General features: G+C 43.4%; 1 protein-coding gene and 1 pseudogene across 3 annotated transcripts; one reads left to right on the top strand and one right to left on the bottom strand.

Moving 5' to 3' along the window:
- Positions 1–9,580: 9,580 nt before the first annotated feature.
- On the bottom strand, positions 9,581–119,645 carry Nup93 (nucleoporin 93). 3 transcript variants are annotated; one of them, XM_021169822.3, is made up of 22 exons: positions 119,528–119,645; positions 101,332–101,524; positions 85,220–85,337; positions 47,162–47,224; positions 38,579–38,707; positions 31,847–31,921; positions 29,509–29,598; positions 28,079–28,218; positions 23,648–23,780; positions 22,344–22,501; positions 20,823–20,988; positions 20,354–20,447; positions 19,192–19,383; positions 18,453–18,579; positions 18,279–18,351; positions 17,965–18,009; positions 16,692–16,808; positions 15,623–15,741; positions 14,913–15,030; positions 14,220–14,303; positions 12,925–13,053; positions 9,581–9,845 (listed from the first exon to the last, which is right to left on the bottom strand). In XM_021169822.3, the coding sequence occupies exons 2-22, from the start codon at positions 101,508–101,510 to the stop codon at positions 9,735–9,737; spliced, it is 2,460 nt and encodes an 819-aa protein (XP_021025481.1). In that variant the 5' UTR covers positions 101,511–101,524; positions 119,528–119,645; the 3' UTR covers positions 9,581–9,734. The 3 variants fall into 3 exon arrangements, with proteins under 3 accessions (XP_021025481.1, XP_029336516.1, XP_029336515.1); XM_029480656.2 differs by lacking the exons at positions 85,220–85,337; positions 101,332–101,524; positions 119,528–119,645 and adding an exon at positions 85,081–85,099; XM_029480655.2 differs by lacking the exons at positions 85,220–85,337; positions 101,332–101,524; positions 119,528–119,645 and adding an exon at positions 62,140–62,535.
- On the top strand, positions 103,935–104,393 carry LOC110299891 (cytochrome c, somatic pseudogene; annotated as a pseudogene).
- Positions 119,646–135,915: the final 16,270 nt, after the last annotated feature.

Genomic DNA, 135,915 nt, shown 5'->3' on the forward strand with positions numbered 1-135,915 from the left:
TCAGTTGTCCCAACCCAACCTGTCCCCAAGTTCCTGTGTCCTGTGGTCCCACGGTGCTTGCCTGGAGAGGATGGGTAGGGTGCAACCCTGGTGTCGTGAAATAGCCGGGTAAGAGGATGCGCTGCTCGTCGGCCTGATTCACAACACCAGCTGCAGCAACCATACCAGAATCGGGTGGCTTCTTCCTGAGGCATGGCTTCTTCCTGGGGGCGTGGCTCCTCCAGTTCGGAGACAGTAGAAAGCCCAGAACCCTGCAGAGGTCTATGACTGCCAAACCAGGAGCCGGATCCCTGCCCACAAGGGGCTTACAGACTTGATGACTCCACGGAAAAGAGACAGATCCAAATCCTACTCAGTGTAGGGACAGAAACAACACAGAGATACCAGGTCCACAGCAGCTCTGGAAAGCCAGAAATAGGCCTGAGCTGCTGGGATTCCCATAGAGCCTTGAAGAGCACAAAGGTTTGCCTGCTGTAATTCTGGTCCTTTTACCTGGACAGTATTGAGAGTAGCTGGACACCAACACGCCTTGAGCTCGGACCAGCTGATGTAAAAGGGAAATGTGCAGACACTAAGACATCTGCATGCTTAAAGAAAGGACTCCTGACTGTTTCTTGGCCTTCTGGCTAAGATCAAGGGGAGGAAGGACTCCTGGCTTCTTTTCCTTCATGGGTAGACTAACTGTTTAGCCACCATTTACCCCTTGGGGCGCCATAGGTATGAGCAATGTATTAGACTTAATGCAACTGTTTTGGGGCATAAGAACAAAGTATGTCAGTGCCCACAGAGGCATGCAACCCAGGAACCCAAACCACGAGTCATATCCAAAGCATAAAAGCATAGAATCTTGGGATAAAATAATACATGGGTTCAGAAAAAAGGTGGCTTCCTCTGTCTGGGGCAAGGATGCTATAAGGTGTCTGTAATATTTCAAAGAAAAGAGAGAGAAATAGTAACTTAAGCTTGGAGCTTCTCGGCAGTCAAGATAAACAGTAGAATCCTGAATAGTGATCACTGGTTGCTGAGTGACTTTCCTTGACTTTCCTTCTATTTTTTTTTTTTGTCTCAGATGGCAGTAAGGCTCCATCAACCCCTTAGCCCTCCACACAGGCTTAGCTGCATTTTCAATGCAGGGCTGGTCTGAGCTCTGTGCTGCTGCAGCTACACAAACTGAAATAGCAAACCTAGAGAACTCGGGTTTCCAGTAACAGGTAAACTCTTCCATCCCAGCGATTCTGCCAGGAAACCAGTGATTCAGCGCTGACATCTAGACTTTCATTATAAAAGTTTCTTCAGCTTTCTCACTTTCTGGGAAACTCTTCCCCGGAACCAGGGGTGTGGGTGGGGCATTCTGTCTCATTTTTGAATTCCAAAGGTACATTTTTAAACAAGCTTTTTGTTGTTTTGTTAAAGCAGTCTCAAACTGGGTATGGTCGCCCATGCCTGTAATCCCAGAACTCAGGAGGTAGGGGCTGGAGGATCTGGAGCTCATGGCTGTCCTCAGCTACACAGTACATTCAGGCCAGCCTAGACCACAAGTCCCCAAACAAAACAAAAACATGGGATTTTACTATGTAGCTCATGATGGCCTTTTTTTTTTTTTTTTTTTTTTTTTAAGACAGGGTGGTCTTGAACTCGTGATCTTCCTGCCTCTACCTTCCAAGTATTAGAATTACAGATGTGCTCCACCAGGTTCAAACCTTTTAATTTTTTTTTTTTTTCTTATTCTTGAAACAGTCTTGCAATGTAACCAGTGCTGGTGGTAACTGCTATGTAGCCCAGGCTAGCCTCAAAGTTGCAGTAATTCTCCTGCCTCAACATCACAGATGCTGGGATTATAGGCTTAATAGTCTCAAGATTTTGGAACCCAGAAGCTCATGATCTGCTCCTGCAACAGGGACCTTGGAAACATAACGACAGTTGATTTTAAAAGCCCAGTACCGGTTAGCTCTATGCCAAGCCTGGCCCCCGGAGCCGCAGAAGGAACAGGAAGAGGGATCTGGTCATATTTTGCGACCTGGGTGTCAGTCTCACCACCTGACAAATGGAGAGCTCTATGGGCTGACCACCGAGCAGGGACTTGGAAGGACATTCACAGTGTTCTGCCAACAGAACGGCTCTGTGTATTTCTGGACTCAGCTCTTCAGTTACCATGAAAAACAGGTGTGAGAAAATAAACGCCTTGACTAATCCGATTAGTTGAAGACATGCTTTCTGGTGAGCAGCTGCTTCCATGCTAGGCTGTGGGCAAAAGCGGGACAAGGCGGCTCAGATTCCAAGCAGGGGAAAAAAAAAAGAGTTGGCTGTGTCTGCAGGTAAGAGGCTGGATACAAACCCAGAAAACACTCAGAGGATTCTAGGAGTGCAGCGCACGGTGCTTGCATGATGTGCCCCTCTCTTCGAGCTCTCCGAGTTCCTAAAGCTCTCCTACCAGTGGCCTCCAGCACCCGAGGACATCTGAGCTCAGACCACAGAGCTGGGCACTGGCTCCGCACTGGGTCCATGGTGGCTGGGGAAGGTCCCACAGTGTTTGTAGTCCCCATAGGAAACTGCCTAAGATTTCAGGGACTGAGCCTGGGTTCTTGGCCCCGAGCTTGGACTTCATGCTCCAGGCACTGAAAGGCTCTTGGAGGGCCCCAGTCAAGGCACAAGAAAGCTGGAACAGGTGGACATCTTGGGTTTGGGCCTAGGGATTCAGCTCAAGTTAGCAGATGTCATTCACCTGTGGTATCTTTAAAACATGACCTTGCCTCCTCTGTTCCATGACAGTTTTTTACATCTCATGTCATTTTAAAAGGGCATATGAATGGGCTACCTTTGACCATGGTGGGGACACTGAGCAAGGTGACCCAATAGGCCTAGGCCTGGTGAACTTTTTCCTAGCCAGGCTCAATTTATTTTCACCTCTTCATCATAGCTCAGAGGTTTTCTGACCAAACTGCTGTGCTGTGGAGTACAGGCAGAGAGGCCTACCTCACCAATCCCTGAGGTCAAGTCAGATCGATGCTTCCTGGTCCTGCTAGGGGAAGAAAATCACCCGAGAAACTTCTGAAAAACACCAGCCAGTATCTAGCCCCTCCAGTCAGATGGCAGCAAGACCCCAAGAGCAACAGTTAGAGCCTCCGTGTCCCCAGGGCTGGGGGCTGTTGGGCTGGAGCTGACAGGAGGAGGTGTGGCAGTGCAGCCCAGAAGGAATGCTGACTTGCAAGTTTCCAAAAACATCCTTTAGGCTGCAGGTGGCTTCTGAGACCTTTTTTCTTCTGGTTGGATACTGAAGATAGAAGCTGGCCTGCAGGCTTTGTGCTAACTCACTGCCTCAGCAAGGTGACTGCTGCCTTGCACGGACAGGTATCTCTCAAATCACTTACCCAAGGTCTCTCTCTCTGCCTCATGGGTCACCCTCCCTGCTCCCCTCCTGGTCCCAACATACCTCTTCAACAAGGCGGGTAACCTATGATCCAGGCTGGCCAGGGAAGGGATGAACACGAGGTCTGTGACCTCTGGCAGGTTGTCCTCGGCTTCGGCCGCTTCCAGGCACAGGAAATGTGAACATATGTGCGGCACCCCTGGAGCGTGAGAAGGGGTAGCAGGCCAGAACTGACCTGGTGCCACACATCTTCTGCTTGCCTCTGTGGGTCTGAATCCATGTCACATATAGATCACTTCTCCATCCCCAGTTCTGGAAATCCTGCCTTCCATCTTGCCCCCTTTTTAGAGGGCAGTGCTGGGATTGAACCCCTAGCCCTGTAGGAGGCAGACAGACACTCACCACTGAGATACCGGACCCCGGTCTTTGTTTTGAGACAGGGTCCTGTCACTTAGTTGCCCAGATTGACCTCCAGCTTGCAACCCTCCTGCCTCAGCCTATACAGCTGAGATTATAGGTGTCACCACCACACCCATCTCCATCCTTCTGTATCCCCCTCTTGTGGCATTTCTTATTACTATTCATGTATATACATCTAGATCCTCAGAAAACAGGGCTGTCCTCACCAATGGCCCCACAATCTGTAGCCTCAGGGCTCCTGGTTAGTGCTCAAGGAGGCCAGAGAAGGCTTGAAATCAATCAGGAGAATCACTTGCAGGAGACCCCTTCACTGTTGCTTGTCCCCCAAAGAGGGCAGTGACTGTTTTAGGACCATGTCCTGGGAAACTGGGGACACAGCTGAGTCAGTTATCTGGCCTTGGGCAGGCCCTCAAACATTTGCTGAATTACAACCTCCAATCAGCAGTCCCTGAAAACATGGGAACCACCAGCTGAACTTGACACATCAGTATCTGTCCTCCAAGAGCAAACTGTTGGCCTACCGACTGTGTCCTAAGTTTGTGCCTTGAAATAAAAGAAGAAACAAAGGAAAAGGCAACCTTCCTTTGGGTTACTCTACCTGAGCCCGTGTGAAACCCTGTTAGGAAGGAAATACGCCAAACAGCAGAGAAAAACACCCACAACAGGGAGAAGAGGGACGCAAGGTGACTTTTACCTGCTGAGGGCCTCCAGAGTGATGGCTCCAGGTAGGCGAGTTGCTTGGGATGCACTGACTCCCTAGGATCTGAGGGCGAGGGAGCTGGCACCCCTGCTTCCCCTGTGGCAAGGTGTCTCAGGGTAGAGAGAACTGAGCTCTGAGTCCTTCCCAGAGCTCTGCCACACTATAGCTCTGTGGCATAGGATGGTCCCTCCCAGCACGTGCTGTGTCCAGGGCTCTGCTCTCCAGAGTGCCTCACTCTGTCTCTTGTCTCTCTCACATCTCTCATGGGCAGTTTATGCTTGCCAATGTGGATGGCTGCAGTTACCACCAAAGGGGCCACATGCTGCACGTCCATGCTTTAGAAAACTGCTTTAACGTTTTCTAAAAAACCCAGCCAGCCCATTCGCATAAGAGCTTATGGCAGGATTCCATTCTGTGTGAGTGGCAGAGACTGTAAGGAGGATGCCTCTAGTGTGGCACTGCTGGAGAAAGAGACAGGTAGGACATCTGAGAAGGAACTTCCCGACAATCTCTAAAGCAGAGGGGATGGCTCTCAACAGTGCCATTGTGAAGCTCCCAGGCTCTGGGCCTCTCTTCCCAGACTGTTTGCTTCCAAGCGTTTCTACAGTGAAACCTGGCCATTCCCAAGAGCTGAGGTAACATTCACGGTGGGCCAACAATGATCCCCATCTTTCTTTTTATAAAGACAAGGTCTGAGTTGGCTTTAGACTAAACTCAAGTAATCTTCCCGTGTCTGCTTCCCAAGTAGCTGGAACCACAGGCAGACTCAGAACTTTTCCATGAAAAGGGTAGATGTTTCAATGAACAGCTCCAGCAGTCCCTCTCTGCCTGATTCCACCCACTCTCCAGTGTCCCTTCCAAGGCCACACACTGCCTTGCCAACCTGGATCCAGGAGGTGCTGAGTCCAGAGGACATCATAAAGCCTTATAAGGGATATGAGGGCATGGATGCAGGGTTAAGTCTCAGATCAGCAGACTGCCTCCAAGGGACCTGCTTAGCTGAGGGCCCCAGCAAGAGCCATGGCCAATCTGTACTGCTGGTCATCCATCTATTCCCAGGCAGAATACCAGAGCCCAGAACTCTGCAGTATTCTTGGTTAAAAACATAGCAGGTCCTGTCAAGAAACAGCTGTCGAAGGTCAGCCCCAACTTTCCCTGACATCAGCTCAGACACAGCCAGCCCTCACTGTTGACTCCCTTGTGCTTCCTGTTGAGGGTCCCAAATCAAGGGCCCCAGCCCCAGAATGCCACTTGCTGGCTTTGTCATCAAGATGCTGTTTATTGTCTACCACAGCTTGAATGAGATGTTCCCCAGATACCAAAGGGCTGGGTCTGAGGCCATTACTGACTTCAGAGCTTCCAAGCCGGGACAGAAGTCCTCTACTTACAGAAGCAGGTGGCTGTGACTGGAGAGACCCAGAGACTCGGGGCCAGGTAGGCCTGAGGAGCCTCGAGTACAGTAGAGAGGAGCTCCCTTACTCGAGGTGAGGAGAGGCACTTCTGTCACCTTCCGGGAGCCTCAGCTAGGGAGCTCCCATTCCACTGGAGAACAGAGCAAAGGGAGCACATGGCACATTGGGAGAACATTTACTGGATAGACAGGGGTGGAGTGAAGGAAGCGTCCTGGACAGAGCAAACACACAAGTTACTGCACAGAAAGGAACACACACACACTGACTCGCCCGCTATTCCCTCCCCACAAACACAAGAGTGACATCTGAAAGGCTGAGAGGAGAGAATCTGCCCATCACATTCCCAACAGAAATTACTCAAGTGAGGACAGTGTCTTGCCTTCCCCGCAACCCCCCTCTAGCATACACAGCATTTGAAGCCCTGATGGACAAACATCTGGCAGGTGACAGGATAAAGGCCTTCTGGGGCCCCTAATTGTCCCAGTCAGTCAACTTACCTGAAGGCCAGTTATGGCCTTCTCATCTGGCTGCCATTTTTGCTACCTCTCAAGTGTGAATGGCAGCAAAGGAGGGTTATCCAAGTAGCTGCAAAGCTCCTGGCAGCCTGCACCAGGCCCTAGGCCTCCATTTACTGAGTGCCAGTGGATGCAGAGCCACCAGACAAACTGCAACTGATGCTGTCATTTGCACCCAGAGGTGACTCTGTTCATTTGCTAAATCTGTCCCCAGGGAAGGAGCTCATGGCCTGCCACTAAAAGGCTGGGCCAGGTCTTCTGGGACCCCCAGAAGGCTACAATCATTGACTCTGAAGCTGGATACCCTTCTTACTGCAACAAGCCAGTGAATGTCAATAGCCAGTGTTTTTACCTGCCCCAAGCCAGTGAATGTCAATAGCCAGTGTTTTTACCTGCCCCATGCCCAAGAAACCGATGCTCAAGGGCAAAGGCAGCCAGGAACAATGCATGCCAGAGTAATGCTGCATCTCTGCCCATACTACCCCTAAGTATGCAACAGTATTCAGTCTTGGAGTCTTCATCCATCGCCCTACCTGAGGGATGACTCAGCTCACCCTGTAGCCAATCAGTCCACACCACTTTAGCCTGCTCAGGGCAACATACCAGTCTGGGGGCTATTTGTAGCATATAGTATTCAGCAAGCTCCAGGCATGAATGGCATGGATAGAAGGAATGGAGTCATGGCAAGATACATGAAATATCCAATGACTTACAAGCAGAGGCTCTGATGCCCAAGGAAAAACATGGGTGTGGAGCCTAGGGCAGCAGGAGCTGGCACATTCAGCTAAGTTAACCTTGAGGGTTTGGACCATGTACGCATTTATTCAACTAGAAATCCAAAGCAAGAACCAACACACCTTTGTTTTGTTATTTAAATCAGGCAATACTGGGTTAAGGTGGGAAGACCCACAATTCTTTGCTTCAAATATCCCAAAGCATCATAGCAGTAACCACAGAACTCCTCTGTGCTCCAGTCTGAGTTTACATGGTGCAGGAGTGGGGTCTGCTTTCTGCCTCCAGTGTGAAGAAGCTTCCAGCTCTTCAATGTACTTCCAGCTCAGGAGCTGCAAAACCAGAAGACTGGCTCTATGCGGGTTCTACCTCACTGTTCACTTGAAGTTACCCAACTTTACTTAGCAGTTCACTTATGAGCAGGAAGAAAAAAACTAATGGGGAGGGGGGTGCAGTGGGAAGATGAGATCAAATCTCCAAGCCCAGAAAAGGTGCTGGGTCTCTTAACTCTTACCTCCCCTATGATGTCCCCCAGGAGTTAATTATGAGATCCTTAGGCAGCCTCTTACCCTCTCTGTCTCAAAATACCCTTGATTTTGTTCAAGACTAGAGACTCAGCCCTGGAAAACAAGAGACTCCAGGAGGCATTTTCTTATTTCTCCAGGTAAACAATGAAATCACAATGCATCAGGAAAGAATTTCGTTCTCTGAACAAATGAGTGGAGATGGATGGATTAAGCTAATAATCTGCCCAAGAGTCACGCAGTCAAGGACATACACCAGCCCAGCATGCCACATGCAGTCACAGAATCAGCAGATAGAGCAAGTGGGAGGTTTAACTCTTTTCGAACAGTACCTCATTCTTCCCACAAAGGTCTTCTTAAACCCACTCCTAACCTGCTAGCCACTGACTACACCACTATCCAAGCAGCTGCTTTTCTTCCCTACTAGCTTTTAGTCTCATCTGGTTTCTGGCAGGACATGTGTACAGTTCTATATGCAGCCAGACTGCATAAAGCAAACACAAATCTACAACTGACTCTCATGGGGTAAAGAAGAGACAAGTCACAGAGGCTACAACCAACTCCCATCTTCTTTAATTGTGGTAAAAAAGCCAATTTAAGGAATAAAGTTAGGAGGATGGAGAGATGGCTCAGCAATTAAGAGCACTAACTGTTCTTCCAGAGGTCTTGAGTTCAATTCCCAGCAACCACATGGTGGCTCACAACCATCTGTAATGGGGCCTGATGCCCTCTTCTGGTGTGTCTTAAGAGAGCAATGGTGTATTCATATACATAAAATAAATAAATTTAAAAAAAGAAAAAGAAAAATAAAGTTAGTTACATGGTATGAAAGTCTGGAGTACTCTCATTACATCCTGTCAGCTCCTGGGGCACAGACGTGAGCTACACCTTGCTCAGATACACCTACAGGGCTTGCCTTCTGTGACTTCATAGTAAAGCTCAGGTTTGGGTCCCACTAACAAGATCAGACTAAAGAAGGAAGATAGAACACGACCTGGAGGATCCTAAGTAATTCCTTTCATGGATCATGAAATCTGTGCCCATTATTGATCCATTAGCCCTTTCCCAAAGGACAAGAAACGGAAGTGACTATCCTGTGATAAGAGAGTTCTCCCTAGAACAAAATCCTTTTTGGAGAACCTGTGAGAAAATGTGTTCCTGAGGGGCAGACCTTGCTCAACTGGTTGGCTCAGGAGCAAATGCTCACTTGATCTTTCTAGTTTAGCTCAGGGCTGCTGGTCCTGTGGAAGAAGTAGGGTCAGTAACGTGACAACTACTGTTCAGGGATCGAATACTCTGGATGCAGGTACCAAATGGTTCCTGTACTGAGCATGCAGGATGAGCCCATGAGCTTGCTTCCTGAAGAGCAGAGGAGTGGATGGGCTCACCCACTCTACCCTGTGAGCTGGGTACTTGCACCGCTTCTACTCCAGCAGTCCCATGCCCATGCTTTGACCCGTCTCTGGAACGTACACCAGCAGGTTAATCTCCTGGGATCTTGGCTGAGGAATGAGGGTAGTGTGGGGCTGGATGACCTCAAAGACGACTCCAGAGAACAGCAGCACTTGGTATTCCACCCACAGATCTTACACCAACCAAGGCTGGCTTCACACTCAACTACACTTGTGGAAAAGCACAGTGATTCTGCTCTATGGACTATGACAGCCAAAGGCTTTGATTCCTTGCTCATGGTGGGTAATTTTTTTAATCATTTAAAGTCACATTGTCCAGATTTACACACCTATGTAGCCTCTCATTCTCTGGCCCCAAAACAACTGTGGACAACATTTCCCAAGTAAATACACACACACACACACACACACACACACACACACACACACACCCCAAAACAAGAAAACAACCTAAAATTTTAAAGAAAAAAAAAAAGGAAAAAGAATGTTTAAAAGAAATACAAATCAAAGAAATTTATTGGTATTGACAAAAATACATAATACAAAAAACAAAACACAACACAACAGAAACAAAACTGGAAACCCACCCCAGCTGGCCCACGTGCCTAATATACTGACAGTGTGCAGTCCCAGAACCCATCAAACACAGCGCTTAATTCATGAGGACCTCCATCTGCACCAGCCTGGCATTAGTGTCCCCAGACGTCCGGTACGGTATCATCCCAGCAAAGGTAATCAGGGCTCTGGCTTGACTTCGGAGTTGCTGAGAGAAAAGGGGTCAAGACAAGAAAACTGGTTAACTGCAGGTTAGGGTTAGGCACCCACCAGGTTCTTTTATGTTGCGCACTCGGTGTCAGGAATGTCTCAGCCTCTACTGTCACATTATTCCAGCTTCATGTCCCTTTTAAAAGAACGTGTCCACTGGAGCCCCACTCCACAGGGTGTCAAAACTTTTGATGAACAAAGGCGGGAGACTGCCAGGAAGCTGCCTCACCTCAGCACACCTGGCTAGCGTCTACAAGGCTGAAGCTTCAGAACGTCTGCTCCAGTTCCCTGAGCCTCCCTCTCTCCTAGCTGGTTTGTTTATCCTCTCTGCAGGGACCTGCGTGTCTAGTGCCCCACAGAGCCCTGGCAGTGCCACCTTGCAAGCTGTGTCCCTGTAATCTGAGCCACTTTCCTTATCGCTTTCTCCCATTTCCCTCTTGTTCTCCCTTTAGGACACAGGGCTCTTTTCTGAAAACACAGCACTTTATCAAAACCAGATCTTTCCAGTAAGTGAAAAAAAGAAAACCTGATTTCCAAGTGATAAACTATTGAACAAGGAATAGAGAAATTTAGGAAGGGTATACACTAGATTAGACTTAGGGTCCCCGTCAGGTGGCTTCGAGAGACACTGGGTTCTGTGGACTCAGGTTGCCCATACTGAGATTAACCTTCTCATGGTAGCAAGCAAGGAAGCAAGCAACCAGATCATACAGAGGAAAGGCCACACATTTCTCAACCAGGATTGAAACGTTAGGGCAAACTGCAGGGTCACTACCAGGTCCTCAAGGACCACTTCAGGAAACTGAAAGGCAGATGCTTTTTGCCTGAAGTGTGAAATAAACTGTCAAGTGTATGGTGTCCTTAATGTCCTCACAGAAAGAAATCTTACTTTGTGATGAGAACCCTTATGGTATTCCTTTCAAGGTAAACAAAAACACCTAGGCTACCATGCTGATTTAGCTTCTTTAAATGAGTTGTGGAGAAGGTTAGGCAAAAGGATTTGGTAGCACTCCACACTTTAAATTGAGCAGGCAGCTTTGATAAATAAGTTTCTATTGTCATCCATCTCTACATTTCAGAGTAAAATAAAAAATACAGAAATACAGACTAGACTCCGCACAGAGGCACATGCCTTTAATCCCAGCACTCGGGAGGCAGTGGCATGTAGCTGTGAGATCAGGTCAGTCTGGTCTACAGAGTGAGTTTCAGGACAGCCAGGACTATATAGATAGACTCAGCCTCAAGAAGGAAGAGGAAGAGGAGGAAGAGGATGAGGAGGAAGAGGAGGAGGGAGGAGGAAGGAAGAAGGAAGGAAGAGAAGAAGAAAAAGAAGGAAGAAAAAAATGAAGGAGGAGAAAGATGATGATGAGGAGGAAGCAGGAGGAAGAAGAGGAAGGAGGAGAAAGATGAGGAGGAGTAGGAAGAGGAAGAAGGAGGAAGAAGAGAGGAAAGAGAGGAAGGAAGAGAGAGAGAGGGAGGGAGGGAGGGAGGGAGGAAGGAAGGAAGGAAGGAAGGAAGGAAGGAAGGAAGGAAGGAAGGAAGGAAGGAAGGAAGGAAGGAAAAATACAGAATGGTAGGTTATGCAAAAAAATTTCTCCCTTGCAGGGCTGGGATGTAAGAAGTCATGCACACTATGCAAGTGTTCTACTACACTATGCTCAGAAGATCTGCTGAAAGGGTTCCCTCCAGATGAGGGAAGTGGCTGGCCAGAGGACATCCTGCAGGGTCCTACTGACCTATAAAAACACAACTGCTCAGAGTATCCTTTGCCACTGAGTGGTCCTGCCAAGGGACAGGTCCAGTGAGTGATATCAATAGTTTATTCAGAACACAAGGCTCTAGACTCCCCAGGGGTAGCTGCATCTGGTGCCTAAATGGAACAGTGCAGTGGCTCTCAACTTTCACAGGGTTACATATCAGATATCCTGTATATCAGATATTTACATTATGATTCATAACTAGCAAAATTACAGTTGTGAAGTAGCAGCAAGAATTATTGTATGGCTGGGGTCACACAACATGAGGAGCTGTGTTAAGGCTGCAGCACTAAGGCTGGAACCACTGGACCAGCTGACTACTCCATGGAGCACTCCCAGGCACTGTTCCCTCAACGTGAACATTCCTGCCCCTACTCAGTCACAAGCTCTATCAGGGACAGTGACTAAGGGGACAAACGGACAACACACAACTTCAGAGGGAGGCAGCATGATTGTCTAACATGTTCAATTCCCCCAAACAAGTTCAGATAGCAGAAAATGCTCATAAAGTCCCATAAAAATACTAGACTAGGCAGTTGGTTCTAGTGGCACAAACATGTAATCCTACCATGCAGGAATCCAAGTTCAAGTCTGGGTGACTGAGTAAGACTTGCCTCTAAAAACTGAGACACAGCTATTGTGGCTAATGGAAAGACAATTTAAATAAACTATTCCCTTAACCCCAAAACAACAATGACAACAAAAAGCCAGTAATTGTCAGGACAATTACTGAGCCTCTTAGCTTAAAGGGGTCAAACTAGTGGGGTATATGCTGTTGAGTCTCAAGATCCAAATCACTAGACTAGTTAGCACAGGTACTGATGGAAGCCCTATAGGAAGTCATACCCAGCCTCTTCCAACCCTTTGAGGAACCAGCCCTAGCTGGTTCCCTATGTCAGATCTCAGCTTCCTCAGTTGTAAGATGCTGTCTAGTCACCTCTCAAGATCTACTGTGAGCTAAGAGAGGAGAAACAACGGTTTGCAATAAATATTGTACTAATCAAAAAAGTAGAATATGGTATTACTGAAAGTGTTCACCCCTGAGCAAGACTCAAAGTAACTTTGTTTGTTAGAATGGAATGAAATCCCATGGAACCAATTACGAATGAGCATTTTGTTTGATTTCCACCCCATCCCTAGCCCTAGTTTGAGAGCAGTAGCAATCGCAGTTTGATTTCTCCCAGGAGCTCCCAGTATAAGGTTTACACTAGTGCTAGGTTCCCCAGTAAAGAATGTTTGGGATGATGTGGTCAAAGAGGATTAGGAATGGAATTCCAAAGGGATTCTCATCAATGTTTCTCAGGAATGCTGGGATCTTACAGAGTCACGGTCTTCAATGACTCGCTGGGGCCTGGTTGCTGAAGATGGACTTGTTCCCTTGAGCCTCTTAAACTGTGTGAACAGGATGTTCATGGTGGCGAGAAGAACTTCTGAGAGGTTGTGTCTGATCTACAGAGAAAAACACCTGGAATAAGGGAAAGGAACCCAGTCCCCAGAAGGAGCAACAAGTCGAGGGAGCATGGCCTCTGCCTGGTCATGCTTCATTCCACAGCTGCCAATGGAGAACTACAGTCACCAAAAGGGAACTGGTGGCATCATGATGTCCAGAGTGTCAGCAAATTTCTGGAACTGCTATTCACTGGTCCTTCTCCCTGCTCCCTTACGGCACTTTGGTAGGGCAGCACCTATAAGCATGGAGGCTCTGCTGCCAGCAGAGTGAGACCAGAGATCTGCATTTAGTATCACGGCTCTCCAGGTCCCTGTAACTCCCCACTGCCTCAGACCTGTCCACCCTCCACTTCCTTCATTGGGAAGTGTACAGGGACAGAGCTTGGTATATTACTTTAGCCCGTGATACAGTAAACCTGGTATCTAGGGGCAGGTAAGAAACAACAGAGAAACTATGGCTGACAGTACTCTTCCCTAGTGTGAAGTGATGGTTCGTAGTATCTCTCACTGAACCTGGAGCCCAGCCCTTTGGCTAGCAACCCCACTCCCACCCCGGTGCTAGGGTTACGGAGACATGCTGTCATGTCTAACTTTTATATTCCCTACTGTCAGGCAGGCAGTGGGCATCCAATCTCAGGTCCTTCTACCTGCCATCCTGCCTTCTCCAGTGAGCCACCTTCCCAGCTCTAGCCTTTTATTTTAACATACCCAATAGCTCTGAGAATTCTAGCTACCATAGCAACTCAGCCTGGATTTTTCTAGAATGTATTCACTTTCAGCTCTCCTGGTGGTCTGCAAGTTCATACAATGGGTTCTTAGAAAGGAGGGGTCTGGTTGACCAATGAGTCTGGCTTAATTCTCTCACTTCTTATGCATACCAGAGGATATTTTAACACTCAAGTATTTCTACAGGGTGCGTGGGATACACCCCATGATTTATACTCCACTTCCCCCAAGGTCTGCCTTGGAATATAAAGTGGAGAGCAATTGAGGAAGACACTCATCATCTTCTGTGAGCTTCCACACATACCCCGACACGTGTCCATACACATGGGAACATATAAAAATATACATCACACACGTATAGATATAATTAAAAAAATAAAGCCTCCAGTTTTGGAAGGGATAGAAACAGAATTCTGTGATGAACAAAGAGAAAGACTCACTTCATCACTGAAATTTCTGAAGGCAGCCACCCTTTCTTCCACACTCTCCTGATTCAGAGGCACCAGCTTCAAGCGGTCAATAATCTGTTTCAGACAAAACATCATCAGCCATAAGATACAGCATCATAGCCAAACCTCCTCCCCCAAAACCAGTCAGCTTTTTCAAAACAACAGAAAATGCTGCTCTTCTGTACATAAAAACTTTGATCCTGATAGTGGCGCATGCCTTTAGCTCCAGCACGAGGGAGGCAGAGGTAGGTGGATCTCTGTGAGTTCAAAGCCAGACTGGTCTACAGAGTGAGTTTCAGGATAGCCAGGGCTACACAGAGAAACCCTGTCTCGAATAACAACAGCAACAAAAACAAAACAAACCAAAAAACCAAACCAAACCAAAACAAAACCCAAAACAAAACAAAATCCTCAAAAAACAAAAACCCCAAAACAACAGCTTTGATCCTGAGGTACTAACATGATTTTTATAATTTCCAGACCTAATTCTAAAATTCAGAATAAAACAGATTTCTTTCAGAAGTCTGTTTCTATATTAAATGGGAGAGAGAGGGAAAAAAAAAAAAGGTGCCTGGGGCGGGGGAGGGGCAGAAATCTTTAGAGTCTCAGGATCACACTTGTCTTCGTCATGAAACAGGCATGTTGGTGATAACCTGTACTTCAAACGCTCTTGTAGAAACTTACATCAAAGGCTCTGTCAATATGACCACTGTGATACTCGTCAAAAAAGGTGATCAAGTCCAAGAGGAGATAGAATGTAGAGTCCACAAACTTATTTGCACTTATTCCCTGAGCTCTGTACCTAAAAAACAAAAGGAGGGGTGCTGAGGGGAGTAAGAGTGGAGATGGATTTCCACAGAATCCTCACCTAAGTACATCAACCTCCCGAGCTCTCTGGACGGGCACAACAGAGAGCGGCGAACAGTATTCATTTTGACGTTGTGAAGGGCTGACTCCTGTGACCTGGCAATACTCTTCCCACATGTTCTAAGTAAAGCCTGCTTCTCTAGCCCCCACCATCAACTCTACAGCCACATCTTTAGGAAAGAGAAGAGGACACCATGGGCTACAGCACCTGGAGCTAACGCTGGGGACGACTGATTCAGGTGGTCTGTGTTGCTGTAGGAAGGCATCTCAAACCCAGTCTGCTCTGGAGTTAAGCTGGCTAGTCTGAGAACTCAGGAACTTTACTGAGCAGTAAGGTGGATTCTATAACAGTGCCCACAAAGCCCGAGAACAACCCCATTACTACCACTGAAGGACGTTCTGAAAGAAGGTGAATTAGTGTAATCTGTAGGGAACTGTCTGCTAGTGCCTCTTGAAGCTGAACACACAGTAGGGCGGACTCAGTGACCTGGCACCCTCGGGCCCCACTGAGCAGGCCCAGACCTTACCTCTCCGCAATGGATAGGGCCATGTTCTTCAGCCTTTCTTTGTTAGACTGTGGGGCGCTGATCTGTGGAACAACAGGGCTCAGCAGCTTGTTCATCAGCTCCAGCACCTTGTCAGCATTCTGTTGAATTTTTTAAGATTCAGGGAACAATCAACAAAAGAACAAACTAATTAAGCAAAATAAAACCAGCAACTTTCTGGGGTGATGAACAGAACTGCTCTATATTCTGAGACCAGGGTTGTGTGGACACAGCTGTGGACAGATCACCCAATATATACCCACCACTTGCATATTTTCCTTTGTCCTAATTAGACCTCAACACAATATTTTTAAATTTAGGAAATTTATCTGTCTGTCTTTTTTAAAGATTAATTCATGTATATGAGTACACTGTTGCTGTCTTCAGACATACCAGAAGAGGGCATAAGATTCCATTACAGATGGTTGTGAGCCACCGTGTGGTTGCTGGGAATTGAACTCAGGACCTCTAGAAGAGCAGTTGGTGCTCTTAAATGCTGAGCCATCTCTTTACCCCTAGGAAATCTTTATTTAAAAGGATTTATTTATTTTCATCTTTTTGTGTTTATGTTTTTTGCCTGCAGGTACGGATGTGCACCATGTACATGCCTGGTGCCTGCAGAGGCCAGAAAAGGTACCAGATCCTCTGGAACTGGGGTTATGGAGGGCTGTGAGCCACCATGTGGGTGCTGGAAAGCAAACCCAATTCTTAGGAGAGCAGCGTGAGCCACCTCTTCAGCCCCAGGACATCACCTAAGTCATCAGTGCTTATCACATACTCTTAGGGAGATGCGTTTAACTCAGGTTCTTGGAATGCACACTGTTGGCCACTGTAGAAAGCTACCACGGGGAACCACAGTGGTTTTGACAATGTCTACAAGAGAGACTTTCATTATGCTGTTATTTGACCATAGATACTTTTCAGACAGTTAGAATTCTGTAAAATGGGAACTTGACCCTGACTGAACCATTTATACGCCAGAGAACATGCTTCAGCGGGGACAGTAGTGCAGAGCTTGAGCATTCACACAGTCGTGAAAAGGGAAAATTACCTTAGCAAGGTCATAAAGCTTCGCTGCCTCCTCAAACAGTCCTTTGTTCTCTGCCACTGAAGCAACTTTGTTGATAATAGGCTTTGTGTCACTGGTAAACTTATCTATGACTCCAGGCTGACAAGACAAATATCAAGGGGGAGGGAAAGACTCAACATCCCGCAGCAACTGTGTCTTGGAGCACACAGTTGAACTGGAACACAGTTGAACAGTTGCCCTAGTCAACAGGGTCTTCATCTGCCAGACTCGGCTCTCCTGAAGACATAAGGCCCCACACCATAACCACAGAAAGAAAGACAGGGCACGTTAATGGGAGCACTATGGAGTCGGCTATGGCACATTAGTGGTTTCTGAGAGATTTTCCAAAATGACTAAGAGTAGGTAAAACTATTAGTGATTCTAAATTTGCTGGCAAGCAGGATGTTATGAGAAAATACTTTCAGGACTTTCAATTTGCTTTCTAAGACAGATGCAGGAAGTGGTGGTAAGGACTTTGAAATAGCCTCCGTCACCACTCACTAGTAGGCACATGATCAGGAGAGTCTGACAGGCCTCAGGACTCAGGGAGGGGCCTTCGCAAAACTGTGCTTGACGGTGCATGCTAAGGCGCCTTCAGGGCTCTGCCAAATTCCAGTGCCCTGCCTCTCAACCAAGGAAATGTACTGCATGTTCAGATTCCACTTGTGTGGTCTTGAAGAAAATAATTAGCCACTTTTATTTCTGCTTTGGTTCTCACTTTGTGGGTGACTGTCTTACCTGAGTAAGATACTACACAAAGCCAAGAAGACAGACTATCAGTACCGGCAGGCCCTCATCTGGGCACCAGGCCAAACCATGCAGTTTACACAGGAAAGTGAGTAGCTGTGGGCACCCAGGGGGGCCGGGGTTAGGACTGGGCCCTGACATTGGGCTTCTGCCCTTCTCTTACAGTGTCCCATGGCATGGCAAGTCCCAGAGGAGCTGCTAAGGCTCTTGGGAGATGGCATTTCTGGGGCTGGTGGGGAGCTCTGAGTACTCAGAGGTGAAGTGCGTGTCTAACTTTCCCATCTGGAGAGAGTAGGCAGAGTAAACCCTAACTTTCCTTCATGTTTTCTGAGTCAAAAATATAGCTGTCTTACCTTTAAGAAAAATGTTAGACGGAACATATGAAAACACTAATTACAAATTTATAAATTTTAAAGAAAGAAAAATGTGTGTAAAACTAATTAATGCTATCAGTTGGGCTTATAATTTCATCCTTCCATTTGTTACAATTTGGATACATTTAACCTACCTTTCTACTTCCATCGTTCTCTAGTTTTCCAAGAATCATATCAAACTGTGGGGAGAAAAGGTTTACTCAGCTTACTGATCAAGGAAATAAACGTAACACACAAATTCTTAGGGCAAAGGGAAAGGAGGGGTCTCTCATAACTAGGACACAGTGAGGCTGAGGTCAGTATTGTCAGTGTAAGAAACCAAAGCAAGCCCTGCCCGGCCCTGCCCTGCCCTGCCTGCCACCCCCTCTAGGCCATGTACAACACACACACAGAGTAGAATGAGAGCACACTAAAAATTCCAGCCAGGGTGATGAGAAAGCTGACCTACCTCTCGACTTTCTATCACAAGCTCGCTCACACAGCGCAGAAACATGTTTTCTCCTTGACTGTCTTTCTCATCCCTACAAAAGCACAAGAATAGATGCAGACTGAGTCTCTAACAGTCACTGTCAGGATGGAGAAATAAAAGCTAGGCAAGTAAAAAGGCAAAGGCAGGATTCACCTGAGGAAGTAAAAGTACTGGAGGGCTTCTCTTGGGTCCGTGGACTCAAACTTGCGAGTGTAGAGCATGAGCAGACGCACAAAGTTCAGCCGTCGCATGCAGGGAGGGTCACCAGGCTCGTGGCTGACTGTACATGGGAACAGAAGGGCCCCTTAGACCCCGGCAATCCAGGACCCATGGAAATCAAGTGTATAAGCCAAGAAGCGTGACTTCTGCGGTGCAGTCCCCATTTCCCAGTATGACCTCACCAGTGGCTTCACTTTCCTTTGTACAGACAGTAGAGGTGAATGTCTCTATGGCAAATGGCCAGCAGATGGCCTTTACAGGAAACGACTATGTACCTGACCATCATGGCTCATGTACTGGGAAGAACGTGCTGACCCAGTCAGTCACTCACATTTACCTGGCTCTCTACCTGCCTCTCCCACCTGGGTAGGCAAGTTGATAGGTGCCTAGCTGGTGTTTCCAAGGTCTTTAAAGCCAGATCCCTAATGAACATCATACTCATGACTCCTGGAATGGCTCTGCCTGGTCAAAAAGCTAGTGCCTGGCATCACCCTTTAACATTCCAGGAAATGCCAAGGGGTTAAAACAAGCATTCTAACACTAACAGAAAAGCTCACATACCTACAATGCTCTAAAATGACCAAAATCTGGAGTGGCTGTCACTTCCCCACTGGGACCAAGGGGGATGGTGCGCTATGGCCACATCAATGCCAGCTAAGACCTAAATACTCACGGAGCTGAGCACTCTGTCCAGAGGACTTTAAAAGGAGCTTTAGCTCAAACAGCACCAGGGCCACATGGACAGCATGGCAGCGTAGCCGCTCCATGCGGAAGAGGAAGGCAATGGCAGCTTCAAACTGTGCAGTCAGGAACAGCACTTGAAAGTAGAGGAAGGGCTGCTGGTTTACCGTGAAGTGGGACTCGCCTGCAGGAGAGGAGGTAAAACAAACACACTCAGGACGCTGCCACCACTGAGTCACCCTGCGTATCTACTGGAAAGGAGCAGCCGCATGACCCTAAAGTAACTGAAGGGATACTGGGCACAGGAAACTCCATGAAATACCACCCGAAACCAGGCACGGTGGTGCAGGCTTCTAATAATTTCAGCCACAGCAACAGAAAGACAGAGACAGGTAGATCTCTGTGGACTCAAGGCCATTCTGACCTACAAACTTGAGTTCTGTAACAGAGAGAGAGGCCTTGGCTTAAAACAACAACAACAACAACAACAAAAAGACCCAGCTCCTCTCTAGGCCTCACTCATGGTTGGCAAGAAGGGTCCTGTTATAAAAACCTAAGCTGTGTGCATTAGAGGAGAGCAACGGCTCAAGATGCTGAACTGACAGTTGTCTTCAATATACATGGAGACAGAAAATGCAAAGCGCATGTACAGTCGGCTTCACAGAAGCCTGAGCTCAGCAACAGCAGCTGCAGTCACTGACCCTATACTTCCTAGAACTGTTCAACAATGAGGAGGTCAAAGGGAAAAGCTACTCCTCTCCTTTGTAATCAGGTGTGACCACTAGCAAGACCTACAAGGAAGCAACTAAGGCCTCATTCACATCTCTCCCAAGCAAGAACTAGAAAAAATGTTTATGGTCTATGACTATGAAGTCACAGCTTTCTATTTCCTTTTGGCGGGGCCAGAGAAACTCAAGGTCTCTGGAATGTCAGGCAAGTGCTGCAGTACTGAGCTACAGCCCCAGACGCTTTTATTCTTATTCTGAGACAAAAATTTTACTGTTTCCCAGGTTGGCCTTGAACTCAGGATGCTCCTGCTTCAGTCTCTCAAGTATCCAAGTGATGCATATTTCTTAACGCATAACGGTCTGTACCTGATTGAAAATGGTAAGCCATATCCCCCCAAAGGAGATGGTGACTGTCCAGGATCTTACCATAGTCTTCTAGCAGCTGCTTCTGGAACTGTGAGAGAGTGAGCCTGTCTTGTGGTGAGCTGGTGCCGTCATCATCAAAACACACCTGGTTCAACTAAATGTCCAAAGGAAACAAGCACACTGGTACAGACTACACCCTCACCACACGCACCACCACCCTTGATGCTGTGAGCTGGGGCTACATGACACACTGTGGTTCTTGGGGCTGGGTTGTATTTTAGTAGAGCATGACTGATGCTCTAAATTCCATTCCTAGCAATGCAAAGGGAAAGGGAAGTGGGGGAAGAGGAGGGAAGGAAAGAAGAAAAAGAAAGCTAACTGTGTAGTTATTAGTTAGGAATTACACAATAAAAAAAAAAGGCGGATTTGATACAAAATCCACTGTCCCTGTCCTGAGTACTATACAGACTTCATGCATCACGAGCATTGAGCATGGAGGACTTGAGCAGCCAAAGGACACTGTGCCTACTTTTAACCATAGGTAGTCCTCAGTCTTGTCTGCTACTTCACTCTGATTGTCGGTGATATCGCATCTCCCAATAATACAGTACACAGCTCTCTTGTAGGGGTCTGTGTTGTTCCTGAGGGCTCTGCGGTAGTGAAGTCGGAGTTTGTTTTCCGTAGCTGGAGACAATCTGAAGACGCAGAGAGAGACACAGACTCAGCAAAGATCCTCAAAGGTGAAGTGCAAGCATGCCCAGAACAGTCTGGAAGCTCTCCATCATCCTGAGCATAGGGCCTCTCTGCTCACCCACCACTCTCACCTGACTTCTAATTGCTAGCACCACATCCTTTCACCCATCGGCCTTCTACAGGCCTAAGACCTCATTAGGGAGACTGGGGATGCTAGGGATCAATATTCCCTCCAACATCCCTCAAGCAGGTCCTTCCCTAAATGTCTTGCTGTTGAAGTTTATCTGCATGCACATGTGTGTGCAGTAGAGAGCAGAGGGCAGAGGTCAATCTCTCATGCCACTCTTCAGGTGGTGGTTTTTGATATAGTATCCGTTTCTGTTCTGGAGCTTGCCAATTAGGTCATTGCCAGAGCCCCAGAAAGCCTTCTTTCTTCACTTCACCGGTGCTGAGATCACAAGCTAGTGCTACCATGCTTAACAAGGGTTCTGCGATTGCACTGCAAGCACTTTTACCTACTGAGGTTACTCTCCAACTTCATCCTTCAACTGTCTTAACCTTGGGCCTCCACACCCCCTTATTCACATGGGCTCACCTCCCAAATAGTAGACCTGTACCCCAATCTTTGGCTCAGTTGGGTGCTAATGCTGCCTCTACCCCAGTGGTGACCAAACCCTGGGCTCTGTGCATGCTGGGCAGGCAGATGCTCCACTTCTGAGCTCATCTTCAGCCCTAAACCTACTTTAAACTATATAAGCAAATCAGAGGCTTAGGATCTGAGACAACTTCTTAAAGTGGCAGTATTAGCCCTTGAGTATTGGCTTCCCACAGGAACCACTGCAGTGAGCGTCACATTTCCTCTGTACATGTGCATATATACAAACTGGGTTTGGACATGAACGTGTGTCCAATTACGTAAGCACAACCAACTGCTGCTTACCAGTCCCTTAGTTCAGGAATGCTTCTCGAGGCTGTGGTCATTATCTCAATGCTAACTTCAGACTGATGAAATTCTGGCTCTAACTTGAGTCATAAAGCATACAGCATATAGCATACACATCCACATGGACTGAACAAAGAATATTTGTATTTAACAAAGTAACTAACACTAAAAGTCTCATTTTATTTCCGTTATTATTTAGTTAGTTTTCTGGAGACAAAACATCTTGAACTCACAACCTGATGTCTCAGATTCCTGTCTGCTGGAATTATAGGCACACACCAACACTCTTGGACAAAAAGTTATTTTTATGAAGCAATCAATCTTAACCTAGAGTCTGTTCCACGCAGTCCTCCACTGACAGGAAACTCACTAAATGCAGTCTATATCTGCAGCAAAGCACAGTGCTCATGGTACCTTCTATCCTTGCTGTTCATGTATTCCTGGAACCAAGTTTTAAATTCCCCAAGCTGGTGCTGGGCTCGACTGACGACTTGTGATGCGGCAAGCAGGTCTCCACAGCGCATGCAGTAATAAATTAATGCCCAGACAGGATGGCCTTCTACCTCTCCATCCTACAAGACAAAAGCACAGTCAAACAAAAGCTAACAAACACTTTGTGATGTGAGACACCCAGCTAAGGTACGCAGTTCCCACCATAACCCCATGGGCTAAGAGCCACTGATTGTATCCTATTCCCTGTGTTTCTAAAACACATTGGGCTGTCCAGGGAAAACTGGGAGTGGCAGTGTACTATGGATCTGGAGGTACTGTGATGCCAACAGAGCCCACCTATGCTTTTTCTCCTAGCCAGCAACAATGGGATCACCTTCTTTGATTTTGACAAAATAAAGGCTAAAGATGTCACTGACTAATGAGGGCAACTCATCCACTTGAGCTTATAAAACTGAACATGCCTTATCCCTCCAAATATTTAACTGTCTGGATATCAAGAGCTGCGAGGTGACTGTCTTCCCCTCCCAACAATGTGACCACCCACCCACTTTTCCCTTGTCCGTGGAGCAGGCCTGGCCTTGTACTGTTGGTCATCAGTTCTTCCCCTTCTGTAGCAGAAGCTTCATAGACTTCCATCATGTGCCCTCTTCAACACGTTTAAGCTATGCAAGGCCACACACTCAGCTTTGGGACTCAATGCCTTCCTTTACCAGCTAATTCAAAGCTTGCTAAGCCCTGCCACATGCCTACCACTCCAGATACTCTGCTTTCTCTGTTGTTTGTCCACACTGTTCTCCCCACCTGGAACAGCCTTCCAGAGTCCCACTGAGGGTGAACCCCTGCTCTTTAAGAGTTAAGTATGACCTTTTATGAAGCTGGCATCTTTAGGCACAAAGCTCTAGCTTAGCTTGTACATTCTATCAGACACTGTAAAATAACCCCCGTCTGCAAGGCAAGCAGGCAGAGGGACTAAATCACACCCAATGCCACTCTTCCAGCTGGTTTGCTTTAAACTTCTGACATATTCCTCACTTTGTGTCCTACACCCACATGTAAGTGTCAGAGAGCCCTTATAGCTTAACTTTTAAAACTCATCTGAGACATGGTGTTGGCACATCTCCTGCCTCTACTCAGGATTTTTGCATGACTGTTTTGAAAGGGCCCATGAAACAGCACCACCCAGCCTCTTTACCACACAGAACTCCCTTCAACTAAGAATGCTTAAGATCAACGAGTGGCTCTGGCCCTGCAGAGGTTTCTAGTACCTGAAGTCCTGGTGAAGGAGCTGGCAGTTTAATGTTTAGAAAACTCCGAACCAGCTGGTAAGTCCCAGGCACACCGCCCAGCTGTGCCTGATGCAGATTTCCGAAGACAGTCACAAGGGTGTAATTCTTATAACTAGAAACATTTTCAAAAGAAAAAATTGGCCAAGGCTGACAACATGTACTACACACATCCATCTCCATGTTCAGAACACATGACTCTGAGTTCTACAGGCAAGGGCTGACTTTAAATTTCATACAGAAAAGGAAACACCTATGCAATGAAGCAAATTCCATTCTTATCATTGTATAGATTTTTACCCCAGATAATTCCTAGGGGAATACAGCTGAGGATTTCAAATACTTCAAGAGTGAAGCCTACTGCTCTAATGGGTTTGCTTTTGAAAAACAAAACTTCTTATTTTAAAGAATTTGAAATCAATTCCATAAAAAGTCAGAATTGTTAAGTAAATTCCATCCTACCCTTTACCTAGATTACCAGGTTCTGACATTTGTATGCATTTCCTAGCTCTACCCTTCCTATCCCACACCCAAACACACATAGGAACATGATTCTGTTTATTCCCAGAAGCATTTACAAATGTTATTAGAAGGTAAGTACGTTACCTCACCTACCAACATTTCAGCCATGTACCTCCTAAGAGCCAGGATATTTTCCTACCTAACCCAAATGCCATTATGACACCCAGAAATTGAGTATTAACAAACTACTATCTAAAGCACAAGCCACTGTCAAATTTTATAATAATGGATTTGACCTGATTCCTATGCTTATATTCACAATTCACCTGACCCCAGTTCTGTGTTTGAGACAGGGTCTTACTCTGTGGTCCTGGCAGTTCTGAAACTGAAGGTGTGGGGGGAGGGGGACGGGGATACTTTGTATTTATAGTGATCCTTCTGCCTCAAGTGCTAGAACTACAGACATGAACTACAGCATCCAATAGATTGTTTTCCTTCTAAATCCCAGACTCAAATTATAAAATCCAAGGCTCTTGCTTAAGTGGCACCCACTTTCACTCCTCTTTAGTCCAGGGAGTTCTCCCACCTTCTGTCTTTCATGATACCCACCTCTTTAGAGAACCGAGAAAAGTTGTCTGACAGAATGCCTCACAAGCTACATCATTTCTATGTGACTCGGCTCAGACTTAAGATTTTGTCACCCAGTAACTAAGTCTTTGTACACAATGACAGTCTTACAATGAGAGTCTGCCACTGGCAGCTACTACATATCTCTTGGCTACCAAGCACTGACCAGATCTTTCTAACAGTGTACTATAACCTAAGACTCTTCTCTTAGTACTCAAGAAAAAACCTGTGTCTGTGTGGCTACTCTGTTCTCTGTCAATGTTTTATCTTACCTAATACTGTTAGCTCCCAGTGGCAATCTATGCTAAACCATTATTACAGTGGGGACTACAGAATGCTATCAATTCCCGCGTCATTTCCCTACTTTGTACCATGCCTCTTTATAAGTGTTTCTACTCCATTATTAGTCCACACTATAATCAGAACTTTAAAAACATGTTCTGACTGCCTCAAAAGGTCAGGTAACTCATGAGCACAAAGATGTGCAATGTCCAGTTAGATGCTGTGAGCCAGTGGGGTGAGAGAGGGGGAAAGACGGGGAATAAACCCAAAGACCAATTTCAGAGAACAAATTGTAAAATTTGATGCATTAGTATTAATGGTGTTCAAGAATTAAAAGTGAACTATGCAAAATTATGTATCATATGTATCTAGATCATAACTGTACAAAAAATAAAACTAAATACTCATGACTAAAGGAGGAGGAGGACGCTATGAGGAGGCAAAAGGAGTCTCTGGGTGTGAGGGATGGGGACCTCTCTTCTGCAGGTCTTCTTTTCAGCATTTTCCAAAGTTTCCATAAAAAGCATGTATAATGGAAAAGAAGCACAAGGTAGTTTATAAATGCATTCTCCCCACCACTGCAAGTATTTAAACACACAAGATGAAAGGACAGAGTTCTATGTAGTAGCCAGAGCAAATAGATGCCCACTACTACCTCTTCCAACTTGTAATAAGACATGTGTGCTGACAAGATCCTAAATTAAAGAATTCTAAACTCTTGAGAACCAAGACAAATATATCCTATCTCAAGCCATGGAACATGGAAGGGACAGACCGAGCCTATATTTTCTCAACACTTTTGGCCTGATATCTAAAAACCTATTTGGAACCAGGTCTACTTTACCATCTGGTGGATTATGTAACCTGAAACGTTGCTGTATACTGTCAGCAGAAAGGCACCTGCAGAACTGTATCCCTGAGATTGCTATTCTAAATAGGTAATAAGGAAGCATTCAAAAGGATGCTGTAGAGAGTAATGCTACTCAAGAGATGGAGAAAAGGCTTTAGTAACTGGACAGGGGCTTCTAGAGAGCTCTAAAAGTCCAGCTAGAGAATGGGCAATGAAAGAATAACTCAAGTCCGGGCTGAAGAAATGGATTAGCTGTTAAGAGAACTCACTGCTCTTAAGGAGGACCTGGGCTGGGTTCCTGGCACCCACATGGTTGCTCACAACTGTCTGTAACTCCATACGGTTACAATCTCATTGTACCAACCTCACTGGCACCAGACATACACATGGTGTACATACGTACTTTCAGGAAGAACACCCATACACATAAAATAAATACATTTAAAAAGTTAAAACCTGCGTAGAATAAATAATAAACTGGAATGCATAAACAATAGAACACAGCCTGGTAGCTGAAACACCAGTTTAATGATTAGGTTTAACAGAAAAAGCATTTAATTTTTAATTCCTTAAGATTTTTATATTGTATAAGATTATCTGGCTTATAGTCTTGTAACTAAAAATGAACAAATATTACTTTATTAGGGTCCTTATACTTGACAGTCAATAGAGTCAAACTTCCATCACAAAAGCTTAGCCAGTGGGGCTGGAGAGATGGCTGATCAGCTGAGAGCACTGACTGCTGCTCTTCCAGAGGACGTGAGGTTCAGTTCCAGCACCCACACGGCGGCTCACAGTGTCTCCTAGGGGGTCCAACACCCTCGTCTGGCCTCCATGGACACCATACTCTTTTTTTTTTTTTTGGTTTTTCGAGACAGGGTTTCTCTGTGTAGTCCTGGCTGATCCTGGAACTCACTCTGTAAGACCAGGCTGGCCTCGAACTCAGAAATCCACCTGCCTCTGCCTCCCGAGTGCTGGGATTAAAGGCGTGCGCCACCACGCCCGGCTGACACCATACTCTTGTGGTACACAGGCATACATGCAGGCAAAACTAACCATAAAAATAGAAATGTAAACTAAAGTGAAAACAGTCTAGCCAAAGTCTAAAGAATTATTTATAAAACCTTTACACAGAGAGGTTAGAGAAAGTAAACAACAACCCCTTTTGACAGATCTAGATTTCTAGTAACAGGAATGGAGACTAGTGAGGGTGTGCATTTCATGTCACTAAGGTGTACTTAGTGTGATATTTGATATGAAAACCAGTTCCCTGCAGCATCAAGTCTGACTTCCCTCAGGGATCTTCCTAATCAAGTATTATTTTGTTGACAAAGCAACCACACTGCAAGGCTGCTGGCATTTGAGACTCTGGCTAAGGCTGCAATTCAGCTAGTATACTCAGCTAAGCTTTCTCCTCTCAGGCCAGCGGGGTGACACCCAGCACCCTGTCTCTAGAGTCTATTGCACACTCCTGACCACCCCTGCTGGGATTCCACAGACTGTCACAAAGACAATGGATGGTGCTGGCCCTAGTAATGAAGTGGACAATAGGGTATGATGAACCAGCTACGAACCAACTCTGATTAGTGAGGAGGTGGAAGAAAGCCCAGGCACAAAGTGCTGGCCTCGGCAGCTATGCAGGGCCCTGACTCAGGGGTTAACTGGGTAGGGCCAAGGAGAGTAAAGTTACAGGGGCCTTGCTAAGGTTTCCAAGTCATTTATTGCAAGAGTGAGTTAAAAAGCTGTAAGAAAACAAAGGAACTTGAGGAGTGAATGAACCATATTAGGAAATCAGAATTATAACCCAAGTCATTATGATCTAATCAACATGTCTCTATGTTAAATTATGGAAAGCAGAGAAATAAGAGAGATGTGAACAGTGCTTTCCCTCACCACCCTTTCCATGTATGATTTTATCAACTGCAGAAACAGTCTGAGTAGATAAGTGTTCTGACAACAGAATTAGCTCAGCTCCAGTCAGTTTAAAGTACTCCAGTTATAACACGCTCAGTCCCAGAACTACGTAAGGCCAAGTAACACGTGACTTTAGGGAAGGTGAAAGCCTGCCCTGACCAGACACAGACATACTGAGAGACAGAGAGAGGGGTGGAGGAGGGAGGGAGGGGGAGAGAGAGAGAGAAAGAGAGAGAGAGAGAGAGAGAGAGAGAGTGCGAGAGAGTGAGCTTCCTTACCTCTGCTCAAGATATCCCAAGGCCTGCTTGACAAAGTCCATACGCACTTCCACACTGCTCCGGCTCTTCAGGGCGTCAGTTGCTGGTGTCAGCACCACATCTGTCATTTGTTTTACCATGGTCCACATGTCAGAAATGCTCTGCATGTAAATGAGGTTGTGTATGACAACGATGTACAGGGGAGGAGTTACCTGGCTATGACTGCACTGGCAGGCAGAATGAGGAAGGGTTGAGGTTTTATGTCTGAGATGCCCCTGGCTCAAATTCAGTGCAGAAGATGGGTCTCTGCCTTGCCAATCCTAAGAGCTCTGATCACTGATGAGTATACCCCTGCCCTGCTTGGAGCTGGCTTTCAGACCTATTACCATGCCAGGCCTGACAGAGCACCTCCATCATTATAGGCACATGAAAGTAAGAAGAGCTCAACCTTAGTGGCTCACCCGTTAAGAGGGAGTGAATGCACTTTTAATTAATTACCCAGAGCTCTAGGAACTAAACATAAGTCCTTACAAGGTTATTTAAGTTGCTTAGGGCTTAAAATAAGAGTTTAACCTAAATAACAGGGTTCTGTCCTCCCAGAGGCTCTCTGGGCTGCCACCGTAGCCCACTTTATCAGTAAATGCCACGGCCTCCTGCTCTCCCTCCCACCCCACCTCAAGAGCGCCTCCAGGAAAGAGGGTTTTCTTTGTGTTCCTCTCCCCAGGCTCTGAATTTCTCCTTCAAAACCTGTTTTCTGGCCCCTTGGCAACACTCTAAAGATAGAAGCAGAGAAATGCACTGCAGTGGGGAAAAGTTGGTTCTCCTGGCGCCTCTCTCAACAGTGAAAGCTGCAGAATGAATACTAAGCAAATGTGACTAGTGAAGTCTCACTTTTGTCTTAAATCTGTACTGCTTTTTATTTTACTACTGGGGGGGGGGGCGGAGTACAATTCTGAAAAACAAGCCCGTGTATGAGTGCGTCTGCCCCTGTACTGGCCTTCCCTTCCTTCTGCCTTCCCTCCAGCACCTTCTAATGCATCCACCGCTACCCACCCCTGCTGCTCTTCCTAAAGGAGAAAGCTGGCCAGGGAAGCAAGAGGGTGAGGATAATAAAAATCGGGGAAGGGATTCAAAAAGAAAAGGGGTAAGTTAAGTTCAAGGAGACAGCACAGACTCTGCCCAAAGAGCTGATACCTGAGGAGAGAAAATGGTCAAGAAGCCAATCAGAGCTCAGGACCTCTGACCGCGGACTAATCCCAGCCAGAACTTTTGAGGATGTATTTTTAAAAAGCCACCACAAAAACAATCACTCCAATTTATATAAAATGTTGGAAAAAGAATGCTAACTCTTAAAACAGTCTCTCTTAGCATACTGCAGCCTAGTCAGTAAGGCGCTGACGCCATCTGAACATGGAACGTGGGTTTCTCCCCAGGTTGGGTCTAGGCACTACCTTGTCATCCAGCTCTGCGACGGAGGCACACAGGTCCACCAGGTTAGGCTGCAGGTGTCCACTCACAATCTTCTCATTATAGATATAGATCTGAAAGAAGGAAACAAAAGTAACCAGCATGAGATACTCTCACTTCCTTAGAGATCAGAAGCCATTCTGAAGCCAGCAAGAGGCAGTAGAGGCATATGCTAGCCTTCCCTTCCTCAGAGTGCCTAATCGTCCATAAGGCTAGGTCTCCACCTGTGGCCAGCACCTTACAAACACCTGAAAAACATGGTGCGAGATAGTACAGAGGCCAGGAGCAAAAGGGAAGACGGCACACTATAGAAGCACGGGCAGGCTCTGATAAATCCAGGTCAGAGGACTGAATGGTCCCAGGGCCATGGCTCACGGACTCGGGGAGAGCACAGCTGTCTTCTCCTTTGTCAGGGCAGTGTTTGCTACAGAGTTGAAATATTACCCTTAGAAAGCATCTCTGGGCCCGGCCTGAGAACTCAGTATTGCCGCCAGGCCTGACAACCTGAGTTAAATCTCTGAGACCCACATGGTAGTAGAAGGAAAGCTGATTCCCACGGGCTGTCCTCTGACCACTGCCCCACAGTGAATAAAAAAGTACATAAACGTAAGAGAAAGAATCTCTGCTCTTCAGGTAAAATCTCTCTCAAGAAAGAAACAAAAAAAACCAACAAAACCCACCCAAAAACCACAATGATGATTTGATGTCATGCTTAAGGTGTAAGATGATAACATTTTACTTTGGATTTGACTTATAAAATACTGAAATAATTGTGGTTACAAACTAAGTTCTCCTCTTATGGAAGACCTTCTTTTACATCTTGAAGTCCCTGTTCTGGTGAGAAGAGGACTGAACTAAAGGCAAATCGTGACCCATGGAACCTCAGCCTCCTCTACTGTAAATGGAGGATGCTGGTGTCACTTTAGCTTCCAGGGCTGTCATACAGATTTAGCAGGTTCGGAACCATAAGCAGCACTTATTCGCTCAATGAGCGTGACCTAGGAGCCTCCCTTTGGAAGGCTGTATTCTACAGAGTACACACACATTCACTATCTGCGGGAGAGACCCACCTACTGGACCCTAGTGCTACAGACTTTAGCTTTTCAGATGAAGAAGCTACACTGTTTCTCCATGAACATGTAATTTTGTTGGGTCTGAGCTTGTGGTAGCTACAGCAACCAAGGGGCTCAGTCAGGATGCTGATGACATACAGGATGTTGATATGGAGTGAGTATATGAAAGAGGGTGAGTGTTCTAAAACTGGAGAAGGAAATGAAGTCTAGTGGTGAAATATGGAGTGAAAGGAAGGAGCTGTTGTCTCTGGAGGACGAGGCGGGCTTCAGCTGCCTGGAGTTTGAAGCAGCAATGTCTGATGGAAGAGACTTTAACCCTAAATCTGCTACCATCCTGTGAGTATATTCTCTGGTTCTACTATCACTTAACATGAATATACATTTACACTAAGAAAGCATTTAGGATATTTATCTCAAGAAGTGTTAATCAAGAGATCTGATATGTGCTAGTTAATGTAGAACTCCATTAATTAACTAGTTGCTGAGTCCTCTATTACAGAGCACAAGGTCTAAGCTCCTCATAGGCCATGCTCACTTTTGTAGTTGCCATCTGTTTCTACCCCTAACTCTCGCACTCCAGGGTAGCAGGGGGAGGAATACATCCTCGTGTCTCTCAGGGTCATGACTAAATGATGCAGATCTGGAGACTCTGTGGAGGAAAGCAGCAACTACAGTAAAACATGGGCTTCCTTGAGTTGCCTTCCTTTATTCCAAGCGTCAGCCCCAGGTAAGTCCTGCGCACAGCTTGATCTTGATCTGTGCTTACTGGTGAAGGCCCATGATCAGCAACCAGGAGCTCCACCCCGACACAGCAGGAGCATCTTGCCTTCACTGCAGTGCTATGCAGTGTCAGCACACTGCTTACCAAGGCACACAGCCTTTTGACAGTCCCACTCAATAAGGGTAAAAGGATCTGACCATATCCTTAGCCAGCCAAGTAAGTAATTCAGTTACTACAGAACCCCATTAGCTTCATTCTCTAGGAAGCTACTGCCAACAATGCCAAAAGAAACACCTGGTCAGTAGAGAGAGCAAATTTCAATTTCCCTGCACTATCTGAGTCATGAGATTAACCCATTTAACAGAATAGAGAACAGTTGCATTCATGGTGAAATATTAACTAATCCCATGAACAAGAAGCCCCCGTGCTTTCAGGTCTGACTCTGCTGTGAAATCACTACTCCTGTGACTCTCTAAGGATCATAGCATTCCTTCTCCAGGGTGAAATGTTCCTAAAAGGAATACTCACCTGCCGGGCATAGGCCATCTCAATGCTATCCAGAGAGCTTCGCCCAGGGGGATTCACATCACCGATGTAACTCGGCTATAAATAAAGACACAGCGGCATCAGTTAAGAACAGTACTCGATTGCATAAACACATCCATGCCTGTAACCTGAACAGGAGCAACAGAGAACAGCAGCAAGGCTCTGCTACAAGGACACAGGTTCAGCTATCCTCTAACAGCCCCAGGAAATAGTTTCCAGTACTAAAAACCTAATTTTAAAAATTATGCATTTAAAGAGTACTTGATTGCAGTCTCTGAATTTCCATTTAAATGACTTTTGCCTAATGCTCCTGTTTTCAAAAGCACCTCTCCTTCAGCTGCCCTTGGCCAAGCCACAATTTTACCACACATAAAGTCAATTATCCATCGACAGGAGGTGTGTGCACCGTAACTCCTGAATAGAAGCGGCTGGCAAACATTCAGCTGGAATTCCACAGTCAGAGCTGCCTAAGAACTAGGAACATGGACGCACAGCACGCTGCATGGGAGAATGTTCCCTACACCTCCGACCTCCAACCAGGTCTGGAAAACATGTAGTCTTTAGATCAAGCCATGTTGGCTATGACAAGACAGGGCACAATAAAGGAATGCATAACAGGGCCAGGGAACCAGAGACCAGAAAGGCAAGGAAGCCAGGCAAACAAGGCTAGAGAAGGGCTCACTGGGAGCCTGGAGGTATGTAAAGAGAGAGCAGTGAGTGAGCAGTGTGAGCCCCTAACACGCTCTCTCTCTCTCTCACACACACACACATACACACACACACACACACAAACACAGAGAGAGAGAGAGAGAGAGAGAGAGAGAGAGAGAGAAGGAATGGGCTTCTCAGAGTAGAGAGCATTCAGAAAATAGCCATTCTGGGATAGGCATGTATGTAACAGAAGGGAGTGGCACACTTTCATTTTAGCACCCATGATTGTACAAAGTGTATGCAGAGGTGTGTAAAACTTTACCAAGGAGAGTGTGCACTCTAGACAGGAGAGAAAGAACTATAATAGCGCTCGCACAAAACAAGTCTAGGGTGAAAACTAAATCCAGTGATACCACAGAGGGAGAGAGAGATGAGTCTCTACATAGAATGTTTTGCCTTCATGAACACAAAGAGGAATTAAACTGATTAATTTAGAAAATTTTGTTATAAAAGCCCAGTACTGTTTAATTAGGAACAACAACAAACAAACAAACACCGGGACCAAGGAAACCAACACATACTTACCTACATGGACCACCACCACCACCACCAAAACCAAAACCTCTAATGTGAGTAAAACACGGGACAAAGCAAAACTTAAAACCTCAAATACACAATGATGCAGCTTATACAGTTGACAAGAAAACAATATGGCACAAACATACAATATCCATACAGAGAAGTTCCCTAGCAGGGAACCAGAAGGATAGACAGAGGTTGTCTGGACGGTGTGAGTGCATAAGAGCTCACCATGTGAGGAACTTTCTGTGGTGCATCACAGAAGGAAAATGAAGGGCCTGTTGAGCAGTTTTGAACTTCTTTTGCAAAGAGCAGCAGGGCACTTTCTGTGCTTGGAATTCTACTCCAACCCCAATATATGAACTCGGCCATCCCTTAGGAACCAGACAGGGAGCACAGTACACAACTGAGAAGCATCTGGGGTGAGGCCGTCAAATCCACACTGTCAGTCTATATTTTACCAACCAATCACATCATTCATTTAAGACATGTCATACATGCCACTATAAGCTGGAAAGAATAAAAATGCTGCCAAACTACAACCCATAACTGAGTAAGATGCTGTGATTTCAGAGATGCTAAAATATGGGAAAGCTGTATGATTGACACTTGAAATATGGTATTAAGTATCTTATCAAAATTAGTGGCTGCTCAATATTCATGAGTTTCACACAGCACAGAGCAGAGCAGCAGCCGTGTCATCTGTCAGGAAGCCTCAGCTCAGCTTCTCCAGCAAGTCTGTTGCTTGCTGAGTCATTTTCCAGACAACTCGCCTGGGGAGACGCCCAGTGGCCATAGCCAAAATTCAACCCACCTACGTTAAATCCACCCTTAAATACTGCTTTTTATTTTTTAATAAAGTGTGTCTCAGAAAGAGAGCATATGTATATTTGTACATATGTACATATGTATGCATACATCAACAGATGAATACATGTATACATGTGTTCGGTTGAATCCTCCTCTACCTTTCCATGGTTTACAGGGTTCAAGTTCAGGCCGTGAGGCTTTCATGGCAAGCACTTTTACCCACTGAGCCATATCACCAGCCCCAAATATAGTTTAAATGTAGGTTAAAATATATCTAGGAATTCCCACACTGCTCAACTCCATCTTGCCATGCAAGCCAGACACTGGAGTCCTTCCTTACACTCACCAGATAGAAGAACTGGGCCACAGGAATCCATAGCAGGGCAACAGCCTCAAGAAATGGTGTGTTAAAGCACACTATTTTTATCTAGGCAACACTTGAAAAGTTAACAATCTTTCAATTCCTACCGTCCTTTAAAAGTTGTTTCCCTTTCTTCAATGGCATCCTAAAGATACTAATTTTCCAAATAACTTTGTGCTATTAAGTGCCACTTCCTTTATTAATTGCCAGGAATAGATATTAACAGTGTCTTTACTCCTCTGTTATTGAGAGGCTCCTGAGAAAAACAAACGTTCCAAAGGCTACCATATTTCAGTTCATTTCTGCCTTTAAAAACTTCCCCCAAAAGCCTCAGACTCAACTTTATATTAAATTAACCAAATCTGGACATTTTCTTCAAATATAAGGTTAACTCAAAATGATCTGAGGTCTCCTCTCTGATGACTCTGATCCAACAATTGCTAACAATAAGATGCCCAAAAAGAACGCTATACTCACCAAGTCCTATTTCTTCAATTATTACTTTTCTATTTATATAAAATTTTTTCATTCTTAGAAATTCGTCATAAATCAAAAGAGAGAAAAAAGCCATATTAAAACAATTGCTGTTAACAGTGTACAGCTTCCCTAACGCTGATAGGGCTGTAACACTGCACAGGCCTGGATCACACCCCCCTGCCAGACACTGGGCTGCAGCTTTGTATCTGTTCCCCGTCCTTATAATAGAGGAAAAGGTGTCTCACAAGAGAAATCCAGGCTCAGGCTTAATTCTGATACTTGTCATCTGCCCTTCAAACTATATGCTCTCTTCCACAGGACAAATGAAGTGGAGATAATATATCTTCCCATCATTTTGAAAGAAATTACATGAAAACACAGGGCTCTATGTACTACAAGAACAGCTAAATTCTGAAAGATCACACCAAGTGTGGCAAAGATATGAAACAAATGGAATTTTCACATACTGATGGTGGAAGATATAATGAAACCATTTAGGGGTAATGTCTACTAAACGTTGAACTTTCACAGGGTGTGGTGGCTCATGCCTTAATCCCAACTCCTTAAAGAAACTAAGACAGAGGATCACTGTGGGTGTGAAGCCAGCTTACACTACCCAGTGAGTTTTGGGCCAGCCTGGACTACAGAGTAAGATCTCAAAAAAACAAAAGAACAACAAAAATGCTAAACTGCTCGCGTGCACACACACACACACACACACACACACACACACACACACACAGGGGAGAGGTGAGTGCTAACAATTGAACCTGGGGCCTGGTGCACACTAAAGTGCCCTTCCAGTAATCCCAACTCTAGCCCCAAAGCTGAACACACACATATATATTTTGACCCAGCAATTTCCTCTCAGGTGTACTCCCAAAGAGATACAAATATATTTTCATCAAGATAAAGGAATTGTTCTTAATAGCATTGTTTATAAAAGCCAAGAACTCGAAACTACCTAAATGTTCATCAACACTAGAATGGGCACACAAAACTAGTTATACTGTTCAGTCATAAAATGAATGGCTTACCACTACAAATAAAATATATGAGTAGAGTGTTATGCAAAAATAATCTACAAATAGCACATTTTATGGCTCCAGTTTTATAAAGTTCGAAGAGGTAGGACCTTGGGGGATGGGGCAGAGGTCAGAGGCTACTGCTGAGATACTGGGCTTGTTTTAGTAACTTGTTCAGTTTTAATAACTGACTGAATTACATACTTAGGATTTTTATACTTTACTGAATAAACCTTACACTTTGTGGAGAGAGATCAAAACAATAAAAGCAATGAAAACCATATGTAAGCTGAGAATAAACCATTTGTAAGCTCAAGCTAATAACTCCAACACTAAAAAGAATGAGACAGAAGGATCACACGAATGAAGTCATGCTATGCAGAGAACTCCAGACTAGTCAAGGCTATATATTAAAACCCTAATCCTATCTCAAAACAAATAAACAAAACTTCCCAGGAGTTTTCAGAAAATGACAATTCTCTGGATACATGGAAGAGGCTTGTGTGTATCACCTGCCAACTTACACAGCAACATTGTTCACTCTGCCAAAAATCCCAACAGAGAACAGTATAAGCCTGAGTAACTAACTCTCTCCAAGGGGCCTGGAGGTCATGGAAGAAGAGCCTACTGAATAGACTGGTCTATTTTTGAGAGAAGAGCAATCAAGAAAGAATATTTCATTTGTAGTTTATAATTACTTTCAAATCCCTGTACAGAGCACAGCCTATTAACACCATTTTAAAAAAAATGAAGTTTATAAAACCAGGAGTTGTTCTAATTATTTGCTCAGACTCAGGAAGAATTGAAAGAGAAACACCAGATTAGCCAAGGGTCTTGTGTATTAGTTCTTCCTCCTCAAAGACTGTTTTCATCTGAAGTCTTTGAGTCTAAGAAATATAGGTCAGTGTCCTTAAGGAGCAATTTCCCAAAATAACCGGACACGAGCAGCTACTTACCTGGGGGCTTGACTGAACAAAAAGATTGGTTCTTAAATTAATCTTAAATCCACCGAATCCTTGACCCACACTTCAACCAGCCAGGACTTGGAAGTTCTGGGCTTTCCAGCATGTTCTAACTCTGAGCCTGAGCTTCCCTATCTCCATATATAGTGAGAGTGTAGGAGCCTGCACTGGCTGTGGGGCATATACCTGCAAATCAGAAATCAGTACTTGGGAGGATAGGATAGGAAGTTTGCAAACCTGAGGACAGCTTCAGCTACATAGTAAAATCTTCTCTTTAAAAAGAAAAACAAACAAACAAACAAACAAACAAAAACCAAGTCCTCACCCCAAAGACTGAACAAGAAGCCCTGGTAATATTAATATCATCACTTTTAAAACATTAAAAACTTTAAATAGCTATTTCTGAAATTACTTTTAGATGCTTTTTCTTTTTTAACTTGACCCAGATAGGATCTCCTGTATCCTAGGCTGGCTTTGATATTGATAGGATCTCATGTACCCTAGGCTGGCTTTGATATTGATAGGATCTCATGTACCCTAGGCTGGCTTTGATATTGATAGGATCTCATGTACCCTAGGCTGGCTTTGATATTGATAGGATCTCATGTACCCTAGGCTGGCTTTGATATTGATAGGATCTCATGTACCCTAGGCTGGCTTTGATATTGATAGGATCTCATGTACCCTAGGCTGGCTTTGATATTGATAGGATCTCATGTACCCTAGGCTGGCTTTGATATTGATAGGATCTCATGTACCCTAGGCTGGCTTTGATATTGATAGGATCTCATGTACCCTAGGCTGGCTTTGATATTGATAGGATCTCATGTACCCTAGGCTGGCTTTGATATTGATAGGATCTCCTGTACCCTAGGCTGGCTTTGATATTGATAGGATCTCCTGTACCCTAGGCTGGCTTTGATATTGATAGGATCGCATGTACCCTAGGCTGGCTTTGATATTGATAGGATCTCATGTACCCTAGGCTGGCTTTGATATTGATAGGATCTCATGTACCCTAGGCTGGCTTTGATATTGATAGGATCTCCTGTATCCTAGGCTGGCTTTGATATTGATAGGATCTCCTGTACCCTAGGCTGGCTTTGATATTGAACTTCTAGTCCTTCTCCTCCTGAGTACTGGGAATTGACCAGGGCTTTATGAATGTTGCTCTAACTGAGCTACATTCCCAACTCTGAAATTACTTTAGAAAGGACAACAGGGCTTTAATCCCAGCACTTGGGAGACAGAGGCAGGAGGATCTGTTTGAGTTCAAGACCAACCTGGTCTACAAGCAGGTTCCAGAACAGTCAGGACTACACAGAGAAAACCTATCTTGAGAAAAAAAGGGGGGGAGGGAACTGGGGGTGGGAGAGGAGGAGGAAGAGGGGGGAAAAAGGAAGAGGAGGAGAAGGAAGAGGAAGAAGAAGAAGAGGAGGAGGAGACAGGTTGTTAGACCCAAATATAGCCCCTGAAAATTCCTTGCAGGAAAGATCTCCAACATGCAGTGAGACAGAAGAAAGCTGCAGGAGGGAGCACACAAACACTTTACACAAATTCGCATACACTTTCAGATATGTGCACTTGTATAAGCAGTGCTAGAAATGGGTGTAAGGAAGAAGCGATGACCTACAGACTACAAAGAAAAACAGAATGGGTTATCAGGAGAGAGGGTGTTTTAAGTTTTGAACCATGTCCCTACACTGTCTTTATTTTTTTAGTCAAATCTTTAAAAGAGAAGAACAATCTCAACTTAGTACAACTACAATAAACTTTGGCAATTAAGACAAGCAGACAAGCACTGGAACTTCGAATTTTGACTGGTGGTGACTGATCTGATTCAACCTACCTCACTTTCTTGGGTGAAGTCAAGGGCATCCTCTCCCGACGCCAGCAGCGTGTGCAGAATCCTTTGTTTCACTTGTTCCCACTCGACCAGCATTGATTCTCGATGATACTCCTCAGCCATGCCAAAGGTCTGCCAGACAGGACAGAGAACAGACCCAGTGACTTTGGTTTCCTTTAAAACAATGCAGAACTGCAAAACAGGAGCCCCCACCCACCAACCACTTTTCTAGAAGCAGATTCAAACAATCTATTTTCAAATTTATCATTTAAAAAAACTTGTTAGCAATGGTTTATAACATACTAATGTGAAGACATTTCTGAAGACTCTCACTAAACTATGAGAAAATATATATAAAATATACCATTTAAAAATTATTTTATTATTTTATATATATGGCTGTTTTACCTGCATGGATGTCTGCACATCACATGCATATCCAGTGCCCAGGGAGGCCAGAAGGGGATATCAGATCCTTGAGACTAGAGTTACAAATGATTATGAGTCACCATGCTGGATACTGGAAATGGAACCCACATCTTCTGGAAGAGTAGCCAGTGCTCTTACCAGCTGAGCCATTTCTCCAACCCAAGCGTCCCAGTTTTAAGTGGAGAGCTGAGTGGCATGACGTGCAGGTGCAATGGCCTCCACCGTCCATCCTTAGAATGCTGATACAAAACTGAAGCTCTGTAGCTGTTCACTAATAACAGGCTGCTCCTTTCTCTACCCAGACCCTGGCAACCATTATCCAGCTCTCTCTCTGACTGTGATTACTCCAGTTCTCTCTATCTCTTTACCGCTGGCTTACTTTATTTAGCAGTCCCTAACATCTATCACGCTGAAGTATGTGCCACATTTCATTGCATTTGTATGTAACACTGCTAAGGACGTGGGTATGCAGATATCTTTTCAAGTCCCAGCTTTTAGTGATGGGGATGTACTCAGACAGAGAATTGCTGACACCATCTTGGTAATCTTCTGATTTTCTGAGGCTACAAGTTTCCATAAAGGATACAGTACTTTAGGCTATAGCACTGATGGTGAATCAGGGTTCCCATTTTCCTACACTCTCACTACCGCACCATTTGCAGTTGTTATAGGAACGTTAGGCAAGTAGCTCACTGTCATTTTGATTTGAATCTTCCTAATGATGTGATGATGAGCATGTCTCCCTATGCTTATTACTAGCCTTTTCGAATTAGGCTATTAAAAGACACAGCAGTACCTTTTTCTTTCTTTCTTTTCTTTTCTTTTCTTTTCTTTTCTTTTCTTTTCTTTTCTTTCCTTCCTTCCTTCCTTCTTTCTTTCTGAGACAGGGTTTCTCTGTATAGTCCTGTTTTCTCTCTCTCTCTCTCTCTCTCTCTCTCTCTCTCTCTCTCTCTCTCTCTCTCTTTCTACAGGGTTTCTTTGTATAGCCCTGGCTGTCCTGGCCTCGAACTCTGAAATCTGCCTGCCTCTGCTTCCCAAGTGCTGGGATTAAAGGAGTGCGCCACCATGCCCAGCTGTACCTTTTCTTTGTAGGACATGAAACAATGATGAATCACTGGTGTCTTAAGAGCTGAGACACTAAAGAGGGAGGGCTCTTCCAGTGAGTTGACTTATTTATGTAAAGTACTAATATTTCTGGTAACAGGAAAAAAGCAGTAAAAGAAAAATGCCTGCTGGGATTGATTTCCCAGCATCCTAGACCAATGACTACAGGACGACACTAGAACAAAGGTGCTGGGGGTCAGGGAGGGGGAAAGAAGGGTGGACGGGAGAAAAGCAAGAAACATAGGAAGAAAGGAAGACAGAACCAACACAGTTTACAGCTACATTGAATTGAGGCTGTTCTAGACCTAAAACTTTTTAATTGGTAGATCAGGTTTCCCCCAGATAAAACCCACTTTTCAAAAGAAGGCTATCTCACCTACAATGAGATTGCCATCTAATTAGGCAGCACTGAGAGCATATCAGTAATGCCTGCTTTATTTTGGGCAATGCAGATAATTTATACTGATAATCATTATGTACACAAACTGTGGGGAACTATTAGAAAAATCAAATATCTTCTTCTATAAATGCACTGAGTACTGAACAGCATTAAAATGCAGGCTAAAAGAACAAGGGACACAATACACACACACACACACACACACACACACACGACTGGGAAGAAGGGCAATGTGTTTCATACAGTGCAATCATGGGAGAAATGAACAAAACTTTTAAAACTCTTCCTGTTTTGTTCTTTGTACCGAGATCAGACAGCATGGGTGGCAGGAATGGACGCAGGCCAGCCAGTTGGCCAGAGTTGGAACATACACAGAAAACCTTTATCTCTTGTTAATATGTGTAAACACAGACACAAAGGCTGTGCATTTTGACTAGAGACATGTGACTGATCAGAAAGGTGGAGTGGAAATGGAGAAAGAAGTGATTCCCTGGATGTGACTCACAATGGACACCACACCTTTTCTAACGGCTTCTTAGTGGAAGCCACTGCATTTTTAACCCTGAGCCTCTCCCTATAGAAGAATATAGGGTTTCAATGGCAGGAGGACCTGGGCAGGTGGAAAAGTTTTCAAAAGCAAGTAAGACACAGGCAAAGCTGTGGCACTAGCCCAGGACACTACAGCATCAGCAGGGTTTCTTGAAGACATGTTCTCTGGCTAATAATCAAGAGCAAAGTAGTAAAGGCAGTGAAGACCACAGATAAGACACCACCACAGAAAGCAGGGATGACGACAGCGGGGTCAGTCAGAATTCCAGCATCAGGTAAGGGTTAAAGCAACCACAGTAGGAATTAACTACTGCACCCCAAGTCCACTAGTTTACTAGGCTATCCTGGTACTTCCAGAAATACCAAACAACTTTGAAAAATGGAAGCTTTGGAGTTCAAGTGCTCACATGCCCCTGAGAAGTATGCCAGTTATTTATTTACAAAAAGCAGCAACCTAAACACTGTCATCCTATTTATTGTTGGTGTGACAAAGAATATAAAATAAAAATAAATGGCCCAACATTAAAATTCTCTTGTCTTAACCATAGCACCCAGCTTATCTTAGAGACAATGGAATGTCTAGCTTGTGGATCAATCAGGAATGAAGAGCAGGCCATCTGCCCAGCTGTGGCCAGGTGGGTTTACTGTACCGTGGAATCTGCAGTACTGAACTAGAGGCACAAAAGGTAATGGTGACCAAAGAGGAGTTACTCAAAAAAGAGGAAAGAGCAGGGAGGGTCTGTGACAAGCAGGAAGTGGACATGGAAAGAGTAAAGGAAAGTGAAAGGAAATGTAGAGACCTAAAACTCAAAAGGAAGGCAAAAGCAACCTCAGAAAAAAGTAACAAATTCAAGCTGAATGACAACTATGTTCTGTGTGGAAGGCATTACCTGTAGAACACAGTTAAGAAAAGAAGGCAGGCCGGGCAGTGGTGGCACACACCTTTAATCCCAGCGCTTGGGAGGCAGAGGCAGGCGGATTTCTGAGTTTGAGACCAGCCTGGTCTACAGAGTGAGTTCTAGGACAGCCAGGGCTACACAGAGAAACCCTGTCTCGAAAAACCAAAAACCAAAAACCAAACAAAAAAAAAAAAAAAAAGAAAAGAAGGCAGGGAGCAAACTGGCAACTGAATTAAGGACACGTTGGGAGCCCCTGAACTCTATTTTACCAAAATGAAGAGAGCAGTGTGCTTTGGCTTCACATCCTATTCTTACGGAGCTGCTGCAGCTTTTAGAGACACTTTGTATGTTCTGAGAGTGTCATTTGTCTCTGCTGGGAGGCTCTAAATAGGAAAGGCAAGGATACATTTGTGGTTTCCTAGCCTGTTTTCCCAGCATTTCAGCGGGGCATTGGCAAGTTATTCAGACAAGAAATTGTAACGGAAATGCCAGGAAGCTGCTGAATTTTTAATTATTTTTTTATTGAAAATTCTTTTTGCTCAGCAGTAAGCTTCCACTGTCCAGCCAAGTGAGAGGTACCCCTCAGGCTGGCTCCCAACACTGGGATGTCGTCCTCATAAACACATATGCACACATTTTGTGTTGTGGCATGTCACCTAAATTGTTTTGGCTGGCTGCACATTTAGTCTCAGTATGGCACAATATTTAGAGACTGCCAATTTCAGAAACACACTCTACAAGGTAAATGTATTAATAAGGTTTGGAGGCATTCAAGAATCCTAGTTTAATTTCATTGGTCTTTTATTTTTTTTTTCATCTTTTTTTTTTTTAATATTTTTATTACATATTTTCCTCACTTACATTTCCAATACTATCCCAAAAGTCCCCCATAGCGCCCCCCACTTCCCTACCCACCCATTCCCATTCTTTTGGCCCTGGCATTCCCCTATATTGGGGCATATAAAGTTTGCAAGTCCAATGGGCCTCTCTTTCCATTGATGGCCGACTAGGCCATCTTTCGATACATATGCAGCTAGAGACAAGAGCTCCAGGGTTCTGGTTAGTACATCATGTTGTTCCAACAATAGGGTTGCAGATCCCTTTAGCTCCTTGGGTACTTTCTCTAGCTTCTCCATTGGGAGCCCTGTGATACATCCAATAGCTGACTGTGAACATCCACTCCTGTGTTTGCTAGGCCCCGGCATCGTCTCACAAGAGACAGCTATATTTGGGTCCTTTCAGCAAGATCTTGCTAGTGTATGCAATGGTGTCAGCGTTTAGAAGCTGATTATGAGACGGATCCCTGGATACAGCAGTCTCTAAATGGTCCATCCTTTCATCACAGCTACGAACTTTGTCTCTGTAACTCCTTCCCTGGGTGTTTTGTTCCCAATTCTAAGAAGGTGCACAGTGTCCACACTTTGGTCTTCATTCTTCTTGAGTTTCATGCGTGTACTGGCTACTTTTGTGTCAACTTGACACAGCTGGAGTTATCACAAAGAAAGGAGCTTCAGTTGAGGAAATGCCTCCATGAGATCCAACTGTAAGGCATTTTCTCAATTAGTGATCAAGGGGGAAAGGCCCCTTGTGGGTGGGACCATCCCTGGGCTGGTAGTCTTGGGTTCTATAAGAGAGTAGGCTGAGCAAGCCAGGGGAGGCAAGCCAGTAAAGAACATCCCTCCATGGCCTCTGCATCAGCTCCTGCTTCCTGACCTGCTTGAGTTCCAGTCCTGACTTCCTTTGGTGATGAACAGCAGTATGGAAGTGTAAGGCGAATAAACCCTTTCCTCCCCAACTTGCTTCTTGGTCATGATGTTTGTGCAGGAATAGAAACCCTGACTAAGACAAATTGGTACCAGCAGAGTGGGGTATTCCTGTGACAACCTGACCATGTTTTGGGGAGGACTGTAGAAGGACTTTGGAACTTTGGGCTTGAAGATCCATTCGTTGTTAAGAGCTCTGTCAGATGTGTAGGAGCTTGGAAGATAATGCTGAGAACAGTGCAGAAGATGGAGGCCTGGTTTGTGAAATTTCAGAGGGAAAATTAAAGACTCTCTTCAGGGGCATTGCTGTTTTTATTGTGAAGATTTTGTAGTTCTGGTTAGCTGGGGCTGAAGAATCAGCTGTGATTAACAAGATACCAGAACTACTAAAGCAAAAACTTTGCATTACTGGGACTATTGATGCTGGTTAGCTGGAGCTAAGAAATTAGCGGTGATTAAGAAGAGACCAGCATCTTTGAGGTGACATCTTCTGGGAAGTGTTTTCTGAAAGCACAAAGAGGCTGTATTCCAGAGATACGCAAGGTTGTACTCCTTCTGCAGTGGGACTTGGTAATGTGTAAGCGTCACCCAGGTGGTACTGGTTTTGAAGGCATGAAGGGGTCACACAGCAGCTCAGGCTCGGCACTGTGAGAGGCCATGGAAGGCCATTGGTGAAGGTGCAGCCCCAGTTGTAATTGAAGGCCCAGGACTGAAGGGGTCACGCAGTGTTTTGGAGATGCCAGTACCACGAGATGACCACCAAGAGCAGCAGCAGCAGTGGAGTACAGGCATCTGGAGCCCAGAGGACGACGTGTGTGCTACAAAGGGCATGGCTGGAGAAGTGACCCAAGCCCTTGGAGGAGCCCAGAAGATCGTGAGTTGGATCCCAGACGTTGGACGGTTGGAGATTGATTTTTGCTTTGATTGTGACTGTGCCCTGATATTTTCCCTCTTGAAGGAAGAAACTGTTTTAGTGGGGCCCACAGTTAAGAGACTTTTAATTGTAAAAAGACTTTGGATTTTAAAAGAGATGGATATTTTAAAGAGATTGAAATTTTAAGAAAATGTAAAGACTGTGGGACTTTTAAAGTTATTTAGATCTTGGGGATGAATAAGAATGTAAGGGTTGAGGCTTACTAGTGATGTGTTTGTGTGTCAAGTTGACAAGGGGTCAATTGTACTGGCTACTTTTGTGTCAACTTGACACAGCTGGAGTTATCACAAAGAAAGGAGCTTCAGTTGAGGAAATGCCTCCATGAGATCCAACTGTAAGGCATTTTCTCAATTAGTGATCAAGGGGGAAAGGCCCCTTGTGGGTGGGACCATCCCTGGGCTGGTAGTCTTGGGTTCTATAAGAGAGTAGGCTGAGCAAGCCAGGGGAGGCAAGCCAGTAAAGAACATCTCTCCATGGCCTCTGTATCAGCTCCTGCTCCCTGACCTGTCTGAGTTCCAGTCCTGACTTCCTTTGGTGATGAACAGCAGCATGGAAGTGTAAGCCGAATAAACCCTTTCCTCCCCAACTTGCTTCTTGGTCATGATGTTTGTGCAGGAATAGAAACCCTGACTAAGACAATGCGTTTATCAAATTGTATCTTATATCTTGGGTATCCTAAGTTTTGGGCTAATATCCACTTATCAATGAATACATATTGTGTGAGTTCTTTTGTGATTGTGTTACTTCACTCAAGATGATGCCCTCCAGGTCCATCCATTTGGCTAGGAATTTCATAAATTCATTCTTTTTAATAGCTGAGTAGTACTCCATTGTGTAAATGTACCATAATTTCTGTATCCATTCCTCTGTTGAGGGACATCTGGGTTCTTTCCAGCTTCTGGCTATTATAAATAGGGCTGCTATGAACATAGTGGAGCATGTGTCCTTTTTACTGGTTGGGACATCTTCTGGATATATGCCCAGGAGAGGTATTGCTGGATCCTCCGGTAGTACTATGTCCAATTTTCTGAGGAACCGCCAGACTGATTTCCAGAGTGGTTGTACAAGCTTGCAATCCCACCAACAATGGAGGAGTGTTCCTCTTTCTCCACATCCTCGCCAGCATCTGCTGTCACCTGAATTTTTGATCTTAGCCATTCTGACTGGTGTGAGGTGGAATCTCAGGGTTGTTTTGATTTGCATTTCCCTGATGATTAAGGATGTTGAACATTTTTTCAGGTGTTTCTCTGCCATTCGGTATTCCTCAGGTGAGAATTCTTTGTTCAGTTCTGAGCCCCATTTTATAATGGGGTTATTTGACTTTCTGGAGTCCACCTTCTTGAGTTCTTTATATCATTGGTCTTTTATAACAGGACAATCAATTTTGGTAAGAAATTCAAGAGTGAACAACAACAAAAACCCTTTCTAAACGTCTTCAGATCTAAATCAAATTAATTTCTCTATTTCTAGGATTAAGTACTGCTGCCAACACTGTAACTAATGAAACTGGAATTTCCTAATTGGTCACGTAATGTCTTTGGAACATTTCTTGCACACTAGAGAAGGCAGCCGTGCCTGCCATCAGTCCTACTGAGGATTTTACCCTGTAGACTGAACTAACTGCGCATCAAGCAGGGGTCCTTCTCACTTCATTACTTTTCAGATTACACAAATAATACATAAACACATTTCACCTGACATCCAAGCTAAGTAAACACTGCAAGAGGAGCAACATTCCTTCCTCCAATCCCTCTGCAGAGAGACACAGCAGGCAGACTGGCAGGTGCTTCTGGGAGAAGGCACCTTCACAGAGTCAGGTCTAACTTGACAGCTAACCTTTTCTCTCTCTTCCCCAAAGACCTCTCAGGAGCCTCAAAACTTTTACTCTGAGCTGGGATGTTACTGAAAAGCTGCAGTCCTTGTCAGAAACAAGAGGAGCTAATGCACATTAGTAAAGGACCTGTCAGCATCATGAAGGAATGCTTCTCCAAAATATACACTTTTATCCAACATGGAATGCTATATTGCTGTGTCTTGGGAATCTCACCTAACAATTACTATTCATTCCCAGAATGAAACCACCCAGAAACACCTGTGTAAAACTATCTGTTCTGATATTTCTGGATTGAGAGCATTTGCAGGGGTGGAGAGAGGCTAGAATGTACAATGGCTGCTCTGGGTGATGTATCTGTTATCATTTAGCATACCAAACATATTCTAGAAGCATTTGAGAAAATGTTAGCATGGTGATATAGCCTTGCTACCAACCTGGAAACCTGGGTTTGAGCCCCAAACCCACATGGTAAAAGGAAATAACCAACACACAAAAGGTGTCCTTTAGTTCTACATCCCACCCCGCCTAGAAATAAACGACAGTATAAAACAAAATGTTAGTTTGAAAAAAAAAAAAGTGTCGCCATCATGCAGTAAGATGAAGGAAACAGAACAGGCAGGACTTGCAATCCACTGATTAACACCATCACTCATGCATTTCATGTTGTTTCTTACCCTCTTCCGGGACTCTTCAATAGCAGACAACAAGGCATTATCTTTCTCATTCTTCAGGAAGCCCTAGAAAATGAAGTAAAGCCACATAACCAAGGTTACTTCCAAATAGCCAGAAGTATACTGCTGAGCAAAAGGTAATCCCAAGAACCTGGTGTAGCAGTGCATGTCTTTAACTCTGGCACCGAGGTGGAGACAGGAGAATCAGGAGCTCAAGGCCATTTCCAGTAACGCAGGAAGTTTGCAGGCCAAATTGGGATATTGGAGACTCTGTACTCTCTATCCTCTCTGCCCCTGCCAAAGCCTAGTGCCTCCATTTACTAATGGCAGGACATTAACCAAACTCTAAAAGTCTGCTGACTTATGTATAATAATGAGATAATGCAATCAAGTTCTTGGACCCAAGGCTCAGTACACAGCTCTATCATTAATACTGATTGTCTAGATATGTGGGAGACGTTAAGGAAAGTGAACTCAGGGTGGCCTCCTGGTTCTTGTTCACTGTCTCTATTTGCCTGAGATGAGGTCAGCTGAGGGAGGATACAAGAGCCTGTGACAATAGGCACAGATGCACACAGGCAGACCCTGTCTTTCATACAAAGGCAAAGCTTCTTTTCCACAGCTTGGGGCTGCGAGGTCTAAGCAGAAACAAGGAAAGCTACAATTAGTATTACATATTCATCATGGATGGAGATCAAAGTCTTGTTGTAATATGAAAGACTCCAAGTCATGCTACACCCCAGATCCACCGAAATTCTGTACAGCACAGTTGGCAAGCACACTATTTATACATTTATACATTTTAATGACCTGCTTTCTTTGTAATGCTTTCTTTATGATTTTTTAAAAAGAATTTGGGGAATGTAAAAGAAAGACTTAAGCAAACACTTTTAAATGGCAAGCTCACTTAAGACGCACCGGATGGTTTTCTACAGATCTGCTTAGTTTGCATACTTGTCATTTTAACAACTGTAGCTTTATGCACTCTGTCCAAATAACCTAGTTCTTAAGCTGCTGGTTAGCAAATATGAATGGAAGGCGATACAGGAATATAATTTGGATAAGATATTAATAATATTCTTAGATCTCCAAGATCCCTTATCCACTGGTCCACGATTCCCCTGCACGCTGCTCTCATACTCCAAGGCAGCCAGCAGCCAGCAGCCAAACAGTCCCCTCGGGAAGACGGCTCCAGGGCAGCTCTGAGGATTCAATGCAGACGGTTGTCTACACTGACAACGGGGTATGAGGTGAGGGTTAGGGAGAGGCTTCAGTCCCTTTTTAGTAATGGTCCCACATACAGGAAAGGGAGATGATGTAATCATAAAATATACATACATTGTCCTTCATGGAAAAAGTCAATCTTGTATTATGAATTCTCTATTTTTCAGACAGGGTCTCAACTGTGTAGCATCCATCTCACCATCTTTCTCATAAGGGCTTCAATGGCTAAGGCTAAATTAAAGGCTTACAGTTTCACCATTTATAAGCAAAACTATGCATCAACTACCGTGGACTGATACTGCTCAACCATGAGTAGGCAGGGGCCATGCGCTGCTGCTCAGGAAGCTGTTCGATTAAAGGTGGGAGTGGGAGGAGAAGCCTCCATTGATAAGGCCTAGTTTAACTTTTCTGTTATGGCTAATGCAGAGGGCAGTATGTTAAACCTGATATTCTATCTCCCTTCTATGCTTCCCTGGGATCTTCCCAAGTCACACACATTAACTTCTTTTAACTATGCCTACATTCATGTATTTCACATATATGCATACATACAAACATATATACATACATACATACATACAAGCATGCAAAGCAGTAGTCAAGACACATTCACTTAAAAGAGAAGTACTCGTGAAACAGAGCCCTCAACTGAATTAAAAAGAATTCTCTCTCTCTCTCTCTCTCTCACGCGCACACACATACACACACACTCACTCATGCAAACCAACATTACCAACAATTAAAGAAAAAAAAGGTCATATATTTGAAGAAAAATGGGGCAGGGGGTTTACATGGGAGGGGCAGGAGGGAGGAAAGAGAAGTGGGTAAATGATGTAATTTTATTATTATTTCCAAAAATAAAAGATTATCATAGCAAAAGGAAAATAACAAATTATTGGGATCAGACTAAGCTCCTTGTCTTTTAAAAGCTATATTGTAAAAACTCTCAACATATTAAATGAAGCATTTGTACACGAGACTTGAATTGCAGATACGACCCACATATGAACAAAGACCACACCAGTAGGTACCTCAAAGACTACCTGCTCTCTGTAGTACACACAACCCTTTCTCAGAACTCCTGGAAGACAGGTCCAGACCGTTCCCCAGACAGCACACTATCTGCATGTGGCCTGTGCACATTTTAAGCCATAGGTCACTAACACAATGTGAATCTAGGGTTAAGAGCTTATATACCATATTATTTAGGCAATAATGACAAGAAAATTTGCATATATTCAATATCCCTCCAATAGGTCTTGCTATTTCTCTCTCCAAAGATGTTTTAAAACTTCCTAGTTCAGCATCCCAATCACTGGTATTACAGGTCTGTGCCACCACATTGTGCATGTCAGACAAAATGTTTATTCTAGAATGTTTGTGTTTGGTTATATATGGGGCCAATTACATTTATTCTGCTCTTTGATATTTATCTTTTATTCCTTTCTACAAGGAAACATTAGAATAGATTATACATATTATATACTTTCAAAACTATACATTCACAGCCTACCTTTTTTTAAATTTTCAACCTCATGCTTTTAATTTTAATATCAGATACTTGTTAGAGATGTTTGTGGATACAGAAGTATGAATGTTGGGGGAGTTAGATACAGTTAGGGTTGACCAAGACAGAGTATGTATTAAAAATGTCATAAGGAAACTTGCTACTTTGTAAACTAATGGAAAAATAAAGTAATATACTAAAGCCTGTTCTATTTTTCAATGTATCTATCTTGTACAACTTTATTGCAAAATGCACAAACAATAAAAGGAAACAAAGAATAAATTAGACTTCATCACAAACACATTTGGCCACAAAGAATGCCATCAAGAAATAGTTTCAAATCATGTACCCAATATGGGACTTGCATTGAGAATGAATATATATATATATATATATATATATATATATATATATGTACATACACACCTCTTACTTACATCTTGATTTTTTTTTTTTTTTTTTTTTTGGTTTTTCGAGACAGGGTTTCTCTGTGTAGTTGTGGCTGTCCTGGAACTCACTCTGTAGCCCAGGCCGGCCTCGAACTCAGAAATCCGCCTGCCTCTGCCTCCCGAGAGTGCTGGGATTAAAGGCGTGCGCCACCACGCCCGGCACATCTTGATTTTTTATAATTACAAATGATCCAATTCAGAAATAGACAAAGGCTCTAAACATTTTTCTCAAGTAGATTCACAAGTAGCTGTTGTGTATATGACAAGATGTCGCCATTAGTATTTAGAAGAGAGAATTCCAGGCAACAAGGAAAAGGCATGTGATATTTAGCATTGCAGCATAGTTTTTTGTTTTAATTTTTAATATTTTTTTTATTACGTATTTTCCTCAATTACATTTCCAATGCTATCCCAAAACAGGTACACAGTGGTGACGGATGGAATCTTGTGCCATCTAGTGGTGATGATTAATTTCTTCTAAAGAACACACCCAGCCGGGCAGTGGTGGTGCACACCTTTAGTAACAGCACTCGGGAGGCAGAGGCAGAGGCAGGCGGATTTCTGAGTTCGAGGCCAGCATGGTCTACAAAGTGAGTTCCAGGACAGCCAGAGCTACACAGAGAAACCCTGTCTCGAAAAAAAAAAAAAAAAAAAAAAAAAGAACACACCTTTGTGAAAAGTCATGAATGAGGATATTCTAAAGTCACTGTCTCTCTCCCATAGGCTATCAAACTATTGAGACTACCCAAGAAATTCCTTCCCCAGGTATCTCACTGATGGGAGAAAAAGGGCTGAAACCTAGCACCAGCCAGAGGGGCAACTTGTCCCCAAGACAGAAACTTAACACAGGTCTGACAATTCCTCAGACCACCCTGCAGGCCAGCCTGCAGTCCGGATGATGATGGGGAGGCACACAATCAGACTAGCATGGCTTAGTTAGGCATACTTCTTGCTCTGTTTTAACCTAAACCTATGTCAGGACCTCGAAGCTAGATTTGGAGGCGTGGGGCCCATTTGCTCCTTTCCCAGTATGGCCATATCGAAAAAAATCGTTTTCTGTTCTTCACTACCACCCACCCCAGACAGGTTTTCTCTGTGTAGCCCTGGCTGTCCTGTAACTTTCTCTGTAGACCAGGCTGGCCTCAAACTCAGAAATCTGCCTGCCTCTGCCTCCCAAGTGCTGGGATTAAAGGCGTGTGCCACCACACCCGGCCCCAGGCTTTGACTCTTAACAACTCTGGTAACAGTTACACAGGGCTGGAATAAAATTGCTAAATTAAAGATGGGGACAATAATGTATTTTACCATATAAAATAATAAAAACAAAATTAAACATCAAAATGGGTAAAAGACTCCTGTCTTCTTCCTCCTCCTCTTCAGTCTCAGAGCCTGGATGGGGCCAGGTATGGTGGCTCACCACTGTAATCCCAGTAGTAGGAAAGATTGCTGCGAGTTCAAGGCCAACCTGAGCCTCAGAGTAATACATTGTCTCAAAACACCAAACCCCAAGAATATAACAAGAATAAACTGAACAGTGGGCAGAAACATAATCTGTCTTCATCCAGGTTTCCCAAGCCTCTTCCTAGACTTGTTATGACTAAAGTTGTTTTCAGTTTAAATTACTATGCTTGGGAGATTTATAAAACAAACATGCCTCTAACCTGCAAGCCCTACTTGCCAAGAGCAGATAACACACTGGCGTGCTGGAGGCTGTTGTTCTGCATCTGTGAACTACCTTGGTTGTCCCAACTCTACAGGATGTGCTTGATCACACACAGGCAGGCAGGATGTATGTCAGGATGTATGTTTGCCTTGACTGGACAAAGGTGGGTAGTACATAGCCTTGTGGTTCTTGCCTTTATAAGCCCCTATTTATTATAATTCAGTGACATACTATGGGAATCCAATATCCATCATTTTGGATTAAATATAGCTAGCCAGTATTAAAGCTAGCTTCAAATTTGGTTCAAAAATTGTGTAGTGGTCTTATTCTTACTGGTAGGATTAACAGTCTCTTCTTTTTGGTTTCTGTGAGACTCTCCTTAAAACTTTAAAGACTATCCTCATCCTGGAAAGGTGTTTGTATCATTTATCAAAAAGTGGGTTCTCTGGAAAATCAAGTTAGGGTACAAAGGTAAAGGCTGAGCAGGGTCTCCACTACTGGGAAGGCCTTGTACACAGCTTCCCTCCTACTCAGAGATGGCTGCAGGCCTTTGGGGTTAATATGCCCATACCCAACTTTTCCTATATGCTCCGCCCTTCTAGGGTCCCAGAATAGACACGTCACTGGCTCTTGGAATGAGTTTTGGTTTCCAGCTTTCTGGAACACACAATAGCTCCCATTCAGAAAGGAATTGGACAATTCAATGACATCCAGGGCCAATCCTTTTAACAGTAGGAAAGCATAGACATCATAAGTCTAAAAGATTCACAGTATAAACACACACACACACACACACGCCTGAGTGTTTACATATATGTGCTAACACATGCATGTATGGTTTCTATGAAGGCCAGAAGAGGGCTCCTCTGGAACTGGAGTTACAGCCACCACATGGGTGCAGAGAACTGAATCCAGGCCTTCTGCAACAGCAGCAAGTGCTCTTAACTGCTGAATCATCTCTCCAGTTCATCTTTGCTAGAGGAACTAGGCTGCCTTGTGATGTACCTGATGGAGAATAACCCAGACCAGAACTTCAAGGTTACGTCCATTTTCCTACCAATACTGTAGGTATTTCAAGGACCCAGTAGCCAAAGCAGCTCCTAAATAGCTATAGGACAGGAAGATGAGCCTTACTGTAGTCAATACAGACTCTGGTATTCAGAATACCCCAGAGAAGAGGAGAGAAGAGGCCTAGGCAAACAGACCTTTGTTGTGCCTAATGGACATATTTCTTAGCTTATCTGCTCTCCAATGGTGAGGAACTGGTTCAGCAAGTAAAGGTGCTCTTCCTTTTGAAATCCTGAGGACCTGAGTTCAGATTCTCAGAACTCCATACGCACGTGTATACACATGCGCACGCATGCACATACACATGCGCACGCACACATAAAACAAAATCTTTAAAAAAAGAATCTCTAGGGCTGAAGAGATGGCTCAGCAGTTAAGAGCACTAACTGCTCTTCCAGAGGTCCTGAGTTCAATTCCCAGCAACCATAATGTGGCTCACAACCATCTGTAATGGGATCCGATGTCCTCTTCTGGTGCTTCTGAAGACAGTGACGGTGTCCTCACATACATGAAATAAATAAATAAATCTTAAAAAAAAAATAAGAATCTCTAATGAGAAAATTTTCTATGTACAGTTAAGTCAGAAAAGAAAAGCCATTAAAAATATATTTTATGCTGCTTTTTTTTTTACAGGTCTCTGCTTCCATTTATAAGTAAGCTTGACTTGAAGAACATATAAAGCTCCTTACTGCTCTTCACACAGATATACATATAATTAGAGGCTGCTGCACAAAGGAAAAGCCATATTTGATATGGCCCTCACAACACAAAACACTTTTTATTCTCCCTTTTCTTCAACAGACCAACCAGCCAACCATGCTGTCAAATGGAGACAGCACTACAGCCCGTGGGTATCTGACAAGATGCAAAATCCACAGTGGACAGCACAGAATCTCTATGCTGCCTCCCATTTAATATGTATGACAGATACAAATCAACAGGAAATCTGTAATAACCAACATTCAAAATATTTACATTTAAAATTTTACATTTTCTTATTTGGGCCAGGGGTCATGACACATGTAGAGGTCAGAGGTCAGAGACAACCAGTGAGTTGGTTCTCTCCTTCCATTACATGGCTTCCAGAGTTTGAGCTCAAGTCCTTAGATTTGGCAGCAAATGCTTTTACTCGATGAGTCATCTAGTCAGTCCCCAAATCAAAATATTAATGTGAAGTCAACAGTGATATTAGGAATGAACACTACAATTGAATGAACTGCCAAGACACGAATAAAAGGCATAAAGACAAAATAAGCAAGAAAAGGCGTGGTGGCGCACGCCTTTAATCCTAGCACTTGGGATGCAGAGGCAGGTGGCTCTCTTGTCAGTTTGAGGCCAGCCTGATCTACCTAAGAGAACTCAAAGACAGCCAGGGCTATCTATTGAAACCTTGTCTTTTTGGGAAGCGATAAAGGAGGTGGATAAATAAACAGAGTAGTGATTCTTATTCCGAGATGAAACCAAACCCACAGTGAGCTGGGCCTCTGCGCTGGTGTGGACATGGTTGCTCTTCACCAGCCCCTTCTATGGTGTCTGCTGATGCTCCCCCAGGCATCATTCAAGTGCAAATGATGAAACTCAAAGAACTGACACTTTTATATTTGGGTAGTCCCCAAGCTTTAAATTAGAGAATTTACATAATGTCTTAAAGTACTTTGGGCCACTTTATCAGATAGAGAGTATTGTGATAATATAATATATATAAAATGAGGCTGAATCTCCACTAACGTTTATACTTTAATCTCCAACTCAGATTTAAACTAAGTCCCACTGCTTGTTTTCTACAAAAATGTCAAATTATCTGTTGATAGACTGCATATGTTCCCCATAAGAGAGTAGGGTCAGACAGACAAGAATGATGCCACTAGTCGGATGCTGTTGTGTGAGCCTGTGCCGAGTCTCTCGGCCCTTTCAGCAGGTGGCAGCAGATGCATGTTCAGGTAAGTCTGGAGCCAGAGGTGGCAGCCCCTGGCAATGTGACATAGTGCTGTACAAGACACGATGACGAATCTCATTTTGTATTTTGAACAAAATGAGCTTCAAGTGTTAACGCTTTAAAGAGGGCCATAAAATTGCATGCTGATTTGGATCCTTTAAGGCAGATCAAATTATTGTTCAATTTACTTGATTTACTTGGCAGTTTTCTAATTCTCCCCCAGGAGGAGAACTCAGTGTCCCAAAGGAGATCTAATAAACACAAAAATGCTCAGCATGGGTGGTACTGCCTCCCAGACCAACAAAGGGCACACGGGCAACATTTTGACCTTAGGGTGCTGACATGCCTGGTCTCTTCAGAATCATGTCAGTAGTAGTCCATCTGCACCACTGCCTTCTAAGAAAGCATGGGCCTTAAAGATGGGCATTACTGTAAGCCCACTCACACTTTTTGCACATTTCCTCCTTATTATCCATCTCTATTTTCCACACCCCCAAAACAAGCAAGTGCCAGAACAAAAGCCCAACCTCTAAGACTTGAGAGTCAGGTAAAGCTATGGGCCAAGCAACAGCAAGTCAGGTAGTGAGGACTGCAGAGATGTGTAAAACCCCGCCCTGCTCACATAATGTGGGCATGGAATACTGGGTGCCTCCTCCTAGCTCTGCACCAAGGCATCACACGGAGTTGCTAACTTGAGAAAGACCATATTAGAGGCTGCATCTCAGTGATGTTACTTAGAGCTTATGCTGCTGCTGCTGCTGCTGCTGCTGCTAAGCCTCTTCTGTCCCTTTAAGGGCAGTGGGACATTCTTATTACCTGCCAATCCCATCTCACACCAGCCATTTCTAGATATTCAAGAATGATAACTCACACACCTCAGTTATTGGAAGACTCCATACAGAGGTTACAAGTACTAATGACATCCTATAAATGACATTGGTGACAAAAAAAAACAGCTTTCTACAGATTCTGCTTTCCCTCCACATCCCAAAAAGTCCTGCTGCCCCTTCATGCCCATAGAAAGCACTATCTTTTCATAAGAGGACTGGAGAGAGGGGACAACTTTGTCTGTGCTGCTGTCACACCACTTCTTAAAAACTACGCCCAAGCTGGGCGTGGTGGCACACGCCTTTAATCCCAGCACTCGGGAAGCAGAGGCAGGCGGATTTCTGAGTTTGAGGCCAGCCTGGTCCACAAAGTGAGTTCCAGGACAGCCAGGGCTATACAGAGAAACCCTGTCTCGAAAGAAAACAAAAACAAAAACAAAACAAAAAAAAACCTACATCAAAGCCTACACCCAGTGAGAGAGACCATGATGTAGCATGGAGTGACAGACCGTGGTAGCATGCCCTCTGCTAGTCATTCTCCCTCTCCCTCTTTGCTGGGGAAATGTGGCTGTCCCAGTGGTAGATATCAAGGGAGCAGGGGCTGGCCAGCGGCTCTGACACTGGGATAGCAGCAGAGAGAAAACACAGTTGTGAACACTTCCTCTTCTTTATCCAACTGCCCCCTAACCTCAGCACACCTGCTGTAGAGACAGAAGAAAGGGGAAGATTCTGCAGGAAGAACTTTTTCAATTCACCTTTGCAAATCGAATGAATATTAATAGTACACTGTGTGCTTGGCTTCAAAGAGCAGCAGCAGAGTCCTCTCCTCATCCAAAGGCATGAATAGGATCTCAAAACTGGACACTACGGTCGCTCTAGGGGAGGAACAAGGTGGGTTCATTAGGGGACGAAAAAAGCATTTCAAGCTCATCTTGGACTTTGGGTACTAAACCTGCCCTGCAGCATAAATGGGAATACAGCAATAATAGCCTGGCTGATAAGCAACAAGCCTTTCTATGGCCCTTAACATACACTCTGAAAAAACCCACTGAAGAAGTCTCTACTCTAAACAAGAAACAAGACTAGGAGTGGAGCCTGAGCTTCATCTGACCTTGTGCCTTCCACCCTATTGGGGGAAAAATGAAAGCAAGCTTCGAACACTGAGCCAGGGGTTGGGAGTTGGAGTTGAGTAGAAAGTGTGTCTCAGTCAGTCCAATGAGAGCCAGCAACCTGCTTTCCACGGAGCTTAGGATTAAGCCTGAGCTCTCCTTAGCAAGCACAAGAAACGCTGTGAGGACAGTGTTTAGGAGCCACGCTCATATTAATTCCCTGCTGGTACCCACTGTCAGTCATTCACAATGCAGTCAAGAATGCTCTGCAGTCTCTCCTGCTCTCCAGCCGTGCTTCTGCTGACAGATCTGAGCACAAGCCAGCATGGGTGTCACAGAAGAGAGCCTTGTTTTTACTGTAGTCCCTTCATACTCAAAAATTCATTTTTCAAAAAATTGGAAACAACCAACCAAAGACATTTTCTCTAATTTCACAGTGTTTTAAGTGTAATTTGTCAGAGCTTTGTTAACCATGCTTGGAGTTTTACTCTCTCCTAAACCTCTTTATTAAGGCTGGAAACCTTTCGACTTTACTCTGTTAGAGCCAAGGAATGCTGGGGAATGCACCACTCACCCCTGTCATCATAGACACAGCTGCAGGTCTGGAAGATATAAGCAGTGGAGAACATGGGGCACAGACATTTATCAAGGAGAAACTGCCCCCAAATTAAAGGCAGCTAAATCCTTTGTTAGAGGAGTTGGTCTGCTAGGGATGCCTCAGAGAACCCCGCCCCACCCCAGATCATAGAGTGCCTTACCACTCACAGTCACCCATCGTCACGAGCCTAGGAGCCTCACTTGCAGGGGAGATCATAGTTTTTTTTTTGTTTGTTTGTTTTTTTTTTTTTTTTTTTTTTTTTTTTGGTTTTTCGAGACAGGGTTTCTCTGTATAGCCCTGGCTGTCCTGGAACTCACTTTGTAGCCCAGGCTGGCCTCGAACTCAGAAATCCGCCTGCCTCTGCCTCCCGAGTGCTGGAATTAAAGGCGTGCGCCACCACGCCCGGCTGAGATCATAGTTTTAATTGTATGTTTATAAAGGACAAATTGGTAAGTGTACATCATCTTCAACACAAACCCTAGAAGACTCTGGGCACAGCTTAGGAGTCATTGCTGGGATAGCTGAAAACAGACTGTGAGTCAGGTTGCTCCAGCACAGACAGACTGACTGTGCTGACCAGCCAGCCAACAAAGATAAAAAAACAAAACAAAACAAAAAAAAAACCACCCAAAGGAAGCAGACAGCATGTAGGTCAGGAGTACAGTGTTGTGGGTGTAGAGCAGATCACTTATGTCTGCCCTTGAGAAAGTGATTTGCTGCAGAAAACCTTGCCCCGATAAGTTGATTGTGCCAGATAAACTTTATGGTTGGCTCCAAAAATTCCAAAGAGATGGGAATGAGAAAAGGCAGCAGCAGCACGGCTCTGGCCATATTTCATCTGCAGAATAATCCATATCTGCAGTCACAAAAGAAATACTGTAAGCTTCATTTTGAAAGTGCTGGCATATTTCATATATAAAATAACAAAAGCTGATGAAGAACCAGATGAGACAAAAAATGCAGTCTTACAGGAATGCTGCTTCACCTTGCCATTAATAATAATACTGTTCTGCATTTTCTAAAACTTTATCTATACAACATAAAGAACACACAATGGAAGCAACTCCAAAGTGTTAATACAATCTCTCAAAGGTGGTATTTGAAGTCTAGATATGAGTGCTAACAACGCTTTAGGAAAACCTGAAAACTTCTATCTCCTACTGATAACAAGTAACCATGAACTGTTTGGTGGTGGTGTTCCTAAGGATGTCTTCAGACTGTTCTAGAAAATAACTGCAATCTGGATCTCCTCATGGTGCCCCCGGTGACGCCATTTTACTCCTTCCTCGCTGCCATCTTAGTGCCACAGCATGCTTCCTAGCAGGCTGGCTGGCATGTCTGCTTGTCTACTCTGTACTGCCAGCGCAGTCAAAGGTGTGATAGGAATATATTTTCTGTCACGGAAAGAACTGACCCCTGAATCTTTACTCTCAAAAGGCTAAAATTTTATGTGAAAAGCTTTGGAAAAGCTTCCAAACTGCAGAAACTCAAGAATACAGTATCAGGAAGAGCCTCCTCTAGCAGCCAAACTGGAGTAGCCAGGCTGGAAGTGAGTAAAACACAAAGCACTACTAGACCTCTGCACCTCCCAGCTGATCTAAAAGGTACTTGGCACAGAGCTTTTCTATAAAGTCAGTAACGGAGGAAGGGAGAACCCACAGAATCTTCTAACAAACAGCACTTAAAGATTTTTTAAAGGAAGGCTCTGTAGAGCTCCTTAAGCAATCCATCCACCCCACATTCTAGGTAAGGCTGCAGGTGTGATTCACTGCCTGAAGACACTTTCATTTCAAGGTGTAAGCCTTGTGGAAATCAAAGGGAAAGCCACCTTTTCCTTTCTAGCACTTATATGAACAATTAGTGCATTCAATGCAGGGTCTCTGAGACTGGGGAAAAAACCAAAACCAAAACCAAAGCCTGAGGGCCAGGCTTCCATGTGAGTTCTATTAGATTTACAGAATCTCTCTAGGACTCAGGTCAGGGTTTGTAAAACTGACTCTACTGTATCAATGTAAAGTTGCTGTGAAGAAAACTGCTCTTTTCTAAGCATCCAACATGTGTTAGACAGAGACAGTGCTTAGTGACCAGGATGAACAGTATCCCAAACAACCTACAGGGGGTGGCTGGCTTTCTAAACCTGCTACAAGTCAAAAGAATTCTGAGAAGCCAATTCTGTGAAGGCCAAACAGCCACTCAGTCTGGCGAGCCAGCTCTTCAAGCACAGCTAACTATCAAACTTAACACTCTTCAGGATTAAGACAAAAATTCTTCAGCCTTTAAAAAAATAAACACACAAGTCAAAGTTAAAATCCACACGTTTTCTCTCAGCAACAGCAGAACAGAATATAGATCTGCATCAAGTCAAGTGCACCTACATTTAAGAATCCAGGCTCACAAGCTCACAGCCACAAAATGACTTTTATCTGAGTAGCTTTGCGTTCACAAGTATTAACGAAGGAAAGGCACCAAAAATGGTTCCCGTAAGTGAGAGAGAGAAAACTCAATCTATTATTTTCTTTAGGACAAAATTTTCTTTCATTAAAAACACTTTTTTCTTATGCCTCCTAATCATGTACTTATAGATTATTAACACGGAAGCCCTTTTTAAAAAAAAATAAAAAGCTCTAAAATTCAACAGCCCTTTTCAGGAATAAAAGACATTTTTCTTAAAGACAATAAAAGAACCAAGACTCTGAAGTTAACTACTCTTAGGCTTCCTTTTATTCCCCCAGAAATCATTTTCCATCTTTGACTAGTGTAAATTCATATTTATCATTATTAATGAATAATTAATTAAGGTCATTTGCTAAAGTCACTCATGAATCTCGTATTTTAGGAATATACCTGAGTTTTGACATAGAACGTAGAAGAAAAAAATCCAAGGGTCTCTGCTACACTTTGCACATTGGCAACATTAGCTTAAAGTCTATTTTACCCATTCACCCAAAGACAGATTTTCAACCTTTATCACTACACGAGAAATACTTACTGTAGACAAAAGGATTCCATTTTCTTTCTGGGAATATTCTCCCCACTCCTAAAGAATTCTTCTACACAGTATGCGAAAGCAGTGTTAGTTCCACAGCTACAAAGCTCCTGTGCCATAGCAGCTATGTCAATGGGATGGACCTGCAGCTGCCTTCAGAAGCCTGCTCACCTCGCCCATGATACAGCTAATTGTTAAAAATGGTGGATGAGACGTTTTCCATACATTACATTAAGGAGCTCTGATGAAGGCACTGGCATCCACCCACTTCAAACAAAGGGAAATAATGTGCAACTGTACAAGGCATGGATAACTGAGTCATCTCCCTGCACACAGGGTCAGTGTTAGAGGTTTCCTCCATCTTTTACAAAATGCAAAGCACAGCTATTGTCTCATCTCTAAATCAATTCTATGCAGTGTTGCATCGGGTCAGAGTTTTAAAGGAATGAATCTTAGGCACAAGTGAGTCTAGATCCCACCCCCACCCCCACCCCCACCACTGAGAGAAGCCAAATTCTCCCAGCTACCCTCCCTTTCTGAGCAGGTCTCCTCCATTCCCCACTTGACAGCTTCTCCAGCTTCCTATTGTTAGTAAAGAAAAGTCCCACCTTTGAAGGGGCCAAAGCCCTCAACCAGGTGAGCCATTTCCAAGTCTCAGCTTCAGAGAGCTCCAGACCCCACAGGCCCCACAACAGAAAACACATTCTTGAGATAAAAAGGTATATATACATATTTTTTTATTTTATTGTTTTTAAAAGCATGACAATGAACTGATTTAATGTTGAACTAAAACAACTAGTTATTTCTGATATTAATCAAGCTATTAAGTATTATTTATAGAAAACATTATTATTATCTTGTTATTTTCCAAACACTGTTTACATGACTTAGGAAGTTTTTATTTTACTTATAAACATCATAAAAATCTGAAATACATGTATATGTAAGAGCTATACAGTTCTCAATTGGAATTTAAGAAATTAAAAATACTTTCTTAATTTAAATTGCCAATAACTGATAACTATTAAGAATTTATGTTAGGTACTAATATTTAATTTTTCTCATTTAAAATCTTATACTAAACCATTCCCTGTGAGATAATTCCAATCTCTGACAGTAATTTTTTTCCTGACACAAGAAACCCAACTTATGAGATTCTATGAACGCACACACACACACACCTAAATTCTAAAGAAGGAACTGGTTGGAGAGAGAGAGAGAGATTTTCTAACTTCATATTTCACATGATACAAATCCTGTAGTTCACCTAGCTCTTAAAAAAAAAATAATCTTAAAGAAAGTCTACACTATTTGCTACTTAAAGATGAAATTCAAAAAAAAAAAAAAACCAATTCTTTAAATCTTCAGGTAGATCTTTGCCCCACCCAAACAATTTTTTGTTTTTAAGCAAAACATTAAAATGGCAAGGCACAAATCCAAGTGATTCTTAGAAGAATCGAATACTTTTTCTACAAAAATGAGTTAAGCACTACAAATTTTATCTCAAAATTCCACACAAACCAAGACCTTACCTTTCAAAGACATTGCAATGTGCTGTCATTCTAACACCAGGGCACATTTATCTTAATTTCTTTATGAGACAAGAAATCCTACCTGACGTTCTCAAAAAACGCAAGGAGTTGCAGCCGCGAGGCGATCCAGTCAGTCACTGCAGCTCTCCTACCCTTCTAGCAGGGCGAGTGCTGCCGGCTCCAGTGCTCAAGGCTTCCCACCCTAAACTGCCTGGATTGAAAAGTCCGGTGGGAGGAGGAAGAGAGAGGAGAGAGAAAGAGAGGAAAGAAAAAAGGGGGAAAAAAATCCAAGCTCTCTGCAAGTGCTAATCTGACTAAAGCACTAGAGTCCAATTAGACAATGAGACTGTCGCATCCTCTTAAATGGGGTGCACGGCAGGACCTTGCGCAGAGCACTGCCATCACAAGAGCATGCTCCACACAAAATCAGAAAAGTCAGCTCTCAGTTTGCAAGCACAAACTGATGGGAGTAACAGTTTATAGGTTACAGAAGGGTATTTTATTGTTAACGGACTGTACCAAGTTAAGATTAAAGAGGGGGAGAGACAACATGTAGGCAAGGAATGCCAGGATACTTTTTCCTTCAACCCAAGCCACTCCAATTTCTCTGATGTGAATTTCTGATTACTTCCGACATCTTGCATGGCTAATAATCACTTCTCTGTCATGTTCGGTTAAAGTGGAAAATGCATTTGCTGCATTGTGATGCAGTGCTGTGGCCACAGATTGCTACACCAGTTGTGCAAAGCTGGTCCCTTAACTGAGCAGCAGAAATCTGCACATGTCATGATGCTAAAATAAATGGTAGTTAAAAGACTTTATACAGCAGCGGGCAGATTCTGCTATTTTAGTCCACAGAATATGTAGCTCCAATGTGCAGGATTATCTCAGACACCATGCCCTTGTCAACTGCACTGCCCTTCAGAGAGAACAGTAAATTCCCATCTTAAATGCTTGGTCTCTTAGTAGTTAAAAGATTTTGATACTAAACAGTTACTCGGGTTAATTATATCTTTGAACAGAACAGAGGTTATTTGCATTTCAGGAATATCCCACCAGTGAAACTGTCAGTGACACAGGAAAATGCAGGGTTTTTATTAACATATGCTCAGCTCAACTGTCACTTCTTAGTACAACATTTCGGGAGAAAACATATGATGCGTATGTAATGAATGTCCCCATTCTACTGCAACAATTTTTAAGGGGCTTGTCAGAAAGGGGTACTTTTTTTTTCCATATGTTTAACATACATCCTGGAAATTAAAGATCAAGATACGAATGTTTTTCACGGTAACAAAAGAAAACTCAATGCAGCAAATAAGTGTGCAACTACAAGAATGTTTTTATAAAATAGCAAAGATGAAACCATACCAGGATGGTTAAAGTCAGATCAGTGAAAGGGCACACACGGGAAAGAAAAAAACGAAAGCGCATTTCCTCTTCTAATCGACATCAGAGAACCTGGGAGTGTAATCTGCTGTCTGCAAACCCAGCACCTACAGTTACAGAACTCGAGTGATATAGGACGCATGCCAATTTCATGATGTACTTTTATATAAAGATTAATTTGGCCACTTAGCATCCAGAGTTTGGGTATTTAAGGTTGTTTATTCTAGCATCAAAATTTGTATTTTAAGAAACAGAACCAAGTCATAGACTTTGATGCTAAAAAGCCAAACAAACTTATAATTCATATATTTCTTACATCAAAACTTCTGTCAATTAAATACACAGAATTGAGCTGCTTCTGACCTCTATCTCATAAAAACAAATTAAAGCCTTCAACAAAAGGAATGAACACAGGAGCACACTCCGACTGGTGTCAGAACGCTGAGTCAGACAAGGAAAGAACTTATGATACTGACACAGAAAGCAGCCCAGGAATGCCCATCTTTGCGACAGCAGCAAATACCTAACTCAGAGGTGCATGTTGCTGACAAGGGCTGTAAAGCTGAAAAGCTTTCTGATTTTCTGATCCTAATTTAAAATTAACTGCACCAACAGTGCTATTCAGTGCCATAGCAGATGTCACAATAGTTGTTGCTGACATTCAACAATTCAAGTTTTTGTTCCAGACCCAATACAAGGTACCACCAACAGCTCAGAACTGCACAAGGAGGAAGGCAGGAGCATGTTGTGGGGGTGGCTTTGAAATTAACCAGGCTCAGCTTAGGCTCCAATTACTGAACAAAAGACAATCCTGGGGGACTTCTCTCTGAACCAGAACAAGAAGCAAACTCATTTGTCTTTTATCAAATAAATACTGTATTGAGCATAGCAGACATGCAGCAATAAGGGTTCTGTCTGGAAATGGAAGATGCAAGAAAAAAAGATCCCAAATACCCAAGTGTAGTAAAAGTCAAAATAGCCCACTGGTACAGAATCTGACAGTCATACAGGAAAGTGGGGACACTCTTTGTTTACTTAAAAGCAAAAATCTCACTGCACTGAGTCTGTAAGGCCTTTTTACTCTTTACTAACCCCACCCCCAAATTAAGAGGATATTTCTTCGTATCAAAATAAATTCTAAACCAGGTCAGAGCCTTTTTCCTTCAATCCATGAAAATTTTTAAAGAAACCAAGCAAGAAGCTCTCAGCTCAGGACTGCAAAACACTTTGGCAGGAAAGGCCTCCAAGGCAGAAGAGACAGACAGAGGTGTAGCTAATTTGCCTTCAGACTAAATGTCTGAATGTGGAGGTCAGAAAAGCACTGCGAAGGCACCACTTACAAAAAAGGGAGGATCTCTACGTGTGTCACTAGCCAAACACAAACAAATCCATTCTTTTTAAAGATTTGTTTATTTTATGTATGTGAGTACACTATTGCTCTCTTCAGACACACCGGAAGAGGGCATCGGATCCCATTACAGATGGTCATGAGCCACCATGTGGTTGCTGGGAATTGAACTCAGGACCTCTGGAAGAGCAGTCAGTGCTCTTAACCACTGAGCCATCTCTCCAGCCCATCCTTAAATGTCTATGAGGTCATCCATTTTTTAAATTTAGTCCTAGACACTGAAAACAAGCAAAACTGGCAATGTTGATTCATACTTACAATCAAGGCATTGCGAGGCAGAAGCATAAGGATTTCAAATCTAAAAGACAGCCTAAGCTAAACATACAGTGAGCTCAAAGCCAGTTTAAGCTCCATACAAGATCTTATCCTGAAGTGTGGAGGGGACTCGGTGGTTAAGAGCCCTCCCTTAATGTGCTTCCAAAGTGCATCAGGCTGCTCACCACAGTCTGTACACCACCACAGGAGATCTGACACTCTCACCTTCATGGCCACCTGCATTCATGTGATGAATATAAAGCCACCAGGCACACAAACACAAACATTTAGAAAGAACAATCTTTTTAAAAAGACTATCTCAAACAAGCAAATGAAAAAGGGGGGACATAGTATTAACGATATGTTAATAATTGTTAACATTAGATAATATAAATGATAATATTGTAGAACAGAAAAGAAAGCCACTGAAATTCTATAGTTCATACAGAATTATAAGCATCATCAGATAAAATCACATTCATGTAAATGACTGTGAAGAAGTTCTACAAGCACAACGACCACAAGCACATTACCCAAAACTGGGTGGACTCTGTTTTGCCAGGTTCACTGGGCTGGTGGGAAGATGGAGCAATATTGCTAGTGGGTACATCCTATTTTAATTTTTATGGCAGGTCTCACTCATCATGGATCCTAAGCTGACCTTAAGCACTATCTTCCTGCCTCAAGTTTCTGGGTAGCTGAGATTACAACAGGGTAACCCTCCTTTATTTCTTTTTAGTATTTACCTGCACTCAGACTTATAGTACCTGCTGTCTACATTCCACTCCTTGGCAGGCTTTTCATCTATAACACTTTATGCATTCATGCACAAACATATGTACAAACAAAAGAATACTTAAGCACATTACTTCTAAGTTCCCCTTCCTGGCTTTGGTATGACTGTATTATCTGCCTCCCTCACTTTCTGCAAGCTGAACCCATTTTTATCTCTCAAAGCCTACTCAAATACTAATTACTCCACAGATTCTTCTCAGCCTCCCCAGAACTCATTATTGCCTCTTCCACCTCCGAACTCCCAGAGCATTCAGAAGTTCGTAGCACCCTCACTCAGCTGGCAGCTTGATCCTGTTGTGGGACCATTAGTCCCGACTCTCTAGAGAAAAGACAAGAAGGTGGCTCTGGAAGGCAGTGCCTAGAGCTTACATTTATTCTAATTATCTTTGGTGGCTACCATATGGTGTTCTAGTAGTCAACAAAACCACTCCTGTACACCATGTCTCACCCAAGTAGAAGATGCAGATGACTGTTGAAAAGGAAAGCAAATACTATTCTAATTGTTGTTGGTTGTTTCAAAATTCTTCAGCTTCCTGAGACAATTCCCAGTCTTAGGTGATGAGGCAGATGCTGAGATGGTTCTCAGCCAACATGCAGAAAGGCACCAAACAAACTCTTCCTGTGACTCAGCATAATTCCCAGCAACATTCAGTTCCCAGAGTCAGCAGCCCTCTCACAGAGCCAAGAAGGTCTGGGAGAAATGAGAAGGCTCTCAACCCACAACAGTGGTAAGGTGCACAGCTCCTCTGCCCTTACAGAAAACCAACAAGGAGTCCACAGTCACGGCACACATTTTATCCAGAACACTGCATGAGGAACACTACTACACAGAAGCAGTTGGTTAAAAAGACAGCTTGTTTATGTCTTAACCTTGTAGTAAAACACTCAAGGTTCATTCTCTTGTTTCTATTCAGACCATTTGGACCAGGGGCCAAAACACATGGAAAGAAAACACAAGCTCACGTTGCCTGGAGAAGGGGGTCTTCCTGCCACCTGGAAGCAAGGTTCTTCCTGTATTCTTCTTTGGCAAGTATATGCCATAGTGAAGACATAGTTAAGAGTGAGCTATGAGCCGGGCGGTGGTGGCGCACGCCTTTAATCCCAGCACTTAGGAGGCAGGCTGGTGGATTTCTGAGTTTGAGGCCAGCCTGGTCTACAGAGTGAGTTCCAGGACCACCAGGGCTACACAGAGAAACCCTGTCTCACCCCCCCCCAAAAGTGAGCTATGGTATATGATATGGTATATAATACAGTAAGATAAAATATATTCACACCCAAGGTGGAAGAAATTTGACAGGAAGACTTCAGCTACTCCCTGGTAAAGGCAGTAACCAATGGGCTTAAAACAGGATGAGGAGATATCCTCCACAAATATTCCTTGGGATAATCCACTGCGATTTGTGACAGACCCATTCATAGTCCAGACTGGCCTCAAACTGGTGGTCCTCCTGCCTCTGCCTCTTGGGTGCTGGGACTGTAAACATTTATTACAGCTTCAAGGAGTTTTCTGATTTTGAGAAATGCAAAATGAGAACTCTTTTTGCTTGTTGTCCATATATCTTGTCTCTCTTTTTGTCTACTGCCTCTGTCTCTCTCAGCTCTAACATTAACAGACTTCAAGATTGAGAGAGGTGAAACAAGCCAGGCTGTGGTGGCACACACCTTTAATCTCAGCACACCACTTGGAGGGAGAGGCAGGTGGATGGGTCTCTCTGTTTGAGGTCTGGTCTACAGAGCAAATTCTAGGACAGCCAAGGCTATACAAAGAAACCCTGACTTGAAAAAAAAAAACAAAACAAAAAAACCTCAAAAAACCAAAAAGTATGTGTGTAGAACAATAAAAGGTAATAAAATAATAAAATTATATGAAGACTCATGAAATTCATAGCTATAAATTTTCTGAGAATACTCATTTCCTTAGTGCAGAAAAACTAAAGTTCTAGCTAGGGTCCTACAATCACCTGGCCTGGATTTTGACTTCAGCCCAAGACTTTTTTTGACATTATTGCTGTTTGTTGAGAGCTCACTGCCCAATGACAGGCCACTGAGAGAAACTACTGGGCACATGCCTAAGGCCCAGCTTTCTGGAAATATGAAATTACCAAGTGAGAGATAATAGTGATTTCAAAAGGATGGCCTCTAGCCTGCTAATTCTTGTTACCAATGTACTTTACACAGCAGATGTGGTTTTAGACAGGTCGACTACAAACAGAATCCTCTTAAAATCCAGTTTGAATTTAGTAGGGAAGCTGCTACATGAACGAATACTAAAATGAAATTCCAAAATTTGTCTTATAAATCCACATATTCAGATTTGCTTATTAATGTAGGGCAGGGCACGTTACTTAGAGGGAAGGTGGATCTTAATTTCCACATAAGCTTTTGTGCTGCACATATTTATTATTTATTACTTCTACTTTTTGGTTACTAGTTAAAAACAAAGGACTGCTTGGCAGAGCATGGGGGGACACATCTTTAGTCCCAGACCTTGGGAGGCAGAGGTAGGTGAGTTCTTTGAGTCTGAGTCAAATACACACAGTGAGATCCTGCCTGAAAAACAAATACAGAAGAGCAAGCAGAGGACTCTTTACTAAAAGAACAGAATTACATTTACCCAGTCCTCAGCAATTTAAAATGGGACAAAAAACTATTTCCTATTTATTCATACAAATACATATTCTTAATATTTTGTCTTGATCAATGAGAAGAATTGGTGGGTAAAAGCATTTGTTGCTAAGGCATGAGTTCCATCCTCAGAACCCACAAAGTAGAGAGAATTCTGCAAGCTGTCTTGTGACCTTCACATGTGCCCTGTGACACATTTATGCACACCTGAGTGTGTGTGTACATATAAATGTAGAGTTATTCTATAAAGGAAACTTATATATGGGATTTCTATTCTTAATGTCTACTATAAAACTTAATGTCATTCCTAAAGCATTTGGAATGTACCAAGATATGATTAAAATTATGTTCAAGAATGTAAGTCTTAAGAAAATAATCAGAGGGCTGGTGAGATGGCTCAGTGGGTAAGAGCACCCGACTGCTCTTCCGAACGTCCAGAGTTCAAATCCCAGCAACCACATGGTGGCTCACAACCATCCGTAACGAGATCTGGCGCCCTCTTCTGGAGTGTCTGAAGACAGCTACAGTGTACTTACATATAATAAATAAATAAAAAAAAAAAAAAAAAAAAGAAAATAATCAGAAACTGGGCGTGGCAACATGTGCCTTTGATCCCAGATTATGGGAGGCAGAAGCAGGCAGATCTCTTGAGTTCTAGGCCAGCCAGAGCTTTTTTGGGGGTGGGGGGGGGAAGACACAGACAGGGAGAAGGGGAGGAGGAAGATGAGGAGGAGGAAGAAGAGGAAGAGAAGGAGGGTGGAAGAGGCGCCAGGCCTGTGCTCACCTGCTACTGCAGGGCAACCTGCCTTGTCCACGAAGCTTGCTCATGCCGCCTTATAAAGTACCTCAGGTCCTTATCTCTAAATTAGGGGCACAGAGATCTGCAATTCTAAACCTTGTTTTTAATAGGTTAAGTTGGAAACTGTTTTCCCTGCACCATTCTCTCCACCAGCTTAAAAGGACGAGTGGTTTTAAAAATAGGTGCCTTTCTTTTCATCAACATGCTTCTTCACACCAGTCCAGGACAAACAACCACGCTGTCACCTCACACCCCTTCCAGTTATTGGGTATTTCAAATAGCCAGATCCTGTTCAGAGCCTAGAACACTGAAAATATAACAAGCGAGGGGACTTCACATCCACTTCACAAAGATCCTTCACAGGACGTGTGCTTCAGTAAGTCTCTGGGTGGTATGGGGTAGAAGGCTGTTATCTGGAAGTTCTTAAGATGTCTAATTGTGAACACCACACTGTATACCCACAGTCCCTCAGACTGAAGTACTCCTTGGCAAATTACTAAAATTTAAATCTGTTTAAATACCTAATTAAAGGTACCCACATACAATCTCTGAACACATGCTGAAGTTGGAGGCCCAAAGTAAATGGGGTCTAGGTAACCACACACAAACCATTTGCTCTGTGTCTCAGTTCCCTTGTCTGTAAAGTGGTAACTTTCCCCCTCACCCCCAGACCTATAGAAGGATAATGCATGAACCTTCAAATGCTATAGGACTTGAAACCCACAAAGCCTCACTTACAACAAGATTATTCTTCAAAGTAAAGAGAAGTCAATTAAAATGATTTCTAAAACATAGGTTGCACATTCTAATACATTTCCAAGGAGATGCTTCATTCTGCTCCTCTGCGGGCTCCTGTGGCATCTGGTGTCAGCAGCAGCTAAGGAAAAGTAAAACCTAATGACTGACGTAAACCCAAGATCCCCAGCGCTCACAGGATTGAGGTGGAGGTGGAAAGGCAAACAGAATGAGGAAAGGAGGCTGGGAGAAAGGCAGAGGGGAGCAAGTTAATGAATAAAAACAAGTCCATCTTTCATCTCTTCTGGCTCCTCTGATGGCAGACGGTGTATTTAATCTGCTGAGAGACCAGATTTAAGGCTTCCTTTGGCATAGTCCACCCATGAATTATTAATGCTTGCAAAAGCAATAGCACATCCGCTCACAGCATCAAAGAGGACAACAATGATGAACCAAAATGGGATTATTAAGCCCACACCCTCTTTCTAAGTCTTCCTCTCCCTTTCATTCTCCTTTATGTGACTGCTTCTTAGGCAGTATATTTTGAGCTAACCTTCAATTTTCAATATTCCCATAATGAAAAAAAAATTGACAAATCTTAAGTCATAAGAGATATGCTACACATAGTTTCGTGACCACTGTGTCCTTAATGAAGCACAACTAAAAACAACAAGGATGGTTTTAAAAAGGAAGTGGTGGCTGCAACTATAATCTCAACACTTGAGTGTGGAGGCAAGAGGACCAACAGTTCTAGGCTAGCATAGTAACTTTGAGACCCGTTTGGGCTACTTGGGGCCCTGTCCCAAAGAACCAAAGAATCAAAACCAACCACACAATAGCAGCAACAGAAAAAAAAAAAAAAAAAAGCAACCAAACAGAACCCATCAGAAATGGTTATATATCTTTTGTGAACTCAAGAACTTTTAAAGATAATCTAGGTTGGTGTTACAAACTTATTTAATAGAAAGATCTTTTCTGGGGCTATTCACAGGTAGACTAAACCCAAAAGGCAGAGAACATCTACAAATGAGGGGTTGGTTGCACTAGACTTCTGTGTTTACACAATCCAGTTGGTTCAAACAAGAACACTTACACACATGGTTCAGGCCTCATCCCAGGGCTAATCACTTTATGAGGGCTAAACATGCCTACTTCATTTTTTTGTCTGTTTGTTTAATTTTTTTTTTTTTTTCCGAGTCAGGGTTTCTCTGTATAGCCCTGGCTGTCCTGGAAGTCACTCTGTAGACCAGGCTGGCCTCGAACTCAGAAATCCGCCTGCCTCTGCCTCCCGAGTGCTGGGATTAAAGGCATGCACTACCATGCCCAGACGTGCCTACTTAGAAGTCCTAAAGTGATGTACATGCTACTGTTCTGGGTATCACACTTAAACCACTACCCAAAAGCCTGCTCTGAGTTGCCAAACATGCACAGGGCAGGAGAGTCACAGAGAAGGGAATTAAAGCCAACATCATGCAGAAAGCTAATACAAAAGGCAGAGTTGAACCTCATGGCCCAGCCCTTCCAGATGTGGTCTACAGTATATCCAGTGCTCTAGCAATCTCCTCCAGAAAAATAAGAAGACACGGGAACATGCAAAGTTAAGAGCCAGGTGCATGAAGCCAAAGGTAGATTAATTTACAACTTTGTTCCAAAGTGTGTGTGCGTGGGCGGAGGGGGGGCAGCCTTGTTTCCTCTGCTCCTCCCCATCCTTTCTTGTACTTTCTGCTTTTATGTATAATAGTTCAAAATGAATAGTTCTAACAGTTTCACTCCAAACCTCTATTTGTAACAAAAAATTCTTAGAGATCTTCAACATAATCTGAATTAGACACTAAAAATCAAAACTAGAGAATTAGCAGAAGATTTAGGCAAGAACCAAGAAAGAAAGTAGAGAAATACATTTTAGGATACTTATTAAAAGTATAGAAGATGCCTATAATCTCAGCACTTTGGAAGGCTATGACCTGGGATCCTGGGTTCAAGGGCAGCTTGACTTTATAGTAAGACCCTATCTCAGAAAACAACAGGAAAAGAGAAAAGAATAAAATATAGCTAAGTGCTGGCTAAGCTAAATTCCAACTTTTTAAATAAAGATGCAAACACAAAATAAAATAAAAACTACTATTGAGAGAGCAGACATAGCAATAGGCAAACAAAATGGTCCAAATGGGGACAGCAAGGTCATAACTCCAAGGGACACTTGCCACCAGTTCCACAGTCCAGCTCATCCCAACCCCTGATGTGTCGGTCAGCTGTGGCAATGCACACTGCAGGGCTAAGGAAGCCCTGGGAACAGCAGACGTTTCTCAGCAGATACTCAGACAGAAGAATGGACTAACCATATCCAATGTTTTCCACTTCACTTACACCCAAGGCACTCTGGGAGTCTGGTCTGGTACATTTTCATTAGCAGTGGCAGCATCTGTTGACAGGCTGTCTGAAAATGCTGAGGCAAGGAGAGAAGGTGGTAGGGGAGGGAGAAGGATACAAAGGATGGGGTAGGAGAGAGAGAAGGACCAAGTATAAAACAAAGGGGTAAAGGCAAAACCAAAATACCTTTCTTCTCATCTGCTGTGAACCCTGTCATTCTGGTCCACCTAAAGTTCCAAACTTATTCTTGTATGCCACTTTGCATTTATTTAGTGTCTCAGGGTTTCTACTGCTGCAATGAAACATCTTAACAAAAAGCAAGTTGGGGAAAAACGGTTATTGGCTTATATGTTCACAGCACTGTTCATCATCAAAGGAAGTCAGAGCAGGAACTCACACAGGGCAGGAACCTGGAGGCAGGAGCTGATGCAGAGGTCATGGAGGGATACTGCTTACTGGGCTTGTTCCCCATGGTTTGCTCACCCTGCTTTCTTATAGAACCCAGGACAACTAGCCCAGGGATGACACCACCAACCATAATGGGCTGGGGCCTCCCCCATCAATCACTGAGAAAATGCCTTTCAGCTACATCTTATGGAGGCATTTTCTCAGTTGAGGTTCCCTCCTTTCAGCAAGCTCTAGTTTATAAGTTGATGTAAGACCAGCCAGGACACTTGGCATCAAGGACTGACTCATGTAGTCTAAATGTAGCTAATGGGCTCTACTATGACAAATCACAAAACATGCCAAGCCCTTCATACAGCAGTGAGCTGTGTTAGCAGCAACAGCAAACACCAGTGTGTTTGTTCCACAGTATTCCTCAGGGAGAGAAAGTGAGGGTCACCATTATTCACTGTGAAGCCACAGGAGCCATAAGTACTTTATACATCCTTATAAACCAGATGGCTGACCCCAAATCTTTTGCATAGGAAAAAATAAATAGAAATATAACTTCAAATAAAACAGGCAAGAAGATATCCAAGAAGAAACATATGGGCACAACATTTAAAAAAGCCACTAGTGGAAAAACAAAACAACAACAACAACAACAAAAACAGTACAGCATGCTAAATTTAAAAAAGCCACTAGTGGAAAAACAAAAAAACAAAAACCAGTACAGCACGCTAAGAAACAGCTGTGAGCTCAACACTCAGGAGGCCAAAGCCGGAGGCTTGTGAGTTAGGCTAGCCACAGTTAGAAAGCAAGACTTTGTCTCACAACATCAACAAGCAACAACAACAACAACAAAAAACCAAAACAACACACACACACACAAAACCTAACCACACACATATGACATATGTGTGAACAAACACACAACAAAACCAAGTCAGTCATGGTGGCCCACACTTGCAATTACAGCATTTAGAAGGTAGACATAGGAAGAACATCAGTATAAGGTTATCCTCAGCAACCTAGATAAATTGGAGCCCAGCCTGGACTATATAGAACATCTTTTAAGAACAAAACAATCAAGCCTGCCAAATAACAGAAAGAACTGGCTCAGACTCTGCAGAAAACAACTGCATGAAAGTCACTGTACCAGGCCACTACCTGATGCCCTCTTCAGTTAAGGCAAGAGAGTTATCTGGGTTTAAATCTCACATCTTACAGTAGCTACTCTCTTCTGTTGTCAATTCCTTCCACTTCTGTCTTAGTTTCTTCTGCTGATGCTGTGACAAAAAGAACTTAGGGAAGAAAGTGTTTGTTTTAGCTCACAGTTTAAGGTAGGTATGGTGGTTTGGAGGAGAATGGTTCTATAGGGAGAGGCACTATTTGAAAGAATTAGGAAGTGTGGTCTGGTTGGAAAAAGTATGGGGGTGGCCTTTGAGGTTTCAAAAAGCCCGTTCTAAGGCCAGAGTTTCACTCTCTTCCTGCTGCCTGCAGATCCAGATGTAGAACTCTCAGGTACCTCTCCAGGACCACGCCTGCCTGTGTACCCCATGCTCCCCACCATGACCATAACAGACGAACCTTGAACCTGTAAGCCACTCCAATTAAATGCTTTTCTAAGAGTTGCCACGATCATGGTATCTGTTCACAACAGAAGAACACTGACTAAGACAGTATAATTCATCATCACAGAGAAGACAAGAAACAGGAGCTTGAAATAGTTGATCCTATTTCACCACAATCAGAAGGCAGAGAGGGGTGAATGTGTGAGTGAGGAGATGTTCCTGCAACCAAGATGCCCATTAACAAGATCGAGATAATCCCCACAGGCATGCCCAGAGGCCCTTTGCCCAGGTGTCTCTAGATCCTGTCAAGTTGACAATATTAACCACCTTAATTTCTAAAAAAATAAAAAGGTGTGGCCAACATCGTTGGACCAGCAAGTACTACAGTGAGGAATGAGTAAGAAGTGGGCAAAGTCACTGAAAAAGAAATAAACAAATAGCAGAATTATTCTGCTACATCACTAACAGTTCACAGGAAGCTCCTGACTGGTTTCTGCTCCCCAAATCTTCCCAACTAGGGCAAAGGCACAGATTTTCAGAATAGCAAGAGTTCCAAATGGTCTGAGGGGGATAATGATCCAATGACTGTTCATGAAAGGGTCACATAATGTCATGCTTCTTAATTACAGAATAAAATAAAACACCACATGCTGTTTTATAAGCACCTAACAGTTCTGAGTAATAACAGTCATTCCAGGCCATCTCTAATGTATGCTTGATGTAATAATTCCTGGCTTCTCTTAAAAACATGCCAATTTCTCTTTTCTAAAGAGAAAAGAGTCTCTTTAGAAAAAAAAAGTTCTCTTTTTTTAAAGACTGGGTCTTACATAGGCCAATGTGGCCTCAGCATCAATAAGAAGCAGAGAACAATCTTGAAGCTCTGATCCTCCTCTTGAGCACCCACCTTTTGGGTGCTGGGGTTATAGGTGTGCACTGCCGTATCCAGTTTATGTGGTGCTGAGAATCAACCCCACAGCGCCTCATATATGCAATGTAAACGTTCTACTGACTTAGTCATATCCTCAGCCTTCTTTGTCATTTCAAAACAGGATTTTTCACAACTCTGATATCTAGTGTTCTTGTCCAACTAAACATTTTCAAATGATGGCTGTTTCAACAACTTTATGAGATGGCATGTCAGTCAAGGTGGTGTGCTAGATCCATTTCCCAGGTTAGTTTTGAATCAAGCAGGTCTTACGGTAATGGTAAATATTAACTGTCAACTTGACACAATGTAAAATCACCTGGAGAGGCTCAATGAGAAACTGTCCAGGTTAGGATGGCCTGCAGGCATGGCTGGGGTATTATCTTGATGACATTAGTTGATATGGGAATGTACCCACTGTTGGTGGCTCTATGTTTTAGGAAGGAAGTTTTAACCATTTAAGAATGGAGAAGAGGCAGTGGTGGCACACGTCTTTAATCCCAGCACTTGGGAGGCAGAGGCAGGTAGATTTCTAGTTCAAGGCCATCCTGGTCTATAGAGTGAGTTCCAGGACAGCCAGGGCTACACAGAGAAACCCTGTCTTGAAAAAACTGGAAAAAAAGAAAGAAAGAATGGAGAAAGCACGCTGAGCATTAGCATACACGCAGCACTTCTTTGCTCTCTGGTCTTGATTATGGATATAAAATGACCTGTTCTCCCAGGCTCCTGCTGATTTAAATTCCTTGCCAGGATGGTCTGTAACCCGAATTGTGATCTAAATAAACTCTTTTTCTCTTGGTTTTGTCAGAGCATTTGCTCACAGTGTTTAAATGTGAACACTCCATACACACGGGCTGCTAGACTTTCCTGTCCCCTGTTGGGCGTTCTCTTTGTGATTTGGTGGTGTTAGTTTGTCTTTAATATAAGAATCAGTCAGTCCAGAAGACGCTGACACTCGTGAGGTCAGGCATTAATGTTCTGATGAATTCTACTCCAGTCTCCTAGAAGGAAGTAATCTTGCTGTAGATGATTTTTTTTCTTATATTCTAGAATACAGGCAAGGTTGAGAGCTTTGTCTGTGTCTTTAAAATTCAAACACATGTAATACCCTTAGGCAGCCAAATCATATTATACGATACAAGATTTCAACATTCCGGCACATTGCCAAAGCTTAATGGCCACTTAGACACAAAGTAAGGAAATGGGTCTGCATTAAGTCAGCAATCAATAGTCCAGTATTACAGTAAAGATGTGATGTGCCCTTTAAATTGCTTCTAGCATCATCCTTCTAACTCAAGCTCAGCTTCCCCCCAAAAAAAAGATTCAAACAAGGAGAGATACGCAACCTACTCTGCACAAAAACAAAACTTGGCATTTTGAACCAGAAGTTGCTCCTGGATTACATACAAGACTTACTGGGCACTTATAGGACAGCAGTCTGAGAAATAGTAGGCTGTGCTTTGGACAGTAAATTAACTGACAGCTCAGCAAGCAGAAAACAATAGGCAGGCAGCCGCACCTGGAGTGTGAATGAAAGGATTTGGTCTTCCTGCAACTCCTCTCTCCTGCATCCAGCAGGGCTTTGCATGAAGGGTTAGTTGTCCGGCTTTTTACTCACTCAGCATTATTTTACTATTAAGTCTCCCCAAAAGTGAGCAACATTTACCACATTCATTCAAAAGGTAGCACAACTGACCTGAGAAGATGGCTCAGTGGGTAATAGTGCTTGCTAGAACCTATGTTTCCCCACATCCCCAGAGAAATCTGGGTTTGGTTGTGCACATCCCTATAAGCCCACCCCCACCACTGATAGGACAAAGACAGGTAGATCTCTGGGGCTTACTGGCCACCACCCTGGCCCCAGTTCACTGAGACCCTTCTTAAGGAAGTGAGGCTGGGAGGAATAGAGGAGCACACCCATGTTCTCCTCTGGCTCCAAGCATGCAGGTGTGTGTGCCTACATACATATACAATTTAAAATAAGATAATCAGGTAGCTTTCTCAAAATATTTAAGATAATATAAATAGAAAGCTTATTAAGAAAGGAACACCAGGAGCCGGGCGGTGGTGGCGCACGCCTTTAATCCCAGCACTTGGGAGGCAGAGGCAGGTGGATTTCTGAGTTCGAGGCCAGCCTGGTCTACAAAGTGAGTTCCAGGACAGCCAGGACTATACAGAGAAACCCTGTCTCGAAAAACCAAAAAAAAAAAAAAAAAAAAAAAGAAAGGAACACCAGACCTGGGTGGTGGTGGCATACCTTTAACCCTAGTACTCAGGAAGCAGAGGCAGGCTCTGTGAGTTTAAGGACAATCTGGTATACAGAGCAAGTTCCAGGACAGCCAGGGCTACACAGAGAAACCAGGTCTTGAAAACCTTCCCCTCCCCACAAAAAGCAGCTTTTGAATTACTAATTGCCCATCACACATTTCTTCAACACTATGACATCTAGGACAGCCTGGGAACTCATCACAGAACCAAATATCACTGCCAATACTCAAACCTTCAAGGAGCCACCAGGCCCTGCTCATTTAGAAGCCAGTCCTACTGTGACAGCCTGACATACTCAAAGTATTGGAGAGCCTAAGAGAGGAGAAAGTGCCCATGTATTCTGCTTCCTTGAGGAAATTAAGTATATGTTTTAGGAAACACAGGCTCCTAAATGTTTTATCAGCTGCTGCTGTACTCTAAGTACCCCGAGTTTCTGAAAAGTACCACGGGCTTCAGCAACTGCACCTCAGTCTCACAACCAACCACTTCACAGTGAGAAACAATGCCTCACACATACCCTCTAGGATAACTAAAGTGGTGCATGGGCCTGTGCTGCTCCTGTGACAGTGCAGGTCATGTCTGTCAGAATGAAGGGCCTCAGTCTGGCATTTCCGCAGCAATAGGGCCTTTTTTCCACATCTCCAACCCCAAATAGAAGGTGGGTGTTTGTAAAGCAGGAAAATGCTTTAAGCAGCAGCAATACAACTGGTTCTATGTAACAAATGATGCCACCATTCCACTCTTAGCTTCCCTCTCTCACCAAACAAGAGTAAAAGCCTCTCCAGTCTGAGCCCCTCCCTCCATTTCTTCTCATAGGAGGCACTGGTGGTAGAGACAGCAGTAACCTAGGCCCCAAGTTTCATAGCTAGAGAGCCACACTTTGCAACTGCTGGTGGTCAAACAAAGGGGCCACATCAGGCTGCCACCCCAAATGGAAATAAGATGCACTAAGCATAGCAGCAGATAGAGTGGTGCAGAGTCAAGACCTGCCCACCAGATATGCTGTCAGTGCTTGGCAAGGCTTTAACTCAAATCATCTCCACTCCACTGTCAAATAGTTGAGAAGATAAAAGGACACCCTCATTTCTGGTTTCTGAACAAAGCCTTTTAAAGATGCGGAAGATCTTGTGTTCCCCAGCTCCAGAAGGTGGTGCATCAAGAGACAGCAGCAGGTTACGAGAGCTAATGAAGGAGGAAGGGAGGCTTCAGTGCCAGTTCAAAGGCACAGCCCTGCCAGTAGCTATCCACCCTGTTCTATTCAAATGTTAGATAAATATTTTAACTGTGGGCTTGTTCCAAATATTCAAAAAGAACTATTCCAACTTCTTTCTTCTTTAAGGTAGTAATTGATATTCTCCAGCTCAGTACAGGATATAAGAAAGCCCTGGAAAGACAAAACAGCCTGTCAGCCTGCTTGCTCAGAATGCACTCAGCAGCCATTTGCTTGCTTGTTCTGAAAGCCTGGCATGCAGAAGTAAGTGTGAATGGATAAAAAGACCGAAATTTTATATCCCTGGCTTACAGAAAAGCAGTTCCACAATTTCCACAAACCCTGCTTGATTCCAAAGGTTACAGTTTTTATTTCCATTCACCAAATAATGTAATTGTACTCTGCCACCAAACCTCAATGCCTGCCTTTTCTCTGATCACAAGCAGGCAGGAAAACATAATCATTTCAGTTCTTACCATGGTAGTATTAGTATACTTAACTATAAACACAAAACAGGTTACACAGTAGCCTCCCTCTGTGAATACATTTTTTCCCCTTGGTTTTTCAAGGCAAGGTTTCTCTGTGTATGCAGCGTTAGCTGTCTTGGAACTCACTCTATAGACCAGGCTGGCCTGGAACTCAGAGATCACTTGCCTCTGCCTCCTGAGTGCCGGGACTAAAGGTGTGCGCCACCACTGCCCACCATGTAAAGACACTTTTAATTTTTACAAGTTTACTGGGTTTTGCCAACTGTGAGATTAACACTGGGTCAGAGTTCAGTGTCAAGGACAGCAAACATAGAAACCACTGTGACACATGGAGAACAAGGCCTGGCACAGAGCTGGGCACAGAAAGATGTGAGCTTTGCTAAATGCAGCTCAGCTGTCATGTCCAATCTTGACCTAAAATTTACCCACTATTCCAGAAAAGGGTTTCTGTTCAACCAATAGACCTGGGACGCTGCCACACTCAGATTCATCTGCTGGTGAGTCTTAAGAACACTAACCACAGATTTCACTAGTACCAGGAGAGATGCTGTTTCAAGCTGGGAAAAGACAAGGTCCAAGTGTTCATTAAACCCTCTATGATCAGAGCCAGAAAGTGGCTCAGTTGTTAAGAGCTCTTGCAGAGGACCAGTGTTCAGTTCCCAGCACCTACATGATAGTTCAAAACTGTCCCTAACTCCTCTTCCGGCTCTGTGTACATGCTACATACATGTACATAAAGGAAAAACACATGACACACAAAAAAATGTTTTTAAACCTCTATAACCTTAAAGAAAGGGTTACCTACCATTAACTTCCCACAGAGTCTCTTAAGGTTGGGAGAGCTACAATAAGTATGCAAACGGAGGCGAACCTTAGGAATGAACCTCACGCACACTTCCTACCACAGCTCTGTCAGGCTTTTTGAAGGTGCACATGCTTAGAGTCAGATGGAAAAACAACACAACTGACTTCTTAAAATGGGCACATCCCAGCACTAAGAGGTAGAAACCAATTTGTTCTGTATAGTAAGTGCCCGGCTAGCCAGTGAGACCCTGTCACAAACAGTCCTGGAGCCTGGCATAATGGCTCTAGGACTTAATCCCACCCCTCAGGAAGATCTTAAGGCCAGTCTGTATCACACACACAACAACAACACACACACAGTAAAGAAGTCCGAGTATTAAGACACTGCTCACCACTCTAACTCATTCTAACAGACGTCTCCAGCTGTGCTACTACAGAATTACTATCCCCCAGTGATGCTCCCAAAGGCTGCTACTCATTGTGCCAATCACTCTGGCAAATCCAACACTCTCCAGCAAACTGCACAGGATTTCTGCAACTTGATCCAAATGCACAATTGGTGAGTACACAACTTCTTTTCCTCTTTCATGTTTTATATAGCTGTGTCTAAATGGTAATGTCTCTTTCTCAAGATAGAAAAATCCAAAGACAAACTGAAAATACCAATTTGGATGATAAGGGGTTACACCACTGATTCATTTTTAAATTCACAAAGACATTTAGTTTTTCTTCTCACTGTTTAAAAAATAAACTGAGTGGTCTGAGCATACTCTACATTTCCAAGAACAGAAAAAGAAAACACTGAATATTTTATCATAAATACAGTGTGGTAAGCAAACAGCTTAACAAGCTATCTCAACACCAATGCTGTGCACGTGACAGATCAGCTTTCCTGACTCTGAATTTTCTCATGATAATGTATCCTTTATTTAATACTTCTTTTTCTCTTTACTCTTATGAGACAATTTAATCTACTAATTAAGGCAGATTATGAAGCTGGAGGCCAGCATGGGCTACACAGTACTACCAGAAGACCAAAGGCTACACTGAAAACTCTATGGAAGAAAGAGGGGGCAGCTTGCTGTGTTCAGTGCTCTATAAGCAGCAGACTATTTGTAACTGAAAAGGTCTGCACTGAAGGCTCTCTAACACATTATTGTTCAGTGACTTGTTTGGACAGAATGGGTGGCACTGAACTCTGGAATCAAGGTGTGTGTAGTCCTAAAAGTCTTCATGTCCTAAAGGCCCCAAGAGAAAGCAGAGGATGCACTGTCTGTCCATGTTTGACAGTCACAGGACAGCTATCTACGGGGCCTACTCCAGTACTCTCTCTCCGTGGGTTCAGCTGAAGGTGTTTCAGGAATTTTAATGAAAGGTTTAACATTTCTCGTACTCAAATTTCTGGACTCAAAACTGTAAAAGAATAAATCCCTATTGTTTTAGGCTACCTATTAATAGTAGTTTCTAGAAATTGGGTATAGTTATTGCAATTATTCCAATATTGCTTTTTTTTCTAATGCCATTTAGAAATATTACAGTTTAACACTGGAAAATGCAACTCCCATTTTTATGGCCTATCCATAGCCATTGAAATATGTGTTTGTAGTCTTTTTGATGTATAGCCTCTTGAAATATACAAAAATTGTGTTAAAAATAAAACCCAGGACTATGTAAACCGTACTATATTATTATATAATTCATTTTTGTCAATGATGAGGTCTATTCAGATCATGGTAAATACATGCAATCTGTCCTTAGTAAAAAAAAATATTTTGATCAAGACTAAAGTGTGTAAGTGGATTTCTGTAAGCCTTGTGCCTAAAACTATAAAGCCACTTTGACTAGTCCAATATAGTCCATTCAGCAGTATGTCCTATTACATTATTGCTCTTACACAAGTTTGTAGGCCTTCTTTATGATTGTTTCCAAAAAATAAAATCAATAAACATTTTTTAAAACTCTATTAAGTATCATTCATATGTATATTTAAGTGGTTTCCAAGACCGTTGGAATTACCAACAGTATTACCGTTGCTGGTCACAACAACTTTTAAAAAATGCATTCTCAATGCATCACTGATTAGGATAAACAAAACAGTAAAAACAAAACCCATATTAATGTCAAGCTCCATTAGAAACAGAAGGAAATATAATCAATATTTACCAAACAGAGACAGTCTACACATGGAAAACTGCCCTGTGAACGTATAAGATGACAATCCATAAGCGGTGAAGCCCCGACCAGCACCTGTCAGAGAGTGCCCTAGTCCATCCTTTTGTAACAGTGCATTCAGGATCTTATAAACAGAGGTGACAGGCTCTACTCCAACACTTAGCATACGGGGCTACCATACAGGATTTGAAAAACAAAAGTTCATGTATCAGTGCAAAAGTCAATCAAGCAGGATGCAGGGACTCACACTTAGGGAATTCTAGCACTTGGAGGGCAGAGGCAATAAGATCCCTGCAAGCTGTAGGCCTCCAAAGCTACTTAGTGAGTTTCAAGTCAGTTATGGCTACATATTGAAACTATGTCTCAAACAAAAAACAAAAACAAAACCAACAACTTATCAGGGCTGGAGAGATGGCTCAGCAGTTAAAAGCACTGGCTGCTTTTCCAAAGGACCTGAGTTCAATTCCCATCACCAACACAGCAGGTCACAAATGTCTATAACTCCTGTTCCAGGGGATCCAACACCCTCACACAGACATACATGTTGTCAAAACACCAATGCATATAAAATAAAGTAATTAAAAAATAGCAGGTGTATGGTATGTAAATGGAAATCAAGACTACCAGATATTCTTCTAAAAAAAAAAAAAAAAAAAAATCAAGCAACTGAAAATGTCCAATTTTACTATTATCCACAGCCAAAGCACACCAAAAGAAAGTAAAAGGAGGGCCACTCATGCCAACAGTGTTACTGCACTAACCAGGCTTAAACATGACATTGTTGGACTTCAAAGTGAGAGCACAGAGCAGTGGTTCTCCACCTTCCTAATGCTGTTACCCTTTAACACAGTTCTTTATGTTGTAGTGAACCTCAACCATAAAAGTATTTTTGTTGCTACTTCATAACTGTAATTTTTCTATTTTTATAGATCATAATGTAAATACCTGATATGCAGGCTATCTAATATGTGACTCCCAAAGAGGTCATGACCCACAAGAGGTTAAGAACCAGTGGCATAGATCAACTGAGCTATAAAACACAGTTAAAACCATCAATTCCTACAGATAAACTTGAGTCAGTAGTCCAGTTCAAAGTCTTTTCAGGCCAAAGCTATATTTTTCCTCTTTCTTGGCAAGATGAAGTTGACAGTAGCTTACTACTACCAAGTATAGACCTTTTCTTCAGGTCTAAACGATAAATTCCCAGTTACTTTACGGGTACAGGGCAGGAAGAAAACCCAGGCAGTAAAACACTTGCCTTGCAAGCATGAGGACCTGAGTCCAGCCGTGAGGAGCTGCACGGGTAACCCCAGCAGCGGAGAGAAGGGAGCAGAGACATGCACATCCCCCGAAGCTCACAAGCCGGCCAGCCTGCCTTACGTGGTAAATCTCCAGGCTAATGAAAGACCCTTTCTCAAACAAAAGGTTAAAAGTGCCCAAAAACAGGTAAAAAAGATTGCCTTCAGCATTCCACATGTGCCTACCTATACCTCCCCTAAATTCACATACAGATGGGCAAACATTTTGGACTATATACACAACTTCCTTGGATTATTTTGCATTTTAAAGGTATTCTAGCAAAGTCCAGGTGAGAGCTGAAAAATCTGAAATAGAAGCAACTTTAGTCTTAAAGTTCAAAGCTTTTCCCATACAAGACTAAAACTCATTGCAATAATCATTCCAAATTAAGAAATTCTTTCTGATGTGACTGCACATATATTGCTAGGAGACCATCCGCCAGGGTGCTGAAGGAGGCTGCTCTCACATTAAGCCAACGGTTAGAAGAGATAATCGCTCTTACTCCTACAGCCAGAGCCAGGTGCCTGTCAACGTATGAGTCCTGTCCCGTTCACGCCATCTGATCAATGGTAGAAGTATTATGATAGAGCACCAACAGCTATACTGGAGATTAGCTAGTATTTGTTAAAAGGCAAAATAAAAATAAAAACCTCTGGGTTTTTACATTTTGGGAACATTCAATAATTGAGGAAATAATGAATATCAGTAATTTCTAGTCTCCATTCAAAACTACAGATTTCCAAATTAGAATAAATGCAGAAATATAGTATCAAAGTAAATGGGTCTTCAAAGGGTAGTGGCATACAGTATTAATTTAAGTCTGGCTCATAAAGAACACAATTATCACCCAATTTCTTCCTGGACTTGCCTTTGTGGAACCTGAATCCTTTCCATTTCAAAGGAATTTGGGGTAGGTGGTGGCACAGTCACAACTACTCAGGAGTTCGGGGATCATGAACCCAGGAACTTGAACCAGACCATGCAAGAGTGGGTCCTATCTCAAGCAAACAAAACAAAAACGGGAACAGGAAAACCAATGTAAACAGCATGTGCTTTCATTCCAACCCAAAACTAATTAGACCACGAGGTTTCCACTTAACAGTTTAATAGCAGTTTCTGATTAGATTAAAATAGCAAGCAACAGCTATTGGTTATGTTTGGCTCAGTGAGACGCGGGTGCTCTATTAGGCCATTTCCTGGTATCACTAATGCAGCCAAATACTTCCGAAAATCACTGAGTCAATTTCAGTAAATAGTACTTTAAGTCCCAATGCAAGCAAGATGCAAAAAGAAATGCGAACAATATATAGTAAAATTATCTGAGATCTAGTTTAAAAAAAAAAAAAAAAAGGCAAGAGAAACTGAACTCCTGTCCCTGTATCCTTGGACTAAGACCAAGGGAAGGTGAAATCTGTCCTCAGAAACAAAATTATCTGAAAAGTAACAGGTTGGAATTGCTTTCTTAAATTTAGCCACAAAGAACACTCTGAAACAACCCAATGATACCCTTCTAATCTCCAAACCTGAGTCTCTTGTTCTTTTAGTTCCTCGGTAAGAAGAAAATTAATGAAGAAAGTGACATTCTTAACTGGTGAAAAAAGGGCCATGGCCTACTACTGCCTGGGTACAAGCTCTACTGTGCCTGCAGCTGGCAGCCCTTACCTGAATGTCCGTGTCCTTCACAGGCTCAAGAGGTTCAAAAGTGGTGGCTGCGCTCAGACTCTCCAGTCTCTGGGAGATATGGGATATGTCAAGTCCCCTTGACCCGAGAAGAACTGATCTATATGGGGATGTAGGACAGGAAGACAAGAGAGAAAAAGTAGTATTAGGGATCTAATATATGCCAAAAAACACCAGAGTTGTTTCCATTCAAAACCTCCTACCATGGACTAGGACTAGGAGGCCAGAACACATGGTAGAGCACCTGACTGGAAAACCTTCACCTTCTGGCCAGATGCTGCTTTTATATGGCTGCTTTCTTACCTTCCCATAAAGGTCTACAAACTCAAACAACAAACATAACACTGTATGTGGGAGTAAGATACCCAAACTAGTAATGACTGACTTAGAAAGAGGACCTCTTTACAGAATGAAACAATACTAGCAGCACCTTAAGCTAGTGAGCTCCAAATTTTGAGGAAATCCGTGAGATAGATACAATTATTCCACCCTGTTTTGCAGATGAGAAGCTAAGGTGCTGTGGTTGTTTGAATATGCTTGGCCTAGGAAGTGGGACTATTGGGAGTGTGGCCTTGCTGGAGGAAGTGTGTCACTGTAGGCTTTGACACCCTCCTCCTAGATGTCTGGGAGGTAATCAGTCTGCTCCTGGCTTCCTTCTGAACAAGATGCAGAACTCTCAGCTCCTCCTGTGCCATGCCTGCCTGGAAGCTGCTATGTAGCTTGATAATAATGGTCTGAACCTCTGAACATGTAAGGCAGCCCCAATTAAATGTTGTCCTTTGTAAGAGTTGCCTTGGTTATAGTGTCCCTTTACAGCAATGGAAACCCTAATTAAGACAAGTGTGAAAAGATTAACCAACTTGTCCAAAGTTACATAGCCAGGACACAGCAAACACAGGCAACCAATCTATCCTAGAACGAGAACGCAAACTCTTCACCACCACTCTATGCCTAACTGCTTCTGGAAGGAAAAGCAGGAAAGCACATCTCAACCTCAGACGTACCCAAATCCAAACATTAGCTGAGAAGACCGTCTAGGGGAGTAGCAGATAACTTGCTCAGGAGGAGTCAGACCAGAATCAAGATCTAGTTCTGCATGGCTTATCTTCAAACTCCAGGTACCATGCTACTATGCCTTCAAATTCTCTCTCTTGCTCAGCCAGTAAGATAGCTGTTTTCTGATCAATAAATGCTTCTGAAGAGAATTAGGAATATAGCCAAGTTCATTTCTCCTCATCTAGGCAGCAAAACAATGAATATATTTTGAATGAATGAGTGAGTGAATAGTCTAGTATGACACTGCTCATCAGTTAGAAAGGCTGAACCAGGAAGACTGCAAGCTCCAAGCTAGCCTGGGCTACAGGAGAGTCCGTCTCTCAAAAATCAAAACAAAAAACCAACAAATCTTCACAATACCTAAAGCTCTTTGAAACAAAGAAAGAAATCTGGGTAAGTCTGGCTAGCTTTCTTGTTAAGATTTGTTTTTATTTCTATTTACTGATATGTGTATGTACACATATGTGCACCAGCGACCACCAAAGTCACCAGATCCCTTGGAACTAGATTCACAGATCACATGACATGGGTGCTTGGGAAGCAAGTGCAGGTCCTTTACTGGCAACCAGGGCTTTCCACCTCTAAGCCATCTCCTGCTCCTTTTGTTTTGTTTTGTTTGCTGTTTTTAGAAGTCTTGCTTTCAACTCCAAATATAGAAAATGTGCCTCCATGCCTAACTAATCAGGTTTTTGGTTTTTTTTTGGATTGCTATTTTTGTATTATCATTTGGTATTCCCAAAATGTGACTAACAAAGTATGCTTTCACCTTGAGTAAGAAGCTAGAAAGTCAGGCGAATGAGACCCCAGATGGTGATGAAGATGGAGGAAGAAGAAGAAGGGGGACTGTTGCTGCTGCAGCATTTGGGACCACATATAACACCTGTAAGTGTAATTCAGCATTTACTCCCAATCTAACAGTTCTCTCAGAGAAGAAGGGGTCCCCTCAGCTTGGCTGTATTCTGGTAAATACTGACAGTTCCTCCCAGCAGATCCTTAATTCCTTGTGTCACCATCTCTGGGCTTCCCCTCTAAGCGAACAGATTGATAGGCAGCCTACCGGACAGCCTACCCTCTAACAATCCTCAATAGTTTTCCTCTTTCCATGGTGCTTCTCAGCCCTGGCTCCACAAAGACCTAGCCTGACTTCTCCTGGACAAAGTGGGGAATCAAGTCTTGGTATAATGTTCTCCCTCCTTTCAGGAAAGTTCTACTGATACATATTTGCATACCACAAAATTCATCCGTCACAGTATACATACAATTCAGTAATTTTGGTATATTCATATACAGAAGTATACAACCATCACCAGCAATTGTAGAATATTTTCATCACCCCACAAAGTAAGCCCTATCTTGAGAAATACTCCCTGCTTTCCTTCACAAGACCTTGACAATGCATATAAATGGAACAAGGCAATGGTCTTTGTGACTGCTTCCTTTCTGTAATGCTTTTGAGGCTCATCTATCTGGGGTAGATTTAAGACTTCATTATATTTTATACCATACTTCATTTTATGTATCCATTAATCAGTCAGTGGGCATTTGAGCTGCTTCCAAGGTTTTCATTGTTATGAAAAATATTGTCAAGAACATCCACACACAAGTTTCACATGAATGTTTACAGTTCCCTTGGGCATATACCTCAGAGCAGAGCTGCTGGGTTAAATCAGAATTCTGCTAAGCCTTCTAAGGAACTCAGACCTTTTTCCAAAGTAGTCACACCATCTTACATCCCATCAGCAACATACAATTCGCACATCATCACCTTTAGGACTATACTATCTTGTCAGTCTCCCTTTTCTTGTTGTTATTAAAAAAATGATTAAAATGCAAAATTAAAATACTGTATTTCTTTGTTCCTATGACCCAGCTTCAACAATTCACAGGATATGCTCAATCCTGTCCAATCTACCTTATTTTCCCCCACCACTCCAATTACTTTTTAATTATTATAGTAAAATCAAGATATTTCTCAATTGTTTCATAATTTGAATATCTGTGTTTGTCTAAATGAGTACCAGATAAGCTCTTGTGGGCAACTGGTATGCTTTCTAAATCTTTTCTTTACAGGTTTTCCCCTCCATCTCATTTTTTTTCCTTCTAGTTTCTTTGTAGAAGAATTTAGGTGTGCTTGTAAAAGAATGTAACTCAGATTTAATCACCTGACCTGGGAAAATGCTGGGTTCGATTCAACAGCTCTGGGATAGAGCCTGATATTCTTTGCTTCAAAAAGCCTTGTGGTTGACAAGTAGGTCACTGATACGAAGAGTTGACTCAAAGCAAGAGATAAACTCAAAGCAAGTGTTACGGTCTGATCAGACGCAGGCGCCATTGTTCTGTTGCTATGTCCTGGTCACACTTCTATCAAGAGGTATGGAAAGCCTGCAGACACTGATGTCCACTGCTTAGACTCAGCTGTTCCTTGTAGGCTTACACACTGGACTGTACTTCTACCTTTATAAATCCTATGACTAAAAATCCTATGACTGTACATGTGCTCACCCTGAACAGTGAGCTGGCTCTCCAATAGTCTTCAACCTGACTAATTGTTATTTTGGTATCATTAAAAACTGAAACCCAGCGGACGTGGTGGTGCACGCCTTTAATCCCAGCACTTGGGAGGCAGAGGCAGGCAGATTTCTGAGTTCGAGGCCAGCCTGGTCTACAGAGTGAGTTCCAGGACAGCCAGGGCTACACAGAGAAACCCTGTCTCGAAAAAAACCAAAAAAAAAAAAAAAAAAACTGAAACACATTTGATGTTTTAACCTACAGGGTTCTTACAGGTTTGTTTGTTTGTTTTGTTTTGTTTTAAGATTTATTTCTGTCTTATGGGTATGGGTGTTTACCTGCATGTATATCTATGTATCGCACATGTACATGATGCTGTGGAGGCCAGAAGGAGGTGTTGGATCCCCTGAAACTAGAATTACAGATGATTATGAGCTGCTGCCGTGTGGGTGTTAGGTTCCCTGGAAGAGTGCTGAGCCATCTCCAATCTCCTCTGCATTTCTTACCCTTCTGATGCTCAATCGATCTTACCTTTGGCCAGGAGAAGCCTCTTTGTGTTTGTCTCTAAGTTTCAAAGTTTCACTTCATTTCATTTTTGTGTTGATGTGTGTGTGTGTGTGTGTTGGCTTATGGCATTGAAGACAAAACCTGGGACTTTACACACATTAAACCACTATTCAACATGTATCAGTACTGCCTTTCAAGTTCTTTCTCAAATGACACCAGGAAGTCTTTATAACTGCCATCCCACATGGCAAGTTTCAGGTGAGTCTTAAACACAGTTCAGAGATCAGTCAACTCTCCAAAGAGCCCTTGTCACCTTTAAAGAACTTTATAGATAATTCTCTGGAAAACCAGGATTGCTGTACTGTTCCTAGGCCTCTTCAAAAGCAGAGCTAGAAAGGGAGGGGTTTTTTTTTGTTTTTGTTTTTGTTTTGTTTTGTTTTGTTTTTTTGAGACAGGGTTTCTCTGTATAGCCTTGGCTGTCCTGGTTTGTTTTGTTTTGTTTTGTTTTTTGAGACAGGGTTTCTCTGTGTAGCCCTGGCTGTCCTGGAACTCACTTTGTAGACCAGGCTGGCCTCCAACTCAGAAATCCGCCTGCCTCTGCCTCCCGAATGCTGGGATTAAAGGCGTGCGCCACCACACCCGGCTTTGTCTTGGGTTTCTTGTGACAAATTACAACATGAGCTAACATTACTGCCTTCAATTCAAGCTTAAGAACACTGCACTTCAGCCTTACTTCAGATGCTCTAATTGTGCTTCCTTTTCCCGTCACAAAAGTCTCACTACCATAACTAATGTATTTTGACCTACACAATATATAAGTCTCCAGAAAACAGTAATAGCCTTCTACCAGTAACAACACATTAAATATTAAATAACATTAAAATATAATATAAAGATATTATCATTAATTGATAAGCATTGAGTTTGTTTTATTTTCCATTTTAGGAATTTTTTCAACTTAAGCTTTATTGTTAAATATGCCAAATATTTACATACCATTCCAAAGTCAGGTTATTAAAGGGTCCCTGTCATCTTCCCCATATGCCTTTCTCTTTTTCACAGGAACATTTTATCTGTTTATTTTCTACATTAGTCATAGCTTTGTATTTCCTGTGTTTGATGCTTTAACATGGGGTCTCTGCTGACACTGTAGGGCTGTTCCCCTCAATTCCCAAGAGGTACCAAAGCTCCACTGCAAACCCATCTTTCCTACCTACACCAACTATTGCAGTTCAAATGAGAATAGTCCCCACAGGCTCACAGATTTGAATGCTTGCTCCCCAGTTACTGTTTGGGAAAGATGAGGGGATGTGGCCTTGTTAGAGGGTAGGCTTTAAGGTTTCAAAAACCCACTCCAAGCCCAGTCTCCTTCTTCTTGCTACCTTCAGATCTGGATGTAAGTTCTGCTACAGCTCCTGCAGCATGCTGCCCTAAATCAATGGTTCCTCCTTTTATACTTTGCCATCATCATGGTATTGTACCAATGCAATAGTAACACTAAGATACCAATCAATCCACATCCCACATTCCAATCATCTCCTTCATCAGATTTTCACAGGTGATCAGAATCACAATATTCCTTTCCCAACCATGCCAAAACCAGGTACCAGGTAACTAGAGACATCCCCTGTACCTCAGACAGAGCCTACAAGAATTCCCCATTCTAACTAATTCTAACCATATTTTCTACAGAAACCACAATGAAAGCCCCTGTTCTTGCTCTATCTGCCTCATGATTGGGTTTGGGCTATAATCCCAAAATACACAATCCTATATAACCATAACCTTGAATGGCAAAATCTCAAAAGATCAAAATATAAGAAATATAATTCTAGAAAAAATAATTTAAAAAATTTTAAATGTATTTATTAGAGTCCGACATAATGACAAAAGTACACACCTATAGTCTCAGCATTTGGAAGGTAGACAGGAGGATCAAAAGTTCAAGATCATCCCGTTTCATAGAGTCTGAGGTCAGCCTTGGCTACATGAGACTGTCAAAACAAGCACAAAAGACATTTATTTGTCTGTGGGGTATGTGCATATGTATTGAACCCAGTGGGTTTTGCTGTGGTTATTTTGTTTCTTAAGACAGGGTCTCTCTGTTATGTAGCCCTGGCTGTCCTGAAACAAACCTAGGGTTCTGAGATACTAAGCAAGTGTTCTATCAACACACTACATTTCAAACCCCATCTCAACCCCCCACCTGCACCTGCATGCATGTGTGAGTGTGTGCATGTGTAACAATTTTGGTCTGTAGTTCAGGGTGCCCAGGAATTCACTGTGTAGAATGAGGATATCTGCCTGCCTCTACTGAGACTAAAGGTGTGCCCTATCACACCCAGCTAGTTTGTCTTTTAAACACATAACAGCATGGGAACATTTCATGGGTGGCTTTATAAAATATTATGGATAGGCTATATTAAAATGTATTTACAAGTCTGAGCAAATATACTACAACTATGTGGATAGTTTGAATAAGAATGCCCCCCCCATAGGCCCATACTGAATGCTTACTCATTATGGGATGACACTTTTTGAGAAGGATTAGGAGGTGTGGCCTTGGTGGAAGAAGTGTGTCACTGAAGGTGGCCTTGAGGTTCCAGAAGCTCATGCCGGGCCCAGTCTTTCCCTCTGCCTGCCTTTGGGATCACAAATGTAAAGCTCTCAGTTGTTTCTCCATGTTGTGATGCTCCCATCGTGATGACAAGGACTCTGCCTCTGAAACTGTAAGCCAGCCTCCAGTTAAATGTTCTCTTTTATAAAAGAGGACATTTTATAAAAGAGAACATTTTATAAAAAGAGTTGCTTTGTCAGGTTGGGTGTCGTGGTGTACACCTTGAATCCCAGAACTGAGAGGCAGAGGCAAGTAGATCTCTGAGTTCAAGGCCAGCCTGGTCTACAGAGGGAGTTAAACAGCCAGGGCTACACAGAAAAACTCTTAGGGGTAGGAGAAGAGAGGGTTACATTGGACATGGTATCTCTTCACAGCAATAAAACAGTGATTAAGACAAACTGTAAGAACAAAAGTTATAAGGAGGGGGGAGGGTATGGGGAACTTTTGGGATAGCATTTGAAGAATGAATGAATGAAATGAAGAAAATACCTAATTAAAAAAAAATACCTTCAAAGTGTGTAGGGATCAAATTGGATTGAAATAAAAATCAATTGCTATTTTCTTCTCAAAAAAAAAAAAAGTTATAAGCGAAAACCATGTTCACAAATAGGTTTAAAAAGGCAAAATTTATAAGGATATAAAGCCCTGAGCTCAATCCACAAATATCCAATAAAAGCCTTTTATTCATGTACCATTAAAATTGGCAGTTGGCATACCGAGCTATGCTTGTTTGTTTGAGACAGGGTTTCTCTGTGTAGCCCTGGCTGACCTGAAACTCATTCAGTAGACCAGGCTGGCCTCAAACTCAGAGATTCACTCTGGATTAAAGCTGTGTACCACAGCTTTATAACTGCAATCATATAAAATAGCATGATTTTTTTTCCTGCTTGTTTTAAAATGTATTCTGTGATATATATCATGATAAGCATCCCCTATCACGTCTTCCATGCTTCTGTGTTGATTTGGGTACACAGATATAAATCCAATCTGTGCCACAGTCGTATAAAACAACAAATTTGGCAGAAATAATACTAGCAATCAAACTAGCACCATTGTCTAAGTACCTCTCATTGTACCACACATGTGATAATTTTTGAGGCAATTAGTAGCTGCCAGGTTCTTCAGGCAAATGTGGCTTTCACTTGTTAAGACCTCCTGGAATCTCATCAGCTGGAGGAGTGTGCATGCTGACGAGAAATGGCTTCTTAGGTGATGTTTCCATCACTGCTGTACTGCATGGCCAATCCTTTCCGCAGAGCCCAGCTTTGTACCCTCCCAGAAAGGTGGTCAGCCTTTCTGACCACCAGAATTACAGTTTGCAGAGATTTGTATCTCAGGGTTTCAACATGTAAGATTATGGCATTTTGTATCAGGCCCTTTAACATTACCATGCAGCTGGCTCCCAGACAATTCCAGTACTCACTTGGGTGGGCTACACGGTGTATCAGCCTGTATCTAGGCAATCCGTGAATAAAAATCTGCCTTGATGATAGCCATTTCCCTTTCTGCCTTAACCACATTCAGTTAAGAAAAATCTTAAGTATTTTTAAAGCATTTCCTTTTTAAAATCAGCAAATACATACATACATTTGTATCACTTGCTCTTTAAGAAAAACTTGTGGCTCAATTCTCCGTGCAATCTACCCATTCAAAGAATAATATTCTGTGGTGATCCTTAGGTGCACTCAGAGTTCTCCAGTTATCCATCACCACCATCAACTTTAGAACATTTTCACTGCTTCCCAAAGGAAACCTCTCCTCTTCACTAATCAGCTCCCATTTCCCCACTTACTCTTTTCTACAGATTTGCCTATTCAAAGCATCACTCAGAAACAGAATGATACAATATGTGCTCTTTTGTAACCAGTTTCTTCTACTTATATATACTTTTAGGGTCATTCATAGAGTACATATGTAAAGTCATGTTTAATGCCCTTTCTTGCCAAATCATATTCCATTACACGACTATGCCACATTTACTGCCCGTGTTCATCAGCTAGTGGACACCTGCCACTGAAACTCATGGACAAATTTTGTGTAACATGTGTTTTCATCTCTTGGATATATACCTAAAAACAAAATCACTAGGTTATATGGTAACTGTATTTACCCTTTTGAAGAACTCTGGATTATGTACCAAAAAGGCGGATCCACTTTATATTCCCACCAACAATGCATGAAAGAAGACTCACCCAGGGTCATTTCAACTTTGTGCACATTCTCACCAACACTGTTACACGCCTTTTTGATTAGAGAAATCCTGAAAAGTATGAAGTGGTATCACAATGTGGCTGTGACATGTATTTCTCTGGTAGCTAATGACACTGAACATTTTCCCACTTACTGGGCAATGATTCTTATGCCATTTTAAAATTAAGTTGTCTTAGTTGGGCATAGTGGCGCATGCTTTTAATCCCAGCACTTGGGAGACAGAGACAGGCAGATATCTGCGTTTGAGGCCAGCCCGGTCTACAAAGTGAGTTCCAGGACAGCCAGGGCTACACAGAGAAACCCTGTCTCGAAAAACCAAAGAAAGAAAAATTAAGTTGTCTTTTTATGAATAAATTTTGTAAAAGGCTAAAGAGAAATAAAACAAAACATGTGAGATGATTCAGGGAAACCACTGTAAGTACTTGACACCAAACTTGACCCGAGTTTGATCCCCAGCAAGTTGCCCCAACTTCCATGCAAGTGCACATACACACATACATGCACACATACACACACACACAGTAATTTTTTAAAATTCTGAATATAAGTTCATTATCATTTAAATAAATGGCAAGTATTTTTCCCTTAGAACATATTTTTTTCTAGACAGTTGCCTTTGAAGCACAAATGTTTAACTCAGATTACATTCAACTGATTCATTTTTAATATATATCCTTTTGGCCTAACATCCTAGACAGTTCTGCCAAATCTAAGGTTAGGAATATTTGTTGGTTTGTTTTGAAACCCAGGTAACACGGACTGGCCCTGAACTTGCTGTACAGACAAGGATGACCTTGAATTTCTGACTCTGATGCCACCACCTCTAGAGTGCTGTTACAGGCATGTACCACTGTCTTTGTTGTAACTATGTTCTATTGCTGTGAAGAGGCACCATGACCAAGGCAACTTATAAAAGGAATCATTTAATTGGGACCTTGCTTATAGTTTCAGGTTACTCTAATGGCCATCATGGTAAAGAGTGAGGCAGCAGTCAGGCAAGCTTGGTGCTGGTGCTTACATCCAGACCTGCAGGCAACAGGCAGAGAGAGACTGGACCTGGTATGTGGGGACCAAGCATTCAAATATATAAGTCCATGAAGGCCATTCTCATTTAAATCACCATAGCCACCAAAGTTTATGTGATGGTAGGAACTGAACCCAGGGCCCTGTGCATGCTAAACAAACAGTCTACCAAGTGAGCTACATCCCTATCTCTTGAGGTCAGAAAATTTTATGCATATATTTTCTTCAAAGAGTTTCATAATTTTAGTTCTTCTATTTACACCTAGAGTCCAGCTGGAGTTAGTGTTTGTGTACAGAATAAGATAGGAACAAGTTTATTCTTTTGTTTATAGACATTCAGTTACTCACTTGTTAAAGACTACTCTTTCCATGTTCAATGGTCTGAATAGCTTTATTGGGGGAAAAAATCATAAAACCAAGTAAACTTTTAAGACTCATAATTATAGAATTATAGCTGTTATATTTTAATAGGAGGAAAGGAAAAACTCAGTATTTTTAGAGTTGTTTTAAGACTACAGATACTACATACTACTGATTTTTTTTTTAAGATTTATTTAATGTGTATGAAGTTTTTGCCTTCTTGTATGTATGTGCATCACATGAGTACCTGGTACTCATAGAGGCCAAAAGAGAATGGCAGATCCCCTGGAGCTAAAGTAACAGACAATGAGGAGTCACCATGTGAGTGCTAGGAACTGAATCCAAGTCCTCTTGAAGACCAGCCTGTGCTCTTAACCACTGAGCCCCATCTAGACTTGTAATTCTATTCCAGCAATCTATCCTCATGTCACACAATCTTGATTAGTGTGGTTTTCTGTTTATAAATACAGGTTCACGTTATATAGCCCAGACTAGTCTTGAAATTCACTCTGTAAGCCAGACAGCTCACCATCCTCTGTCTCACACTTCCTGCTGATGCTATAGATATGGATGACCACCCCTGGGAATTACTGTGGCTTTCTAGTAAGTTTTGAAATAAGTCTCAGTCTTCTGTTTTTCTGTCTTTTAAAGATTATTTTGGGGACTGTAGAGATGACTCCATGGGTAAGAGCACTGGCTGAGTGGACCTGGGTTCAGTTCCACCAACATCAGGCAGGTATGTGGTACACAGACATACATGCAGACAAAACACCCAAACTCACTTTAAAAAAAAAAAAATTGGGTATGCAAGAGCTCTTGTATCTAAATATAAGCTCTTGTATCTAATATCTAAAACATTAGATTAATCCCGCAATTTCAACAAAAAGGACCAGTTGGGAAGCTGAAATTTTTTTCTAACTTTTTTTTTTAATGTCTAGTTTTTTTCACTATGTATGGGTATTTTGCTTGCATGTTTGTGTACCTTGTGTATGTGTGGTCTCTTTGGAGGCAAAAGGGGGCATCAGATTCTCTGGAAATGCAGTTAACAGATGATTGTGAGTTACCATGTGGGGAACTGAACCCAGGTCCTCAAAAGAGCAGCCAATGCTCTTAACCACTGAACCATCTCTCCATCCAAGCTTGGATGCTGGGATTTTAACAGTCCTTGTTGAATTTATAGACCAACATGGGTGATACCTTAATATTAACTCTCTCAAGCCACTAACATAGGATGTCTTTTATCTGCTTTCCTTTTTTGGGGGGTGGGGGTGGTTTCAAGACAGGGTTTCTCTGTGTAGCCCTGCCTGTCTGTCCTGGAACTCACTCTGTAGACCAGGCTGGCCTTGAACTCAGAAATCTGCCTGCCTCTGCCTCCCAAGTGCTGGGATTAAAAGCGTGCGCCACCACTGTCCGGCCTGCCTTCTTAAATAGAAGAAAAAGAACTATGCACCTACCCACCGACCCTTTTGTTGTTGATGTTTTGTACTAGGGACCAATGCAGGACCTTTCATATGTTAGCCATGCACTCTACTACAGAGCTACATTTCAATACAGTACTTTAGACACTTTTCCCTACCTTGAAATGTCTTCTTAATAATCTGTTCTGGCAGTATACATGATTATTCCTTGGTATGACTGGAAAGTAATCCAAGTATACAAACCTGGCACATCTAGTCAGCTAGTATCCTAAAGACAGACACTTGTGATTTCCTACTTTTGCTATGACAAATAATGCCACAATGAATTGTTATGCACAGACATGTCATGTTTCAGTTAACTAGGCCTTTGGGATGGATTCCTAGAAATAGAATTACTAGATCATTTTTGATAGCTATTTCCTACTTAAGTCTGACAGCACTACATCTTCACCAGTAACATGTGAAAGTACATCCAGTGTCCAAATGATTTGGATATATGCTAGAATAAAAACTTCCAGAATTAAAAAAATCAGCTCTTGAGCCAGGGCTGGCAGCTCACACTTGCAATCCTAGCACTAGAGAGGCTAAGATCTGGGAGCAAGAATTCCAGGCAAGCTTGGATAACATATTTAGTTCCAGGCTAGCCTAGGCAACATAAATATGTAACTACTGGAACTAGAGGAGCATGGCCATCTCAGGGGCAGCTACATGAACTAAACCACATAGCTTATGTGTTGGCTATGCAGAAATGCTGGTGAGGAAGAGGGAGGAAGAGAGAAAGACCTTTAGCAGAAGTGAGGACTTAGGTAGGGATGGTTATACCAGAAACTTTTCACACGATGGCCAGGAGTTCTACCAGGAAGCTACACCTCTAACCCAACATTCATCTCTTAAGGCCCTTGCCTTCTTCTATCAGCCCAAATCCTAACAGTCTAGACAGACACACAATCTCCATGATCAGAAAGCCACAGAAGATGGAGTCACATTCCAGAGACCCAAAAGAGTAGAAGACACAAAAGTTGTTCCCAGTACATACAAGGTTTAGGAAAAAGAAGAAAGAAAAAGAAAAGAATTCAAACTTCATCTACAATTTACTAATAAAAACCATCTTAAATAACATTTCATGAACATCAATCCTTACCTCTCCCACTTCTCAAGCTTTGACAATTAGTCAGGAGAGTGACTATAACAATCCTGAGAACATAAAGTACCTTAGGGCAAATGCCAAAAGGGATTTTTTTTTAAAAAAACTTATTTTTGTTTTATATGCACTGATGTTTTGCTTGCATGTGTGTCTGTGTGAGTGATGGATCTCCCAGAACTGGAGTTACAGATAGTAGAGTGTGCCATGTGGGTGCTGAGAATTGAACTCGGGTCCTCTTGAAGAACAGCCAGTGTTCTTAATTGCTGAGCCGTCTCTCCAGTCCTTGCCAAAAGGGATTTTTATTGACCAAGCTGAATTTGACTCTAGTTGTCCACTTACTACCTGGCCTTCCTTACTTAGAAAGTGAAGATGACGCCGCTTTTACAGGGTTGACTTCACGTTACACTATACCAGACAAACACAAAGTGGCCAAAAAGACAGCTTAGCAAAATTATCAGAGCGAATGATTATTTACTATGAAGCTTTGGACAAACTATGTTAGATATGCTTCGCATGATATGAAGAAAACTGTAAAAGATTACACAAATTATTAATAATAGTTACCTCGAAGAATAAAGGTAGGGTAAGAGAGTGGTCACTATCTTTTTCTTTGTACATCTCTAGGTTGTTTGGCATCTGTTGTAATGGAAAAATCCATTGCCCTATTCTGCTGAGAATGTGGGCAGACAAGTGATGCTGGACAATCACAGACACTGGTACTATTCTGTGTTTTAATGGGAATGTACACATATACTCTGCTATTCACACGAGTTCCTAAGATTTTTCTATAAGAAACGTCTCAGTTTGCAGTTTGCCATATAATTTGTGGCTATTACTCAGCTCTGTTATGCAAAAAAAAGCTACACAGTCAATATATAAAACAAGTGAATGAGCCGGGTGGTGGTGGCGCACGCTTTAATCCCAGCACTTGGGAGGCAGAGACAGGCAGATTTCTGAGTTCAAGGCCAGCCTGGTCTACAGAGTGAGTTCCAGGACAGCCAGGGCTACACAGAGAAACCCTGTCTCAGAAAAAAACAAAAACAAAACAATAAAAAACCAAGTAAATGTGGCCATGCTACCAGAAAATGTGATAGGCAGCAGGCTCATGGGCCACAGTGTACAAACCCCTGCTCTATATATGCCAGGCATACTCTTTATGTGTGGTGGTGGGGGGGGCGGGGGGGGGAGGGAGTCCAAAATTTTAAAAGATCAAGTACACATATGCAAAACTGCTCTCAAATTTGTTCCCTACAGCTAGAAGTGTTAGCACACACCTGTAACCCTAGTTACTCAGCAGGCCAAGGCAAGAGAATAACATGTTTTAGGCCAGCTGGGAACAGTAAGATTCCATTAAAAAAAAAAAATCTGTTCCCTTAAAAATAAAGATGCATGTGGTACAGGCAAAACACCTATACACATAGAATAACTTTTTAAAAATTAAAGGAAAAAAAATTCACAAAATCCTATTCAGTTCTCTTCTCTGCCCTCATCCAGCATGCACTAAAATATCCACATCATACTTTGTGTCTCTGACTATCAAGAAGATGGAAAAATACAGTCATCAGCCCTCTGGTTTCTTTTTAAGCACCTGCCCCACCCTATATCCATTCTTTCAGTGTTCCAATTCCCAGCCTCCCTAAAATAATGAACTTCAGGTAGAAGGGATGGGACGAATGGAAATTTACAAGAAACAGAATATGACGGATAATTGTTACCAAGAAAACATCTTCCCTTTTTGCTCTTAATGGGCTGTAAAGCTGATGCAATTAAATTATAACTATAGCAACTCAGCGGGTATCCATAGACTTTTGCTCCTTCGGCATCCTTGCACAAGCAGAAGCTGTCTGCTTAAAATCAAGGAAACTGTAGGCAGCCAGAAACAGAAGTTTGGGGACTACAAGGAAGGCAAGTTAGCAGAAATATCTACAGGGTGTTGGGGACCAGTGTAGGTTAGCTACTGGCAGCATTCTGCTACAGGCTAGATAGTTTAAAAAAGACAAAAACAAGATCTGAACAGTGTAGCAAACATCTTTTATCCCAGCACTTGAGAGGCAGAGGCAGGCTGATCTCTGAGTTCGAGGCTAGCCTGGTCCACAGAGCAAGTTTCAAGACAACCAAGGGATGTCCATAGCATACTACTGACTGCATAGAGCAACTAAATGCTGTTTTCATGATCACTTAAAAACGGACAGCAGCCTCCCCACGACTTTGATATTTACCAAGTTCCTAAAACAGACAATGCCTCAGATTATCACCAGTCTTTCTCAAGTTCACAGAATGAAGACTAGCTAGACATTCTCCTGACTTACACAGAATCCTACTGTCTTTCTGGACCCAACAAAATCTCAGTAGCAGAACCCCTTCACACATGCCTCTCTCCAGGACCCTTCCAGAGATGCAGGAACATGAGTGCTGCAGTCGGCCTTACTGGGTCTGAATCTTGGCTCAGCACTCACCCGCTGTATAATCTGAAAAAGGCATCAGCCCCTCTCTGAGCCTTTGCTCTTCAATTAGAATATGCGGATCACTGTCTTGATGCAGGCTGTGATGATTAAGCAAAGACTTAATGTATAAGGAAGTTTCTAATACACAGTAAATAACCGTTCACTTATATTTTTCACAGAAAGCAGTTTGGTTTTGGTTTTTTGTTGAGTTTGTGTTTTACCCAACTAAGATCATCTGTAAGGATCCTGCTAAGGCTGTATGACCCTGTTAATCAGCGTTTTTCCGCAAAGCCTTGATCTCCTGGGGCTCCACCCACCTTCCTGTTTCTACATCAGGTGGAGAGCACTGCATTTCAAGGCCTTTCAGAGGCAGCCTCTGGGGTCACTGACAACAAGCAGACAGAATCACTCCTCACTTGGATGGCTTCTCCTCACTGACCATTCATCAATTTTTTCCAATTACCCTTAAAAACTGTTCACCGCTGAGTGCTTTCTGGCTTTGGGTAGCACTTACGTGCACAACCCATATCTACTAACATGCTTACAAGGGCCAGTTATGACTCAACAGCCTGCAAACCCAAACGGAACTACAGAACAGAGCTTCCCCATCCTATGATATGGGTTCTCAGCTTGGTCAGACAAACAGGCTGGCACTCTAAAAACCTAGAGAGGCACAGAAACAAAGCAAGGTTTGCTGATCTATGCATAACTCTGAGGTCCTGTCTATCTGGCTTGTGACTGTCATAGAAGAAACCGATCTGCCCCCAAACTACCCAGTCCAACAGCACTTCCCCTCCAGTACTCACGCCTTGACATCTGCTGTCTCCTGGGATGTGCGTGTGAGGGTACGGGAACGCAGGCGCTCACCAGCTTGCTGGATCTCCTGTAAATTTCGTTCTACATGTGGAAGCTCAGAGATGCCTTCAGTCTCAGCAGCAAGCTGTTCAGCTTGCTGAAGGAGCTCACCAAACCCCTCAGTATCCATTGGAGATGCAGATGCTACAAGAAAGAAAGAAAAAAAGAAACCCAAGTCAAGGGGGAGGGAGGCTTCATCTCTGCTTCAATCTGTTACAAGATAATAAAACTCCAGGACTTTTTGTAAACCGAAAGGGGAACAGTTCATCAACAAGCAGGATTTGTTCCTGAATATAGCCCAAGAACAGGCCTGACAGAGAAAATGAGTCAGACTGTGAACAGATCATTTCTGTGAATACTGACAGCCCCAAGATTGATTTCACCACCAGAACAAATGAAAGCATATTAAGCCACAGGCTAGAATTCCTGCCTTTTCCTGCAGACTCAACACAGATAAGGAAATGAAAGCCATGTGGCAAGCTCCAGGATGCCTAAAGAACTACCCCTCTATACCTCCAATCTCTCCACATTTATCTTGAGAGAAAAGGGCATCACCACCAGTCAACCTGAATCCCAACATTCCAGAAGCAAAGGCAGGAGGATCTCTGTGAGTTTGAGGTTAGCCTGGTCAATAGAGTGAGATCCAGGACAGCCAGGGCTACATAGTGAGACTCTGTCTTGAAATATGCCATACCCCAAAGAAAAAAAGATGAAGGCACTGCTGCAGCCAAAGGCCTTCCATCAGGATTTTCATGGTAACTCTACACCACGGGACTCAGTTATGTGTCCAGCATATGCCGAGGTGATCTGGCTGAACTGAGATCAGAGAAACACTAAGTGTCTTCTAACTAAACGCAGTCTCACTTTATTCTAACACAACCATGTCTTCTTGAATATAAAGACATTCATTTTTATTATTCATACCCTGGACTCCATTTGCACATTCTTATAAGGCTACTGAAGGCCTCATTACATATGACATCTGACTCGTTACTGCAACTACTAACAATAATTATATTTATATAAATAGCACCTATCTTTTAGACCATGAATATAATTAATAAGGCCACCTGTTTCTCTAACAACTGATTCAAAGGGCTGTAGCTTGAAAAGATGACTAAACTCATGGGGGAACATTTGCTATTGTGACCAACATTCAATTCCTTAGGTCCGTATGATGAAAAGAAAACTGACTCCAAAACCAACTCTGGCAAGTCGTCCTCTGACCTCCACATGTGGTGTGGCATGACTCCACCCGTACATACAAACACACATACAAATACTATTTAAATAAATGTTTAAATAAAAAATCAGGAGTTGGGAGAGGCAGATGGTTCAGTGGTTAAGAACCCTGACTGCTCTTAAGGATCTGGGTTCAATCCCAGCATCTACCTGTCAGCTCACAACAGCTGTGACTCCAGTTGCAAGAGATATGACATGCTCTTCTGGCCTGAGGGCAATGAACGCATGTGGTCAAAGACACATATACAGGTAAAACACACGTAACATAAAATAAAAATATTTTACTTTTTTAAGAAAGTGCTGCTATAAGTCGGGCAGTGGTGGCACATGCCTTTAGTCCCCCCACACAGAGAGACAGAGAGAGACAGAGACAGACAGAAAGGGGAAGAAGAAAAGAAGAAAGATTGAGCGAGCTGTTTACCAGCTAATACGCATTTATAAATCTTGTGTATGTACACTATACCATCCTTATACAGGGTTCTTGATGAAGTGAATATTTTTAACTCCTACCACTATTAAATTAACAGAAGGTAAAATATATTGACATCATAAAAATAGTTAAGGGCTGGGGAGGTGGCTCATCTGTTAAGAATACTCCCTAATCTTACAGAGGACCCAGTTTGGTTTTTAGCATTCATGCCAGGCAGCTCACAATTGCTTGTATTCTGGCTCCAGAAAATCTGATACTCTTTGCTGGCCCCCAAGGGCAACCAAAAATAATATGGCACACATACATACACATATGATTAAATCTTTAAGGGACTGGAGGGGTGGCTCTGTGATTAAGAACATTTGCTATTCTTAGCACTCAGGGTTTGAGTCCCAAAACCCACAAGGCTGCTCACAATTGCCTGTCACTCTAGCTCCAAGGGATCCGATATGTTCTTCTCCTCTCAGTGTGCACTGCATTGATATGGTACACTTACACACATGCAGGATAAACACTCATACACATAAAATAAAAAATAAATCTGCAAAACTATAAAGCAAAAAGATTAGGAACAAGTTTATTGTTAAAAAGAAAAAAAGTATATAGGGGCACTGTAGCTCACACTGTAGCTCACTGAGTAACCCCAGTACTCAGCAGGCTGAGGCAGGATTGCTCCAAATTTGAGGCCAGCCTAGGGATACAAAGCTGAGTTCTAAGCTAGTCTATAATATAATGTGAGATACTGTCTCAAAAATAAGATAGACACCGGTACATAGGCGCGGGCCGGCGTGTCCTTGGGCTAGAGCGCGGGACGTCTGTCTTCGAGTCCGAACGTTCGACTCATAAAAATAGCAGTGTTGACCAGCCCGGAATGAATTAAAAATGGGTGATGTTGAAAAAGGCAAGAAGATTTTGTTCAGAAGTGTGCCCAGTGCCACACTGTGGAAAAGGGAGGCAAGCATAAGACTGGACCAAATCTCCATGGTCTGTTCAGGCGGAAGACAGACCAGGCTGCTGGATTCTCTTACACAGATGCCAACAAGAACAAAAGCTTCACCTGGGGAGAAGATACCCTGATGGAGTATTTGGATAATCCCAAAAAGTACATCCCTGGAACAAAAATGATCTTTGCTGGAATTAAGAAGAAGGGAGAAAGGGCAGACCTAATAGCTTATCTTAAAAAGGCTACTAATGAGTAATTCCACTGCCTTATTTATTACAAAACAAATGTCTCATGGCTTTTAATATACACCATAATTTAATTCATACACCAAATTCAGATCATGAATGGCTAACAATGTTCTTGTTGGACAGTCCTGATTTAAGTAAAACTGACTTGTCATAAAGTGGGTACGGTCTTTTTTTTTTTTTTTTTTTTTTTAAGATTTATTTATTTATTATATGTAAGTACACTGTAGCTATCCTCAGACACTCCAGAAGAGGGTGCCAGATCTCGTTACGGATGGTTGTGAGCCACCATGTGGTTGCTGGGATTTGAACTCTGGACCTTCGGAAGAGCAGTCGGGTGCTCTAACCCACTGAGCCATCTCACCAGCCCGGGTACGGTCTTTTTTAAAGCAACAATTCCAGTTGTATACACGCTACCACTGCTCTCCCTTTCTCAAGATAAAATTGGACTTAATTAGTAATGTTTTACTTTCCATAAATATGGGCATGTCACCTCAAACCTACTAACTGGTTTTGTACTTAGATTTATATAACTGGGCATATGAATATGCTTAAACACTGGGAAAATTTTATCACTGTCTCAGAAACAAGAAGACTCAAATGTGTTTCAGTTTGTGTTCACTGGCCTCTTAAAGGTCATGGCTAACCACCAGGAGGCAACTGTCTATTCTTGACAGTGCAGTTTTAATTAGAATTCCCTACTCAAGGATGCTGCCTTTTACTATTGAAAGGCATTTACTGAGGTTTATGTATGATATCAAATAAAGAGCATTTAACACTTAAAAAAAAATAAGATAGACAACTCCTTATAAACAGCAGCTCAATTTTAAAGGTTTTATACATTTCATTTTGATGTGTGTGTGCATATGTCTGTGTGTGAATACGCAGTGTGGGTATGGGTATCCACAGGAGTCAGAAGAGGGCATCAGATTCCCTGGGGCTTGAGTTTCAGGTTGACTGTGAGCTGCCTGAGGTGGATGTGGAGACTCAAGCTTGACTGCTCTACCGCAAGGTCTTAATTATTCTTTCCTTCTTTGTTTCTAGCCCGTGGTCTCGAACTCACATAAAAAGCCACTGATCTAGCTCCACATTTATCCTCAGCTATAGAAGCACGTGCTCATGTGCAGGGCTTTCATTCCACCCTAAGTCTGGGAGATAAGGACTTATTGAAATGAGCATTCAAGGACATTAACTTTAAAGATAGGTCACAAGGTTAAAATGAAAATAGTTCCTCTCAGAGTAAACACAGAAGCAGTAAAATGACTTTAATCTTTAACAAAAATCATATACACTGTAAGTTTTCAAACTAAAGTTCCTAGAAAATTATATATACATTTTAAATCCAATATATTCAGGCTGTACCTAACTGCCATTGCCTATGGGAGAATGAGGATGGCAGAGCTAACATCCTCTAGTTCCTGCCTGCTCCAGTCTAATTCCAACCTGGCAAGCAGTGGTCCTTTTAAATTCAGATCCTATCCTTGGGCTTAAACCTCTGGTACAGTGGCGCTCTCCAGGTGAGGCTGGCTCTACCTACCTCTTTCTACCCAGACCCATCTGCAACCGGACTCCCTTTCCTCCTTGGGCTCTGACCACCCATGGGGCTTCCTTGCTGGCTCCAGGGGAAGAGGCCACTCCTGCCCTAAATTAACCTTTCACTTCATTCTACTACTGGAGCGCTCCTCCCCAGTTTCAGCTGAACTTCAAACTGTCTTTGAGGCCAAGCTCTAAGATGCTATTCAAAAAGATGACCAGTGGGACTGGAGAGATGGCTCTGTGAGTGAGAGAACGTACTGCTCTTGTAGAGGATCTGAGTTTGGTTCCCAGCACTCATGTTGGGCAGCTGACAACTAAGTGGCTGTAACTTCAGCTCCAGGAAATCTGACACCCTCTTCTGGTCCACATGGACACACAGACACACACACACACACACATACACACACACACGATACACATGTATACATAAATCAAATAAATCAATTGTGCCAGGTGTGGCGGCACAGGCCTTTAGTCCCAGCGCTCAGGAGGCAGAAGCAGGTGGATCCCAGGTCTACAGAGTGAGTTCCAGGATAGCCAGGGCTACAGAGAAACCCTGTCTCAAAAAAATAAACTATAGCCGGGCACACGCCTTTAATCCCTGCACTCGGGAGGCAGAGGCAAGTGGATTTCTGAGTTTGAGGCTAGCCTGGTCTACAAAGTGAGTTCCAGGACAGCCAGGGCTACACAGAGAAACCCTGTCTCGAAAAACCAAAAACAAAAACAAAAACAAAAAACTATAGATGGGTGGATGGATGGATGGATGGATGGACTGACAGATCTTTAAAGCTACTAAAATTAAAATTGGCAGGACTAAAGTGGCAAGGTAAACCTGTAATCCAGCACTTGGGAGGCTGCGGCAGGATTGAGAGTCCAATGCCAGAGTAGGCTCCTATTTAGTGTGACTCTGTCTACAAAAAGAAAGCATGTTGAGTTTTGTGGCACACACCTTTAAGACCAGAACTCCTGAGACTGATACAGGCAGATCTCTGTGAGTTTGAGACTAGGCTGGTACATAGTGAGTTCTAGGCCACCAGCGTTACAGTAAGACTCTGTTTCAAAAACGAGAAAAATTAATGTTCTTACTGGGATGATCCCATGATCTAGACCTCTTTCCCCCACTTAGTATATACTTGGTAACCTCTGTAAGAAAGCTCTAAACTGAGAACTACGGATGAGCTACAGTGCAGGGTGTTTTTCCCAGGAGGTACCCTTCTTACATACATACATCATACATACATACATACATACATCACACAACTATGATAAATAAAGGCACTTAAAAACAACCTACCCCAACATGTCCACATTATCTCTTCGGGAAAGGCAAAAGTCTAAGAGGAATATTCTTGGTTCTTTTCACATAACCAAAGATGGTAAGACATAACACCAGGGGTATTCATTCCCCCATGGTCCTTGTATTTGCTTAAGCTAACTGTAAACATCACCTCCAGCTTTGCTTGCTTTAATAATAAAAAATGAGAAGTGCTTTGCTTGCACTGCTCTTGAACTCAAAAGCCTGGAGTTCCCTGGTATCCCCTCTCAGATCTTTGGAATATGTTCTTTGAACCTTGAGAGTTAGAGGTGCTGGTGGGTTGGTAGATGCTGAGAAAATTAAAATAAGTGATGTCCACAATTCCTTCTGTCTCTGCATGCAGGTTTGCATTCACCTGTCATTCAATGTCTCAACAACACATGCGCCACAGGGGGCACATTAGCATTCTCAAATAAGGTGGATGCAAATACTTGTGGTTTGAATTGGAAATGCTTATGATAAAGGAACAATGTGTTAGAACACTTGGTTTCTGGTTGGTGGCACTTGTTAGGGAACGCTGTGCACCTTCAGCAGGTGAAGGCCTTCACTGAGGACAAAGCCTTGAGGGTTTACAATGCAGCCTCTCTTCTCTTCGTTCATTTCCTGGCTGTGACTGCAATGCTCCTGTAACCATGCCTTCCCGGATATGGAATGCAGCCCGTTCAGTGGGAGTCAACATCTTAGTTGGGGTTTCCAGTGCTGTGATGATGCACCATGACCAAAAGCAAGTTGGGGAAGAAGGGACTTGCTTGGCTCACACTTCCAGATCACTGTAAATCACTAAAGGAAGTCAGGACATGATCTCAAACCGAGCAAGAACCAGGAGGCAGGAGCTGATGCAGTGGCCATGGAGGGGTGCTTTTGCTCTCTATGGTTTACTCAGCCTGCTTTCTTACAGAACCTAGGACCACCTGGCCAGGGAAGGCCCCACCCACAATGGAATGGGTCCTCTCCTATCAATCACTAGTTAAGAAAACGCCTTATAGCTTGATCTTATGGTGACATTTCCTTCCCCTCTGATGGATGACTCTAGCTTGTGGCAAACTAAAACTAACCAGGACACAGAAAGAACTCTTTCTCCTTTAAACTGTTTCTTGTCAGGTTATTTGGTCACAACAAACAGAAAAATAACTAAAACAATCCTTACAGTTGCATATATAGTAAAATGAACCCATATATATAAAGATAGTGAAAATATATCAGATAATTTCAGTTTCACTGCTATTAAAACATGTGAAGGTTTTTTAAAAAGATTTATTTATTTATTAAATTTAAGCACACTGTAGCTGTCTTCAGACACTCCAGAAGAGGGCATCAGATCTCGTTACAGATGGTTGTGAACCACCATGTGGTTGCTGGGATTTGAACTCAGGACCTTCAGAAGAACAGTCAGTGCTCTTAACCACTGAGCCATCTCACCAGCCCTGGTTTTGGGTTTTTGAGACAGGGTTTTTCTGTGCAGCCTTGGCTGTCCTGAAACTCATTCTGTAGACCAAGTTGGCCTTGAACTTAGAGATCCACCTGCCTCTGCGGGGACTAAAGGCTTGTATTAGGGTTTGACCTTGTGAACTGTACATTCAGATGCTGATTTCAGTGCCCCAAGATCTAGTTATAGTCAGGACACATGAACGTTGAAGAATCTTCTAGACCAGTGTGGTATAAAAAATGCTCCCCAATTATCTCTGGTAAATAAAAGGCTGAGCAGCCAATGACTGGGCAGAGGAAATAGAAAGTCTGGATGTTTGATGTCAGAGGGAGAAGATCAAGGTAGAAAGATTTCACCTTGAGGCAGGTGAGGGTCCAGGAGAAGGAGGGCACAGGCAGAGGAAGAAGATGGCTGTCATGAGGTTGGACATGAGGAGGAGTTGCCAAGGTAGTTCTCCATGAAGACAAACAGCTACAGCAGAGCTCTCATGAAGAGACTAGGTGCAAGTAACTCAGGGCGTGTGGCTGGGAAGTAGCTAGACAGCATAAAGGGTTAGGAATGTCTACTCAGTTATTGTGCTTAAAGCTTGCTGAGTAAATCTACAGGTCACTCGCTGTCTCAATTATTTTGGGAGCTAGCTGGATTAGGAAAACCTGCCACTTTCATTTTCATCCTATAGGCGTTGGCCACCACCACCACTGGGCTAAAGCATGTGTTTAATTATGGAAAACATGGTCATTTCCACATTCTTAAAGTAACCATGTCAAACAGTCAATCAAGCCAGAAAAGAATAGATATCTTAAAAACTTCAACTACTGAGCACTTCTAAACCATTCTAAGTCCTTTTGCCTTTAAGCGCCATCCACAAGTAGAATTTTTTTTTTACTTAACAGGCCTTGTGACAACTTCAAAATTGGAGGTTCACTAAGTTCTTTAAAGACTTCTAAAGCATTGTTAACACATGCCTATAATTCAAGCATTTGGAAGCAGCTGGATAAGGAATTCAAAAGCACCCTTGGCTATTGCTTATCAACTTGAAAAGATGTATGGTCATCCAGGATGCGAGTTTCTGGTCATACCTTGAAGGATCATCTAGATTAGTGTCTGGGCATGGCAGTGAAGAACTACCTGCACTGGGTTAATTAAGTAGGAAGACCCAACCTAAATATGGGTGGTACATTTCCACAGACTAAAACCCCACACTAAATAAAAGGGAGAAAACCAGTGGTCGGAGTACAGGTGTTCGTCACTCTTCCTGACAGCAGATGCCGGCCCTCAGGTTCCTGCCATCATGCCTTCCCCACCTCGGACCGTCAAGCTTTGAGCCGAAATGCACCTTCTGCCCGCGCAATGCTCTTGTCACCATGGTTTATCCCAGTAGCCAGGAAAATAACTAATATAGCTACAGTCTGAGGCCAGCCTGGACTACATGGCACACTTTCTCAAAAGCAAAAATGACCACTGGGCCATCCCAGGCATGGCTACAACTCTGTGGTTCTCTTGTTTCAAATCTGTTACTCCCAGAGCACTTTCCAGAGACCAGAGTCTTCAGAGACTCAAAACCTGAGACTCAAAGGGGAGCACGAAAGGCCTCGGAGGCAGCCCTCTCAAGCCTGTCTGTCTCCAGGAGCAAGGGGAAAGCAATCACTATCTTAAGCTTTAGGCTAGATTGTCACAACTCAGTACAGTCACTGTAGTTTGACAGCGGCCATAGATAGCACCACCCCCCAGTCAGTCTCACCAAGTGGACAAGCTCCAGGTTGAGACAAAAGTCTCAGAAAATAACATGGAAAGCAGTAAGAGTTAGAAACTTAGTCAGGGTTTCTATTCCTGCACAAACATCATGACCAAGAAGCAAGGTGGAGATGAAAGAGTTTATTCGGCTTACACTTTCACATTTGCTGTTCATCACCAAGGAAGTCAGGACTAGAACTCAAACAGGTCAGGAAGCAGCAGCTGATGCAGAGGCCATGGAGGGATGTTCCTTACTGGTTTGCTTCCCCTGGCTTGCTCAGCCTGCTCTCTTATAGAACCAAGACTACCAGCCCAGAGATGGCACCACTCACAAGGGGACCGCCCCCCTTGATCACTAATTGAGAAAATATTCCACAGCTGGATCTCATGGAGGCATTTCCTCAAGGGAGGCTCCTTTCTCTGTGATAACTCCAGCTTGTGTCAAGTTGACACAAAACACCAGCCAGTGCAGACATTGATCTCTGGCCTCTGCCTAAGCATACACAGGCCCAGGATTAAGTGCACACACACACATGCACACAGAGAGAAAAAACGGGGGGGGTGGGTGGGGATTTTGATACATAGCAGGTGGATCCCTGAGTTCAAAGCCAGCCTATCTATAAAGTGAGTTACACACACTCACAAGATTGACTCACAAGATCTCTGAGATGGCTCAGTGGGTAAGAGCACCCGACTGCTCTTCCGAAGGTCCGAGGTTCAAACCCCAGCAACCACATGGTGGCTCACAACCATCCGTAACAAGATCTGGCGCCCTCTTCTGGAGTGTCTGAAGACAGCTGCAGTGTACTTACATATAATAAAAATAAATAAATCTAAAAAAAAAAAAAAAAGATCTCTGAGTTCAAGGTCAGCCTGTCTACAAAGTGAGTTCCAGGATGGCCAGGGCTACACAGAGAACCTTGTATGGAAAAAACAAAAAGCAATAACAACAAAAAAAGTATTCTTATTTTTTGTTGTTTCTTAGTTGTGCTAAATCTTATTCATTCTGTAGCCAAGCTAGTCTAAAATTCATTAAATGGCCCTTCAAGGTCTTGAACTCAAGGGGATCCTTTTGCCTCCATTACATGTGTGAGCCATCATAGCCACCATAGCCACATAGAAAAATAACTATTTGAAATTTTAAACAGTTAAAAAGAAAAAAGTGCAAGACAGCTCCCTCACCAGTTCTGAGGACCTCAGCACCCACATAGTGGTTCATAAGCACTGAGAACCCAAGCAGAAACCTGATGCATAGTGTGAATGTCTGTAACAGTATGAGCATCTATAATCCCAGCACCCCTAAGGGGAGATATCTGGCAGACACAGGAGAACCCTCAGAAGCTAGCCTGGCATAGTCATCAGAAAAAAAAAAAGAGACCATGGTGGAAGGAGACAGCATCCTCTGACCAACATGCGTGTTACCATGATAGGCATGCCTATCTTTACACACAGGAATACGTGTACATTCACACTTAAAAAGCAAGTTGTTGGGTAATTCTTTATAGTCCTATAAGACAGTAAAAGAGAGACCTGACCAAAATTCCTAACAGTCTTCCGGGGAAACAGAAAAGTAAAATCAATTCACCCACACAGAAAAGAAGGATCTTCCTAAGGACTGCCCAGGACGAGTCAGTTCTGCAGACGGGAGCGTGTAGTGTCAGAAAATGCCACTTGTACTATTTCATTTCCAGGTAGCAAAAAGAAGTAACCTAGTAGCACACAGAAACACAAATACATAAGGAACTTTCTGGTGAACTCTGGGATGTTGGGAAGCAGAAATCCTAGCCAGAAAGCAAGAGAGGACCCAGGAAGCTCCACCCCACCCCCATCCTCTCATCCTGTGACTGCAAATGTCCATGGTGATTTCTAAGAGCCTGTCTAAACACATCTGTCTTCAAACTCCTCAGAAGAAACAACTCTTTAGAGGTGACTCTTTACCTAGGAATACAGCAGGTTCCATCTTGTAGCTGGCATAGGCAAACAGGCCACCAACAGTGTAGAAGGCCTTTGACTCTGAGTCTTTTCTCAATCAGTTCCAAACTGGGGTGACTTTGCCTCCTTGGGGCCAAGTGTGTCAATATTCTGAGATACTCTTGGATATCACAACTTAGGGCAGAAGATACACATTATTGACATGTAGAGAGTGGGAGCCAGAGTTGCTGCTAAACATCCTACAACACACAGCATAACCTTCAACAAAGAATTAATTGATCCAAAATATGAATAGTTTCTAAGCTGAGAAACTCTTCTGTAAACCAAGCTAGGTGTCTTAGCTAGGGTTACTCTGATGAAACAAAGAGTTTACTCGGTGTATGCATCAACACTATAGTTCATCATCCAAGGAAGTCTGGACAGGAACTCAGGAAGGGCAGGAATCTGGAGGCAGGAGCTGATGCAGATGAAAGAGTGCTGCTTGCTGGCTTCCCACAGCTTGCTTTCCCTGCTTTTCTTTTTTGTTTGTTTGTTTGTTTGTTTGTTTTGGAGACAGGGTTTCTCTGTGTAGCCCTGGCTGTCCTGGAACTCACTCTGTAGACCAGGCTGGCCTCAAACTCAGAAATCCGCCTGCCTCTACCTCCCAAGTGCTGGGATTAAAGGCATGCATCACCACTGCCCTGCTTCACCCTGCTTTCTTGTCGAAACCTTGACCACTAGCCCAGGCGATGTACCACCAACAATGGGCTAGGCCCTCACACCACATCAATCACTAATTAAGAATAGAAAAGGCCTGGGGGCTGGAGAGACTGGCTCAGTGGTTAAGAGTACATACTGCTTTTCCTGAGAACCTGAGTTCAACTCCCGGCACCCACATCAGGTGGCTTACAACTGCCTGTAAGTCCAGCTCCAGGGGAATCTGACACCTCAGAGTCGTGGGCACTGCACTCACGTGCACATACCCCTTTTATACACATAGTTAAAACCAATGAGAGAGAGAGAGAGAGAGAGAGAGAGAGAGAGAGAGAGAGAGAGAGAGAGAGAAACACTCTACAGGCTTTCCTATGGCTGATCTTATGAAGGCATTTTCTTTATTGAGTTTCTATCCTCTCAATGACTCCAGCAATGTCAAACTGACATAAAGCCATCCAGCACAGTACATTTTAAAGGTACACACCATTAGAGACAGTATGACCCCCTTGAAAAATATCAGAAAAACAACAGAGATTTTACTAGACCCAAACAATAATATAGGATCCTTCCCCCCTCAAAAATTTTAAAAATCACTATATATATAAAATTATCTGTAAGGTAGTATGCATACCCTAGTATACCATACAACAATAGAAAAGATCAAACTATAGCTTAAACTCAAAACGAAGAGGGGCAAGCTGCACGCATCTATTTAAAAACAAGAAAAACTAATCTACGCTGATAGAAGCCCGAACACTGGCTACCACTGGGGGTTCAGCGGGAGCTGATTCAGAGGGAGCATAGCATACCTTTCTGGGTCTTGTGGACTGAACTGTGGCCCTTCAAAATTCGTTTGAAGTCCTATCCGACCAAGGAATGGCATAAGAAAATGAGGCCTTTGGGAGGCAGTGAGTTTGAAATAAAGTGGTAAATGGTGGGGGTTCGAATATGCAATCAGTAGCATTCTCTGAAATCATGCTAGAGAGCTCCTGTCTTCCATATCCTGAGGCATATGTCAAGGAGACCACACGCACAGAAAGAGCAAGATGGAGGCCACTAACGAACTTCCAATTTTCAAAGCAGTTAAGATAAGAAATTTCAGGAGGGAGAGTTGTGCTGGGTATTTTTTTTTTCCTGTTTGTATATTATGTTTTGTTTTGTTCTGACAAACAAATTTTTTATGTAGCTAAAAGGTCTTCTTCAAAAACAAAACCCTGCCTCTGCCTCCAGAATGCTGGGATTACAAGCACCAAAGCCAGCTCTAATTTCTGTTTAAACCACTCAATCTATAGTCTTCTGTTATGGTAACCTGACCTGATATGGATGCAAGGGTAATGGGAAATTCTCTCTATCTCAATATACACTCATCCCAGGCATGAACAACAGGTAAAAAAAAAAAAAAAAATTACTGAGCCACATACTTAAAAGCTCTTACTGAGAAGGTTAATAAGAAACAACACCACAGCCAGAAATACTGGCTCTAAATTGCCTACTTCACAGCTGCTCACTGCCCCTAATTCTCAGTGCCCCTGCACTCAAGCTCCAGCCTGGCTTGGGTTTCAGGCTCTGCCTGTGTACATTCCCTCCTCACTGTCAACCTACTATGTGTCACAGTGTAGTTTTCTAAGCACCACTGCCAGATACCCTGTCCACTCCTGTGTGGCCAGGTTTCTGCCTCTCTGGTTCTAACTCACGATTTTCCTCTTTATCTGCAACTGACCTTGGATTGTTACCTCACGAGTATTCCTCACTCTGCTAACTCTGGCACTGTAATACCAATAACTTATACTTCATTTGTGGGAAGGGGTGTGTGTCACAGTGTGAATGTGGAAGTCAGAAGATAACCTGCAGGAGGGAGTTGTTTCTCCGCTTGCACCTTGTGGGTCAGGTATAGTCTATATACTATACATGGGTATAACTCTCTATACTATACATAGGTGCAGTCCGTGTCCCTCTAGCCACTGCCTCCTGTCAACTTACTCTTCTTTTCACATCATTTTCCATATGATGCTCTTACTAAAAACCTCTTGGGCCCCACCACCAGGGATTCCAGTGACACTATTTCTGACTTTCCACATTTAACCGTCCATGACCATCCCTGTACATGCCCTGCCCAGGTTTCCAGTTACACTTTTCCCAATGAAAACACCCACCAAGCTCCTAACAGCTATTTCATCCCTGTATTGTGAGACTCTGAGCAAGATAATTACTCCCTCTGTAACTCATCTTTGAAAACTTTAAGTAACTATACCTCCCTCCCTGCCACATTGCAACCATTGAGTAAATAAATAGCATTAAGGCCAATTCGAGTCACAACCTAATATGATTTACATACAGTTGAAGCATGCTATCCAAGACTTCAATGGGTTGGGAGCTTTGGGGCCAGCATGGCAATGTTCTGAGGTGATAGGACCTTTAGAGCCTAGTGAGAAGGCCCTCCTTGTTCCCTGCTGATACCTGCTATGAGTTAATTTAGTCTTTTTTTTTTTTTTAAGATTTATTTATTTATTATATGTGAGTACACTGTAGCTGTCTTCAGACACTCCAGAAGAGGGCGCCAGATCTCATTACAGATGGTTGTTAGCCACCATGTGGTTGCTGGGATTTGAACTCTGGACCTTTGGAAGAGCAGTCGGGTGCTCTTACCCACTGAGCCATCTCACCAGCCCCTAATTTAGTCTTAAAATACATAAATACCTATTTGAATCCACTTCTGACTATTCTACCACTATCACCCCACTCCAAGCCACTTACACATGACTCATCAAGATCACAATAGCCAGCCGGGCGTGGTGGCGCACGCCTTTAGTCCCAGCACTCGGGAGGCAGAGGCAGGCGGATTTCTGAGTTCGAGGCCAGCCTGGTCTACAAAGTGAGTGCCAGGACAGCCAGGGCTACACAGAGAAACCCTGTCTCGAAAAAACCAAAAAAAAAAAAAAAAAAAAAAAAAAAAAAAATCACAATAGCCTCTAGGCAGGTTTCCCTGTCCCTATATTGACCCCTCTGCTACCTGTAAGTTCTCTGCCTAATAGTGGGAATTAGCCCTTGAAAACCAGGACTGGGAATGCAATGCAGTGGTACAATGTTTGCCTAGTCAAGGGCCTAGCTTTAGTTTTCAGAACTAAAATATAATATAATTGTATATATACATAAATATTGAGAGGGTGGGGAGGGAATAAAGGCTAAGCCTTCAATAGTTCCCATTATCTGTAAACTCAAGTCCAGCCCAATGTGATGGTAATTGCCTGCCTGTAATCCCAAGTACCCAGAAAGCTGAGCAGGCGGTCTTGGAGCATGTATGCGATGTGTGTGTGCTGAGATCTCCATCATCTGTCCATGAATCGAGCTCTGCCCTTCTGCTCCCACTCTTCCCCATGACTATGTTCTTCAGCCATATGGCCATTTGGTTCTTCCCATATGCCAAACTCACAGCTGCCACTGGCTTCTGCAGTAACCACTTCCTCTGCATCTACAGAGCCTATCCCCTTAATCAATGCAGATCTCTGCTCACAGGTCTCCTTTGTGAAGATGCTAAGACACTCCATCTAAAGGAGTCCCCCCATTTCTACAGTTTATCCCCTAAGAAGCGCATGTCAAAACCAGGCATATGGCTACTTATTTATTAATCAATCGTCTGTCTTCTAACAGTGTCCTTGAGTCTGGCAAGCTTGTCCTGTTTTCTTTCACAGCATGAATTCCTAGTGCAATGAACAAAAAGTAACTAGTACACCAAACACCCTTGGACGTTACTAGAGGGAGGGGGATGAGGCTATTTCTTTAGTTGACCTTACAGACCAGCACAGGAACTTAGAAACGAAATTCCTGGCAGTGTTTGAGGGTTTTTTGGTAGTCAGCAACTATGCACTGGAGTCAGATTAAGCGACTATTTGAGCGCATTGGTGGCGTAGGTGTAAAGTGGCCTTTAGACCTTACAAACAGGAGATGGCTGGCTGGGAAACGTGCGTGCAGCACAAGCATGAGGATTTGTGTGGGAATCTCTAGTACCAATGGATAAAGCTGAACATGGTGGCATCGATCTGACACCAGCACTGAGGGAGGGACAGACAGAGACTGATAGACCCCGGGTGACTCGTTGGTAAGCCAGTCTAGCCAATCGGTAGGCTCCAGGTTCAGTGAGAGCTGCTGTCTCAAAAACTGACAAAGACACCCAACAGCAACCTCAAGCCTCCTGACCTCTGACATCCAAACACATATGGGCATGCATCTCACCACACACACACACACACACACACACACACACACACACACACACACGTATACATCAAACATAAAGCTACAAAACATTTCAAGCTTTAGGTTGTTTGAAACAAAGGGGAGATAGCTATAAGTGGCCATACTATAAGGGAAAAAAAAGACTGCTGCATCTCTAAATTCCATCCAATTCTTTCTCCAAACCAATTATTTCTAGTTGTCTATCTGATAGACTGATAGACTATCTGATAGATCTCCTGACTGATCTGTGGGTGCCAGCAACAATTCTAGCTCCTCACCTTGGGTCCCCACAACAGTCAATTTAGCCAGAAACCATCTGGCTCCCCTCTCCCCTGAGACTAGCCTATAACCAAGTTTACTTCTCAAAGCTCATGACAAGTCATGCCCTCACCATTCCCCTCCGCTCTGACCTTCATGCCTTCCTCCCGATTACCTCAACAGTCTAAAACTTCCCATTTCTTCTAACCCACTCTCCCTGTGGCCAAAGTGGCCATTCCAAAATATCTCCCACTTTAGACCAATTAGGGGCACCTCAACCTCAGGTTGTGACATGGTTGCATGAGGTGCTCTGTAAAACAGACAGCGCCATAAACCACCTTCAACTCTTCCCACCTTCTTCAGCTGTACCCTGACACATCTCTGCTCCTCAGGAAGCCTGGCAGCTTCTTCCTTTCCTGCTCCTATACTTGTCAAGCACACAAGCATCCCCACCACAGACAGAGAAGGCCCCTCCTATTGATTCTGAACCTTCTAGGCATTCTTCCCTAGTGGAGCAATTATGACCACTTCTCAAACATCTCTTCCTGTAGAGGAAGGTTCACAGATATTTAACTCTGAATCCTGAGCATCGAGCTAAGCCTGGCACATAATAGAACTAAAAGCATGTTTGCTAATTAGAATGACTAGTGACCATAACAGACTTGGGTCCTCCTCCTGATCTTTACTCTGACACACACACTCACACACACACCTCTAAATGCATCTACCTTATAAGCTCAGGGGTAAGAGAGATGGCTCAGCAGTTAAGAAAATTTACAGCTCTGTAGAGGACGCCAGCCCAGGTCCCAGCACCCACATCAGTGATTTACAGCTGTCTGTCACTCTAGCTCCAAGGAATCAGACACTCTCTTCTGGCCTCCACAGAAATATCCACATACATAAAAGACACACAAGAACACACAAATGAGAGGAGAGAGGGAGGGAGGTAGGGAGAGAGGGAAAGAGGGAGAGAAAGAGAGAGAGAGAGAAGAACCCAAGTTCACCACAACTCCGAAGAATAGTTCAAATCTCATGGTTTTAATATTTATGTTTATTGTTTATGTGTGTGATGTCTTCCCAAGAAAAAAGCCTGTCTCATTCACCACAAGCCTATAATATCAGTAACATTCGCTTATTTGATATTTATTGAGCACCTACTTTATTGTGTACCAAACTTAAGTACTAGGTAGGCACTCATGTTCTACAGGGGTCGGTGGAGGACAAACAATACATAGGACAAATAAAACCTAAATGCTTAGAAGAAGAAAAAAAAAAGCAATGAAGACAAGAAGAGCGAGGAAAGGCTTAGACTCTAATGCCCCTAGTGAAAACTCCAAGAAAGAGAGCAGACAAAACAGACATCCAACCACAAGAACAAAGCCCTTAACTCAAAGCATGTCCTGCGGTGGTGTTGGGGGTGGGGGGGAGAATGTGGGGTGTAACAGACATTGAAAGTATGGGTCACGTTATTTAAAAGCCTTACAGCTCACTATAGGGAGCTTATATTACTATCGTTGTTATTATTTCTATGATTAGTATTACTGTTATTATTACTAAAGCGCTGACCTTTGCTTGTGCTGAAAGTCATTCAGGGAGATAGGGGTGGGGCAGGGTCTAATGTAGACCAGGCTGGCTTCAACTCGCTTTGAAAGCGACACCATGCCGCGCATGCTGTGAGTTTCTTTCAGAAGGGACCCAATATACTTGGGCATCCCTTACAGAAGACAGGATACAGGGTACCCAGAAACAGGTGAGACAACCGAAGCGGTAACCATTAGCATCCTGTCGGATTATCCGTAAAAGGAGACTAGAGTTGACAGGGGTTCGCTGGCCGTCCCTTCACCCGGAAGAGCCATTCTCTAGAAGAACGGCCCCCACGCCCCATAGAGGGCAGCCAGGCCGGGTGACGCCTGGCAGCCGTGGGTGGGCGTGGCGACAGCGCACCAGTGGGGAGGACCACGCTCGGAAGAGCCTAGTCACAGCACTCGGCGAGCAGTCGCCGGCGGGCATGCCCAGCTACGGCAAGAGAGGAAGCACGAGCCTCGTGGCCACGAACGTGAAATGGGGTTCGAGCTAGGCTCGGGGTTCTGCTTCAAGGCCAGGACCCGAACTCGGGCCCAGGCTCGGGCCGCGTGGGGGCCCACACCTCACACGCCTTACCTGCCTCCGCCGCCACCCGCTGCCGGCTTCTTCACTGCGCCGCCGCCGCCGCTTCTCGCGCCGCGCGCCCGCGCCTCCTGATTGGCTGAGGCAGTAAGCTCCCAGAAACCCCTGCGCGTTGCGCCGCCAAATGAACTTTATGGAGACCCGCAAGAGGACACAGGCGTGGGGGCGGGGCGGGGCCGGAGGCGGGGCTGTCGCTACAAGTAAGTCAAGGAGCTCCGCCCTGCTCCCGCCCACGTGGTTGGAGTTGACAGTCCTAGAGGAAGCATTTCCGCAGTTCCCAATGCTGGGCATGGGCCTGTTCTAGGTGCAGGGGACACGGTGACTTCCACAGCAGACAAGATCCCTGACCTCAAGCAGTTCTCAGCTTGGCCAGGGAAACAAAATATAGTGAATAAATGCAGCAGTAATTAGGAGAGCTAAGAACCGAAAAGCAAACTAATTGAAGAAAAATGGTCGGATGGCCAGGGAAGGTGTCATTCCGACTGAAAGATGAAAGATAAAAACATGTTTTGGAGTTTCTTAAGGGAAAAGGCTGTCTTTTGGCAGTCTGAACAAGCAAGCTAGGCTGGCTACCTGCCCGTAGGACAATTACAGAAAAAAGCAGTGGTGAAACCCAAAGAAAAGAGATTACTTCAGTGTGGCCACGTTGGGAACAAAGTGCGTCACTGGGATATACAAGAACCCATCTGGAGGTTCTTAGTCTAGTGGGTAAAAGAAATTTGAAAACAGGCGCTGAATGAAAACAATTTTGTTGGGAGTTTGAGAGAAAAATAACAGGACAGGCAAGCTGCAGGTCTCAGCAGCTGCTGGGAGGAGAGACCTGGATAGGAAGAGGTTTTGACAAATGTAAAAGGGTGTGGGGATAACTGGGGCTAACTCTAAGCACTCGTGTGTGTGTGTGTGTGTGTGTGTGTGTGTGTGTGTGTGTGTGTGTGTGTGTCCTGGTGCTCAAGGAGGCCAAAAGAGGTCATCAGATCCCTGGAGTAAGATTACAGGTGGCTGTGAGGAGGCATGGGTCCTAGGAACCAAATCCAAAGTCCTTTGCAAGAGCAGTATGCTAAGCCATTGCTTTAGCTCCTGTAATAGCCTTTAATCCTTAAAGAGGCACTTTTTGGATTGCACAGTCTCAAACATGTCTAATCTTTCAATGAAGGTCACCGTCCTGACCTAATGAGGACCATGTGAACACAGGCCTAGGCAAGGTTGTCACCATTAATAATTCTAGTTTGGTAGATGCCTGTTTGATAAAGTGTTCTAGTCAGCTTTGCCCTATATGCTTATGGAACATAAATACAATTAACATACAAAGAAGCCCACAATGATTAGCATTATAGTTGCATGTCTATGTTTGTGGTATATATTTGTGTATGTGCAGAAGTATGTGGGCAGCTATGTGCACATGTGCTTGGAGGTCAAAGGTTGCTGTTGGGTGGCTTCCTCTAATCACTCTCTGCCTTATTTTTTGAAACAGCGTCTCTCACTGAACCCACCGCTCACCAATGGGCATAAATAGCTATCCAGTAAGCTCCAGGGATCTACCTGTCTCTGCCCTCCTCCCCTGAGCACTAGGGTTACAGGAGCTTCCCTCCACACTGGGCTTTTGCTTGCTCAGTAGGTACTTTACCAACTGAGACTTCTTGCCAACACAAAAGATTTTATTTATTTTTATGACCTTAATTAATGTGCTGAGAGAGAGAGAGAGAGAGAGAGAGAGAGAGAGAAAGATTCTCTCTCTCTCTCTCTCTCTCTCTCCCTCCCCCCTTATGTGTGTGTGTGTGTATGTGTGTGTGTACTCAGGTCCTTAGACTTGCCAACAGTGTCTTTATCTGATGAACCATCTTGCTAGACCCAGAAATTCTCTCGTTTGTTTTAATGTCATGGGTATATGTGTTTTTGCGTGCATATGTGTATGTGTTCCATGTTTGTGCCAGACACCCACAGAGGCCAGAACAAGGCATTGAATCCCCTGAATCTAGAATTACAGATAGTCGTAAGCCAGCATGTGGGTGCTGGGAATAGAACCTGGGTCCTCTCCTAGAACGACAAGCACTCTTTGCCACTAAGCCAACTCTCCAATTGCCCCCCCCACCAATAAGTTCTTTATAAAATAACTCAGCTTCTATTTTTCCAGCAGAATTCAGAACCTCTGGCTCAGTAAGCTCTACAGCAGTGGTTCTCAACCTTCCTAATGCTGTGACCCTTTAATACAGTTCCTCATGTTGTGGTGACCCCCCCCAACCATAAAATTACTTTGTTGCTACTTCATGACTGTAATTTTGCTGCTGTTATAAGTTATAATATAAATATCTGATATGTAGGATATCTGATATGTGGTCCCCAAAGGGGTTTCAACCAACAGTTCGAGACCTGCTGATCTATAGAAATGACAAAAATCAATACTTCAGACCTTTCTTTTGCCCGTGTGGGGAAGGAGAGTAGTGACCGGTGCGCCTCAAGTTTACAATAGTAAGACTCCTTTAGTCAAAGCAAGTAGATGTTGGCCAGTGTCTTGGTTAGGGTTTTATTTATATGAAGAGCTACTGTAACCATGGCAACCCTTATAAAGGAAAACATTTAACTGGGGCTGGCTTATAGTTCAGAGGTTCAGTCCATTATAGTCATATTGGGAAGGATGGCAGCGTGCAGGCAAACATGGTACTGGAAAGGCTACTGAGAGTTCTACATCTGGATTGACAGACAGCAGGAAGAAAAAAAATGACAACGGACTAGCCTTGAGCTTATGACACCGCAAAGCCCACCTCAAGTGACACACTTCCTCCAACTCGGCCACACCTACTTCAACAATACCATACCTCCAATAATGACACTCCCTATGAGTCTATGGAGGCCAATTTTTCATTAATTAATTTATTCACCTTATATCCTGATGGCAGCCTCCCCTCTTTCCCCAGTCCCCACTTTACACAGCCTTTCCTTACATCCTCTTCTCCTCTGAGAAGGGGGAGGCTCCCCTGGGTACCTACCCACCCTGGCACATCAAGTCACTGCAGGATTGGGCGCATTCTCTCCCACTGAGTCCAGAAAAGGCAGCCCAGTTACGGGAATAGGATCCACAGGCAGACAACAGAGTCAGAGACAGCCCCCTGCTCCAGTTGTTGGAGGACCCACATGAAAACTAAGCTGCACTTCTACTACGTATGTGCCATGGTGTCTAGGTCCAGCCCATGCACGCTCCTTGATTGGTGGTTCAGTCTATGGGAGCCTATGGGGGGAATTTTTATTCAAACCACCACAACCAGGTTTAAAAGGACTATGAAAAGGACCACTTTCCATCTGAATGACACTGATCGAAAATGACAGAAATGTCTCACTTTTATTCACTACTTGATTTACTGTAAGTCGCGGTGCAGTGCCTGTTGTACAAAAGAGGACATTTTGTATCTGCTAAACTTGCATGCCCAAAGGTCTCACTGTGTAAAGTTTTGCATAATATTTAGAGTTCAGATACGCAGCTTTACATTAGTCTTCAGTCACAGATACAGAGGGCGTTAAGTGTACTAAAATTACCATACATAAAGCTGTTTGGAGTGGCCCATACCTTTAATCCCAGCACTTGGGAGGCAGAGACTGGTGAAGCTCCTGGAGTTCCAGGCCAGCCTGACTTACATGGTGAAACTCTGTATCAGAAAGCAAACAACAAAACAAGCAAACAAAAAAACCCTAATATAAACAGTTACTTAAGTGAACTCTTGCTCTGTTTAAGACCCTTTAGGGCTCCATTTCCCAGCTGGGCAGTGGTGGCACAATGCCTTTAATCCCAGCACTTGGGAGGCAGAGGCAGGAGGATCTCTGAGTTCAAGGCCAGCCTGGTCTACAAAGTGAGTTCCAAGACAGCCAAGGCTATACAGAAAAACTCTGTCTCAAAAAACCAAAAAAAAAAAAAAAAAAAAAAAAGACTCCATTTCCCAGTTCACCAAAAAGCCTTAGAAAATAAGCAGAAACAAATAATTTCTTGATTTGAAAAAAAAAAAAAAAAAAAAACCTTGTTTTTGAAGCTAGCTTTTACAAATGTTTCTAAGAGCCAAATGTCTTTATCATTTAGACATGACCTCACTATAGAGCCCTGACTGGCTTGGTGCTCCCTATGCAGACCAGACTGGACTAGACCTCATGCACAAGTCTCACAGAATGTGAAGGAAAAGAATGAAGACACAAACGGAAGATTCCATTAGCATAGAGTTCAAACCAGGCAAAGCTAATTGCTAATCTGTGGTGATGGATGTCAGGATGGTGTCTATTTTGGAGTGGAAAGGGGGAGTTGGCTGGGAAGGGAAGGAGGAATCTTCTCAGATCTGAAAATGTTCTGTTTCTTAATCTGGCTGCCGAGCACATGGGGGTATTCACTTTTTAAAAATGTATTAAGCTGCACATTTAAGATCTGTGCATTTCGCCATGAATATATTATTCATTACACTTCAATAAAATAGCTGTGGAGTTTGAAATCGTTTTTGGTGACCCGGAACTCATCGAACGCCGCCCCCCCCCCTCTGTTCGAAGTCCGGAATTCTGATTTCCCGTTTTGCTATCTCCCCCATCCCCCATATGTACTACGCCCCTTATGGAGTACAAAGCTAGAAATACTTTGTAAAGGACAGACAGACACCTCCCCCACCACACCGATTGCTCTCCTATCTCAAGCTGCTGCTGCCAGAAATGATTTCATAGTGGGTGGCAGCAAATTACATAAAGCTTTGTGATCGGAGGCTGAGCCATCAGCTGTATTCTCCAAGAGACATTAAAAGCTTAGAAGGGAAGGCACCAGCTTTGCCCTCTGCATGGGTTTAATTTCAACTTGTACAAAAGGTGATTTGACATTATCAAGGATGGCAAATTGGCTTCTGCTGGAGCAGGAGCTCCTGGCAAGGCAGCAGGCATGCCAGGAAGCTGGTGTGCAAGTCCGAGCCAGGAAGCGCAAGTCCGGGCTCAGTGGAAGGCTGTTAGGAGCAGGCCATACTGCCCAGGACTTTTGAGTTGGGGAGAATCAGTTGAATCAATGAGGTACCTTGCTTGCTCAACTATTAGCAATCCAGCAGTCAGGTGTGCGTCTGGTTGATTGACTCAGGTCTTTCCATGGCTACAATTTGCCATCCTTAGTGCAGACTTAGCCTAAAGAGAAGAAGGCTGTTTCTGGTTGAAGAGAGTTGATAGTCCCGACTCCGTAATGCAAATCACATCTTCGGATGCTGTCAAACCTGACAGAGCCTAAGACACCTAAAGCTGTTCTCTCCAACTGGGATCTGTTAAAGAGCAGACCCGAGAGTCTGCAAGTAAATAAATACCATAGGAATCAACAATTGAGCACCAACTCTGTGCAACGTTCTGGGACGAGAGGCCTCTACAAGGATTTTCCTCGCGCAACACTCACGGTGGCTGTTGGGGAGAGGCGTCGGTAACGGTCTCATTTCACCAGTGCTGTAAAAGCAGGCAAACGCGAGGTTTAAGTTTCTTCAAGGCCATATGTTGAGCTCATTGCAGAAGAATGAGGCAATGGAGACCAGGGCCATGTGTCCTGTATTAATCCCAACACAACGACTCTTACCTTATACTAGTGCTAATACCCCCGGCACAACAGAGGCCGCCACAGTTCAAAGGCAACAAGTATGAGTCAGAGAACGGCCGTTCTCATTCTTTTCCAGGGGGAACAGAAAATTGTATAGAAATAGCTAGTTCCAGAAAACTAGCAACCTCTTAAACACAGCACACACACACACACACACAGCACCCAAGACCCAGCCATTCTGCCACTACATACTTACTTACCTAAGAGACAGGAACACGGGAATGTGTTTACACAGAAATGCTTCTATCAAACTGTACATAGCAGCTTTATTCATAACAACTCAAAACTGGAAACAGCTAGTTTTCCATGGTCCATCAACAAGAACTGAATGGGTGTGTGGACGGTGGCATGGCTATACAGATTGCTGCCTGGTGGGTCTCCTAAACCGCTGTCGGCCCAGAACCAGATGCATAAGAGCAATGGTGTGAGACCCCAGTTACATCAAGCTGAGGAACACACCTCGCTGGTCTGCAGTGAAGGGTTGGGAATAGTCTTTCCTCGAAGTGTTGATGTGATGAAGAGAGCCTTGTGGTGAGCATGCGCGTACAGCAGTACACATATGCAAAACTGTACTGAGCTGCATGGTAGGATTCGTGCATTTAATGGCATGAAATTGTTTCTCAGTAAAATCTGGTTCATTGCGCTGGAGAGATGACTCAGCGGTTAAGAGCACTGACTGCTCTTCCAGAGGTTCCGAGTTCAAATCCCAGCAACCACCTGGTGGCTCACAACCATCTGTAATGAGATCCGATGCCCTCTTCTGGTGGGTCTGAAGACAGCGACAGTGTATCCATGTAAATAAAATAAATAAGTCTTAAAAAAAAAAAATCCAGTTCAGCATAGTCTTGGGCTAAGGCCATAGCTCAGGCAGGGGTTGTGTGCCTTCCCAGTCTGCCCAAGGCCCTGCTGACACTGCAAAGATCATCAAATGAGGCAATAGAATTTACATGCATTCTTAAAAAAAAAAAAAGATCTATTTATTGTTTTATACCTAAGTACACTATAGCTGTCTTCAGACACGCCTTAAGAGGGTGTCAGATCCCATTACAGATGGTTGTGAGCCACCATGTGGTTGCTGGGATTTGAATTCACAACTTTTGGAAAAGTAGCCAGTGCTCTTAACTACTGAGCCATCTCTCCAGCCCCTAATGTATTCTTCCATTCGTTCCAACAACCCCATAATCTCCCCAGGCTGGCAAAGAAGGTTTATTCTCATCCTGAACTCTGTGGGGATCTGAAGTTCCAATGGTAAGATATCTTGCCCAGAGTTACATAGGCTGTGGCGGCAAGCCAGCACGGGCACTCTTCTGCTATGAAGGCCAACACTTTCTATGCCAACCAAGCCTCACAGGTAAGCCTAGAACCCTTGGTAACTTCCAGAGAAGTCCTTAAAGCTTTGCAGGCAACTGTGATTGACATGGGAGAGGAGCCCACATACTCATTAACCATAGCAGCAGCTGACGATTGGACAGTGCTGTGAAGGGTAGGGTTTTTTTTCCTTCCAAATATCTAGTTGTTTTATTTGTTATTAAATATATTGATAGTTGGTTGGAAAAGAAAAAAATGGGGGAGGGGAGGGAACCCGATCATCCCACACATGTCTCCATTGCTGCTGTGTAGAGACATTCTGCCAACGTCTGTCAACTTTGTTTATGTCAGATTGGGCAATTTGTCACTGATGCTGAATCTGCCAAAAAGAAACATGAACTAGATTGACAAGGCCTGGAGCTTCTCTCTCTCTCTCTCTCTCTCTCTCTCTCTCTCTCTCTCTCTTTTCATTATTCCAGATTGGAAAAAAAAAAAGTTGTTTCCCCGACAGGAAGGCTCATCTGTGGGTAAAACATGAACCAAGGGAGCTTGGGAGATGTGATTTTGGGTTTTGTGGAAACTTTTATCTCCAGGGGACTCTGCCTTCTTGATTGGCTCAAATTACCCTCCATTTTCAGTTGCGTTCTTTCCACGGAGCTGTCTGTTTTGAGGCCCACCTATCAGGGGCTATGTTGTGGTTGACTATTAAATATATTTGCAGCTGATGTTTCAAGGGGGAAAAACTGACAAAAGGAAAGTATCTCCAAGAAGGAAAGAAAAAAAAAAAAAAACAGGGCTAGACAGTAGCCATCACTGTACTCAGAAATCAAAGAACTTAATTCTATAAATCCAGCATTTAGGAGGCTGAGGCAAGAGGACTGCCAGGAGTTCAGGGCCAGCCTGGGACTGTAACATTAGACCCTGCCTTGAAGAAGAAGGGGAAAGGGGAGGAGGAACAGGAGGAAGGAGAGGAGGAGGAGGAGGAGGGAGAGGAAGAGGAAAAGTAAGCGCTTCCGCAAGGCATAGTTTTGTTTTTTTTTTTAAAGATACTTTCTTTATTTACATTTCAAATGTTATCCCCTTTCCTGGTTTCCCCTCCGAAAATCCCCTATCCCTTCCCACCACCCTCTGCTCACCAACCCACCCACTCCAGCTTCCTGGCCCTGGCATTCCACAAGGCATAGTTTTATAAGCCTTTAATCCTGGCACTCAAGAGACAGAGGCAGAGGGTCCAACTTGGTCTACATAATGAGTTCCATGCCAGTTGGGGCCACAGAGACCCTGTCTCAAAAAACGAAATAAAATGTATTAGCCAGGGTACTCTAAAGGAACAGAACTTATGGAATGAATGAATATATATGTGTGTGTGCGTGTGTGTGTGTGTGTATAACTCCATCTGGTCTTACATTCAATCCTCTCTCCTTGTCCTTCTGAGTTCTGGGATCACAGCCATGCACCGCCACACTCAGTAGGAAGTTAGCTCCACATACAGTAGGTATTCTTATAAGAATAGCCATAAGCTACTGGGAAAGGGGCTTTATGTTAACAACATAGGGTGCTGAGGGTGCAGCTCACTGGGAGAGTGCTTGTATGTGCAAGGTCCTGGGTTCAAGTTCCAGTGAAGAAAGGGAGGGAGAGAGGGAGGGAGGGAGGGAGGGAGGAAGGGAGGAAGGGAGAGAGAGAGGCAAGCAGGCAGGCAGGCTGGCTGGCTGACTGGCTGGCTAGCTGGCTTAAACCACAGCCTTGTAGACAGTAGGCACTCAAAAATGTTAGTTGTTTTTATTTCTGCCAAAGCCTGTTTTTCCAGATTTATAGAGCTGAGTAGGAAAAGAAGCTACCTCACTCACTAGGACAAAACTGTCAAACATCCTACAAGCTTCCCTAGTGTCCACGGAGGTCTTAGCCCTTGAAGGCCGCAGTGTGGCAGTTCAGCGTTCTGTCCGTTAGGGGGTGCTCAAGGACTGCTAGCGGAGGATGGGCCCGCAGGACCTTGGAACTCCAGCCAGCCACACTTCAGCCAGCATTGAAGGCAGGGGCAAGACTTTTAAACAGAACAGGGCACTAGCATTTGAACCAAACAGGGACAACAAGCCTGAGTGGCACGCAGTGTTAGCGGGAACCAGCTCTTCTGTAGATTCTCTTCCTGGTGGTCAGTCAGTTCAGCTCGGCTGTGACATTGCTAGCATCTAAACCTTTTCCGACCTCGCTGGCTATGAGAGATGAGTGATAAACTCAGGCCACAGGCAGATTCAGAGCTACTGGGAGTCAGAGTTGACCCATATGCAAGCTCACACTCTCTGAAGGCTGTGATATTGGGAGACTGGGGTAGCAGTCCGTGAGTTCAAGAGCAGCCTGGAGCTATATAGTGAGCGTAGGCCAGCGTAGGCGGCTTGATCCTGTCTCAAAAAAAAAAAAAAAAAAAAAAATTAAACAAAACAAAATAAAGCCGGAGCAGGCTTAAGGCATTCCTGTTGAGGCAACCCAAGCTTAGCCCTGAACTGTCAATCAAGAGATCACCTTGAACTCCAGTTCCTCCTGCCTTACCTCACAGTGCTTGGCTTTAACTGGGCTGGCCCCGTGGGTATTTCTACCTACTGACAACAGCAAAAGGGTTCTTTGCTCTCTTGCTCTATGATCAAGGCTATTTATAACAGAAAGAGTCTAAATGGGAGCTTGCTTATCGTTTCGGTGGGTGAGTCCCTGACCATCACGGCGAGGAGCAGGCTGCAGGCTTGGTGCTGTAGAAGCAGCTGAAAGCTCATATCTTGGGACAACCACCATAAGGCAGAGAAGGATGCTAATTTGGGAATAGTGTGGGGCCTGGCGAGGTGGCTCAGTGGTTAAGAGTGCTCTTCCGAAGGTCCCGACCATCCGTAACAAAATCTGATGCCCTCTTCTGGAGTATCTGAGGACAGCTACAGTGTACTTACATATAATAAATAAATAAATCTTAAAAAAAAAAAAAAAAAGGAATGGGAATGGACGGCCCCCTGAGTAATTACTCCTGCCTCTGCCTCCAGAGTCCTGAGATTTATAAAAGTGTGTACCACCGTCACCCAGCACCTGACCTTGACAAGAACAGCAGCCAGGACTCTACCCTGTTCCCTCTTCTGCAGCAGTTTGGCTTTTCCCAAAGGTTGGCACACCTGCCAAAGCCTGCAGTGATCTCTCTGCTTTCTGTTTCAAAAAGAAAGCCACATAAAATACTATATTTTTCATAGGTGCCCACAGAACCAGACAAGAAAGGAATTCACCAATGAGATGGAAAAATACAGACACAAAGCCAAATTTGTTTGTAACTCTAATTTTTAAAAGTATTCTATTCCAGAGGTCCTGAGTCTTATCTCAGCATGGCAGAAAAAGAATGGGAAATGAACAAAAGAAAAGCTGTCTACATTCCCAGAGCGCACAGAAGCGATCTGCAGGAATGCTAAGTGCTTACCTGGCAAGGGCCGGAAGTAGCAGCCGCGGGTAGAGCTAGCTGCTTATGGGAAGAGGAGACCAACTGGACTGTTTGAATTTTTCACAAGAATGTATTCATGTATTCTACATAATTAAAAATTAATAATAACACCCAAAATACTCTCCATGAACATACACTGATGCTAGCTAGGAATCTCCATGGATGGGAGATGGTCTTAGTTCTTTCCTATAATTTATGAGTCTCCTGCCGTGAGCATTTATGACTTGAGCTATCAAAGTTGGGGGAGGCTGGAGGAGAGATGAGGAAAGAGGCTGAGATATAAGTTGGTTGCAGAGGACTTTCCTACCATTGCTTTCATGGGGGGGGGGCGCCTCTGGGCTGGAGCCCAGCAGTGATAAAAATAAATATATAAAAGTACAATTAAGCTGAACATGGTCGTGCACACCTTTAATGGCAGAGCTTGGAGGCAAAGGCAAAAGCAGGCAGATCTCTATGAGTTTGAGGCCAGCCTGCCTGGGCTACAAGCAAGTTCCAGACCAGCCAGGGCTACCTAGCAAGACCTTATCTCAAATAAATAAGTTTTAAAAAGAAGAATGACACTCTCCCAGTCTCTTGTAACAGAGAGTCCATGGTGTCTAGAGTCTACTCTCCCAGGCCTCACTGCAGGTTTCCTGGTCCCCAGCCCTTCTCCATGGCCAGTAGCTCCCTTCTTGGTGTTCATTAAGCTCAGGAAAAGCCCCCATAGTAGGTGCAGACCATGTTGGCCCATAGGAGTGGAATGTGGGCATCCTTGGCTTGTGCTTGTCAATCACTCTCCTTGTTCAACTGCCCCCTGGAAGCCTTCCTGCTCCTCCATGGGTAATGAGAATCATTGCTAGAATTTACATTGTTCTGAGTGCGTTACAAAGGAAACGGACAATCCTGGGATACAAAGTGAGTTCGAAGCCAATCTTGGGCAATTTAATGAGACCTTGTCCCAAAATGTAAAGGCTTACCTAGCATGTTATGTTTGAGGTCTTGGATTCGATTGCCAGCACTGAAAAAATAAGTAAATAAATAAATTAAAAAAAAAAAGAAAAGAATACATCCTTTCCTTCCCACCCCTGCCTCCCCAGAGTGCCACCACCAGTGCTTGTCCTCATGGAGATGTGTTTAATAAGGTTCCATTGTGCTGGATGGCGGTGGCTCACGCCTTTCATTCCAGCACTTGGGAGGCAGAAGCAGGCGATCTCGAGAGTTCAAGGCCAGCCTGATCTACAAAGCAAGTTCTAGGACAGCCAGAGCTACACGGAGAAACCCTGTCTCGAAAGAAAAAAAAAAAAACAGAAACAAAATCAACCAAACCAACAAACAAAAAGACCCCACTGTGTGTCTAGCTTTGTTCTCTAGTGGCTAGCAAATAATAGCGACAGGCCTGGACCCCAGGTCGGAAGGCAAAGGCGCCACACCTGGTAGAAGACCCAGAACTGGGATTAACCCCTGTTAATCAGGGGTTATTGGAGCCTTAATAACCATGGCTGTCGGTTTTGACCTGGAATTTTCCAGCATGGTTGCTACTTTCTGAATGCCCTTGGGTGACCTTGCTTCCTTGCCTATTTTAAGGTGAAAAGTAAGGGCAATATACATCAAATTATTCCTAGGCCTGACAAAGCCGGGCGTGGTGGCGCATGCCTTTAATCCCAGCACTTGGGAGGCAGAGGCAGGCGGATTTCTGAGTTTGAGGCCACCCTGGTCTACAGAGTTCCAGGATAGCCAGGGCTACACAGAGAAACCCTGTCTTGGGGGGGGAAAAAAAAGAAACCAAGATAGAAAGTTATTACATTGTTTTGCACGCTAACTCAAAAACAAAAACAAAAACAAACAAACCAAAAATACCAGAATGTTTTGATGAAGTTACAAAACACCTCTTGCTGCCGTTATACAATGGTCTTTAAATGGGGTCCTAATTTGCTTTCTACTTCTAAGATAAAACACCATTACTAAAAACAAGATGGGGAGGAAAAGGTTTCTTTCAGCTAACAGTTCACAGTCCATCACAGAGGGAAGCCAGGGCAGGAACTCAAGGCAGGAACCTGGAATTAGAATTGACACCAAGGCTATGGGAACACTGCTGGCTGGCTTGTCCCTCAGGGTTAGATAAAATCACCCAGGACCACCTACCCTGAAATGTCTCCTTCCACAGTAGTTGGGCCTTCCCACATAAATTAGGACAATACAATGGATACATTTTATTTTTTCTTCCTTTTTAAAAAAGATTTATTTATTTTATGCACATGCGTATACTGTAGCTGTCTTCAGACACACCAGAAGAGGGCCTTGGGTCCCATTGTTGAACTCAGGGCCTCAGGAAGAGCAGTCAGTGCTCTTAACCACTGAGCCATCTCTCTAGCTCTTGAAGCAGGATCTTTCTCTGTCACCCAGGCTGACCTCAAACACCTAGCTTAAATATCTATAATAGCATTGACAACATTTCTTGTTTTAATTTTTATTTTATGTGCACTGGTGTTTTGCCGGCATGTGTGTCTGTGTGAGGGTGTCGGATCCCCTAGAACAGAAGTTACAGACATTTGGGAGTTGCCATTTGGACGCTTGGAGTTGAACTAGGGTCTCCTGGAAGAGCAGCCAGTGCTTGTAGCCAATGAGCTATTTGTCCAGGCTCTTGACCACATTTCTTCACAGCAGGTATCAGAACATAATTTTTTTTTAATTATTTTTGATTTGAGAGAGAGAGAGAGAGATGGGGGTGTCGTGGAGGAGGAATTACAGTGGGCAAGTGAGCTTCCTGAGTACGGTCCACCGTAATGCACAGCTGCAATGGGTGCAGGCACGCCCCCCCGCCTTGGAGTTTGTCCCTGGATTGCTTCTTTTTTTTTTAAAGATTTATTTATTAATTTTTTATGTATATGAGTACACTGTAGCTATACAGATGGTTGTGAGCCACCATGTGGTTGCTGGGAATTGAACTCAGGACCTTCAGAAGAGCAGTCAGTGCTCTTAACCACTGAGCCATTTCTCCAGCCCCCTGGATTGCTTCTTGATGGTGCTGTGCCTTCTCATGTTTTATAGTCGTCCTGTATCTAGCTAGCATGGTGTGAATGGGAAGACCCTCACTGCCTCTAGCCTGGTGTGATTGCGTCATGGGGGACATGAAGTCCTCTCTATTGGGCAATTTTCCTGAAGATCAGTATGAAGATGAACTTGCATCGAATAATGCTGTTTAAATGAATTAATGACTTTACAGAAGCCCTGCTTTAATGTAAACAATTTTCGGAAGTCAGGGTAGGAAGACTCAGGAGATGGTTTAGATTGTTTTGCCAGAAAGCTATAACAAGGACAGAAATAACAGTGGAAATTGCCCCCCTCTTTGTAGAGCTGTGAGGGCTGTACAGGCTAGAGATGGAACACAATGAGATCCGGCACATACGTGTGCTTGTGGGGAGAAAACTAGGTTTGAGCAGGTTAATGATCAAAGAAAACGTTCCCCCTGGGTTGGGTCTTTAGCCAATTTCCAGATTGGCTAAAGGAGGCTTCAAAAACTAAGATGGAAGATAATGACTTATTTCTTGGGAACAACTCGCTACAGTAGACTTGGCTTGCTTAGACTTTGTTAATCGATGACAAAAGAATTAGTGCGGGGCTGGTAAGATAGCTCAGAGGTTAAGAGCACCCGACTGCTCTCCCGAAGGTCCGGAGTGCAAATCCCAGCAACCACGTGGTGGATCACAACCATCCGTAATGAGATCTGACTCCCTCTTCTGGAGTGTCTGAAGACAGCTACAGTGTACTTACATGTAATAAATAAATAAATAAATAAATAAATAAATAAATAAATAAATAAATCTTAAAATAAAAAAAGAATTATTGCCTTGGGGTTCAGATGGATTTGTGGAAGGAAAGATAGGCAGGAAGTGTTTAGTTAGGTGTGGGTTTCAACGGAAGAAGACATAATTAGTAACCATGTTGCCATTTCCTTTTGTATAATAATGTTAATCTGTTTTCCAAGAATATGTTTTTGTGCTGATTTTTTTTTAAGATTTATTCAACTTAAGTATGTAAGTACACAGTTCGTCTCTTCAGACATTTCAGACACACCAGAAGAGGGCATCAGATCCTGTTACAGATGGTTGTGAGCCACCATGTGGTTGCTGGGAATTGAACTCAGGACCTCTAACTCTTAACTCTAACTCAGCTCTTAACTGCTGAGCCATCTCCCCAGCCCCTGATTTTTTTTTTTTTTGAGACTATGTAACATGTGCCTATAAGTTGATCTTTTTTTCTTCTTTTTTTTTTTTTAAATATTTTTTATTAGGTATTTTCTTAAGAAGAGATTTTTTTTTCTGGGGTTGTATAAAAAAAGCTAAGAGAAAAAATAAAGTTGTTGGAGCCCTGATTCATCCACCAGTTGTGTGTGTGTGTGTGTGTGTGTGTGTGCATATATGTATGAGTGTGTGTGTGTCTTCCCCCTTTTTCACTGGCCCCAGAAAATTAAGTTTTGTTCCCTCAGAGAAGTCCTCTGTGTGATTAGCCGCCGACCCCACTCTGGGGGCTCAGCACCTGACCTATGGAAGTTGGCCTTCGCCAAGAGGACAACTTTATGGAGTTAATTCTCTCCTTCTGCCTTTTTAGGCATTTTACAGCTCAAACTCAAGCTGTCAGCCTTGCATAGTAAGAAGCACTGAGCCATCTTTCCAGCCTGAATTTTAAAAAATGAAGTATTTACTACAAATATTAAATTGCAAGGTATGGACTTAAGAAAGGAGTCAGACAGCACAGAATTAGACATTAAAGATCTCTATCTCTCTGGAAGTAGGGATTTTCTTTGAAGGAAACCATTTGTTGTGGGTAGAGTTTTGGGTTTTTTGGGTTTGTTTGTTTGTTTGTTTGTTTTTTGCCAACTTGACACAACTTAGAGTTACTTGAGAAAAGAAACCTCAGTTAAGAAAATACCTCCAGGGGCTGGAGAGACTGCTTTTCCAGAGGTCCCGAGTTCCATGGTGGCTCACAACCATCTGTAATGGGATCCGATGCCCTCTTCCGGTGTGTCTGAAGAGAGTGACGGTGTACTTATATACTATATATATCTGTGTGTGTGTGTGTGTTGTGGAGTGTATGATCCTGCTTCAAAAGCAAAAGCTAACTAAACAAGCAAAGAAAACAGGCCTTCCATATCAAATATCCCCAGTTTAAAGCATCCTAAATATGTCACACCCCGTCTAGATGTTTGAGGAAATTCTCAAAAGCATTCTCAGGGTCAGGAATTAGAGCTGTGCTCTGACCTCCGAAGGAAGGAAAGATGAATGTCCTTAAACAAACAAAAATGAGCCTCGGGGAAATGGGCAGCGGATGCTTAGAGCAACCCACAACTCCGAAGTCTTTCCCCAGGGGCAGTGTGTATGTCTGTCAGGCTAAGCTTGGAAGCCTCAGCACAGTATTCAGCATTCAAGGAGCTTCATTTAACTTGTCGACTCTAAATCGCAATTTCCCCAGCTTGCAATGAAAAGAATTAACCAGCAGGTGGCAGTAAATGCCCAACAAATGGAGTCATTCCCTGCTTCAACTTTCAAGATGCTTGGATCTGCACTGTCCTGCAGGATAACCATGGTTAAATTATGCAGCTGAAATTTTCTTTTGAGATAAAATTTTATGTATCGAAGGCTGACCTCAGATATATTATGTAGACAAAGATCAAGGTGCTGAACTCATTAAAGTACTGAACGTTGTGAGTGCTGGGATTACAGGCATCAGTGAGTTGCGATAGTCTCCGGGACTGTTTGAGGGTGATAAGATACAGCAGTGTGCTGTCTCACATCTCTCCCCAAGTTTGTTTAGTAACATCATGTTGGTAGTGAGAAATTGGGCAATACTGGTAAGAGCTGTGTGATAGAGCATCTGCCTACTGTGTGTGAGACCCGGGTTCCATCCCCAGCACAGGAGCGAGGAGGGGGTGAGAGCTGGGGACTTAAGGTAATAAATAAATAAATAAATAAATAAATAAATAAATAAATAAATAAATAAGGATTGTCCAGTTGAAGCAAGCTGTATTCTGGGGTGCACCAGGGACTGGCCAAC

Source organism: Mus caroli, unplaced genomic scaffold, assembly GCF_978045245.1.
Source record: "Mus caroli unplaced genomic scaffold, Mus_caroli_1 scaffold_10, whole genome shotgun sequence".
NCBI lineage: Eukaryota > Metazoa > Chordata > Mammalia > Rodentia > Muridae > Mus > Mus caroli.

Coding starts and splice junctions, on each gene's coding strand:
- Nup93 (XM_021169822.3), bottom strand. CDS start 101,510: ATGGATACTGAGGGGTTTGGTGAGCTCCTTCAGCAAGCTGAACAGCTT. Junction 28,219..29,508: donor TCGCAGAGCTGGATGACAAG/GTAGTGCCTAGA, acceptor ATTTACATGCAG/AGCATTTCTGACATGTGGAC. Junction 20,448..20,822: donor AGGACTACCTATGGTTAAAA/GTAGGCACAGTG, acceptor TTGGACATTTAG/TTGAACCAGGTGTGTTTTGA.